This window comes from Enhydra lutris, unplaced genomic scaffold (genome assembly GCF_002288905.1).
Source record: "Enhydra lutris kenyoni isolate GAN:26980312 unplaced genomic scaffold, ASM228890v2 scaffoldscaffold37, whole genome shotgun sequence".
Lineage (NCBI taxonomy): Eukaryota > Metazoa > Chordata > Mammalia > Carnivora > Mustelidae > Enhydra > Enhydra lutris.
The window spans coordinates 26109506-26249271 of record NW_019154121.1 but is presented as its reverse complement, the minus strand read 5'-3'; the positions used below and the strand labels follow the sequence as shown (position 1 = coordinate 26249271).

The 139766-nt window shown below is 54.7% G+C and overlaps 2 protein-coding genes and 12 non-coding genes across 14 annotated transcripts; 6 read left to right on the top strand and 8 right to left on the bottom strand.

Annotated features, from left to right (window-relative positions):
* Positions 1-41428: 41428 nt before the first annotated feature.
* On the top strand, positions 41429-47325 carry LOC111154488 (zinc finger protein 467). Its single transcript, XM_022514102.1, has 4 exons — positions 41429-41948; positions 42480-42596; positions 43389-43502; positions 45603-47325. Exons 1-4 carry the CDS (start codon positions 41915-41917, stop codon positions 47099-47101), a joined length of 1764 nt encoding a protein of 587 aa, XP_022369810.1. The 5' UTR covers positions 41429-41914; the 3' UTR covers positions 47102-47325.
* Positions 47326-67210: 19885 nt separating this feature from the next.
* On the bottom strand, positions 67211-90312 carry LOC111154351 (KRAB-A domain containing 1). Its single transcript, XM_022513910.1, is given in 18 exon segments — positions 67211-69619; positions 69622-70244; positions 71735-71950; positions 72447-72548; positions 73702-73878; positions 74580-74762; positions 75430-75582; positions 77608-77781; positions 78160-78333; positions 78805-79023; positions 79568-79723; positions 80707-80889; positions 81108-81239; positions 82116-82274; positions 82901-83047; positions 83730-83849; positions 84253-84379; positions 90187-90312. Coding segments are annotated over 18 exon segments (3357 nt in total). The 5' UTR covers positions 90199-90312; the 3' UTR covers positions 67211-69319.
* Positions 90313-95912: 5600 nt separating this feature from the next.
* Positions 95913-95984, bottom strand: TRNAC-GCA. The gene has a single exon. It is a non-coding gene; the product is annotated as a tRNA-Cys (tRNA).
* An 804-nt stretch (positions 95985-96788) lies between these two features.
* TRNAC-GCA lies at positions 96789-96860 on the top strand. Its single transcript has one exon. It is a non-coding gene; the product is annotated as a tRNA-Cys (tRNA).
* Positions 96861-100175: 3315 nt separating this feature from the next.
* TRNAC-GCA lies at positions 100176-100247 on the top strand. The gene has a single exon. It is a non-coding gene; the product is annotated as a tRNA-Cys (tRNA).
* Positions 100248-103729: 3482 nt separating this feature from the next.
* On the top strand, positions 103730-103801 carry TRNAC-GCA. Its single transcript has one exon. It is a non-coding gene; the product is annotated as a tRNA-Cys (tRNA).
* A 3782-nt stretch (positions 103802-107583) lies between these two features.
* TRNAC-GCA lies at positions 107584-107655 on the top strand. Its single transcript has one exon. It is a non-coding gene; the product is annotated as a tRNA-Cys (tRNA).
* A 2883-nt stretch (positions 107656-110538) lies between these two features.
* On the bottom strand, positions 110539-110610 carry TRNAC-GCA. Its single transcript has one exon. It is a non-coding gene; the product is annotated as a tRNA-Cys (tRNA).
* A 2861-nt stretch (positions 110611-113471) lies between these two features.
* Positions 113472-113543, top strand: TRNAC-GCA. The gene has a single exon. It is a non-coding gene; the product is annotated as a tRNA-Cys (tRNA).
* Positions 113544-116437: 2894 nt separating this feature from the next.
* TRNAC-GCA lies at positions 116438-116509 on the bottom strand. The gene has a single exon. It is a non-coding gene; the product is annotated as a tRNA-Cys (tRNA).
* A 6819-nt stretch (positions 116510-123328) lies between these two features.
* On the bottom strand, positions 123329-123400 carry TRNAC-GCA. The gene has a single exon. It is a non-coding gene; the product is annotated as a tRNA-Cys (tRNA).
* A 1317-nt stretch (positions 123401-124717) lies between these two features.
* Positions 124718-124789, bottom strand: TRNAC-GCA. Its single transcript has one exon. It is a non-coding gene; the product is annotated as a tRNA-Cys (tRNA).
* Positions 124790-125714: 925 nt separating this feature from the next.
* On the bottom strand, positions 125715-125786 carry TRNAC-GCA. Its single transcript has one exon. It is a non-coding gene; the product is annotated as a tRNA-Cys (tRNA).
* A 4065-nt stretch (positions 125787-129851) lies between these two features.
* Positions 129852-129923, bottom strand: TRNAC-GCA. Its single transcript has one exon. It is a non-coding gene; the product is annotated as a tRNA-Cys (tRNA).
* Positions 129924-139766: the final 9843 nt, after the last annotated feature.

Genomic DNA, 139766 nt, shown 5'->3' with positions numbered 1-139766 from the left:
CCGTCCCCATCCTGCCACTCCAGGCTGGGCCCCATGGGCAGAGGTCAGGCAGGCAGGCAGGCACTGCAGTGCTTGGGAGGGGGGGTTCCTGGGAGAGGGCAAGGAGAAGCACTGACCCATGGCTCCAGGCTGGTAATGGCAGCGGCAGCGGGTGGGAGGCACACAAAGCCCATCCTGCGACAGCTGGCCGGGGGGGCACCCACAGCTGGGCTGGCAGCCCGTCAGACCTGGCTGGCACATGCTCCCAGGAGACAGGTCCTGGCAGGAGCGGGGACAGGGCCGCCCGCATGGGAGAAGACCCTGGCCACCCCCACAGTCTGTGGCAGGAGGGAAGCAAAGACGGTGAACGCTGAGCGGGGCCCAGCCGGAAGGGTCCCAGCATGCAGGTGGCCAGCCCTCTGGCCACGCCCCCCCACCTGCTCTGGCCTTCCACCTGGTCCCAGGATTACAGGGTGAGTGATCTAAGAGCCACTCCAAGAAGGAAATGATGTGCAGGTGTATACTGGGGTCAACGGTCAGAGGCAGTATCTCCCTAGCCTTCTAAGGGACCCTCCCAGACCTCCGCAGAAGCCCTCACCTGGGCATTGTGTGGAATTGTCCTGGCAGGGGCGACTCTGCCTGTAGCCCCCAGGGCAGGGCCTGCCTCCCTCGGGGGTGGGGGGCCAGATACACTCCCGACTTCGCTGGGACTGCCCCACGCACGGGTCACAGGGAGACCACGGTCCCCATGGGCTCCAGACTCCATCCGCTGTGCCAGGAAGACAGAACCAGCTGTGCCAGGAGGACTAGGAGGCGCCTAGCCCACTGAGATTTGAGCAGACTAGTGGGGGCGTCTCACCTGGGCAGTCAGGGGAGCTGGGGCAAGTCTCCTTCTGATGCTGGGCCCCTGCCCCCCCTGCTTCACCGGGGCATGGGGTGCCCCCGTGCCGAGGAGCGGGGCAGGTGCAAGTCCTGGAGCGGGTCCTCGTCTGACCCCTGCAGGGCTGGGAGCACGCCGTCCACTCTGACCAGGAACACCAGCCATCCGGCACTGCAGGGGACGATGGAAGGGCACTAGGGCGCAGGCATGCCTTCCCCAATTCCAGCCCTCTCGGTGGCCCTGGCCACTTTTCCTTGCTTCCCTCCAAGCTGGGACATACGTACCTGGGCAAGGCAGGTCTGTGCAGGTCAGCCTCCCCTCTGAGCAGGTGCTGGGCAGGGCACACAGGCACGGGAAGGAGAGCAGCAGCTCAGCCCTGCCCCTGCCCTCCACGCGCACCCCTCCTAAACTGCCTCTTCCCTTCCCCTTACCCCATGCTCCCCGTTCCCTTCAGGGTCTCAGATGCCCCCCGGCCATTCTCCAGAGCCTCTAGACCCTACTGTCTGTCCTATTCAGGGACCCATCAGCTGTCCCGCGGGCTCCCTGCTGGGACACACTGGCCGGTGTGTCCTACTGGGGAATGACCAGAGGTCGTCTGCTGCTGACAGGGGCCAGACAGTGAGGAGGAACACCGTGCCTGTCACCCCTCCTTCCCCTCTGAGCACACACGCAGCCTGCCGCGTCTCCCAGAGGGCAGACACAGCAAGCTGGATGCCTCGACTTCCAACCATCGGTGCCTGCCTGCGTCTCCTCGGGGATCATGGGAGTCCAACCTGCAGCAGCTGAGACCCAGGAGAGCTCGGGTGCGGCCCGCCCTCCCCTGGGCCCTGCAGCTGCCCACGAGTCTGCCTCACCAGTAGTTGCAGCTGTCGGGCCCGGGCAGCCGAGCCCCCGGCCGGTGCCGCTCCCCGCTCAGCAGGTCCAGGCAGCCGCAGTGGCTGGGCAGCACGCAGAGGGCCCCGTCGGCACTCAGCACCTGGCCTGGAGGCCAGTAGCAGCCCGGCTGGCAGTGCCACACGCAGTGCTGGGGGGCCACAAGGGAGGGCGCGGGTCAGCAGGAGACAGGGCGGAGGGGGCTAGGAGGGGTGCTCTGGGGAGTGGGCGCAGAGCCACAGGGGAAAGATGAAGGGAAGGAGGCACGAGATGAAGGAGGCAGAGGGGGCAGACGGGAAGCTGTCGAGCTCTGGTTCATAGACACTACGTTCAAACAGTTTCTCCCTCCTCTCCTCCCCAGTGCAGAAGTGGGGAGGGGGGATGAGAGCCTGAGAAGGGCTGCCCCCGGTGGCTGGTGGGGGTGTCCTCCAAATGTGAACCCTGTGGAGGGTTCCATGGGGGACCTGGCCAGTGCCTGGGAACCAAGGCATCTCCCAGACCTCCCCAGAACGTAGGACAGCACAATAGAAAGCTGGCTTAGGGCATGGGGTCACCTGGGAAGGAGATGGGGTCCCCTGGGGAAGCCAGGAGTCAGGCCCAGGCCCTCTTCCCCTCCCTGCTCAGCCCCTGTAGCGCCTCCCTGACCGTTCTTAGACGCCCGCGCAGGGCCTCGTGGCACCATCCCTTGGGCATCCCTGATTCGGGTCTGTTCCTCCCCACACTGCAGGCTCCCCGGTGCCATCGGACCCTGTGCACCTGCGTGCCTCTGTCCCTCTCCATGGTGCTGGCCAGGCGTTGATGGACGTCCCCCCAACCAGCACACCAATGCATACACGCGTGCCCACGTACTCTCACACTCAGGGTCCACACACTGAAATGCTCGTGGTGTTTAAGATGATCTAGTGGGACGATTCCTTCATAGGTGTTTATGTTCTTTTTGTAATAAATTTTTTTAAATTTAAATTCAGGAAGGCCTGACATAGTGAATGCAAGGTTGCTGGGTGAGGCTCAGACAGCCTCTGGAACAAACAGGAGCCAGCCTGGTGGGCACGGATCCCACCCCTCCCTACCAGTGTGAGGCGGCCCCAGGACCAAAGAGGTCATGACCCAAAGCCATAACCTGCCCTCCTGCAAAAGTAACCCTCGGGGCCGGAGGTCAGGTGGAGGTTCGTTCCGAGGGAGCCGGACTCACCACGAGGTCGTCACAGGAGCGAGGACAGGCAGGGCCACAAGGGCTGTACTCCGCCCCCTGAATGGCGGTGCAGTTGGTCACTGGGGAAGGGACAGGAGGGGCTGAGAGCTGTGTGGGTGGCCCACTCTGGCCCATCTCTCCAGAGTGCTCCTTGCCCCCTGTCCCCGCATCCTGGCTGGTACCTGGGCACGGCAGAGCCTGGCAGGCCTCTCCTTGGGCCCGAGGCCCCTCACAGTAATCCCCCAGGCCCTGGGGTGGAGGCTGATCACAGGCTCGCATCCGGCTCCGCAGGCCTCCCCCACAGCTCCGGCTACAGCTGGACCAGGGCCCCCAAGGCCCCCAGCCCCCAGCTCCTCGGATGACAACCAAGGAAGCAGTTCTTGGGGTGGGGGTGTTGGTCGGCAGGGGGCCAGCCGGTACAAGACAGCAGGTATCCCCAGAGCGTGGAGGGCACCATCCCGGGCACCAGGGGACTCACGGTCACACCCTGGCAGGAAGCAGGGTTCCTCCTCAGCGTCGGGGCCTGGGCAAAGAGGGGTAGGCCAGGTTGGTGGGGATGGCAGCGCTAGGACAGACGGGTCCATGGTGGGAGGCCCGGAGCAGAAGCGGTGCCGGTGGCGTCGGGCAGGGCCACAGGAGGCTGAGCACTCGCACCATGGGGTCCCGGGGGACCACGTGGGCTGACCTGGGGTGCACAGGAGGGAAAGGCAGAGTGGGGATGGAGTGAGCATAGGCCGGAGGCACTGGCCTAGGCAGAGCGCCCCTCCTCCCTTCCCCCCCACTCCAACCAAGCTTTCCTACCCTGATAGGGAGCTGGCAGGGGGCACCGTCGGGCGTGGGGGCCCCCTTCTCACCCTCCTCACAGGGCCAGGAGGTGCAGTCGGTGATAAGCCCAGAAACACAGGAGCTGGAAGAAAACAGCAAAAGGTCACGGTGCTGTCACAGGCTGACGCGTGTTCCCGCAAATTCCTTCATTGACGCCTGAACACCCAGGATTCAGATTGTGATCTTATTTGGTGAAAGGTCTTCACAGAGGTGCTCAAGTTATAGGGAGGGCACTAGGGTGGCCCTGGTCCAACATGACTTGTCCTACAAAGGGGACATCTGGACTCAGCGCAGATGTGCATAGAGGGACCAACGTGAGGAGGGGCCCACGAGGAGGAGGTGGCCCCGGGAAGGCGGCATGCAGGGGTGCGGCCACAAGCCAAGGAAGAGCCAAGGATCACTAGCAACCACAGAACAGCAGGACCTGGAGCAGATTCTGCCCCACAGCCCTCAGCAGGAACCACGCTGCTGACTCCTTGATCTGGGATATCTGGTCTCCTGGAGTGTGAGAGGTCACATCCCGGATCTGCGGTGCACAGTGGACCAAGATGGGTGGGAGGAGAAAGGATGGGCTGGAAGGGCATGGGCAAGGGCCTCAGGGAGCTGGACAGCTCTGCCTGGGGGGCAAGGGACAGCTCCACGGCCCCCTGGAGGCCGGCATCCCCTGGCATTGAGGGGGGAAGCAAGGTGCTCACGGGTCACGGCCACGGGTGGGGGGGTCCTCACCAGTTCTCGCAGAGACGAAGCACCACACTGCCCGGGGGATAAAGGCGCCCCCCCATGGGCACAGGGGCAGTCCTGGGAGGGCACGCACACGTTGTTCTGGAACCAAAAACCTTCCAACGCCACCTACACTCCTTCCACAAACAGCCCTTCTGCTCCCACCGCCACCAGGGTTATAGGAACCGTGGCGAGGGGCGTGGACCCCCAGTCTCTGGAGCAAAAGACCATCTCTGATTGCAGGACGGGGACCAAACTGTCAAACGCCCCTGGAACCAGCTAACAGAACACGCATCTTGCGATGTGTAGGACAACAGTGTTTAAATACAATTGCACATTTCATCAAGAAAATAGAAAAAAATAGAAACTGATGAAGTTACACATACATGAAATTTGGACAAAAGTTGCTACTGTCTTAAAGTTTAAGAAACTGCCACCCAGTAGCCCATGATTCAAAGTCAAGTATACTGAGGTGGGTGCCAGGCCCTGGGAGGCACCACAGCCTTTTACGTACCCCAATGGTGAGGCCCGTTATCACCTCAATTTGACAAATGAAGAGACTGAGGCACAAGACTACACAGCCTGAGGTCAGAGAGCTCCTAGTAGAAGAGTCTGATCTGAACTCAGACCCCACTGGAATCCAGCCCCTGGCTGCCTCCCGAGCTCCACACTACGCAAAGCTCACTTGCTGTGTGGGGATGGTCCCATCTTCATTCTAGGTGCTCTGGTCGGTTTCCCCAGACCAGAGGCTCCTGGAGGGCAGAGTCTACTTTCTCCCCACGGCGTAGCCCCCCTAAGACTAAGCAGGCCAGGTGCTCAATAAAAAGCCAAGAACGTAAGAGAACAGAGCGCTCAAGTAGGCACGAACCGTAAAGATCTTCTTGACCTATCATCATTTCACAAATAGGAGAAGAGAGGCTCATGGAAGCATGAATGTGATTCATGCAGGGTCACCTGCTGGCTGCTGGCAGAGCGGAGCCGTGACCCCTGAATTCAGTGCTTTTCCCTTGACTCTGAAGCCCCGTGCCCTTGGTTCTGCCCCTGCCCAGGTCCCGTGGAGGTCAGGTCAGGAAAGACACTCACCAGCAGGAGAGTCCCAGATGGGCAGTAGCAGCCGGGAAGGCAGGTCTGGTCTGTCCCTTGAGGGGCACTGAGCTCTGCACAGGAGGCAGGGCCCTGGGCGCAGTCCAGCCACCGCTTGCCCCTGGGACACACACCAGGCACGGGCCCTGGGAACACAGGAATTGACAGCCCAGCCCAGGCACAGTCAACTCTGCCCCGGGCTCCCCACCCAGGAGAGGCATTGGTTCTAGGTGTGGCCGGGATGGCGGGGGAGGTCGCAGGAACCCATAGGAGCTCTGGGAGAGGGGTCTCTGGGGTGACAGGGAGGGGTTGACAGGACCCTGGGTTGGGCGGGATGATTATGGAGGGTCAGGGAACAGTGTGGCAGTTGGGCATGGCCCTCACCGGTGCAGGGCTGCAGCCCGCAGGCAGAGAAGTCCACACGGCCATTCAGGCCACCGCCCCGGGTGCGGTTCCGGTAGCCGCCGCCGCAGGGCACAGAGCACGGGGTCCAGGGGCCCCACTCCCCACTGGGACCTGGGGTGGCAGTCAGGTCACTGCGGACCCTACCTCCCATGCCCACCACACCCCCCTTCCTCCACCCAGACACCCTAGGCGCCCCCCTTCTCACACCCGCAGCATCATGGCCCACTGCGGGAGGCCTCACTCCCTCTCAGCCCAGAGCGGGGAATGACTCTTGGGGCTCTCTGGGGACCTTTCCTGGCGTCTTTAAGGGTAGATCCTTGCACCTCTCTTGGGGTCTGGGGGAAGTGACTGGGGGTGTTACTGGCTCCTCTCCGGAAGACTCTGGGGGCCTTGGTCCTAGCTCTCACCCCGACATGGCCGCAGGCTGCAGAATTTGGCCTCCATGTTGGGGCCCTGGCACGCAGCACCCCCGAAGGCAGCAGGGGGCGCAGTGCCCGCCCGGAGGCGCCGCCGAAGGCCCACGTCGCAGCTGCGGCTGCAGACACTCCACGGGATCCAGGGGCTCCAGCCACAGGCCACTGTGGGGTGGGGGTGGGGAGGGGCACAGGGGCTGTGAAGCCAGGCCAAGCCGTGCCCAGGCCCCAGCTTCCCCAGAGCACCATCCTTTATGGCCAGCATCCTCTACACCCCTGAGGACCCGCCACTGCAGATTCCTGGGCATCAGGGGTACCTGGGCAGGGCTCCGAGGTGCACGCCATCTCACCAGAGACGCAGGTGCTGCAGAGAGAGAACCCGTTGGGGCCACAGTCAGACCCTGCTCCATGGGGCTCTGTGCACCTGTCCCCAAGGAGATACAGCCAGCACCACCGCGCCCACCGCACAGAAGAAAAACCCGAGGGACGGTTTAGAAAGTAAATCGAGTTGGTCCGTGTCCCCCTCGAACTTCAGGAGGTGACCGAGGCTTTTCCTCCAGTCCCTCCCACCCAGTCTCGCCCTCCACGGGCTCCCTGATGGCCGGGCACTGTGCTGTCCTTCCTCACTCACTTTGATCAAAGACTCACCTTTACATATTTCATTCTGTTGCTAGTTATTACTAGCAACAGTAATTTGGAAAGTCCTTTGGAAAGGACTTTGAACAGCTCCTCAGGGCCAGGTAGGAGCGATTTAGAAAGAGAAGACCCTAGCCTGAGCCTCTTGGGAAGAACTGTGCACTTTCCTTCCCTTTTACTTCTCTCCAGTGGTTTGAAGCCCACCACTCAAGTACATGGAAATTCCAGAAAAAGAATCTAAGAGAGAAAAAGAAGAAGAGAAAGGGGGCAGAGGAGAGGAAGCATGCAGGGGGGAGTCGGGGGCACGGGATTGGGAAGAGGAACATGGAGAATGGAGAAAAGGAATTGAAAGGTTAAAAAAAAAAAGAAAAGAAACAAAAATGTGGGGAGAAAGGAGGAGGGCGCCCCCTGCTGGAAGAGCCCAGTGGCAGCTTCAAGGTTTTTGAGCAGAAATCAAGGGGATCCCAGGTAGGGAAGAACATTCAGGAAAGGGAAGCCCAGGTGACTGGAAGGGGAGGCTAGAAGACCCTCTCCAGCCCCTGCTTCCTTCACAAATCACCACACTGATCCAAGCCTCAGTCTCCCCACAGATGCCCAGCCCGGAGAGCAGGCTTTGGTATTCCTGGGGCCCAGGCCTGGCACCACGGAGGTGAACCGGCCCCCTGGGGTGTGTGTCCACGCCTGTCCAGCCCTGGGGCCACCAAGCCCCGTCCCCCATGCTCACCGGACGCTGGTGGCCTACCAGTTGTTGCAGGAATCCAGCGGAGCCTGTGCCCCCGGGGCGTAGAGCTGCCCACGCAGCTGGCAGGGGCACTGAGTGCGGGCAAGCAGCTGGCGTTGCGCAGGAGGAGGCCAGGCGGGCAGGCGCAGCCAGGGGTGCAGAAGCCGGTGCACTCCACCCCAGCGCCCTGAGCCAGGCACAGCTGAGGGCAGGGGCCCCCGTCCCGCCAGCACTGCTCTGCAGAGCGGAACACCATGTGCCCTGGGCACTGAGCTGGACGGGAAGGCAGAGCGGGTCTCAGCATGGGCAGGAGGAAAGGGTCAGGAGAGGGAGGGGCGAGAGGAAGCTGCACGCAGGGGCCCCAGGAGCAGGACCGAGAAGCCGGAGGAAGCCCCTCCCGCCTCCCTCCTGGTCAGGTTCACTCCTGCGCCAGCAAAGATTCACATTTTTGCCTAACTGCAACACAAACATCCTTTTCTTTTTTTTATTTGTTAAGATTTATTTTTGTTTGCAGGGGGTGGGGGACAGAGAGGGAGGGAGAGAGAGTCTTAAATAGACTCCGTGCTAAGCTAAGAGCCTGACACAGGGCTCGATCCCAGGGCCCGAAACCAAGAGTGGGATGCTCAACTCACGATGCCACCCAGGCTCCCCCAACACAAATGTCCTTGAAAGCAGAGCAGTCCCTGGGCCAGGACGGGGCTCAATAGAGAAAGGTGAGGGAGACGGGGCCAGGGGCTTCTAAAGACAGGCAGGCTCTGCTTCTCGCAATTCCTGCAGTGAGTGGCTCTGTGTTTCTGAGCTGCAGGCCTGGGAAGGAGAACTTGGGCAGGGAGGGGCAAAGAGCCTGAGCCCTGGGCCACAGCCCATCCCTAGCGCCCAGGGTACAGGAGCCAGAGGAGGGAGACGAGGAAGTTCGGCAGCCCGTTAGCTCAGGGTATGGCCTGTCCTGGAGCCGGAGGGCAGGGTTGTGGGAAGGTGGGGTGCAAAGAGGTCTGCATCCCCCAGGGCTTGACTGGCAGAGAAGGGCGTGGCTGGTAGAGAAGCGCAGGGTGGGAGGGGAGAGAGGCTGGCACCTGCGCAGGGCTGCGTGTTGCAGTCCCTGGTCTGGCTGTGAGGTCCCTGGCACCCGGGATCACCGGGAGTGGAACCAGAGCAGCTGCGCCCACGTATCTGGACGCCTCCGTCACAGGGGGCCGAGCAGGTGGACCACGGAGCCCACAGACCCCAGGCGCTTAGCACTGTCAGGAAGAGCCAAGTGCATCACGGTGGGGGCTGGGCGCGGGCGAAGGTGTGGGCAGGGGTGGGGCGCAGGCGGCCGGGCTGTGCCAAGTGTGCAGGATCTTGACTGCAGCTTCCACGCGTCCCCACCCCGGGCTGGCCCAAACACCCCTTCAGGCGACGCCCACCCTGTTGCTCACAGGCCGGGGGCGGAGGAGACGCTTTGGGACAATAGGTCTGCTCTAGTCCCTGTGCCCCCCACGCCCCAGGTGTTTAAAACCTGCCCAAGGGGTCATTCTTCCCCTTTGCTCCTCATTCCATCCCGATGCCCCGGCCACTCCCGGGACAGCGGGGGACATACCTGGGCACACAGGGGGGCTGCAGGCCTCCTCCTGGGTGGCCTCTCCTGGGCAGGACGCGTTCGCGGAGCTGGGGCAGAGCCGGGAACGACTGCGCCAACCAGGGCCTCCTCCCACGGCGAGGCAGCTCTGGGAGCAGGAGGACCAGGGTGCCCAGGAGGTCCAGCCCAGCAGCTCTGGAGGGGGAAAGGGCAGGCCTTCCACACAGGGGTCCTGGCAGGGCTGGGAGGCTTGGGAGGCTGGGTCGGGTCTGAGAAGCTGTGGCGGCCGGGGAAGGACTCGTGGAGACGGGGAGTCCCTCTCTGGGCTCAGGCGTGGTCTCTGCCCCTCTGGGACCCCCCAGCCCCGGGCCCAGGTCTCACTCGCAAAGCACAGCCTCCTGCTTAGCCGAGCTCCAGCCCAGGCCACCTCCACCTGTGGGCACAGCTACACCTCATGTACCCTACCCACCCACACATCTTCCCCCAGATCAAGCCTTCCAGAGTCTTCTGAATACCTGTCCTTCACTCAGCTTCAACGCTGGGAGCCCAAGCCCCCGCAGACACCTGTCAGTCGGACACCATGCTCCACTGGCCCCTTCTTCCCACCCCTGCTGCAAGAGCCTGGCCCAGACCCACGGACCCATGCCCAAGCCCCGACTCCTCTTCTCACCTCTGCCCCCTGCCCGCCCCGCCTGCTCTGCAGTGTCTGCCTCACCTGTTCTGCTGGAGGGGGCCCCGGGAAACATTCTGGGCTCCTTCGTCTGGTGTCTGTGTTCTGATTGCCACCCTGCCCCCGCCCCAGCCTCACAGGCTCGGCCAGAGGAGCAGCTTCACCCCTGCTCCCCCAAGATCAGCCTGCTTCTGGCACTTGGGCTGTCTGTGTGGGAGGAGGATGCTGCCTGGGCCCCACCCTCCGTCTGGTCCCCGACAAGACCCCTGGCACCAAGGCTCCTTCCAGGGCTGCCTCTGAGACCAGAAGGCCACAATGACCACCATGCAGGTGACCAGCGACCCCGGAGATCGTGCTGTGTTCCTAGGGCAGCAACTGAGAGGAGGGAGGCAAGCCCGGCGGAGGCGGGGAGCCAGGGGTCATTGGGGGGAGGCGGGAAGCAGGCTCCTGCATCCTGGCTCCTGTCCCAGCTCCTGGCTGTACCTATCCTGCACTCCACGTGGCAGGCCTGGAGCTCCTGTCTGTCGCCGTCACACGGGGCACCCCCGGAAGCAGCCGGAGGGTTGGAAGGGGATCTGGGGGGAGAGATATCCCCCTGAACAGCCCGCCCGCACTCCTGTCTTCCTTGTTCACCTGTCCTCCAACCACCACCCTCCCTCTACCACCTCCTTTCCTTCCTCCTCCCATACTCCCCCCAACACACACACACCAATAGCTCCACCCTGCGCACCTGAACCTGGCCCTCACTCCAGAGCCACAGGAGCGGTCACAGGGACCCCAGGAGGACGAGGCTGACCAGCCGCAGGGCACAGGGCAGCCCCGGGGTTCACACAGCAGGGCCCCGTTCTCACACACGCTGCAGGGGAGGAGGAGGCAGAGGAGGTCGGGACTGGCTGGTGGCCTGACCCAGGTCCTCCCCAGCACAGCAGACACCCTCACCAGCGGCTGCAGTTGTCTAGGACAAAGGGCGCCCCCGGCTTCTTCAGCTCTTCACCCACGAGGCAAGGGCACTCGGAGAGCGGCAGGCAGCGAGCATCATGGAGGAACAGCCCAGGGGGGCAGCGGCATCCTGGGGTGTAGGCAGGAGGGCGCTCAGCCCCAAAAAGGGGGGAATGGGGAGGGGAGATGGAGGGCCTCCAAGCGACCGACGCTCCCCGAGGGCTCTGCCCGCCCCATTCCTGCTTGCTGGGTGTGCCTCACCCTCCAGACAGGGCCCACTGCAACTTCTGTTGGCCTCAGGGTCCCAGCAGGAGGGCGGACACGGTGGCACCAGCCCCTTCCGGCAGAGCTCAGCACTAACATGCACTCGGCCTGGCCCGCAGCCTGGCAGGAGATGGACGCTAGGTGGGGTGCGTCTCACAGGAGGCCCAATGACCTTCCCAACAGCCCCACCCCCACGGGGCGCCACCCTCGGGTGCCCCTGCCCAGCCCAGCTCCCTTACCCACATCCCCTGGGCAGGGCTGCAGGGCGCAGGGTGCTCCCTCGTGAGAGGCCCCGGGGCAGGGGGCACCACCATTCTTGGGCGGGGGGTCCACACAATTCCTCTGGCGACTCTGATGGCCACCCCCACAGGAGACGCTGCAGGGCCCCCAGGCCCCCCAGGCAGCCCACGCCCCAGCCACTGTGTGGGAAGAAAGAAAGGACATGGACCAGGTCAGCCCAGGGAAACACAGATGGCACCAGAGAGAGCAAGAGGCACAGCAGAGACAAGCCTGGACAATGGCCAGCTGGGTGGCCTAGGGCAGCACCACCGGGACACCACAGCTTCCTCTCCTGTCCTGGGAAACCTCCCCTAGGTGGGTGGACCGAAGCAAAGAGCTCTGGCTGCCTCGCAGGATAAAGGATCTTGTTGCAGGGAAAGAGCCGGGACAGTAGGAATTCTGGAGCAGGGCACCTCTTGGTGGCAGCAGACAGAAACCAGCTTAGGACAATTCCAGGTGCGCGGGCTCACAAGACACCCCCCCCACCCCATGCAGGAAGCCCCTCTCTGCAACGCAGAGGCAAGGTGGGTGCTACTCCCTCAGGTCGACAGAACAGAAGGGCTCCAGGTCCTAGGCACAGCCTCGTAACACCCTAACTCTGAAGCGGGACGGGGTCTGCGGCTCTAGTTCCCACACTCAAGGTTAAGGACCAGAACTACTCAAGCAGGAAAAGGGCAAAGGGCAGGGCCAGGTGCAGGCTTCTGGAGGCAAAAGGCATGAAGCTGGGACATCAGAAGGGGCTGTCCTCCTAGAGCCCCGGAGAGGAGCCTGGACCTGGGGTCCCCAGGAGGGCAAGGGCATCCCTCTCGTGTGGGTCTTGGAAGGGAGACCAAGGCAGGTGTCCCACACCCCCCAGGGGTTCCTGAGGAGGCCTGGGTGCTGCTTACCTGGGCGGGCCTGCACGAAGCAGGGCTGGTTGCGGAGCCTGTCAGACGGGCAGCTGCCCCCAGGCAGGGGAGGCCACGGCAGGTCCCGGCGCTGGGAGGCGAGGCCCGGCCCGCAGGTGCGGCTGCAGCCGCTCCAGCCACACCAGGGCGCCAGCCCACAGTCCACTGTAGGGGGAAATGGGGGGACTCAGAGGAGGCTCACGCAGGGGCAGGGCCCTCAGTGGTGTCCCCCGGCCAGGCACATACCACAGCCGTCCTCGTCTGAACTGTCCTGGCAGTCCGGCCGCAGGTCACAGCGCCACTCAGCCGGCAGGCACTCCCCACTACCGCAGCTCAGCTGGCTCGGGGAGCAGGGGGCTCGCGAGGCCAGCAGTCCGGCCAGGGCCTTGGTGGGCACCGTGAAGGGCACAGGGCTCGCTGCCCACGAGGCTGGGGGAAGGGAGCCACGTGAGTGATTCCTGACCCGGTGATAAACTGAGCCCCTTCAACCTCAGGCCAAGAACACAGCAGCTTTTTGGCCGAGGTCGTGCCTCCTGAAGCTTCCCGCGCCCCATGCAGGCTTCTCTCTGCTCTGTGTGGGTAAGAATGGCGGCGGGGGCGGGGGTGCTGTGCTTGCTAGAGGCCCTCACACAGCCACTGCTTGCTAATGGCTCTAGTGTCCAGAGAGACGGTGTCTAGAAAACAGCTCCTTCCTCGGAGACCCTCTTCTTCAACGGGCGCTCCTAGGGGTGCTCCTTCCCTGATTGCGAGACTAGGTTTTGAGCACAGCGATCCGCTTTGGATGGATGGACGGACGGATGGACGGACGGATGGATGGATGGGGAATGAAGGGGAATGAATGAATGTTGGAAGGCTGGAGGATGGACGGGTGAGTGGTGCGTGGGTGGATATTTGGATGGTAGACGGGTGGATGGACGGATAGTTAGAGGAATCCTCTCAAAGATCAGACACGGTTTATGAAACAGGCTAGGACTGGAAACTGTCCCATTTCCCCTTTTGACCGTCCCCCAAAACACACACATTCCTGGCTGTTTCTTTTCACTCTCTGCTACCCACCGCCTCTCACATTTCCTTCCCAGATGAGCTCAGAATAGGAGGCAGAGAATTCCCCAAACCTAAAGCCCTCTGGCCACTGTCACCCCCATGACTTCAAACCCTCCAGGGTGCCCTGAGGGCCCCCTGCTTACCACAGTGGCTCTCGTCAGAGCCGTCCAGACAGTCCTCCCTGCCATCACACAGCTGTCCCTGCTCCACGCAGCCCAGCACCTCACAGGGCACCTGGCCTGGGCTGCACCGCGCAGGTGGGAAGGGCTCTGGGGCGATGCTCTGGCCTGTGGGCACCACCGCAGCCGGCTGACGGGACACCTGCCCACCTCATCCTCCCCCCTCCCGACGTCTGGTGTGCCCCCACTTCCTCCCTCTCTTGGGACCATGGAAAAGTCGTGAGCTGTTTCAGGAGGTGTGGCCCAAGTCTTTCCACAACCCTGACCTCAAGGTGTGCCACCTTGAGCCAAGTGGCTAACCCCCCGGAGCCTCTGTTTCTCCAACAGGAATGTTGTTGGGATGCACGGGCTGAGCCAGCAGACCACAGAATCTTACCAGCAGGGGCCACTGGGGTCACCTGGGATGTGGGGGTGGTGGTCACCGTCTGCACAGGCTCCCCAGGACTCAAGTAAGGAGGCTCAGAAGCTGAGGCCCAAGTCACTGGCCCCTTCCCTGCGGGTGCAGGAGAGGGAGGGATGAGGCCCGCCAGCTCCCCTCCTGTGACATGAAGCAGACCCAGGCTCTCGGAAGGGCATCCAGGCTCTGGGTGCTGCAGGGTGAGGACAGACCAGACCCCGCCCCTTCGGAGGGGCTTCGGACCACCGATGAAGTAGGACTCCGTAGTCCAAGGAGCATGAGAGGGTTTACACGAAAGTAGAAAAGCACTTAGGTTGGAGCTGAGATGTGTCCCCGCCTCTCAAGGAGACACACGGGGCCGCTTCCAAGTCAAGGGGACAGTACATCGTTTAAGGCCCTGCACCTGATGACTTCCTGGCAGCGACAGCGGAAAGGGGTTTGAGACTTCTTTGCTGACAAAAGATGAATGTTAAACGACAGCTGTTTTTCTAGAAGCAGATTTAGAATCATACTAGAATTCATCCCACGGTCTGCGTGTCAGGGACGTAAGGGATGGTACAAGTTGCTTCATCTGCGTTTCGCAGAAGAACGGCCCACCTCTTAACCCCCTCGCTCTGCGACACCTGTCCTCGGGCTAAGGAGCAGGTGACAGACCGGGCAGCCACCGGAAGGCCTGTACGTGACCAGCCGGGAGCTCCTTCCCCGCCCAGTTTAGGACGACGCTGACTTGTGAGCCCCTCCTCCCTGTCATTTGCTGCCAGCAAGCCCTTCCGAAAGGGGTGCCTGGCCGCATTCGTGGGCGAGCAGAGGGCGCGCAGGCAGCATTCCACTGCCCCAGGGAGAGCTGTCCCAGCCAGGGGCCTGGGGAAGGGAGCCATGCCGCAGGGCCCAGGCTTGGCCCAGGGAGCCAGCCCGGAGCGTCCAACCCTGGAATCCAGGAGGGTGGGCGGGGCAGGATTTGGCCAAGGCGTCCGTGGGGACCAGGTCTTCCTCCTGGAGGCAACCCTGCTCCACTGAGCGGTGTCAGGGGTCAGCAGGAGACCAACTGCTGAGATGTAACGGTCGCTCCCCCTGGGGCCTGGGGACAGGGGGCCTGGAATTTGTGCACCTACCTGTGGCGGGTATGGGTGACCCTCGCAAGGGATGCCAGCGCTCAGCCTCTCCCAGAGCCTGTAAAGGGAGAGGGCTCAGTCACCCATGCAGCCTGGGCCCCAAAGGCAGTTCTGCCTGGTGACTAGGTGACTAGGCACTCACTTATTCCCACTGGAGTGCTCCTTGGTCCCCCAGACCCTCCCCTGTCCCCAAAGTGCAGGGTAGAGTTAGGGAGAGGAGCCCCACTGCCCTGCACACCTCTGGGCTGGACACCCCAGGTACTGGGAGTTCAGGGGCTCTTCTCACTGCCTAGGATTCTGCTTCGGCTCCTGTGCCCCCCCAAACCCCTGTCTTCCCCCAGCACCCACGCATGGGGGTCTCGGCGCCGCGATCACTCTCCCCTCTGGGTTCCTGACGGGGCTCTTCTTCAGGGGGCTCCACATTACAGAATTCCCTCGTCTTTCAAGCCTTTTCCAGTAATCCTTGGGGGTCCCCGGGACAATCAGGGCTCTTCCCAGCTCTGAGCGCCTGAGGGCCTGGAGCCAGGCCAGCAGGCGTAACTTCACTCGTCATCGGTGAAGACCCCTCCAATCGCCCCAATTCTCCAGCACAGGCCTCTGCCCTGTGCTTCTCGGCTACTCTGGCCTCCAGCTCCCTGTCCAGTACCAGGCTGGCCCCCAGAAGGCTCCTGGGCTGAGGCCAACTCCAGTCGACCAGGGATGCACAGGGAAGCACAGGGCAGAGAGGGAGGAGGACTGCAGGGCAAGCGAACATGGCTGCTGAGGCCCCAGGGCCGGGGCTCCCCATGTCCCTCACTGCTGGGCCTGCTGCTCCCCACTCACCTCCGTGGGCTGGGGAGGCAGCGGTCCAGGCTGGGTGGAAGCTGTCGGGGCTGGGGTCGTGGCTGCGGACCAGACTCTAAGAAGACAAATCACTGAGGGACTCCAGGGGCTCTCCCGACTCAGAGCCGCCCCCCCCCCGCCCCCCGCCACCAGGCAGGGCGCCAGTGTCCTCTCTGGGCAGGCCCAGAGCAGGGCAGGGCTGGGGCACTCCAGCAGGGCACTGCCCGCTAAGATGAGACAAAGGGGTCGCCATCCCACTGGTCTTCAGCGTATTAACGCCCCTGGAGGGCTCGCAAAGCAGATTTCTGTTACAGGCTCAAGGGTCTGTTTCAGTAGGCCTGAGCTGGGGCCTGAGAACCTTCGTTGCTCATGACTTCTGGGGGATGCTGCTGCTGCTGCTGCTGGGCCGGGGCCACATTTTGAGAACCACTAACCTCCAGACTCTAGGGAAAGGGCCTAGCTTCCGAGAATCCCGTGGTGGAAGGGGCCTCCAGCCATGGGCACCTCAGGGCTGAAGGCAGCGCAGGGCCTCTCCCACAGGCCGGCCCCTCCACGGATAAGCTGGGCAGCAGGGCACCCACATACCTGCCAGTGGCGGTGGGCGGGGGCGTGCAGCCCTCCTCATCGGAGCCATCCTCACAGTCCTTCACCCCATTGCACGGCTCCCCCCGCGGGGCACACTCAGCACCCGCACAGCGGCGCCCACCTCCTGGGCACGGGGGCGCCTCCAGCGGGGACACTGGTGGGAGGGCATGGCTGAGGGCTCCCATCTGTCCCGCCCCCTGCACCTGCCCACCCCCAGCCCACTGGTACCTGGTGCACAGCCCAGCAGCTCCACCCCTGGGGAGATGCTGTGGTTGGCGTCACGATGGCTGATGTGGGGCCACACCCGGACATGCTGTGCCTGCACCATCTGGCCGAAAGTCCACACTGTGGGGGCCCCATCATCCGAGTTCCTAGCAAAAAGCTGTAGGGACAGGTGTGCACCAGGCCTGAGCTGGCCTTCTCTCTGGGCCACTGCCCTGACCCCACTGAGTGGCCAAACTTCCAGGCACAAAGAGCTCATGCTCTCCTGGCATGAATCATCAGACTCCCTCAAGACTGCGGGTTCTGGCTCAGGTGCCCTGAGGGTGGGGACCAGGCTGTGTCCATTCATGTGTCCCCAGAGACACAGAGAATTCAGAGTAAATATGTGGTTATAGACTCATTCCTCCTGCTTCGTGAGGCTTGTCTCCCCAGGGAGGATACAAACCTCCTAAGGTCAGGGCTGTGTCCCAGCAGTTCCTGACACGGTCCTTGAGATCCTCAGTGAACTTGATGTCACCCTACTTCCCCTCCACCCACAGAGCTCTGCACAGCTGCCCTGCAGCTCAGCCACGGCAACGGCTGTGACACCCTCCTGACAGTCCCTTCTACTGACAGGTGTTCAACAGGCCTCTAAGGTAGGAATGCCCCTCCGGGAGACTGGAAGGCCCTCGGGAACAAGGACACCCACAAAGAGGCATGGTGGGTCCCTGCCCCAGGAGGCTCGGGTAGCCCTACCTTGGCTGGGGACAGGAGGTCAGTATAGTTGTGCCAGTGTAGACCATCGCTGCTAAACTGGAGGGAGGCGGAGGACCCAGCCCCCTGCACCATGATGCCTGGGGGATGGGGCAGCGGGCAGAGCTGAAAGAGACAGCCCCGCCCCCAGCCCACCATCACCACCCATTCCCCCAGCCCCGCCCCCACCACACTGACCAGTGAGGTTCCTAGGCTGCAGCAGGTTGAGCTGCAGGAAGGGGGGGCGGGTGTGCCTCCGAGTGCTCCGACCCTGAGAGCCAGGCCCCTCGGTGGGAGCCCCCAGGAGGGCAGCCTGGGTGGGGGGCTCCAGCTTCAGGCTTCCCTCAGGGAGTCGGGCCAGGCCCAGCGAAGAATAGCAGGGGTCTGGGTGCAGAGGAGAGAGGGGCTGGATGGACTTGGAGAAGGGCAAAGGGTGGCAGGACCCTGCCAGGGGTACAGTCAGGAAGTCCCAAGAGTTGCTGAGGGAGGCCAAGGGCCCTGTGTTGACCTTGACCCGGGATGGAAGGGAGGTCCAGAAAGGGCAGAGTCAGCTTGAGCGAGGATGACTTCCAGATCCTTAGGATAACCTCCCATGGCAGGTGGGGGTAAATCCCAGTGACCCTGCCTCCCTCCCGCTGGGCTACCCCTGGGTCATATCCACTCTCCGATCCACAACAGCAAGTGGCCCTCACCTCCAGGCGGAGGCAGAACGTAGGTGACCAGAGGGGGTCCGATCTGGGCACTGAGGGCTGGAGAGGGGGCAGGAGTGGCCAGGAGGTGGACCGTCTGGTTCTCACCTATGTAGGGAAACTCAGGGTTCAGGAGGGAGAGACCTGCAGATAGGCTCACAACGGCCCCTGGCCTGGCACCCAGTCCCTCCCCAGTTCTTGGAGCGCTTTCTCTTGCAAGACTTCCCAAGAGCTCCCAGAACAACCTCCTAGCTGGGAAAGGCCTGTCCTCCTTCCCTTGGAGTGAGCTGGGGGTTTCTACTTCCACCAAATATTTAGAGAACGTAGAATAAGACCGCCAGTCTAAAACCACTTCAGGGGGTGTCTGGGTGGCTCAGTGGGTTAAGCCTCTGCCTTCGGCTCAGGTCGTGATCTCAGGGTCCTGGGATCGAACCCCACATCGGGCTCTCCGCTCAGCAGGGAGTCTGCTTCCCTTCCTCTCTCTCTGCCTGCCTCTCTGCCTACTTGTGATCTCTCTCTCTCTCTCTCTCTGTTAAATAAATAAATAAAAATTAAAAAAAATAAAATAAAATAAAACCACTTCAGGACCAGGACTAAGCAGCTGCAGTTCCCAATCCAGGGCTATTGCTGCTAATAGGGGACCTTTCTGGGCACTATAAATGGGTATCTTTGGATGGAAGCAGGAGTTGGAGTCTACCTCCCACTTGCCAACTAACTTGTGCAGTGAACAACCTGTACAACTGTGTATACTGACTCTCCTCTAACCTCAGCTGCCTGTAGGTACACTTTACATACACAGAATCTGGACCCATAAATGCATTAGTTTTCAAGCCTTTGTGTTTTCCTGTTCCATTTGCTTGTTTGTTTGTTTATTTTAAGATTTTATTTATTTCTTTGAGAGAGATAGAGGTAACGACAGAGAACAGGAGCCAAGAGGAGAGGGAGAAGCAGGGTCCCCACTGGGCAGGGAGCCCGACGTGGGGCCAGGACCCTGGGATCATAACCTGAGCCGGAGGCAGATGTTCAGCCAACTGAGCCACCTAGGTGCCCCTTCCAGTTTCATTTGTAAATCAGTTTCCAAGTAAAGATACTCTTGAAAAAAGTCCAACTTCGTCTTACTTGCTCTTAGGGGAAAGAGAAGGAACCAGACCTGGCCCAGCAGAACCAGAGAAAAGAAAGCTGCCTCAAGGCGGGAGGCAGAAAGCCCCCAGAGGACAGAGGAGGCAGAGATGGAGACCTGACCTTAGGAGGGCAGAGACAAGCCCTTCCCACCCAGACCGCCCCTTCCTTCCCCAGCATCCAGGACCCAGGCTCCCACCACACAGGCCACGGGGGTAGCCATGGACCCCTGACTCTGGGGCTCCTGCTGAGCACCTGCCATCCTCCTACCCTCAGAGCATGGCAGGTCTGCCATTCCCCAGACCCTGTCATTCCCCAGACCCACTCACCAGGTGGGGCGCAGTGGCAACAGGAGCCTCCCACTCCCTCCATCAGGATCCAGTCCTGCAGACACAAGAGTCAGGCTGGACGTGCCAAGCTGGCCACACGCCAACCTCTGACCCAGTCTATCAGCTGCCCACAGCCCTGGCCTCTGCACGCTGCCCTTTTCCGCCCCCCACCCCACCCACTCTGTCCCCTCACCTGGGGGCAGCTGCCCAGTGGGCAGTAGGGGGAGCAGCGCACGGTGCCGTTGTGCAGACACTGGCATACTCTGCAGGGGCCCTCTCGCCAGCGCTCCCCCACTGTGTGGGCCCGGCCCTGCTGCTCACAGCCCGTGCAGGGCTCCGTCCAGCACCTGGAAGAAGGGCTGCTGCTTGCCCACCCAGTGGGCTCCCCCAGGGCAACAGCCTGTCCTGATTTACCTAGAGTGGGTGGCTTCCCAGGACTCGGGACTTCCAGTGATAGGCCCGGGAAAGTCCTGGGTCAACTGGGATGCATAGTCTCCCTGTCACGCAGATGCTACCCCTGCCCATGAGAAACTGCAGCTGGCCCCGGAGAGAGGCGTGGGAGCAAATTGTGCCCAAACCCTGGCCTGTGGAGCCCATTTCAGCGGGGGCTGGGCAGGCGGATATGGCTACACCCCTGCAACCCCTCCCACCGAGCTGACCAGAGGACCCATACCTGCCCCTAGATTTCTGGGCTCCCTGCATCCCCCTTTCGGATTTGGAGGGCATAAACTGATGCAGGAGAAGGCAAGGGGTTCCCCAAAACTGCACTGGGAGTCCTGGTGTTGAGATTAATAGGGCTCAGAGTTGGGGGAGTTCCTCATCTAGGCTCCATGTTGCATATGGAAGCATCTCAAGTGAGGGAGAGCTCCCCAGCAGCTCCCTAACTGGGAGTCAGAAGTGAGGGGTAAGGGTCCCTGCAGGTGCCCGGGGTGGGTGCCCGTACCTGCGGGCCTTGCGGTGGATGCCCTGGCACTGGCGACCTTGGCCGGAGAGGCGGGGATTGTTGGGGCTCCGGAAGGACCACTGAATGTTCTGGGTCCCACAGGGGACCAAGCACTCAGCCCAGGGGGACCAGGAGGACCAGCCACAGTTCACTGAGGGAGGACCAAGAGTCAGGGGCCAGAAGAGGGCTGGGGGCCCAGCTGGGTGGCCTGGGAGGGGACGAGGGCCCCCCAGGGAAGGGCCAAGGGCGGGGCCTCACCGGAGCAGGCTGGGTCGGGCCGGCAGCGGTGGGGCCGTCCGTCTTGGCAGGTGCAGAGCTGGCAGTCGGCCCTGATGCGCTGCCCCGGCCGGTACCAGGTGTCGTCCAGCAGGCAGGGGCACAGCTGGGGCCCCACACACCGGCCCTCACTGTCCAGCACCTGGCCGGCAGGGCACCAGCAGCCTAGGGGAGGCGTGGGGTGAGGCTTCCCTGCAGACAGCTCCACCTCCGCAGACACCCCTGCTGCCCCCTGGGCCCCGAATCCACCTTACCAGGGCCGCTGCAGGGCCGGGTCGCCGCACACTCAGCCTGACCAGAAATTTCATCACAAGTCAGAGGGCAGGGGGCACAGGGCCAGGACACCAGCTGCCCGGAGCAGGTGGCATTGGGACAGCCGGCCTGAGGGCACGGCCCTGAGAGAAAATCAGAACCAGAGTCTGAGCAAGGTGAGTCCCCTGTGGACGAAAGCTCCCCACTGGCAAGCCCTCCACACCCTCCTCCCAGCTGGGCCCTCCTTCCTTGCACTCACTGCTCTGGCGGGTGGTGGGAGGGTCCCCAGGCAGCATGGCACAGGTCCGGCCCCCATTCTGGGGGTGGGGGGCGGCACTGTCGCTGACGGGTCACAGTGCCCATGCACGGCTCAGTGCACAGGGACCAAGGAGACCAGGGGGTCCATTCGCCATCCACTGCAAGCCGGAGGGGCAGGACAGATTGGGGTTTGGGAGGGCAGGAGGCCGGGCCAGGAGCCCAGTGGTCTTCCTCTCCCTCGCTCTTGCTGGCCCTCCCAGGCACCCCAGGCCCCTCACCTGGGCAGGCAGCCATGAAGCAGGCCTGAGTCTGGTGCTCCAGGCCTGGGCAGTGCTGCAGCACCAGGAGACCAGGGGGGGAGCAGCGGCGGCTCCGGCCCTGCACCCCGGGCCCACATGTCCGGCTGCACGGCCCCCATGAGTTCCAGGGACCCCAGGCCCCACAGCCCTGCTCTTCTGGGGAAGGCCCTAGCTCCCCCACCGATTCACAGTCAGGCTGCCCATCACACACCTGGGGAAGGGACGGGAGCAAGGTTGCTTTTGAGCGGGGTGTCACGATGGCCCTGCCTCCTGTGCCACCCACTCCCCTCCCCCGCTCACCAGCTGGAAACTGATGCAGAGGCCATCAGGGCAGGAGTATTCCGGGCAGGGAGCCCTGGTCCCATTGGGGCCTCCTGGGGCTGTCATCCCCTCTGCGGGGAAGGGAAGAGAAAAGAAATCAGGCCAGGAGTCAGACGGCCCACCCCCACCCCCAACCAGCCTTGGCCTCCATCAGGGACCCGGTGTCCCTACCACAGCCCAGCTCATGTTTGCCCTGGGAACAGTCAGAGATCCCATCGCAGAGCTGCTAGGGGTTCAGGCACAGCCAAACCGCAGTGGGGAGTGTGGAGAGTGTTCCGCTGAGCCTCTGCACCTGCCACCCTCTGTCTGCACAAGGACTGGCAGAGGGGACAAAATGCCCCCAGAAGGGGAGGGCAAGCAGGAGGCAGAGCCAACACTGTACCTGAAACTAGCTCAAAAACACCTTTGGGGGGGTGTGGGGGAGGGTGTCCAGGAGGAGCCTGTGGACAGCGGCCCCCTCCTCCCGGGGACAGAAAGGGCTGATCTGCAGGGACACAGAAGGAACTCCCGGGTCGCTGGGGTGGGGCTGGAGGGGTCACCCTCCAAACAGGCCCCCTTCCCGACTGCGGAGCCAGGACCCATTCTCACCCCTTCTTGCCCAAATGTGGGCAAAGACAAAAGCCCCTTCTCTCCGCTGGGCCTGGGTGGGAGGGCAACAGTCTTCAAAGAGAATTTCATGAAAAAGATCAAAGGCTCTGATGCCGCAGACCTAAGTGGCTGTCCCCGGGGCCCCAAGGCTGCGGCTGGGGGTGGGGGTGGGGAGAGACGGGCCCTGCCCTCTGCGCGCCAGCCGGGCTCTCACCGCAGGCGTCGCGGCCCTCGTCCGAGCCGTCGGGGCAATGCGGCACGCCGTCGCACAGCTGTGCGGGGGACACGCAGTGCGGGCCGCGGGCGCAGGGCGCGTGATGCAGGGCGCAGGGCCAGCCGCAGCCGTGCTCGTCGCTGCCATCCGCGCAGTCCTCCTCGCGGTCGCAGCGCCAGCCCCGGGGCGCACACTCGCCGCTGCCGCACCGGAATTCGAGGGGGCCGCAGGGTGGCGCTGCGGGGGCACCCGCGCTAGAACTGGCGGGGTGAGGGGCTCCGGGCCCGCCAGGCCCCTTTCCTGTGCCCAGACTTCCCGCACTTCCAGCCTCTCCCTAAGTCCACGCGCTTCCGCATTTCACACCCCACCCCACTGGTTTCCCAAAAGATCTCCCCTCGCCCAGGAATTCCATGGGCCACCCCAACCCCCTCACATCAGTGGGAGCACCTCGGATGTCAGGAAGTAAGGTCGGGACTCTTCCAGGCCCTCTCAAACCCCTTTCAGGAGGCTGGTCTGTGCCCGCTCCTCACCCCACCACCTGCCCCAATACCTCCCTCTGAGGTGCTCCCCCCAACCCTCTTCCCCAGGACTCCAGCTCTCCCCCTTTCCCTCCAGGACACTCACCAGGGCTGGCGCTGGTGGGGGGAGTTGGGGCAATCATCCCAAAGCCAGTGGTAGGGCCAGGCAGAATGCCAGCTGGGGGCGTGGGCAGTGAAGGCAAGGAGCAGTGCCCAGGTCCCTCGTCCGCTCCATCTGGGCAGTCCCAGATTCCGTCACACAGCAGGATGGCCCCCACGCATGTGCCATCAACGCAGGACAGCTCCCCAGGAGTGCAGTTCAGCTGTCCTGCAGCCAGAGAAAAGAGGAAGTTGGTCCCAGGGCCCTGCCCCTTAAGCTTGCTGTTTGGGGTGCCCCATTCCCACATCTCCAGGTGCCAGCTTCTTAGCAGGAACCTGAATTTCAGGGGAAGGAGGGGCGGCAAGAAGCTTGGGGCTCACAAGACAGGCCTTGTGGGAGGGGGTGCCTGGTGGACTGGAGTGCTGAACTAGACCACCCACCCAGACAGGCCTCCTCATCAGCAGCATCTGGACAGTCGGGATGCCCGTCACAGAGCAGGGCCAGGGGCAGGCAGTGCCCATCAGTGCAAGCCAGTGAGCCACGGGGGCAAGGGCAGCTCTGCTCATCCGTCCCGTCTCCACAGTCGTCCCGCCCGTCACAGCGCAGGGCCAGGGGCAGGCAGTGGCCGGAGCTGCAAGACATCCGGCCCTCCCCACAGCCTGGCGTGGCACAGCCTGGCATGGGGCAGAGCAGGCAGGGTCAGGATGACAAAGGTCCTAGAGGAGCCACACTCCTCCACCGACCCCGGAAAGACCAGAGCAGCCCTGCCCACCAGCTGCTCGCACCGGCAGCAGCTAAGGACACGTTTTAGTGACACATGCAAGGACTGACCTGTCAATCGGCCACTGCCCCACACGGGCAAGGACACTCCCCCTCCTCGTCTGAGCCATCGCCACAGTCATCCTGGTTGTCACAAAGCCACCTGTGGGGCACACAGTGCCCGCTCTCGCGGCATGGGGCCTCTACCTCCATACAACCAGGCTCTGGCTCCTCACAGACGGAACTGTCGCTCCCACAAAGCCACTGGCTTTCCTTGCATGTGCTGAGCACACAGCGAGCTGGAATCAGTCACAGTGCTGGGCTTTGCCAGCCTGGGGTCAGGGGACTCTCCAGAACCACCCCCCACACTCACCAGTTCCCACAGTCCTTCTGCAGCACAGTCCCCGGCGGGAAGAAGCTGCCCCCGGACTCACAGGGGCAGGAAGCTGGCTCTAAGCAGACCCCTCCTGGGATTACAGAGGACAGGACTGGAGCAAAAGGGGCACAGCAGGGGCGCCTGGGTGGCTCAGTGGGTTAAGCCTCTGCCTTCAGCTCAGGTCATGATCCCAGGGTCCTGGGATCGAGCCCCGCATCGGGTTCTCTGCTCAGCGGGGAGCCTGCTTCCCCCTCTCTCTCTGCCTACTCGTGACCTCTTTCTTTGTCAAATAAATAAGTAAAGTCTTAAAAAAATATATTTTAAAAAGGGGGGACACAGCAGCCCCTGGTGCCAGCCCTGTCACCACGGCCATGTGGCTCTCCTCCCCGTCCCAGCGCTGCCTCCCTCCTGCAGATTCTGATGCTACCCACCATGCAGCAGGGTCCCCTTGGGGCAGAAGCAGCCCTCCACACAGGCGATGGCCTGGCAGTGCCAGCCGGGCTCGGGACCATGGTCATGGCAGGTGGGCGGACACACAGGGCCACAGGCCTCATACACCTGGCCTCCCTCACACTGCAGAGCTGGGGAGAGGAGAGCAGCTTGGGTCACGGTGGCTCGAGGGCACCAGAATCCAACAGCTGCAGGCGAGCGAGCCCAAGACGATACACACGGGGCGGCGCGGGGGCATGGGGTAGACTCTCGCAGAGCCCCTCCCGAGGCTGTTTACAACGTGACGGTTCTACAGGAGAGCAAGCTCCGTGTGCTTGGTTCATCTAGAAAAGTGTGTCCACCACACGTATTTGCCCTTGAAAGCATACAGGGCTTGCCTGCAGGCCAGGAGGAACGTCCAGGGAGGAGGAACGGAGGGCACGGTGGGGTTGGGCATCGGGGACCGAGGGCAGGGCGCACTCACGGCAGAGCTCCTGGCTGCGTCAGCGCACGGGGAGCCCGTGCCGGGCACACTCGTCTGCGTAGGTGGCAATGGCCGAGCAGAGACACTCACAGTCGCCCCCCGGATCGCAGCTGTGAAAGGCATTGTTCGGCAGCCGGACCCCCTCCCCGCGCCCTCCCCGCCCTCTCCCCCCCATCCCCCGGCTCGCCCCTCTCACCCGCAGGCATCATACACACACCACTCGTAGCGCTGCTGCGGGGGCACCTCTGAATGGCAGTGGGCAAAGAGGGGCTGCAGCATCACCGCGCAGCGGGCACGGGCCCAGCCGGCCTGGTGGGCGTTCACCTGCGGGCACAGTGCCGTGGACCAGCCAGACCCCACCCACAGCACCCAGTCCGGCCCCGCAGGTTGCCTGCAGCTCCCCCCACCCACCCACACCCTTCCCCCTGCCTGCCCGTGCTCACGGTGCAGGGGTGTGGCAGGTCTCCTGGCTCAGGGCAGAGTGGACTCAGGTGCCAGGAGTGGGCAGCCAGCTCAGCAGTGGGTTCCAGGACGCCCTGGCGGCTCTGCAGGTCGTTACTGGCATCTCCATCAAAATCTCCACACAGCCCAGACACGCGGCCGTGGAACTGCGGGGACAGCTGCACCAGGACCCGGGTGCCTGGGCAGAGGGGGCGGCATGGTGGAGAAATGACCCCATGGGCCTTCCTCGGGGGTGGGAGAAGACCAAGGGCGTACGTCTGGGGGGCTAGGGCAGAAGTGGGAGCCTACTCTCCTAACCAGATCCAGTGGGCTGGGCTCTAGGTGGGAACCGGGCTCCAAGACAGACTGGGACACCCACCAGCCCCAGAGGCCTTGATGGCCGGAGGCTCAAGGGCAGCCCTGCTGTGCCGACCAGGCAACTGCCTCCCATGCCAGGGGTTACTTCAGCTTTCCTCCATTTCTCAGTAACTGTTTTTCTAAAATGCCAACTGCTTGGGTTTGGGTGGTGGGAGGTTAGATTTATTTTCATTTCTTCTTTCCCAAACAGGGTATTTTCTAAATGTTTCCTTGGCGAGGAGGTATTGCTTTTACATTGAAGAGAAACATAATTTTAAAAACATAATTTGGGAACTCCCACCACTTTTACGGAAAGGGAAGAGTATGGGGGGAGTCAGCCTCATGATGCTAAGGCGGGCACGGGTCAGATGGTTAAGCGCAGGGGTCTGACCTCCATCCCACAGCAGGCTGAGGCCCAGGCGGGTCGTGAGCAGCAGGAAGAGACCAGCACGACGCAGGCTCAGCCCAGGGTCCGTGTAGACTTTGGGGGGGGCGTTATGTTCACCCCATTCACTGTCACTGCCCAGCCTATGGAAGCAGAGAAGTGTCTGGGCTCTGCCTTGGAGTCAAAGGGCCACTAGATCCCTAGGAGCCCCTCCCCAGCCTGCCTCCAGCCTTCCTTTTGCATCTTCAGCTGTGTGACCTTGGGTAAGTCATTAGACCTCCCTGGGCCTTAACTTCTTGGAACCTTCCAGAATTCAGATTCCTAACCAAGAAGAGAGAGAAGAGAGACACCAGCCCCGCCGTACTGATGGTGAGCAGTGGGGGACCCCAGGCCTTGCCCCAGCCCCCCACCCCCGTGCAGAAATGTAATGCCAGCCGGCGTGCCCCCCGCTGGCAGTGCCGCCCTTCCATGCCGCACCACCTCTGAGCATGTGCACGATGGTGCTCCGCAGCTGCACGGTCAGGGTCTTGGTGCAGGTGAGGCCGCTGGCCCCACAGGGCAGGTTCTGGGCAGAGATGGTGAAGTGGCCGCCGGCTTCTCGCACCAGCAGATATTCACAGGCTCCGGGGAAGGTGAAAGCCAGCCCATCAAAGGTCACGTAGTGGGGGGCGCCCGATCCCTGGCACCACCCACCACACCGGTGGCCTGTGCAGTGCCACTGCAGAGCCTGACACACGCTGTGGGTGGGGGTGGGGAGACAGAGGCGTGAGGATGAATCCTGGGGAAGCAGCTGTCCAGGTTCCGAGCAGCCGACCCTCAGCCTGGGGGGAATCCTGGAGAGCTTCCCTTGCCCAGGCCAGTCTGGATACCCCAGCTCATCCCAGTTCAAGGGGCTAGGCATACCAAACATTGCAGTCCTCCTGGATGGTAGCGTTGGGCGGATACCACTGCCCACCGTGACGGCAGGGGCAGAGCTCAGGAGGCACGCAGCGCTCTTGCTGGGCAGAGGTCGGGGACAAAGGGGCACCTTGGAGGGCTGCCTGACCCGCCGCCCAGTGTTTCAGACAGCCCGGGGGGTTGGGGCAGTGCCCTGGGGTACAGCAGGCCCTGCGATGCCCCATGCAGCCCCCTCCCAGACTTACCAGCAGCACAGTGCCCGGGGGACAGACACAGCTTCCCAGGCTGTCTGGGGGACAGGAGTGGTTGGTTCCAGGGCTGTCACAGGTGAGAAGGCAGGCACCAGGGACATAGACAAGGTCACCGGGGCAGAATGTCCGCTGGGGGCCACAACGCTGAGCAGAGCAATTCCAGAGGCCCCTCTCCTGGCAGACACTGCCGAGGACAGGAGCCAGGTAAGAAGCAGGCCCAAGGCAGGGCTCACCTTCAGGCACCTCTGGTCTGACCTGGGAGAGTCTCAGGAACCCAGGGGGTCCGAGCCCCTAATGCTGACTCCGGAGACCTGAGCATCTCACCCCCCACAGCCCAATTATAAGCACGGGAAGTAGGGCTGCTCCCAGCACCAGCCATACCTGGGATGGACATGGTGACCCCAGCTCCAGTGGGGCCATTCTCTGGGCTCTGAGGTTCTCGAAGAACCCCACCCCTAGCCAAGTAGGAGAGGGATTCCCTGAAGTCTCGTCCTCACCCACAAAGCCCCGGCCACTGGCTCTGTGTCCACAGGTCCAGAACTGGCCTTTACTTCTCCCTAACCCTTGGAGGAGCCTCTGGACCACACTACACCAGAATTCAGAGATCTGGGTCCTAGTCCTTCATCGCTATGTGACTCTGCAAGCCATGTAGCCTATTCGAGCCTCAGTTTCCTCATCTGCAAAATGGGAACAATTCTTCCCCTCCCTACTTTATCAGGTCGTTGTAAGAATTCAGCAGAATTAAATAAGAGAACATACTGGAGTGCTTTCTGGGCCTGAAGTGCTCCACAACCAGGGCGAAGCTAGGACTGCTCCGTTGCCCCACGTATGCATGCCAGGCCCTAACCCACAGTGCTACAAGCCTGGCCCCTCTTCTCTAAGCTCCATCTCTTCACCCTCCAGCTCTCTGCCTCCCCCAAGGCCACCGCCCTCACCAGTGGTTACAGTCCTTCGTGGTGACACTGCCAGGTACATAGCGCTGAGTTCCAAGCTGGCAGGAGCACAAGCTGGGGGGCACACACTCGCCCTCGGGGTCCCGTAGCAGTCCTGAGGGGCAGTTACAACCAGACACACAGCTCCCCAGCTCCTCACAGTCTTCTGGCTCCCCACAGTTTTGACCACACGCTGGGGCACACTCCTGGTACTCCTGGCCGCTGGGACACGGGACAGCTGGATGCAGAGACACAGAGACACGGGCAGGTCAGGGGCATGACTGCCGCTGCTCTGCCCGTCCTTCTGGAATTCATACCCCCCAGGCCTCTGAGAGACGGCAAAGCCAGCAATGTGCTCAGGTCAGAGGGCTTCCTTGGGATCTCTCTGGTCTATTCCTGGAAGGGGCTGGCTGGCTGAGCAGACTCACGGCACAGTGTCTGGGACCTCCAGAGAGACAGGGCACCCTCCCGGGCACAGCGACGAGCAAAGGCAGCAAGCACAGGGCACAGGCAGTCCTTGCCAGGAGCACAGCCACACACGGCCGCCAAGCAGCGCAGGTGGAACGGCTCCCTGTCGACCAGCCCTTGGCATTCCTGAGGGGGGAGCGGAGGAAAAAATTGGGTTGGCTCCTCCTCCACAGATTCCCCTGTCCCCTCCAGCCCCCTTGGCCAACTCTCTGTGCTTGGTACCCCTTGCCACGGCAGGGAGTTGGGCCCTCCCCAGAGCCCAAGAGGAGGGCAGAGCAGGTGCTGACCCTATCTTACATGTGCGAACAGCCCCCTCCCCACAGTCTGGCTACCTGGAAGGTTGGGCCATGCAAGACGGCACAAGCTGCCTCTGCAAAAACGTGGCGCTGAGTGTGGGTGCTGCAGGGGGAAAGTAGGGCGCTGTCTTCTGAGGGGCACCTTCCCTCGCCTGCCACCTGGAACTTGCTAGCAAAGGCTGCGGTGCGGTGCTGGTCTCCACATCACCGGCAGGTGTCAGGAAGTCATCCTGCTGGTTCCAGGTGAAGGTGCCGCACAGACCCTGCACCTGGGCCAGAGGAGTGGGCATGGGGCAGTCACATCCGGGCCCACTGTGGCCTGGTCCAGCCACTCGCTGGCCCCGCAGCATACCTGGCGGGCATGGCGGGGGTCCAGAGTGATGTAGGCTGCAGGGTCAGACACTCCCCACAGGACCTGGGCCCCAGGCCAGCGCAGCAGTAGGAAGGTGGAGGAGGCGTGGGAAACACTGAGGCCCTTGGGCCCGCTCCATGGCAAGCCCACGTCCTGCCCATCGATGAGTACAGCTCCTGGAACAGGGGCCTGTGAGGGGCTGCTCCTGCAGGGCGGGGCTGAGGAGGACTGGGGGTGAGCACATCCCAGGAGAGGGCTACCTGAGTCTCTGAGCTGGATGTGCGTGTCTCCCAGGGACACAGAGATGGCGTGGAGGCAGCTCCCAGTGTCACAAGCCCCGTGCTCCAGCACAGTCAGCGGCTGCCCCTTCAGGTCCTGGGGCAGATGGTGAGGAATGTGGTAGGGTGGGGGTGGGCGAGACCCAGAGAACAGTGTCTGTTCGGCACCTTCTCCTGCTCTACCCAACGCAGGCAGGTGTGGAGCTTAACCCTGGCAAGCGCTGGCACTTGTATCTCTACGTGCACGTGCATACAGGTGTGTGCAAGTATGTGGAGGTGTGTGTGTGTTGGTGCAAGATGCCTTCCCCTCCCCTCTCCCAGTGGGTATGGATGCTCTGCTCTCTGTCTCTGTGTGTGCACGCGCTAAATCTGCAGTGAAGTACACACCTGTTTGTGTCCATGAACCTGAACTTGGTAGGTCACCTAACTTGGCTGGAAGAGGGCTGGGGAGGAAGGAGAACCCATATTTCTCCTCGGGTTGTTTTGCAGGAAATAGCCTGTGATAAGCCCAGCCTGTGCCATCTGTGAGAAAGGACTGTGAGGATGGGTTTTGCCTTGTGTCCAAGGGCTAAGGTAGGAGCCGTCGCGGAACCCAAGGGGAGGTTTACGGGTCTGCGGCAAGCCATCCTGCCTCCAGAGTCAATTCTCTCTCAGCTTTTCCCGAAATGGCTGTGTGTTTCTCATCGATTTATGTAGAGGTTTCCCGACAGTCACCTCTCCCCTACAGCACCCCAGCGAGGGCTCCTCCTGGCGTTAACCCCCTACCCACCTGCACCAGGCTGGAGCGGCAACCCCGGCTGCCGCGGAAGGAGAAGCTCCGCCCATCGAAGGTGAGGTAATGCCCGTCCCCGCCCACCGCGCACTCGGCTGGGCACGGCGCCTGCGCGCAGAGCCAGCGGCCGTCCTGGCACACGCTGCGGGCACACAGGGCGGGGAGCGCGCTCAGATGCAGCGCCCACGAGCCCCGGCCCCCCACCAACCCCTTGGCCCTCCCTCCCCCCGCCACCCCTCTCTAACCCTGCAAGGCCTGGAGGTCAGCCGGCGGAGATCACGGGCTAGGTCTTTAAGCAGGGCAATCAATTATGCCATGAGAAGTCACAGGTCCCATGTGAGGGGCCCCCCGGAAGGGGAGGCAGGTTGAGGAGATAGCATAAGGGAGGGCTCCGAGGGGACCACGCGGCCTCCAACCCCAGCCCAAGACCCAGCGAGGCCCGCGGACCCACCACGGGTTGCACAGCTGGCGCACGGTGTCCCCGGGAGCGTAGCGCCGGCGCCGGTGGTAGCAGGGGCAGCGGGCAGCAGGCACACAGAAGGCGCCGTCCCAGAAGAGGCCGGGCGGGCACTCGCAGCCGCTCACGCACGCTTCCCGGCAGGACCCCTCTCCTCCGTCCCCCACTGCTGAGCAGCTGGGTGGGCAGGCCGAGACGCAGTCTGAGTAGAGCTGGCCCCCCAGGCACAGACGCTCTGTGGGCACACGAGTGGGCTGTGAGTTCCGAGGGTTCCCCTCCTCCCGCCGGACCCCCGCCAGACCCCCACCCCTTGCCCGCAGCCCGCAGAGAGGGTGCTTGGGAGGAGGCCCAGCGCTCAGGAAGCAGGGGCCACAGGGCTGCCATCGGTCGGTTCCGATTCTGCAGGGTGGGGAGGTCAGGAGTTCTGCAAGGAGTGCCAGGGACCAGCCCTACCGCAGAAGCCTGGCTTCCTCCAGCCCACGTGGATGTGCTGCTTGGCACACTCCTGGGCATAGTTGGCCAAGGTGCTGCACACGGCTTCCCGACGGGCCTCTCGCCCACTGCCTGCTGGGGCCCCAGAACAGTAGGCAAAGAGGCAGGCCTGGTGGTACTCAGCAGGGGGGACCTTCAGAGAAAGGACAGCTCCTGAGTCACCAGCACTCCTTGCTCTTGCTTCAGTCATGCCCTGACTTATAATCAAACACAGTGAGCACTAGAAGGGACCTCTGAGATCCTACATGCAAAGCAGTGACAGGACCCGATTCCCTGTTCGGCACCCCTCCAGAACCCACTCTTTCCTGCCCCTCCGGCGGTTGATATCCCCACCCGTACCTGGGCATGGCATTCCCTGAAGGGACTGTCCAGCAGCTGGTAGCATACATCATGGGCATCAGCCTGCACGCCTGCCTCTGAGCTGCTCAGGGGGCCCTCACAGCCCTGGGCCGCCTCTGCTGAATCCAGACACCCAGGCTGGACACACGGAAATTCAGGCCAATGGGGGATAAGAGACATTAACCAGGACACCAGGAACGCAGCCACGACCCGACCCTCGTAGGTGCCCGAAGTCCCCATTGTCATGGCTGCCAGCCCAGACATCCGGGGTTTGGGGGACGGGGCAACTAGATTGTCAGCTCTGGTAGGGGGTGGGGGAACTGGGGGGGGGGGGGTCACATCAACCCACAGGCAGGAGGTTTCATAACTAGCCAGTTAACCCAAAACTGGTCAGTGACCAGGTTGCTGGGTGTGTCCCCTGGTCGGTGGGTTCACCACTTTAATCCCGTGGGACTCTGAGCCTGCCCCTCACCAAGGATCCGGGAGCAGGCCAGGCCCCGTCCCAGGGAAAAGGCCAGTGGTGAAGACAAAGAGCAGAGGCTTGAAGGTATCAGAGAAGCCAGGAGTGGGCAGGGGGGGGCAACCAGGAGGCGGGCAGTGAGCCTGGGCTCCCTGAAGCCTGTAGTCTCACCTCCGAGTCAGGGAGCCTCCAGGAATTCCCAAAGGTGGCAGCTAACACAGCCAGTCTCCCTCCGGGCTCCAGGAAGTCATCTGGGGGAGGGCAAGCCAGAGAGGTGCCCGGTCTGGGCTCTCCAGTCTTTCCCTCCCTCCTACACCAGCAACCGAGTCACGCCCACTTACCCTCAGGCTGGCCATTGTAGACTCCACAGAGACCTTGAGTTTGTCCCTGGAGCTCAGAGTCCACAGAAACAGAGATGGAACTGGACCTGTCCAGGCGTACGGTGACCCCCAGACCCCCGGACAACACCAGCCAGTCCCCCTGCCACTGCAGGCTCAGCCCTGGGCAGGAGAAGGAGGGAGTCACACTCCCTGCCCCTCCCACCATCACACCCAGGTGCAGACTGCCCAGGGAAGGAGAGGAGAGAGAATTCTGACAATTCTACAGAATTCTGCACTTCATACTCTTTAAAGGAGAAGCAACTGGTTTTCCCATCAGAGCCCTGTTTGAGAAGTTCATGAACACTACAGATGCTCTCTTGAGCAAGTGACTACAAGCGATAAGTAAACTTCAAAGCTCTCGTGACGACACACACAGCCACAGCTCCGCCTCACTTGGTGGAGCCAAGAACAGGAGAAAAGGTCTAGTAGGCGAGGGTCCCACCTAACAGCACAAAAGCCCTTCCTCACAGCACACTGGGAGGCAGGCTGGGAAAGCGGTTTGTTTAAAGATTTTATCAAAGGATTTATTTATTTGAGAGAGATTATGCATGCGAGCAGGGGGCGGGGCAGAGGAGGAGGGAGAGAATCCCAAGCAGACTCCTGGCTGAGCTTAGAGCGTGATACGGGGGTTCCATCTCAGGACCCCGAGATCATGGCCTGAGCTGAAATCAAGAGTCAGAGGCTTAACCAACTGAGCCACCCAGGTGCCCCTTAAAGATGTTCTTTTTTTTTTTTTTTTAATTTTTTTTTTTTTTTTTTTTTTTTTGACAGAGAGATCACAAGTAAGCAGAGAAGAGGGCAGAGAGAGGGGGCGGGAAGCAGGCTCCCTGCCGAGTAGAGAGCCCAATGCGATGCGGGGCTTGATCCCAAGACCCTGAGATCTTGGCCTGAGCTGAAGGCAGAGGCTTAACCCACTGAGCCACCCAGGTGCCCCAAAGATGTTCTTTTTAAATAATCTTCACACCCAACGTGGGGCTCAAAATCCCAACCTTGAGATCGAGAATCTCAGGCTTTATAGATGGAGCCGCCAGGCATCCTGACACTCAAAGAGGTTAAGCCGAGGGCCTTGCCCCAAGCCATGCTGTGAGGGGCTAAGGGAGGGGGGGTGGCTTGCAGGAATCACCTTGGAGACTAGGTCCATGACCTGCCTCCTCAGCGGACTCCCTCCCTCCCTCATGTCCCAAAACCTCCCAGTCGCTGTGGGGGCGGGGCAGCAGTCTCCCACTCAGCTGCCCCTTTTGCTGTCCCCTGCCCCAGGAGATAGGCAGGCTGTTCTCAAGGAACACAGGGGGCCCCAGGAAGTCTGCCGCTCCCTACAGTACCGTGGAGCAGCTGAGACTCCCCGTCAGGTACCAGCTTCCCGTTCACAGAGACGTTTCTGCCCTGGATCAGCACCTCCTCAGGTCCCATCATTACTCGGGCCTTGGGGGGAGACACAGAGTGGAAGAGGTGTTCAGTGGCTCACCTCCTCCCCGTGTCCAGCTCCCTCCCTGCATCCTCCCCTCGTCTCCCTCCCTCACCAGCTGACAGTGCCCAGGCTGGGGGCAATGCCCCCTGGGCATGAGGTGGACTGCCCAGGTGGCATCCGCGGCGCCCGCCAGCAGGTAAGTACAGCGGCCCAGGAAGTGGTAGTGGCGTCCATCAAAGGTGCGGTAGTGGAAGCCTGACCAGGTGGCGCAGGTGGCCGAGGGCTGCTGGCGCTGGCTCCAGAACTGGGCCACGGCCCCCGCCAGGGGCTGCAGGATGGCTGGAGAGGGAGCGCTGCCTGGAGGAGATACACAAGCTGTGGTGAGCCTCTGAGTGTGATGGCAGGAGGATGGAGGACGGGGACCTGGGGCTTCTCCCAGAGCAGGAGGCAGGTGGAGAGGGAATGGTCACTCTGGAGGCGGAAGGGGTGGGAGGTGACTCATCCGAGAGCACAAGGGAATGGGTCTGAGCCCTGCAAAAAGGCCCAGAGCTCAAGAACTCTATGGGGCAGTGCCTGGTCAGGGGGAGAAAGTGATGGCTACCGTTGCAGACTGACCTGGGAGGTGTCGGCTAGAGCAGCTGAGGCAGGCCTGGGAGCTGCCATCCCACCAGCTGTGTCCCCAAGGCCAAGCACAGCACTCCTCTAGGCTTCCCGCAGAAGCATTAGCCGAGCCTGCCTGCAGCTGGCGTTGCCACGTGGCAAAGCAGTGGCCCCCAGGGGTGGCTTCTGCAAGGGCTGTGGTGGGTGGAGGGAGAGAATGGGGCGACTCAGACAGTCAGCCTGGACCCAGCTTCCCTCCCCCACAGCCTCCCTGAAACCACAGATCTGGGCTAATAGCAGGTGCTTACCCAGGGTGCAGCGGGTGCCCCCCCAGCCTGGGCAGCAAGCCCTCACTGTCCGGTTCCTTGCAGCGAGCCGGGTTTCTGGGGGTCTGGGTCCACCGAACAGGCGGCAGGGAGAAGATGTTAGTATTCAGCCCAGCCCCATCCCTGTCCTGAGAATGGCCTGGGACAGTCAATCTGGTCATTTATTCTCTGAGTGACTTTCTCATGTGATTTCCCTTCCAGGTCTTTTTTTTTTTTTTTAATATATTTTGTAAAGATTTTATTTCAGAGAGATTGAGCGAGAGAGAGTGAGTACAAGTGGGGAGAGGGGTAGAGGGAGGGGAGGGGGAAGGGAGATGGAGAAGCAGACTTCCAGCTGAGCAGGGAGCCCGATGCCAAACAGGGTTTGATCCCAAGGCAGATGCTTCACCGACTGAGCCACCCAAGCGCCCCATCTCTTCCAGGTCTTAATTTCCCCTTGTGCAAAGTGAGAATGATGCTGGGAAGGCAGACTGGAGGGGAGGCACAGGGAACAGGCATTCTACCTCTCCCTGCGCTACCTGTCCCCAATCCCACACCCCTGACTCTTCCTGAGCCCAACCAGACCTATTGCCCAAATGCCTGCTTCTCCAGGACACCACCCAGTTCCCCTTCCGCCCAGAATGTTGGCCCCATTGCTCTCTCCTGCTCAGCAGCTAACCCAGGCTCCGACCCTCACTCACTTGTAGATGGGACAGAGCCCGGCACGTCCACTCCAGGACAGGTCCAGCTGCCAGCCCAGGCGCTGGTAATGGTAGAGGCTGGTGCAAGGCACCCGGTCCTCCTGGCGGGGGGGGTCACTTCCTCCTCCACCAGGAAGGTTTCTGTATGTTCACACCACCGGCTGCCCGCAGATGGGGAATGACAGCTGCTGCCACCAGCCCCTCTATTGCCAAGAAGCCCTGTCCTGGGAGCCCACTCCCAATAAAGCCCCTCCCGGGGAAAGGTTAGTGAACTGAAAAGGAGGCTGGTGGGAGCCAGAAGCACCGGCTGCCGCAGAGGGTCCTGTTCGTGAGGCCGGAGCAGAGGATCTTAGTGAATGGGACCCCAGGCTGGGCTGCTTACCCGTTAGCCAGTGCCCAGGCCATCCCAAAGAGGAGGGCAGAGAGAAGCATGGCGCTCTCTGCCCAGGTCCTCTGTGGGGCTGTGAGCCTTGGGGCGGGGGGAAGACAGTGGCAGGTGAGCAGAAAGGCCAGTGCTGGCCTTCCCTACCCCACACTGCGGTCTCCAACAATCAGGCGTCAACGTGTCCAAGGCAGCCCAGACAACTAGAACGAGGCCCCTGGGGCTGGGGAGGCTTTATCTCAGCCCCATGCCCTGGGGCACCAGCTGCTCAGAACCAGATTGGACCTGCCTGCGCATTGTGAAATCCGCACAGAGGACCGCTCTCCCTGGCAACAGTCCCCTTCCTGCCCCTTTTGTGTGTGTGTGTGTGTGTGTAAGCGTGTGTATGCGTGTGCGCGCATGTGTCTGAACGCTCACTGGGGGAGCGCATGTGCCCCAGGACACAGCTCAGATGATATCTGAGCCTCTGATATCCCCCCCCTTTAGGCTGTACCACAATTTAGGTTGACTCTGGACAAGCCACCTTCTCTTTCTGAGCCTCAATTTCCTTGTCAGTAAAAAATTTAGGGGCTTCCCAGGGATGCTTGTGTGTTGGGGGGGATGCTTGGCGGCTCCACTTTGAAATTGTGTGTGTGCTGGGGCCCCTGGCCAACTCAGCTGGTTAAGTGTCAGACTCTTGGTTTGGGCTCAGGCCATGATCTCGGGGTCATGGGATCAGGCCCTAGGTTAGGGCTCTGCACTCAGCACTCAGCGTGGAGTCTGCTTGAGATTCTCTCTCTCCCTCTGCCCCTCCTCCCACCTTGCACCTGCGCACGCGAGCTGTCTCGCAAATAAATAAATCTTAAAAAGAAAGAAAGAAATTGTGTGTGTACCCATCTTCCCGAGGATAGTTCTATAACTGTTATTAAGTTCTCAAAAGGAACTATGACCCCACAAAACGGCTGTTATTGTGCCAAATGACTGATATGGTCTTCTAGCCCCCAAATTCTGGCTATGATTCTCTCTCCCTGCTCCCTTTCCTGCCCCATTTCCCTGTAGGCACTTGAGAAGCCAGGACCAGTGGGCAGAAGGAGTTGAGTTTCCAGGCTGGCTGAACTGTGTGGAGACAGTGGGGGAGCCTATGCCCTTTCCTCTGTGGTCTGACCTCTCACTGGGGCTGATTATGTGTGGATGGCTGGGTCCATCCTGGTTTCCTTTTGAGAAAGTCTCCTAGGGTCCAGAACCAGGAAGCCTGGGCAGGGGAACAGAGCAAGCCTCAGGGAGGAGAGGCAAGGGTGGAAAGTGCGAGTGTGCATGGGGGGGTAGGAGACAGAGGGGCCTGGAAAGGCAGCCCCCCCAACCCTGGGGGCAAGGCGGTCCGATGGGATCATCTGAGTATCCGGTAGGGGCAGCAGGTGGCCCAGGTAAATCCTGGTTACCAACTCCCAGGACACCCGGGCTGGAATGTGGCCTGACCCTCAGATTCCATAAACCTCCATCCCCTAAATCTGCTGTCCCACTGACCATCGCGCATAGTTACCCCACCTCGGGCAAGGAAGCTGCTGAGAACCAGAGCCATGCTAGGCATTTCTCCTGGGCCCACCCTCGGTCCTGTGGCCCAGAGAGGGTGCGGTGAGTCCCTCAGGGAGCTCTCAGGACGGGTCCTCAGAAAAGGCCAGGGTTGGGCCACGGGCATGTTGCTGTTCCTAATCTCTCACACGCAGACCCCATATACTCTCTCCCTGTTGCTTCACATGCTCACACCCCCAAGTGCTCATGACCTAGCACAAAGAGACACATTCTACTCCCAGGGCCATGAGACGACTGGGAGCTGACTAGTTGAAGGAGCCCATCCAGGAGGTTGAAGAGCCTTTCCCAGCTGATTCCGAGGTCCCCCGTGCTTTTCCAGGCACCACCTGCTCCCCTGCCCCTCTCCTAAACTTGAGGAAAGTTGATGGTGCCCTGCTGTGCGCTGTGGTTCTCCAGGGAGGGCCCAGTCTCAGCTCTGAATTCTAACCAGAGGTGAAAAGGTAACAACACTGGCATTGGGGAGAACCCCAAGTCACCATGTCCCTTTCCCCTAAAGGGGGCAGGAAGGAGGAAGCTGGAGGCCAGGGGAGACTGGACGAAGAGAGATGGGAGAGGGGGCCTGGAATAGACAGCCCACATTTCAGCTGGACAAGGACAGGGCACAGGGAGCTTTCTGAAGGAGTCAGGTGCCCGGCTGGCAAGACCCAAGAAAACCATCATAACCCCGGTGGGCACGCCAAGTCCCCCAGAAACCGGATCTGAGGACTGAGGGCATCCCTCCACACCTAACAGCTACAGGTTCCCAGGCCAATAGGTGGACCAGGCCCACCCCGCCCAGCGCCCCCTCTCCGCAGCCCCCTCCTCAGGACGCCGCCCTCAGAGTCTCCGCCCAGCGGGTCTCCAGCCTCACCGTCCCCCTCACTGGCCTCCTCTCCAGCCCTGCCTTCTCCCTGGGGACCCGGCTCAAAAAACCCCCACCCCAACTTCTGCTTCAAAGGGCCCATTCTCGGCCGGCACTGAAGCCCAGCTCTGTCTCCTTCGGCCACCCCTCGCTGCCCCAAGGGACCCGACTCCCGCCGCGGGTGTCCCATCGGGTCCTCCGGCATCGGGGTCAGGGGTTGTGGGTCTGAGCGAATCCGGGTGGAATCGGGGTGGAGAGCAGGGGTGGGGTCGGAGTTCCCCAGACCAGCCCCACAGACCGACAGTCGGGAGACTCGATCCCACCGAGAAGCGCGGCACAGATACACTGCGGGGGGCGGAGGGGGGGGGGAGGTCGCTATTCAAAGACGGCGACGCAGACACTCACTGGCTCTCCTCCCCCGAGCACGCCCCCTCCTCTTCCCCTCCCCAACTCCTCATCGCACCCCCTCCCCTCGCGCTCCACCTTTCCTCTGGCTCCTCCCTCGACGCCTGCGAGCACCCTCCCGCGCAGCCCGCGTGCCCTTCCTCCCTGCCTCCTCTCCCTCCTCCACCCCTCCCCCCCCCCTCCTCCCTCCCCTCCCCCCCCCCCTCTCCCCCCCCCCTCGTTCCTAGGCTCCCACTTTCCATCACCTACTCGGGGCCTCCGTCCCTCCACACCGTCACCTGCACGCCTGTCCCCGCCGTGCCGCCTTCCTGCGACCCCACTCCAGCACCCCCCTGCCCCTACCTCCCCCACTGGGTCCCCGGCTGCTCCCCTCCTGCTTCCGCGTTCCCCTCCCCCCTGCCGGGCGCCGCTTCCCAGCTCCCGCTCCCTCCGCGTCTTTTCCTCTCCCCTCCCCGCGAAGTTTCGGGGCTGTCAGTCTGTCAGTCTTTCGGGCAGTCGGCACCCGAGCTACAGGCAGCGGGCGCCATTGCGAGCAGAACCGGCCGGGGCAGAAGGCCGGGGCGCCTGGGTCCCGCCAGCAGCGGGGAGACCCGACCCGCCAGCCCGCCAGGTACGGGCGGTGGAGGCGCCCAGAGGCAGGCGGCTCCGCCCGCTTTCCCTTCTACACCGACACTCAGTCACTGCCCGCTCCGCGCAGGTGACAGCCCGGGGGGTGGGGGCTCCGGGAGCGCTGGAGGGGGTGGGGTGGGGTTAGTGGGGGAAAGAAAGGGCAGGGGAGGGGCAGGGGCTGGAGGAGGGAGGGGCTGGGGCTGGGTGGAGAGGGTCTGGCTTGGGGGTGGTCACGGCAGTCGAGGAGAGGAGGATCGGGGATCTGGAGGGAGGGGCGGAGGCTGGGGAGAGGGGCCCGGGTGGGAGTCCGGTGGGAGAGGGTTGGGAGGCTCCCGAGGGGAGGGAGTGAGGAGTCTCCGGAAAGGGGAGAGGGAGTGTGGGAGGGTGCCGTAGGGGAAGGGGGGCAACGAGGCCAAGGGATCAGGCCTCTGGGGAGGGGCGGGAGAGGAGGGTGCTGACAGGTGAGCCCGGGAGCCGGGGAGGGGCCGGGCTGTGTAGTCAGGTCTGCGAGAAGAGGCTCTAGGGGACGGACGGGAGGCGGGGAGGTGGGAGGGGAGGGGTCTGATCGGGAGGAAAACTTGGGGGGCGGTAGAAGTCCGTGGGGAGCAGAAATGGGGAAGGTAGCCACTGAGAGAGAGGGGAGGGAAGCGGAGGTGTGTTGGGAGGCAGGGGTGGAGAGGAGCAGGTTCAGTGAGAAGGTCCAGATTCAGCCGTAAGCCACAGACTCCCAGGCTTGGGGGAGCCTGGGGACAAGGGAGAGAGCTCGGGAGCGGACTGGAAGGGGGAGGGGAAGAGCGGTTCTAGGGACTGGGGACCGGGAGGGTAGGGTAGCGAGAGCCTGCTGGGGAGGCAAAGGGGGAAGGGAGACGGGGGCCTCGGAGGGGAAGGCAAGCTGCAGGAGGGAGGCAGGGAGAGAGGGAGGAGGATGGTGTGGGGAGAGCGGGGAGGAGGGCTGGGGAGAGGGGGAGGAGGGAGGGAACTGAGGTGAAGAGAGGAAAGGAGAAGGAAGGGAAACCAGAGTGGGGGAGGAGAGGGAGAGGGGAGGGGAATGCGGGGTGAGGGAGAAAAGCGGGGAGGAGGAGGGCGGCGTTAGGGAGGAAGGAAAAGAGGAGGGGGAAAGGAAGGGAGAGGGTGTGCAGCTGGGGAGGAGGATGGAGCCTGGGGGAGAACCGGGAGGGAAGGGGAAGGCGGCCCTGAGCCGGGGGAGGAGGAGGGGAACCCTGTCGCCAAGTGTGCCCAGAGGAGAGGGTCAGGGGGGCGGTGTCCGGGGAGGGCCTACCCGAGGGGGCCGGGAGGGGCTGGCCGGGCTGTGAGCAGGGGGAGGAGCCGGAGGGGCGGGGCAGGGGGCGGAGCTGGGGAGCGGGCCAGATTCGGTAGGGAGAGAGGGCGGAAGACAGAGGGAGCCGGAGAAGGGAGAGGCAAAGGGAAGGCTGCCAGAGAGATGGGGGGGGAGGGGAGTCTGGTGGGGGGAGGGGCAGGGAACCCGCTGGAGGAGGAGCTGGGAAGGGGGCTCGAGGGCGGGGTGTCCCTGCCTGGGGAAGCCCTGAGGGGGAGGGGCGATGGTTTTGAGGTAGGGTTTTGGGGAAAGGAAGCTAGAGCCATTTCCTGCTTCAGCAAAGACCCTCCTTGGAGGGCCTCCCCCACCAGTTGCCCAGTAGTGACACTCACCTCCGCCCCTCGGCTGGCTCCTATTTCGCCAGCTCCTGCAGTGACAGCTGGAGGGCCTAGGAGATGAAGTTCCTGGCTCCCACCCGGGTCTTCCACTCTCCACCCCCCCCCCAATGGAGAATCGATTGATTCCTAACGTCCCCAGGCAAGGGCACTGGGGGGTGGGGAGCACTGGTGGGCTGGGCCCGGTTCAGAGACCCGCCAGGTGAGGGAAGGATTGCAGCTGATTTCTGGAACTGACCAGAGCCTGCAGAAGTGGCTTCAATGCCTTGGCCTTGCCCTGCAAAGATCTCTTTGCTTTCTGAAACCCATCTTCCCTCATGCCCCTTACCTGTCCCTGGGGACATCATCTTTGGAGCTCCTGGGGATCACTGATGGGGAGAAGTTGGGCAGAGCCAAGGCCCAGGTGGCAGCTGTCCGGAGAAGAATGTGAACAAGGATGTGTTTTCTCCTCAGGGTGTGTGGCCTGATTCCCAGGAGGATCTACCCTGGGTTGCCATGAGAGAGACTTTTGAGGCCCTCAGCTCCCTGGGTGAGCCGGCAACACTCAAGGAACGTGGGTGGGTGGGAGGCAGGATCCAGGGGCACCCTAGGCCTGCTGCTTCCCTACCATTCGGACAGCCCGGCTGTTCTCAAGAGATGGTAACCCTGAGACCCCAGAGACCCCTGGGAGCCTGTAGGGCAGCCTCAGTTCCATTGGGTCTATTTTCAAGTCGGGCCCGGCCGAGGCTGTGCGGGACCGTTGCGCACGGCGCGCATGCCCATTGTAGGTGCACCTGCAGACTCCCGGACTCCTGTCTGGAGTACCCGGATATTTCCATCTATTTTCTCGTCCTTCACCTGCTCTTGACTCAGTGCAAAGGGGCACTGAGGACACAAAGGACACCTGGCCAGGCTGCTGGGAAGCCTGGCTCTCCCCTCTCATGCTGGCTAGAGACCCTTCCTTCCTGAGCAAGTTGGAAAAAGCCCCTTAGCTGTTTCGGGGAAGAGGAAGAGCCCCTCCCTTTGATCACTGTTCTATACTCTGACGCTTTACTTGGCCCCATCCTTCTGCCTATAACAGGATTCTCTGTGGGACAGCCGGAGATGGCCCCCCAAAGTGAGCCTGGGGAAGGGTCCCATAATAACCAGGAGCAGATGTCCCCTTCCAGGGAAGACAGCATGCTGGGCACATGCTCTGGTAAGTAGGTGGGGACCAGGAGCAGTGGCTCGGGGAGGCATCTACCTTTCCTTCTTCAGGTATTTGTTGAGCACCTACTAAGTGCCACGGTACTCTTCTCCATATTTGGAATACCTCAGTGGCCAAAAACAAAGATCCGTGCCTTCCAGGAGCTTAATCTTAGGGAGGACAGAAAGTCAGCAAACAAATATAAAAATGTACTTATAGACTGTCTCAGGGGATATGTGCTATGGGGAAGGGCCTGAGGTGGGGGTGGGGCGGGCTGCAGGATTAAATAGTAGGAGGGTGAGAGTGGGCCCCATTGGGAAGGTAAGATTTGAGCAAGATTCGGAAGAGGTGAAGAAGGTGGCCGAGTAGCTCCCAGAGGGAGAAGACAAGAAAGCAGGCCCGTCTGGCTTCTTGACATTCTGGTCTTGCCCAGTGATTTGCCTGGAACTTGGGTCCATCTGCCATCTGGGAGGTCTGCAGCCCCCCTTGTAGAAGTCTCCTGCAAGCCTCAGAGCAGGGACCTTTCCTTGCTTCCACCACCTCCTACACATATTCCAGAAGCTCCTCGCAGCTGCGGCTCTCGCAGCCTTCACAGCCTTTGCTTACAGCTGCCCCCGTTTGAAGGAGCCTGAGGCTGCCCCCGGGGCAGCAGGGAATTCAGTCCCTGCAGCTATGATGTGGGACACAATCCTGCCAGGGGGACTGGGACTGGGGTTTCAAAAGCCCCTGCTTGATGGCCCCAGTGGGGACCTCTGTCCTTCTGTGATGTCTTTGGAGTCCTTGAGGTAGCCTGTTCTCTTCCAGGACACGAGGCCCCCAGACCAGAGGAAGGCGCCCACACTGAAGAAACTCAAGGCCCTGGCAGAGGAGGCCAGGCATGCACGCCACAGAAGGCCGAGCCCATGGGCTCCTGCCCAGGTGAGTCTTTCCATCCCTCCAGACCACCGGGGGCCCAGGCAGAGGGGATAGGGGCCTTGTCAACTCCCGGCTGCTATCTGAATGAGGCAGCCACTCCAGGCCCTTCCAACCTAGGATGAATCCGTCCCTGGCACCTTTCTGCCGTAGAGCTTTGGCCCCCAGAGGGAACTCCACAGCACAGATGACAGGACTCAGAGAGGCTGGTCACCCAGAGAAACTGACCCTCACCTCAACATCCTCTAGAAGTCTTAATTTCTCCTGCCTCCCTCTGTCTGCATGTGTATTTGTTGATGACTTGAATTGCCATTCCCATGAAGACCTATCTTTTCATTGCCTTCCCCCTAGACAAGCTCCCTTCCCCCCAAATCTCCACTGGTCTCGGTGGTCCCCCAATGCCCCAATTCTATGGTGCTGGACTCGTGTCCCCCACACCCAGGGGGACGGAACGGTTGATTTCTCTCTTCACTGTGCTGCCCTTACTCCCTCCAGCTCCCACACACGTGGCACCTTCTACCTGACTGATGTCCTTTATTCCAGGGGTTTATTTAGAACCTGCTCAGTCCAGGCTGTGTTAGGTAGAAGGGAACGAGATTGCCCCTGGCGGACACAGACCCTGTTTGACTCCTGCCTCCCCATGTCCCAGCCGAGTGACCTTAGATAGGCTCCCTCACCTGCAGGAGCTTGTTTGCCCACCTGTAAGCAGGGAGAAGATGCACTTCATGGTTGCTGTGAAGCTTTATGCCAGCGGATAGACCGTGTGTCATAGGCGGTTGGCACTCAATAAGTGGTGGCAGTCCTCATTTTCATGAGACACATACAGAAATGGAACACAAGACGTCTGCCTTTCAGAAGCTAAAATCTAGCTGAGATGACAATATGAACCAGAATAAGGAATTAAAAGAACAAATGGTAATCGGGCCACATTGCAAGGAAGTATAACCATGTTCCGTGAGTGCTGTAGGTAGATGAGAGATGCTCACGCATTGGATTTTTCAAAGATTTTGGCGACCCGTGCTGCATTTTGAGGAGGTGTAGACATGAGCCCTGATGGTGGGGCAGAGGATGGGAAAACATTCTAGGCTGAGAAGAGACTTTAATACAGAAAATTTGCCGTGTGGCCGGGATTTGAGCAGACCAGCTTGGCTACAGAGGAGCGTTTATGCCTAGGACAGGAACTCAGATCCTCTGGTTCAGTGGTTCTTAAACAAGAATGACTTTGGGAGCTTTAGAGAAAGAGAAGAGATCAGGCATCCTGCTCCCAGAGATGCATTTGGGTAAAAGTCGCCAGGAGATTAGGAACCATGAACTAACACAACCCTTACACCTAAGCCAACGAACGCAGTGAGCGCAGTGAGCTCGGAGTGCTCACAGGGGTAAGTTAACAGGTCACACTACTGGCTAGTGGCAGGGGAGAACCCAGGTGGACACTCCCAGTCTGGGCCCTGAGCTCCTTTGTCTAGGCTGGACCATTGCAGGGCCCAGGAGGGACAAAGCTCCAGTGGGACCGACCTCCAACCTGCTTCCCCAGAGGGTGCTCCCTGCTTCTCCCGACATGGGCACTGTTTACTGGTTCCCCCATTCCTGCAAACTCCATCCTCCTCTTCCTACACTGGGATTTCCTGCCTGGCTCCAGAGGCCAGAATGAAGGGAGGGAGTTAGGGTTAGGGCGAACCTTGGAGAGGCAACTAGAAAGGAGTTCCAGCTGCTCAGCTGATGGGAGAATGCGGTTCCAGAAAGGGCTGGAAGATCTGGGGCAGCCACTGTGAGCAGATGAACGTGGAGGGAAGCCTGAGGCCTGAACTTGGAGCAACCTTTATATTCAGGGGCCACAAAAGTACACGCGCCTTCTGCAGAGGCAGGGAAAACGCTCCCCGGACCTGCAGAAGCCTAGGAGAGATCCCCCAGGAGGAGCTGAGGGCTCTCACCAGCTTCCTGGGCTGCGAGGAGCTGAGGAGGAGGATGGACCAGGGACACTCTCTGGAAACATCCAGTAGAACTGAGAGAGCAAGAGCCAGACGGTGGCGTGGCTCCAGAAGCGGGGCTCCTATGGGCCGGAATAAAAATGGGGCTTAATTGGCTCGTCTGGTTTTGACTTTCCAGGGGATGAGTGGATGATACGGAAGGTGAAGGTGGAGGAGGAGGATCAGGAGGCGGAAGAGGAGGTCGAGTGGCCGCAGCATCTAGCGTTACTCCCCGGCCCTTTTCCCGCGCCGGACCTGGGGCCTCTGGCCGCTGCGTACAAGCTGGAGCCTGGGCCCCCAGGGGCCCTGGAAGGACTCGCGCTGGCCGGGTGGGCCCCGACCTCGGAGAAGCCCTACGGCTGCGGGGAGTGCGAGCGGCGGTTCCGGGACCAGCTGACTCTGCGGCTGCACCAGAGGCTGCACCGCGGCGAGGGCCCGTGCGCCTGCCCGGACTGCGGCCGCAGCTTCGCGCAGCGCGCGCACATGCTGCTGCACCTGCGCAGCCACCTGGGCGAGCGGCCCTTCCCCTGCTCCGAGTGCGACAAGCGCTTCAGCAAGAAGGCGCACCTGACCCGCCACCTGCGCACGCACACGGGCGAGCGGCCCTACCCGTGCGCCGAGTGCGGCAAGCGCTTCAGCCAGAAGATCCACCTGGGCTCGCATCAGAAGACGCACACGGGCGAGCGGCCCTTCCCCTGCACCGAGTGCGAGAAGCGCTTTCGCAAAAAGACACACCTGATCCGCCACCAGCGCATCCATACGGGCGAGAGGCCCTACCAGTGCGCCCGGTGCTCCCGCAGCTTCACGCACAAGCAGCACTTGGTGCGGCACCAAAGGGTGCACGAGGCGGCCGGCCGCGCCCCCTCCTCTCCCGACGCGCCCGCCTCGCCGGGTTCCCCGGCCCCGTCCCCGACCCCGTCCCCTCCTGGGCCCAAGCCTTTCTCCTGCTCCGACTGCGGCCTGAGCTTCGGCTGGAAGAAGAACCTCGCCACGCACCAGCGCCTGCACCGCGGCGAGGGGCGCCCCTTTGGGTGCGACCAGTGCGCGCTGGGCGCTACCGTGGACGCCGCCGCCGCCGAGCCCTTGGCCTGCGCGCCCGGTGACACGCCGGCGACCCAGGGCGCTCCCGCCAGCGAGCGGTCCTCTTGCGCGGACTGCGGGCGCGGCTTGGCCCACGGGCAGCAGCCGGCGCGGCAGCGGCGGGTGCACCCGGGCGAGCGGCCCTTCGCCTGTGCGCAGTGCGGCCGCCGCTTCGGCTCGAGGCCCAATCTGGTCGCGCACTCCAGAGCCCACAGCGGCGCCAGGCCTTTCGCCTGCGCGCAGTGCGGCCGCCGCTTCAGCCGCAAGTCGCACCTGGGCCGCCACCAGGCGGTGCACACGGGCAGCCGGCCACACGCCTGCGCCGTCTGCGCCCGCAGCTTCAGCTCCAAAACCAACCTGGTGCGCCACCAGGCCATCCACACCGGCTCCCGCCCCTTCTCCTGCCCGCAGTGCGGCAAGAGCTTCAGCCGCAAAACCCACCTGGTGCGGCACCAGCGCATCCACGGCGAGGCCGCCCACGCGGCCGCCGACGCCGACCTCTCGGCCCCTGCCTGGCCCACTCCCTCAGAGGCAGCGGCGCCCCCCCTCTTCTTCTGAGCCGTGTTCTCTCCAGGAGCCTTCTTTGGCTCGCTGGTTGGAGAGACCCCATGCCCGACATCTTCTGGGCGGTAAGCACGACGGCCTGGGCCCCGATGGCTGTTCTCTGCCCTCTTTATCTTGCCGGAGAGGAAGAAGTCTGGGCAGGATGACCAGCTTTGGCATTCTGTGACAAAGACAATGCTAAGAGTGAGCCCTTGCTGGGAACGTGAGTCCTGGAAAGAATCCCACCAAGAGACCCCATCAGAAAGCAGACGTTTGTTTTCTTGGACCCCAGCCTGCCAAGGACAGGCTGGGTCAGGAGCCTTTCCAGGGGGAGTGAAAAGAATGAGTATGTGTGTACTTAAAGTGTCATTAAAATCAAAATCTGAAGGTTTGGGGGCTGTTAAATGAGCACCGCGGGAGACGGGCAATTCCTGACTCTTCTCATCCACTGCCCCACTCAGTCCTCCCCCAGAGGACCAGCCCTTCCTCCCCCCCCCCCCCCGTGAGCTAAATTTAGCCAGGCACTGGTAATGGGCTCTAGGAAATGAAAATAAAATAGAGCTCACCGCGCCACTATCCTGCTCCCTGCTTTTAGCTCAGATGCTTGATGGAAGAAACATGAACATGCGTGTCTCATGGCAGGTGCCGAGGCTACCAAGGTAGGGAACGCAGAGAGGGGCAGGGCACCCTGTGGCCATTGCCATGGAGATGGTGTGGGCTCTGGAACTGTCCCCAGGGGATCTCAGAACAGCAGCCCCACCTGCCACCCTGCCTGGCAGCGTGAAGGACGTGAACAGCAGATGAATGTTGCTTTCCCAACACCATCTCCCCTAATTTCTGTCTTTAAGGTGGATGCTTGATCCAGATGTCTCTGTAGCCACGTGTGCCCAGCCGGCTGGCTAGCTGGCTGGCTGGCAGTGAGATGGAGGGGAGGATGATGGAGAACATGCTGGACTGGGAGAAGGCTCTAACCAGGTCTGACCACTCCTGGGCCTCTCACGGGACATGGAGCAGAGAATCCATTTTCTTGCAACTCTGCTTTCTAATTACCATAGATTGTTGATTGATAAGGGCTGAGGCCATTTCCAACTCTAGCATTACCATCACCAAAAATAACCCTCGCCAACAGATATTGGGGTGCCTCCTGCCCACCAGGCACGACACTGGGGCACTGGGAAAGAATAGTAAGCGAGACAGACATACTTGCAGGAATTATCAGAAATCCTCGGGCAAGCCCAGAAGGCTTTGGGGGGAAGGGATGTGATGAGGGCATCCCAAATCTAGGGAAAGTCGAGGAAGGCTTGCAGCATGAAGACATCTCTTTTTTTTTCCTAAAGATTTTATTTATTTATTTGATAGAAAGAGACACAGCGAGAGAGGGAACACAAGCAGGGGGAGTGGGAAAGGGAGAAGCAAGCTTCCTGCTGAGCAGGGAGCCCGAAGCGGGGCTCAATCCCAGAACCCTGGGATCATGACCTGAGTCGAAGGCAGACGCTTAACGACTGAGCCACCCAGGCACCCCCAGCATGAAGACATCTCTACTGTGAGGCCTGGAGAATGAACACAAGGGGCCAGGTGAAGGGGGGGGTGGGGAAGATGGTACGCGCAGGGGTCAAAGTCCAGCACAGAGAGGCTCAGAGAGGGAGTCTTGAATGAGAGGGCCAGGAGCCTGAAGACTAGGAGGGGCCGACTAGAAAAGCCCTCAGCACAGATCAGGGAGCTCAGACTTTATCCAGGGGCAGCAGGAAGCCGTGGAAGGGTTTAGGCAGGGGAGCACTAGGATGATGTAGACACGGATGCATTTTAAGAAAGACGACTGGCGGGACACCTGGGTGGCTCAGTTGGTTAAGCAGCTCCCTTCGGCTCAGGTCATGATCCCAGCGTCCTGGGATCGAGTCCCACATCGGGCTCCTTGCTCATCAGGGAGCCTGCTTCTCCCTCTGCCTCTGCCTGCCATTCTGTCTGCCTGTGCTTGCTCTCTCTCACTCTCTCTCTCTCTGACAAATAAATAAATAAAATCTTTAAAAAAAAAAAAAAAAAAAAAAAAGAAAGACGACTGGCTAAGAGATACCAGACTCGGGATGAGTGGCCCAATGTGGAGACGGAGATGGAGGGTGGCAATGTCAGCCTGATTTCTGCTTGACGACTGACTACCCGGCAGCAGCATTCTGCTGACATGGGGAACAGAGGAGGGGGAGCCGTCTTGCCCTGGGGGCACAGATTTGCATCTGCCGAGGGGTTGGATCCAGCAGGAAGCAGGCCATGTGGGTGCAGAGCTCTGGAGGGGGTCTGCGCTGGAGAGAGGTCCAAGGCCCACCAACATGTTTGTCAAGCTGTGGGGCAGTGGATAATTGGCGAGAACCAAGTATAGAGTGAGCCAAGAGGGCTCTGGACAGAACCCTCGGGACGGTCCCGTTCAGGGGACAGCGTGCGGAGAAGCCCAGAAAGATTGGGGGCTTGTGGTGCCAGAGAGTGGAAAGGGAAGCCCCGAGGTGCCCGTCAGGGCTGAGGAAAGGCAGTGTTTCCTGACAGAGGAGGAAGTCCGCAGCTGAAGGGTGTCCAGAGACCACACAATAAGAACTTTCCACTCCTCTGGATTCTGCAGCAAGGAGATCCTTGGCAGCCTTGCCGTGACCTGCTTCCGGGGCCATGGGGACAGAATTCAGGTCGCAACGATGAATCTCAAAGGCACAGTCCCCCAGAAGGGAGAAGAAAATGAGACCAAGGTGCCGGTGGACGACTGAGGTGGCTTAGGTCTCTTTGACCTTGACGCAGAGGAAGGAGGACATGTGGGTCTGAATGCAGGGAGTTTAATTTCTGTGGCCAAGAATGAGTGGGGGATTCCAGGGGACTGTGGCCGTGAGGCCGTAAGTAGGTGCCACTGAGTTTGGCCCCAGCAGCATTTGAATACTTGGAAATTTCACTTGAAACTCTAGATTTCCAGCTTCTCCTGGGAGAAGCTGGAAAAAGCTAGCGGCTGGCGCTGAGCGGAAGTCGGCCTCTTCAGACGTGGGAGAGGAGGCACAGTGTGCTGGGCCCCGGCCCGTCCATCGGCCGCGCTCTCTTGAGTTGTCTCCCAGGCCTCCCAGGCCTCCCATTCCTCCCAGGCCTCCCAGGCACTGAACCTGTGATTCCCGAGAAACAAAAGTCATCTCACAGACTTTGAAAATCAAACACATGCAAGCGACATTTATGTTGGTCATACCGATGTTTATATTTCTCTAAACATTCTGAAATTCTTGTGTAAGAACTACTTTTAGGGGCGCCTGGGCGGCTCAGTCGGTTCACGTATCTGACTCTTGATACCAGCTCAGGTCATGATCTCAGGGTTCTGAGATCACCCCCCCCCCCCCCGTTAGGCTTCATGCTGGGCATGGAGGCTGCTTAAGATTCCTTTGCTCCCGGGGCGCCTGGGTGGCTCAGTCGGCTGAGCATCTGACTCTTGGTTTTGGCTCAGGTCATGATCTCCGGGTTGTGAGACGATCCTCTGTACTCAGCAGGGAATCTGCTTGGGATTCTCCCTCTCCCTCTCCTTCTGCCCCTCCCCCTGCTCATGCAAGTGTGCACGCTCTCTCTCTTTCTCAAGTAAATAAATAAATCCTTTAAAAAAACACAAGATTCGAGGCGCCTGGGTGGCTCAGTGGGTTAAGCCTCTGCCTTCAGCTCAGGTCATGATCTCAGGGTCCTGGGATCAAGCCCCGCATTGGGCTCTCTGCTCGGCAGGGAGCCTGCCTCCCCCTGCTCTCTCTCTGCCTGCTTCTCTGCCTACTTGTCATTTCTGTCTATCAAATAAATAAATAAAATTTTAAAAAAAAGAAAAAACACAAGATTCTTTCACTCCCGCTCCCTCTGCTCCTCCCTCTCCCCCTCTGCTCATGCTCTCTGTCTCTCTCTCTGCTAAAAAAAAAAGAAAAAAAGAAAATCTTTAGACCCTGCAGCATATCTGGGGAGACCTTCCACATCCCAGACATTTACAGGACTTCCCATTCTCTTGAATCTTCTTGGCAAGGTGTATCTTTGAATCCTTCGAGTTTGTTGGCAAGAAGTCGAGGCATTTAGTGTCGAGTCTGGTGGTCATCTAAACAGGAGACGAGGCTGAAAACGTAAATGAGTCTGCAGGGAGAGACCGAGTTCCTGAGGGCTGCTCCCAGGGAGGAGTGCAGAGTGGAACAGTGACAGTCTCAGTGACAATATACGCCCCCCACGCCATCCCCGGAGGGAGCCAGCCCAGGTATGACCATCCTGGGAAAGCAGCAAATTTTTACCTTAGAAGCACATCCCAGCACGAGACAGTGCTCTGCGAAGTAAAGCACAAGTGCACTATTTCTCTGTAGAAGATGAAATGTTTTATTAACTCATTAAAATTTATTTATTTTTCCCTGATCGTGTTCCAAACCAAGATTGGCAGTAGCCACTGGGTAGAGAACCCAGTCTTTGCGCCCCACCCCTGGCCTGTACCAGCCACGGAACAACATGGAGGTGTTTAACCACACCACATGGCCCTCAGGAGTTTACGCTGGACATGAGTTCAATGTCAAGGAAATGCCACATAAGTGCTGAATGGCTCTGTGGCTCTAAGAAGAGGCCTGAACACAAAGCTGAGCAGAGACGGGGTCTGGCTCCCAGGCAAGGAGGGAGGGAGAGGATGGCTCCAGCCCTGCCTTCTCCCCACACGTCTCCCACCCATGATCCTCGAAGCCCCCAACCCCCGTGGGGTCTTCTGATCCTGCTCTCTCGCACCCAGCGACCCTCCCCCTTCTCTCCTAACCGCCATGGAAACTGCGATTCCCAAACTTTTCTTTTAATGTGGCAAAATCTACAGTACGTGAAATCGACCATTGAAACCATTTTAAAGTACTCACTTTGGTGGCATTAATTCACAACGTTATGTAAACATCACTGCTATGTTTCCAGAACCTTTTCATCCCAAACAGAAACTCTGTCGCATTGTGTTTTATGTGATGGCACAGGTCAATAAGGTTACTCTTGGGGTCGGGGAGAGGCCAGTACAGGCCTGCGGTGTTAGCAGGGGTTGGGGGGGCTACCCTAGAGCCTGCCCACTGTCCTGGTAGCTAGGGGAATGAGCTCCACGTCCCTGTAGTTACCAACACGTTAGAAAACTCTCTTCCATCCGAAGACCCGAGTTCTTGCATGTGAAGGAGATGGGGTCCAAATTCACTTCCCACCGAATTAATGGATATCCAGCAAGTTTCCATGAATTGTGATAGTTCACAGAGACGATGAACACCGTGGAGGCCTGGTCCCCACGAGGCGTCCGCCTAGCCTTTCCTCGTGGCCTAGACTTTATCAGAGTCCTCAGGCCTCTCTGTATCCCCGCCGCACTCCATCTCAGATGGGTGGGCTGGGGACACGACCTCATCGCTATCATCTCCCAGGCTTTCTGGTGGCCATCCCCACTCAGGTGACCCGTGCGCATAAGAGCAAGGGACTCAGTCCTGACCAACAAACTCTTCCTCCTCTAGGTCTTTTCCTGGACTCTCACCTCGCTCCCATCCCAATCTCCTAACCTCCAAATGATCTAACTGGGAGATCTTAGACGGAAGGCAACCCCAGAGCCATTCTGCTAGGGCAGGCAGAGAAAGACGCTGGCCTCTGGCATCAGAACACAGTGGTGAACAGAAGATGGTGCTTCTTACCGGCCTAGGACGTCTGGACCACCCCGACAGTGCCACCGCTTCTTCTAGGATGAACACCAATGAGTGGGGGCACCCAGCGTCCCCCGACATTCCATTCCTGTGCTGTTGCTGCTTCTCGCCTTGAGCAGGAGGGGAGAGGGTCGGTGAGAGACCAGCCCGGTGCATGGCAGATTCAGACGCTCAGACTCTTCCTATTGTCTTTCTAGGTGACTCTGTGCTTGGGAAATGAAGTTAGTGACAAAGAGGGCATCTGGCAGCAACGAAATGGACAAACGAAGTGGGCAAACGTGAGAGTCTTCATCCAGGCTTCAGTGGGGTCTGCCTAGCCCATGTTAGTAAGACAGAGAAACTTCCACACAGCCTGAAGCCTGACCTCCCGTTTCTTCCCCCTCTCCATTGGTAGGACTGGTCATCCCTACAGATGTCAAGGACTCCAGGCGTCCCAAGCCTGGTCAACTCCACGGGCAGGGACACTCTGGCATTTTCATTTTCCACCCATTAAGACTGGTTAAGCTGTAATGTCTGCCCAGCCTCGTGCAAACACGGGAGGGAATTCGAGGAAAGATCTCGCCCTCGTGGCATTTAGAGTCCAGAGGGAGGACAAGCCACGGGTCACTCGGGGGCCCAGCATTCTGGCTGTTCCAGGAGACACTGAAGCAATAGAAGCCAACTCACAACCTGAGCCTTAGGGAGGGAAGGCTTGAGCTTCGTGAAGAACCCAGACCCTCCCGCGGGGTGCTATGGCCCAGCCTCAGGCTCGGGAGGGGTCCAGACAAGGGGTGGGCACGGGCCAGAGCAGTCAGGGTCGACTTGCACGTAGGAGGCTCCTGAGTGAGTCTGGAAGGACACTAGGACCAGAGCAGACAGAGAGGAGGTGGGAGACTCCAGAACCATCCAAGATGGCGGGTAACTAAGTGCTGAGCCGCGCAGACAGGTGTGGTGCCCCCGGGAGGGCAGGTATTTTGGGGTTGTCTCGCTCGGCGTCAGTGCCCAGCAAACCTGCCTCTCTGGTCCCTCCCTCTTCTAGTGGAGCATCAAATAATCGGGAGTCCTTTCTTCTACCGCACTTCACGGTGCAGGCGGCCACACCGTATGGCCCTGTGTCCACTGCTCCGAAGGGAGTACCCCAGAACTACTGCGGGACGGGGCAGGTGGTGTGAGAAGGGTTTGCCATCACCGCCACCGGCAATAACCGCAGCTAATATTCACCTAATACTTGCTGTGTGCCAGGCCCTGACCTGAGTTCTCTGTGTGTGTGTGTGTGTGTGTGTGTGTGTGTGTGTGTGTGTGTATAAACGCAGCCAATCTTCACAATAACTACCATTATTATCCCCACCCTATAGATGAGGAAACTGAGGCACAGAGCAAATAAGTCATTTGAACAAGGTCATTCATTCACTCAACAAACATGAATGGAGTACCTGTTACGTGTCAGGCACTATGAGGTGCTGGGAATAACAATCATAAACTAAAATATTGTGAACACTTAGTTTGTGCTAAGTACTCCCCAAATTAAGGGTTTTGCAGGGGCAGCTCCCTTTTCCTCACTACCACCCTATGAGTGGGCACCATTGTCCTTGGCTTTGTTTTTTTGAGGAGGTAAAAGGGCTTCAGAGAGGCTCAGTCACTTGCCCACAATCACATAGCAGTGTGTGATAAAGGCAACCCAGTGCTTTGGTTCTACAGAATGTCCTTTAAAAAAAAAAAGATTTTTTTGAGTTGTGGTAAAATACACATAGCCTGAACACGCACCATCTTTTTTTTTTTTTTTTTTTAGATTTTATTTGTTTATTTGACAGAGAGAGCACAAGCAGAGGGATGGCAAGGGGAGAGAGAGAGAGAGACGCAGACTCCCCTTTGAGCAGGGAGCCTGATATGGGGCTTGATCCCAGGACTCCGGGATCATGACCTGAGCTAAAGGCAGATGCATAACCAGCTGGACCACTCAGACGCTCCTGAACACGCACATCTTAACCCTTTTCAGGGGCGCGGTTCAGTGGCATTCAGCGCACTCACATCACTGAGCAACTGTCGCGACCATCTACCTCCTGAACTCCTCTCGTCTTGTGTGACGGTTCATTTTATGTACCACCTTGGCCGGGCCATGGTGTCCATAGAGTAGGCCACATATTGTTCTGGATGTTTCTTGGAGGGGGGTTTGGGATGAGATTAACATTGAAATAGGTGGACTTTGAGTAAAGCTGCTTGCCCTTCAGAATGTGGGCGGACTTCACGCAACCAGCTGAAGACATGTGTAGAGGCAAGACTGACCTTCTCTGGGGAACAGGCTTCCAGCCACGATCTGCAGTATGGGCTCTTCCTTGGGGCTTCCTTGGGGCTCCAGCCTTCTGGCCTTGGAGCTCCAGCCTCTTCCTTCCTTGGGGCTCAGCCTCCTGGCCTCCCCTGCAGGGTCATTCTGGCCAGCTTCCATAATCCCGTAAGCAAACTCCTTATAACAAATCTTTCTCTCTCTCTATGCACATCCTATGAGTTTGGTTTCTCTGGCGAACTCTGCCTGACACATTGTGCAAAGCTGAAATTCTGAAAACAACAGCTCCCCAGTCACTCCCCACCCCCTACTCCCGACAACCACCACGCCACTGTCTGTCTCTACAAATTTGACCACTCAAAGTCCCTCAGAGCGGTAGAATCTCACAATATTAGTTTTTTATCACTGGCTTAGTTCACTCAGCATAATGTTCTTGACGTTCTTTCATGTTGTCTCATGTGGCAGCGTTTCCTTCCTTCTGTGGGGCTGAATAATATTCCAATGTAGGTATACATCACATTCTGTTTATCAAGTCATCCATCAAAGGATGCTTGAGTTGCTTCTCCCTCTTGGCTATTGTGACTAATACTGCTAGGAACACAGAAGTGCAAATATCTCTTCGTGTCCTTGTTTTCATTTCATTTTTATTTCATTTCTTTCCACACCCTGGAGTGGAATTGCTAAACCACAGGGCAGTTCTATTTTTCATTTTTTTTAAAGATTTTATTTATTTATCTGACAGAGAGATCACAAGTAGGCAGAGAGGCAGGCGTGGGGGGGGGGGGAGCAGGCTCCCTGCCAAGCAGAGAGCCCGATGCGGGGCTAGAGCCCAGGACCCTGAGATCACGACCTGAGCTGAAGGCAGAGGCTTAACCCACTGAGCCACCCAGGTGCCCCTATTTTTAACTTTTTGAGGAATGACCCCATTGCTTCCCACAACAGCTGCACCATTTTGCGTTCCCATCAACAGCGCACAAGGGTTTCCGTTTCTTCACATCTTCGCCAACACTTGCTGTTTTCCAGTCTTTTACTTTTTATTTTATTTTTTTATAAACATATAATGTATTATTAGCCCCAGGAGTTATTTTCCAGTCTTTTAATGGTAACCATTCTAATGAGTGTAAGTTGACCTCTCATTGTGGTTTTGGTTTGCATTTTCCTAGAGCCTGTACTTCTGTACACCAGATTCTGCTATTTCCTTGCAGAGAGGGTGCTCACATTCCTGGTCTTCAAGGAGCTCAAGTCAGTGGACCCAGTGGGTCCAGGTATAAGGGAAGTCATGTGAACAGTCCTGGAATGAACGAAGCAATGAATTAGACCTAGAGGGTCAGGAGGGCCTCTTCTGAGGAGGTGAGGTAACTCGCTGTGACCATGTCCCTTGGACTAGGCTCTCGGCCTTGTGGCCACATTGCCCCACTGCATTAGTGCCTGTCTGTCTCCTGGAAGAGAGAAAAAGGCTCCTGCCCCAGGGGCCCAAGGCTGGAAGCCACATTTCCGGGTGGCCCAGACCTGAGAAAAAGTTGCTGAAAGCGGGCTTGAGCATCTGTTGCAAACTGTTCTCCTTCCGGGAGCGACTGTGAGCTGGGGAGTCACACTGAGTGGTGAGAAGGACGTCTGTGTGGAAGGGTGGCCGTCCCCTGTGATCTTTAGCAGCGAGGAACTGTCACAGGACGGAGCTTAGTCCCACAGTAAATACATACTGTAATATCCTGAGCAGAGGCAGTGGGAAGAGGGGCTGGCGTCCAGCAAGTGACTCTCGGAGGGGACGAGAGAGGGTGGAGAGAGGCTGTGAGGAGCACAAGAAGGAAGGGCGTGTTCGCGGAGCAGGTGGGTAGACACCTGGGACAAGAGCCTGTGCATCACCAACTTAGTGAAGCTGCCCAAGTCGGGCCCAGCTCCAGGCCCCAGGATTGAGAACTGTGTGCAAGTAGTCTGCCTAGCTCACCGGCTCTGCCTGCTTCGCCTGCACAGACAGACACACACACACACACTAGAGTCTGCTACAGGGCTCCTTCTGGACCACAGGGGCTAGATTACTTCCCAGGGCTGCTGTCCCAAAGTCCCACAAACTGGGAAACTGAGAAAGGTGCTCCCTCACAGTTCCCGAGGACAGGAGTCTGAAGTCAGCGAGCTGCCCCTTCGAAGACTCTCGGGCAGGAGGCGTCCCAGGCCTCTCTCCCAGCTTCTGGGGATACCGGCAGCCTTCACCGGCTGTTCCTCGCCTTTGTGAAAATGCATAAAGGCAACCGTATTCAAAATGGAGTCCGAAAGGCCTGAAGGGACGGCTCTCACGCACCACTCCCGCCTGCCGTAGCTCACAATGTAGCACAGCAGGAAGAAGGAAGATTTCCTCTCCGCCTAGCAACCGCAAGCTGCCCTCAGCTGCAGCCAATGAGAGGCCACGGCTTCAATCGCCCGCAGCCAATGAGAGGCTGCCAAGCCCTCTGCGCTCCTATTTTCCTCCAATGAACTCTTGTTCACAGCACCCCCTTCCACATTCCCCTTTCCTCTGTAAAAGTCAGTGTCCGCCTTTGCTCTCTAGACTTGCCCGTGGTTCCCCATGCTTCGTGTGTTCCAAGTCGCAATTCCTGTGTTATTCCCAAATAAATTCATTTGCTGCTGGAGATACTCTTTGTTGTTTAGCTTCCGAAGTTGACAGCTTGTAGACGCCTCCCTCCCATCTCTGCCTCTGTTCTCACGTGGTCTGCTCTGTGTGTCTGTCTCTATGTCTCTTCTTAGAAGGATCCAGTCACACTGGATTAGCCCACCCTAAGGGCCTCATTTTAACTTGATGACATCTGCAAAGACCCTGTTTCCAAATGAGGTCACCTTCACAGGGATGGAGGATTAGGCCTTCAACATGTCTCTTTAGGGGACAGCGTTCAACCCAAAATACAGAGCTTCACCGGAGTACCGAGCCACAACTAGAGGAGGAGAGACGGAAATTCGGGGTCCTGGCATTGGGCAGGGACGTGACCGGGTCGGTGACGGGGCCAGCTCAGTCCGGCAGAGGAGGGCTGCCGGCAGCACGGTTCTGATCCAACGCGGCGTGGCGGACCTGGGCCCTCTGCAGCTTGCACTCCTCCAAGCTCTTGCACTTGCACGTCGATGAGCTGGAGGTTTTTGGAGATGCATCACGACATTCAAAAATTCAAAATATAAAAATTTTGCTTTGTGTTCTTTTATTTTACAAGTGGTTTTTAAATTTATATATTTTTTTACTTCTCTAACAGTGGAATAGCTTTGACGACCATAAACAAAAAAGCACAGCTGACTTTTAGGTGACTACAGGAGTAACAGAGAACAATCTTCCATCAAACATGACTGGCTTTTGTTTGTTTGTTTGTTTTAAGATTTTTATTTATTTATTTGACAGAGATCACAAGTAGGCAAAGAGGCAGGCAGAGAGAGAAAGGGGAAAACAGGTTCCCTGCTGAGCAGAGAGTCCAATGTGGGGCTCGATCCAAGGACCCTGGGATCATGACCTGAGCCAAAGGCAGAGGCTTTAACCCACTGAGCCACCCAGGCGGCCCCAAACATGACTGTTTTGTCTAGTGTTTCTGTAAACCACTCATGTGTGTGTGTGTGTGTGTGTGTGTGTGTGTGTGTGTGTGTGTGCCTGCGCATGCACACACGCGAGAACCTGCCCACACTAGGGCTTATTTGTGAAGAGATAGAGCGTGGAGGAGTCACACAGGGCTGAGGCTTCCCTCGAGGGGTGAGCGAGTTTGAAGAGGGGCTGCAGGGATGGTTTGGACAGATGGTGGAACTGGGGTGGGGGCGCTCCCAGCCAGCATCCTGGGGGACAGTATGGGCAGACTGAAGCAGGGCAGGACAGGGTGGGACAGTGAGGTCAGAGGACAGGTTAGGTTTCAACAGTGGAAATTCTTTCTGCACCTCATTACTCCAGAACCCTCCTTGTGGGGGGGGTGCCTGGGTGGCTCAGTTGTTGAAGCATCTGCCTTCGGCTCAGGTCATGAGCCCAGAGTCCTGGGATCGAGCCCCGCATCAGGCTCCAGGCTCAGCAGGGAGTCTGCTTCTCCCTTTCTCTCTGCCTGCTGTTCCCCCCTACTTGTGCTCACTCTTTTCTGTCAAATAAATAAAATCTTTAACAGTAATAGTAATAATAATAGTAATAATACCCTTCCTTGGTGTTGAGGCAGAACCTGGCCTGTGCCCACAGCACGGCAGCTGCTGTCTGGGAGGAAAGAAATTCCGAGGGCCTGGAAGGGAGACAACCCCCCGCCCGGGGTGGGAGAAACGACTCTTCACTCCCTATTGATCCTTGGAATTTCTTTAACCAGAGACAAGTCTTATACTTCACAAAGGGGACCCCTCTGTCATGAACAGGTGACATCCTGTCTTCTCCTGAGAGCTTTGGTCTGGGGAAAGGCTGGTGCGCGCAGTGGCTGTAGGAGTCGAGAAGCAGCAGCTGGGGAGAAGGGCGCACCCGGGCTCTTCCAGAAGAGGGGCTGCTGTCAGGGAAAGCTTTTAGGAAACAGATTTTCCCAACTCCCCGACAGAGGCCAGAGCGGAAGGCCGGGCTTAGGTCAGCCTTAGGGACATTCTTGGTCGACACCAGGACACGGATTTATGTCATGGGCTTACGTAACGTCATTATGTAACATCATTAAGAGCAGGCAAATTGGATTCTACTTCGGGCTCTCCAGAAGCCAGACCCTGGGCTCGCCTCCAGCCCAGCGAGGCAGTTCCTGCCTAGCTCAGAGCCCCCTTTCTCTCACTGGGATTGCTCAGCCCAAGGTTTCCATGGAGGGCACTCAGAGGGCCCTCGGAGACCACCATGGTGCCATGGCTTCCTCCCAGGAATGGTGTGGTTGTGGAGGGTGAGGCTGACTCTCTCCGAGTAGGCTGGGCTGTGGGGATCCTTTCTTCCAGAACAATGGGCCTCACCGCCATAGCATCTTTGTACTGCCTGATGCACGGTCCCCCTGTGGCACCAGGTCCTCACTGGCCATCCACACAGGTCCAGGCTTGTGGTCACCTGGACTTTCGATATCTTCTCTCTGGTCTGGTCTTCAGCTGTTCCTGCCTTGCAATTTGTCCAAGTGGCAGGTTGGTCTTCCTTTAACTGGTTACTTACATAACCTGCTATATACACTTTCATTCATTTCCTTCCATGGGAGGCTTCCCCAGGTCTCAAGTTCTCTCCACCTTGACCTTCCCTCCTCCTCCTCCTCACTCTCCAAGCCTCCCTTGGCCCCACAGGGGGATGGCAGTGTAGAAGGGAGGAGGAAAGTTCTCTTTAGGCTGGGGGTGGTGTCATGGCACAGTGTCCTCTGAGGGCCAGGAGGCTGCTGCAATCCTGACTTTTCCTCTCACAGGTGCTCGCTGAGCTCCTCCAAGTCACTGGCTCCCCGCAGAGACACCATCGGTCTGCACTGTTTCCCAGCGAGGGCAGTGCACCCTCAGGACAGCCGCTTTCTGCCAAGGTGACGCACCGGACAGATGGCTCTCTCATCCCTGTCTCTCTGCATCTGTTCATTTCCTCTTCTCCACAGACCAACTTTCCTGCCTCTTTACTCCTGTGGCATGGTGAACATGGCCTCCCACGGCTTCCACGTTCCCCTGTTACCAGGGTGGTCAGTCAAGTGACCACCTCAGTTCCAAATTCCTAGAATTGGAAGATCACGTTTACCCCGACTCCCCCACTCTGATCAGCTGTCACAGGGGACGAGATCACATGGTCTTAATCGGGGTCCTCGGTGCCTGCCACATGGTCAGCACTTACAAAGCGTGAGATATTGTGGGCTATTTGTATGTCTTCTTCATACTCTTGCTTTTCCCAGATCTTTTGTAATGACAGTTTTTAAATTGTTGGAATGAAGGTTCATGAATGGAAAGAAGGTGGTGTGGGCCTGTGTATATTTCTGATCTGTTGCTGCATGACCGATACCCCCGTGGTCAGTGGCTGGAGAAAACACACATTATCTGACGGTGTCTGTGGGTCAGAAACCAGGCACAGCCCAGCCGGGTCCTCTGCTCAGGGTCCCCAGGGTCTAATCAGGGTGTCAGCCCAGATGCTTTCTCATCTGAGGCTCAGCTGGGAGGGATCTGGTCCGGACTCCCACAGCCTGGCAGATGCGTTTCCTGTGCTGGGTGTCGGTCGGAAGCCCCCCCAGACCCGAGGTCGCCTGCAGATCTTCTGAAGGTGGCTATGTTCTTGTGGGCTTCTCAACATGGTGCTTACTTCATCACACCAGCCAAGAGTGTCCACTGATAAGGCAGAGTCTTGTAAAACCTCATGTGACCGTGGCAGTGGCATCTGTCACCTGCGTCATATTCCAATGGTCAAAGGCCAAGTTACAGGTTCCTGCCCACATTCAGAGGAGGGGATCATACCAAGGACTAAACACCAAGAGGTGGGATCATGGGGGCACCTGCGAGTCTGTCCTCCGTGGTCAGTTTAGTGGTTCTGAGATAAATGCTGAAGTTCTAAACTCAAAATTTCTTAATCTAAAATGGAGACCCTCTGGGGCTAGGGGTCTGGGTTTTACACGGGTTGGGGTCTGGGAAAAGAAGATGCAGTATGACCACGGCACCTGAGAAAGTTAGAGAGAGAGAGAGTTGGTAAGTGCAGAAGGGCATGGCCCCAGCTAGTCTAGGACTGGGGAGGGGGACGGGTCCTCACTGGCTGGTTTGTTTGGTATTCTGGACATGGGTTTTTTGTCATCTGTCTAAACGCTAACTCACAGGGGGAAAGCCTCCTACATGAGTGTTCCAGAACATTCTCTTCCCCTTCCTGAGATGGCTCTATAAACAGGGGTCACCGCAGAGGTGGAGAGGCCCAAAGTGAAGGGCCATGGTAATGAGAGAATCAGGAAATAGCACTAAAGAGGAGTGGGCGGATTTGAGGAGAAAAGTGGTCCATGAACAGGTGGGATGTGGTTCACGCAGGGGCCATGTGAAGGCAGGACGCACAGCCCAAAGTTCAAGTTCACATGCAGTGGAAGTACTTCAACACCATGGATGTTTCTCTCTGATGAGGCTGCATCTCTCTCTCACATAGTAGCGATGACAAAAAGTCTAATTCCCACAGCAAACCTACTTTTTTTTTTTTAAAGCAGGTTCCACTCCCGACACAGGTCTTGAACTCACAACCCTGAGATCAAGACCTGAGCCAAGATCAACTGTCAGACACTTAACCACCTGGGAGCCTCAGACCTTTTTAAAACTGTGTATGTCATAGGCAATAGCATTTGGAGGGCTGTGAGTCAGCTAGCTCAGAGACCGGCCTCCCCTTCCCCGGGAGCCCCAGAAAGCTGAGGACTCAGCTCCCGGCAAGAGGACCTCCGGGTGAGGAGGGTGGGGAGAAGGCACCCACTCCTGGGGCCTGTCCCAGAACTGCTGACGTCCATCAATAGGGAGTGTAGGCCAGCTGCGCACTGCACCAGAGCTGCCTCCCTTATCCCCAGGCGTAGTCAGGCTTGAGAACCGCAGACAAATGCTCTCTGAGATGCTGTGCAACACGGAGTCCCATCTTCCACTGCAGAGTCCTGTTAATTTGTCCAAAACAGGGCACCTGGGTGACTCAGTTGGGTGAGCCTCTGCCTTCAGCTCGGGTCATGATCTCAGGGTCCTGGGATTGAGTCCCGCATTGGGCTCTCTGCTCAGCTGGGGGTCTGCTTCTCCCTCTCTCTCTCTCAAAAATAAATAAAATATTTTAAAAAATTGTCTAAAACATCCCTTTTGCAGTTGCACGGTGGGCATGAGAGTCAGGGGGCGGGGTAAGCCGGGCCGGCCTCCTCTTCGTCGGCCTGGGCTGCCAGGCAGAACACCGCCGACGGGCGCTCAGACAGGCATTTACTTCTCACAGTCTGGGAGTCCAAGATCAAGGCTTAGGCTGGCTGGGTTCCTGTGAGGCCTCTCTCCCTTCTCACAGAGGGAGCAAGTTCTCTGGGGCCTCTTTTTTTTTTAATAAGGGCACGAATCCCGTTGGACCAGGCCCATGATCATGACCTCCTGTGACCCTCATTACTTAGTCCAAATCCAGTCACACTGGGCTGTAGGGCTTCCTTCAACATGTGAATTGGTAGTGGGCAGGGGCGGGGGGCATGATTCAGACCAAACAGGCCTTTTTAGGCTTTATTTTTTATTTCTTGGGGGAGGGGCAGAGAGAGAGAAGCCCCAGCAGACTCCCCTCTGAACCCATTGCAGGGCCACATCTCATGACCCTGAGATCACGACCCAAGATGCCACCAAGAGTCAGATGCTCGACCGACTGAGCCCCTCAGGCACCCCCAACTTCTCTCTTTAAACCTGGTTCCTCACCTGCCCTACGGTGTCCTCCCTCGAAGACTACTCTGAATAAACACTAGATTCCCCGACTTGAATAGAAAGTGCTCAGAGGGGGCGCCTGGGTGGCTCAGTGGGTTAAGGCTCTGCCTTCAGCTCAGGTCATGATCCCAGGGTCCTGGGATCGAGCCCCGCATTGGGCTCTCTGCTCAGCGGGGAGCCTGCTTCCCCCTCTCTCTGCCTGCCTCTCTGCCTACTTGTGATCTCTGTCAAATAAATAAAAAAAGGGGAGAAGCGCTCAATCTCACCTCTGTCATAGACTCACTCAAAATGTTGAACCTGAATCCAATAATGAGGAAACAGGCAAATCCAGGTAATGGGACATTGTGCAAGGCTAATTCTCTGACCTATTAAGAAATGTCAGCGTTGGGGTGCCCGGGTGGCTCGGTCAGTTGAGCATCTGCCTTCAGCTTGGGTCAGGATCCCGGGGTCCTGGGATCAAGCTCCACATCGGGCTCCCCATGCCTGCTTCTCCCTCTCCCTCTGCCACTCCCCCCTTGCTTAAGGTCTCTCTGTCTATCAGAGATAGACAGAGATTAAAAAAATGTTAATATCATGGAAGAAAAAAGAGTAAGGAAAAATTCTGGATTCAAAGAGACAAAAGAGACATGGCAATCAAATGCAATGCATGATTCTTAGTTGAATTATGGACAAAAAAAGCCCTGTAAAATCATTCTGGGGACAATCGAAGAACTGATGCTGGAGAATTTCAATTTCAATTAAGAAATCTAAATATAGACTATGCATTGTGCAGTGATCTTTTTTTTTTTAAGATTTAACTATTTATTTTAGAGGGAGAATGTACGTGGAGGAAGGAGAGGTAGAAGGAGAGAGAACATCTGAGCACGGAGCCTGACATGGGGCTTGATCTCACCACCCTAAGATCAGGACCTGAGCCGAAATCGGGCTGGATGCTTAACCGACGTGCCCCTGTGCAGCGATGATTATTATATTGATACTCAGTTTCTTGCAGGGTGTCAGCAGTAGTAGGACTATGTACGACTATGTTCGACACTGTCCCTCTAAAATATATATGATGGAATATTTTGTAGTGAAATACCCCGATGTCTGAAATATACCTACGAATGATTCAGCAAAAAAGGAAAAACAATCTACGTATATACAGAAAGAGAAAGGGAGAGCTAGAGGCTGAGAGAGACAGAAAACGCAGCTGTGGCTAAATACTACCATCTGGTAAATTCCGGGTGAAGGGTGTGCGGACGTCTACTGGACTAGTCTTTCACATTTTCTGCAGGGTTGAAATTAAAGGGCGAAATATCAGTTCCACTCCGTGATATACATTTGTAAAACTGATACAGCTAGCTACTGTTAATGCCAAAGAAATGACATGTTTAGAAACAGCAGACTTTCCCCGTCCAGATCCCTAAGATGCACATTCAGGGGTCCTGTTGTCTGGAGATTTGAAAACAGGGGGGAAAAGGCACGAGCACAAAGCTGTTCACCGCAAGGCAAACATCAAACAGTAGAAAGACGTCTACATAAGTGATGGGCCTCAGTTGCCTGGAACATCGTTTGGTGAAAGAATCCTACCATGTGGGAGCCCACGGGGTCCCAGGGAAACACCAAGAACACACCAACGCCAGGGGCAGCAGAGAGCAGCAGCCATGACAGGCCCAGTCGGTGCTCACTGCCTGAGATTTGTGATTTAGGACAAACTATTGAACTCAGTACCTCCGAAGCTCAGTGCTTGAACCCATAAGATGGGGATAACAAGCTTTACTTTTTAAGACTGCTCTGAGGATTTAGGGGCGCCTGGGTGGCTCAGTGGGTTAAGCCTCTGCCTTCGGCTCAGGTCATGATCCCAGGGTCCTGGGATCGAGCCCCGCATCGGGCTCTCTGCTTGGCGGGGAGCCTGCTTCCCACTCTCTGCCTGTCTCTCTGCCTACTTGTGATCTCTCTGTGTCAAATAAATAAATAAAATCTTAAAAAAAAAAAAAAGATTGCTTTGAGGATTTAATACCTTGCAAGCCCTTGGCACCATCCCTGGACGCAGGGAGTGCTTACTGAGTACCAGTCATCCCTGTTGTGACTTATCCCTTCGGAGGGCAGGCATCTCAGTGGAGGCACCCACTTTGGACTTTGCTAGTAAAGTGAACTTAGTAAAAGCAAGACCATCGAGGAGGGGTACTGCTGACAGGGAGCACCAAGGCCCCTGCATGGGCTCAGCTCGCCCAGGGAGCGGCCAGAAGCCAGCCCAGCTGGAAGAGAAGTCCGTGGGCGATCGCAGGGTGGCAAGTGTCCTGCTAGCGGTGGCCACTTATGGAAAGCTTGGAATGCCAGGCCACTGACTAGGACTCGGTTCCGTGCCCTCTGGGGACTCACTGGGGGAGCTGCCCCGCACCACACCCCAGCAAGGCGGCCGCAGGAGCCGGAAACACACAGGATGGCCTCCTGTGGTCCTACAGCTCAGTGTTCTATACACTCATCCATCAAGCCAAGTTTATTAGTTGGCTTGTTCAAATCTGTATCTTTCCTGCTTTGTTCTATCAATTTCTGAAAAAAGACATGCTAAAAATTTCCAAATGTGACTGTAAATTTGGATGTTTTTCCTCCTAGTTCTTTAAATGTTGAGGCTAATAGAAGGAAGACAAAATTATTAAATACAGACAATATCCACAACACTGTTAATTAAAAAGAAGGCAGGAGGGGCACCTGGGTGGCTCCGTCAGTTAAGCATCTGGTTCAATGCTGGCTCTGGTCATGAGCTTGGAGTCGTGGGATAGAGCCCTGCATCGGGCTCTGCACTCGGGAGGGCATCTGCTCGTCTTCCCTCTGCTCCTCCCTTGCTCACTCTCTCAAAAAAAATACATAAAATCTTAAAAAAAAAAAAAAAAAGAAGGCAGGAGGAGAAAAAACCCAGAACAAGTGAGACAAACGTAAGCACAAAATAAGACTGTATATTAAAATCTAAATCTATCATAATTACACATAAATGGAGTAAGAGCACTAAAAAAAGAACAGAATTTGACCAGCTGGATTAAAAAATAAAATCGCACTGTGGGCTCTTTACAGAAGCCACATCTGAAACAGAAACACACAAAAAGGTGGAGTGAAGGGGTGCTTGGGTGGCTCAGTGGGTTAAAGCCTCTGCCTTTGGCTCAGGTCATGATCCCAGGGTCCTGGGATGGAGCCCCACATCCCACTCTCTGCTCGGTGGGGAGCCTGCTTCCCCCTCTCTCTGCCTGCTGCTCTGCCTACTTGTGATCTATGGCAAATAAATAAATAAAATCTAAAAAAAAAAAAAAAAGGTGAAGTCTAGCCTGCCAGTGTACCAAGCTCCTCCAGGAGGGAGTGGCGACATCAGGGGACACATCGAGCAGCCAACAGCAGTCACACACCCACCCACCCCACAGCAGCCCCCCTCCCACTAGACCCCTCTGCCAGCCTGGAGGCGGTGGGGAGCCTGCTCAGACTCCAGCAGTTAAGCCCCTTCTCACTTTCCTGCCTCAGGCAGCGGAAGGCGAACTCCCTGAAGCGAGCTTGGGGTGGGGAAGGTTTGTATCCAGGTGAGCCCGGGGCCATCAGCCTAATGCCCACAATGGGCACACGCAGAGCTAGACCTTCTCTTCTCTCCCCACAAGCCTGCTCCCTGGGCCCCTGGAATTCCCGAGTTCAAAGAGGCCCCTCTGTTCCTCTCACCGAAGACCACATTTCCTCGCGAAGCAGGTGACGGAGATGCACATGGACTAAACGGCACAGATTTTCCACCAAATTAGCAAGTCTACATTTTCCAGCTACCAACCATGAAAGGGTTTTGTGCTCATGCGGCAGTAGGCCTGTGATGCAAACACACAGAGCGGGAAGCTTCTTAACATTCATTTTATTACTTGTTTTCCACATTCTTAAAAAAAAAAAAAAAAAAAAAAGACTTGAGCTTCGAGGTGGATCTGGACCAGAGCCTAGGCTGGCCCCCAGCATCCTTGTCTGCAGCAGAGATGAAGGCCGGAAGGAGGGTTCCCTGGCAGGTGAGGGCATGTGCCCCGCTGCCAAGCACCACCAGGGGTGCAGTGCTCCTGCGAGCTCCGCCAAGGACAAGCTGTGCAACTTCAAGGTCACCTATGCCCTCTGAGCTCATCTGTTCCTTCACGCCTGCTACAGGGTCTGCGTGATGCCTGATACTTATGAAGTCCACCAAACAAAACCCTAAAATGCCCAAGGTAGGTGCTGACCCCTCTGTGACCACTACTGAGAAGGGGAGAAGGGATAGGAGGCCAGCGGGCAGGACCAAGGGAGGGCTGAGCAGGGGCACCCACAACCCTCGTCATCCTGACCGCACTCTCCACCCCCTCCCCCCAGCCCTGTCCGTCCCCTTCATGGGCTCTGAAACGTGCCCAGCCTCGCTCACAGAAGCCTGAAGAAAGGAACAGACTCATCTTCCTGAGGTCTCTGAGTAGAAAGTCTGTAAGTTTTCTGCTCCTTACTCTCTTATCAAGTATGGCTACCTGGGAAGAGGCGGCCTAAACATCCAATGATGTGATCTCCTGGACATGAGCTTCTGAGACAGTCCTCCTGGGACTTACTCAGTCCTGAATACATTGCAATCACCTGCTCAGTGACGGGCTGTCAGCCCAGCCCCTCTCCCCTCCCTCCCGCCTCAGCAGCCAGCCGCGTGTCCCTCGGCCCTGAGCAAGCACAGCAGCCACAAGGCTACAGCCCCTTTTGGGCCCCGAGTTGGCCTGGGTCTCAGCTCAGGCACCCATGTTCCCTGATGGCAGAGCCTGCCAGGCAGCTCCTCCTAGGAAATGCGCGCACAGACAGTTCCTGAAGATTCCTCACATCCAATAAGGACGAAAGTGGGAACATAAGGTTGGGGGAAGAGATCTGACCCTGGGGACAGACACGAGGCAGGTAAGCCACAGACAGCACTCCCAGTATACCACTGAGTGCCACCTGCGAGGGGCAGGGGTGCACAGCAGGCCCTTCTGGTCTGGAGACCCCTTAGTCAAGCCCTCGTCTCCCAAGATGAAGTCAACAAAGCTAACCAGCCCCTTACACGTGTTACGGTTTGAAATGTGTCCCCCAAATTCATGTTGAAGTCCTAACTTCAGTACCTAAGAATGTGACCTTATTTGGGGACAGAGTTTTAAAGAGGTGATCGAGTCACAGTGAGGGCACTGGGGTGGGCCCAGTCCGACATGGCTGCTGTCCTACACAAAGGGGGAATCTGGACGCACGCAGACACAGAGAAGCCATGTGGACATGAAGATGACCAGTGAGAAGCCAGGAGGGAGCCCCGGGGCACAGTCTCTCTCACTGCGTCAGTAGAACAGGCCTGGCCACCCCCCTGACCCTGGACTCTGGCCTCCAGGCTGAGAGAGTGAGTGTCTGCTGTTCACACTGACTGGGCTGTGGTCTGTGGTCACGGTATGATGTTCGGGGCTCTTCCAAGGACTCATCAGGAAATTCTGTTCAGCAGCTGATCTCTCCAGCCTTCTGGGAGTTGGCTGAATTCGCCCGAGGGTGTGGAGAGGCAGGCAGCGGAGCCGACCAGGTACTTGTCCTGGGAAGAGAACCACGGGCAGCCCCATCCTAGGAGCCCAGGGCCTTTATCTCCGCACCCCACTCCTCTCACACTAGACTGACTCCACACAGGCAAATCCAGCTTGGGCCACGAGGCAGAGTTCTCTCCAAATGAAACCCAGGCCCCCGATTTACCAGGACAACAAGGGCCAAGCTCTCCTCCGGGCTGAGATCAGGGAGGGCGGATGCTAGGAAGTGGGGCGGTTGTGGTCCCTCTGTGGATGACGCAGTGGCCAGGCAAGTGTGGTGTGCATGTGCTTGTGGGCCCACCAGACCCCGGCCGGCTAGGGCCGTCCCAGTGGGAGGGACAAGACAGGGACGGAGTACCTGAATGAACCTGAGCCAAGAAGGCCAAGGCGTGGCTGAGAAATGCGCCCCAAACAGTGGCCTCCCTGAGCAAACAGCGGCACAAAGTCAGGGGTGCTCAGGCCAATGGTGGAACTCCCAACACCTTCAGGGCCCAGAAGCAGGGAAGGTTCGGCCGGAGCAGGGTGAGGGCGTGGGACAGCCCCTAGGAGAAGTGGCCAGGCTCTGGACAGCTTCAGCAGGACTGAGCTGATGAAGAAGGTGGTTAGGGGCGCCCCACCTCGGGGCCCTGTGTTCCCCACCCCACAGCTGCTCCTCAAGCGCTCTCTGGACCCCCGCCATCAGGCTGTTTGGATCCTTGGGCCGCCTCCGGGCCCCTGGTGGCACCGCAGCCGCGAACAGCGACTCTGCCTCGACTCTGCTTGCAGACCCATCTGTGGGGACAAGGCGGCAGTAGGCACTGTAGGGGTGGAGGGACTCTGGGGACCCCCCGAGTGTCCAAGGGAGGCACGCAGAGGCACCACGGCGCGGCAGCTGCGTGCTGAGGAGAGCGGCTGCTGGGAAGGGCTGGAACTGGGTCCAGAAGGCTCTGCCGTGGGGGCGTCTGGAGGCAGCTGGGATGCCGGGCGGAACCTTCGGCAGGAAAGGCCTGAGGTGTCACCAGCCCTGCCGCCTTCCGCCTGAGCACGCAGGATCTTTGGTTTCGGCCTGGTGGGGCCCTTCTGTCTCCAGTAGGGCAGGTGTCTGTGCGCAGGGCCATTAGCCCAGCGAGAGCCCCGGGAGGGGGCCCACGGCCAGGAAGCCTGGCACCTGGGCCCAAGGCCCCGAGGGCGCCTCCCCAGCCGATCCACCTGGGTCCTCATGGTGGCTACTTCCTGAGACAGGCCTGCCAGGGCCGCAGCGAGCTGATCCAGCTTCTCAGAGAGGGCGGCGCCCAGGCTGCGGAGCTCGGGCTGCAGACAGCTTCCACAGGGGCACGGCGGTGGGGGCACCTGCGGCAAAGCCGGCCGGACAGCAGCCGCAGCGGGCGGCTCTTGCAGGCCTCTGGGAAGTGGCTTCCCGTGGGTCCCCGCTGAAACCAAAGCAGGGACATGGGGTCAGAATTCATGGGCTGTCAGAACCTTTCTCTCCCCTGACGGGGGCCCTTCAGCATCCTCCCCAGCCACTCAGGCCTGGCTTTAGATGGGACGGAAGTGGCTCAGGCTTGAGGACATGGATGCCAGTGCCTCGGGCATCAAAGGCAGCAGCCCTCCCAGCTGCTCCCCACATTCATGGACAGGATAAACCCCAGACTGGGTCTCGAGCTTTCCCGGAACAGCGAGTGGCCTTCCCACCGTCTAGGAAAAGGACTGCCTTTCAGGGCGAAGGGCATCGCAGACCACCTAACCCTGCCCTACCACGTCAGAGAGCAGGGTCTGGAGAAAGCTCAGAGGACAGCAAGAGGCCAAGGCCATGGAAAGTATCTGGGAAAGGGACCCAGGAGGGCCAGAGCAGCCCGGGGCAGGGTGGCTTCCCGTGGGGTGACCAGAAGCAGCATCAGTGCCCAGTGCTGCGCTCACCAGCACAGCACATCCGTCCTGACCTCTACCCGCCCTATTCTGAGGTCAGACGCACAGGATTTTAGACCTTAAATTATTTTTACAAAAATCACCTAATCCTTTCCCCTAAGGACCTTTGGAACGGGTCTCCACCCCAGGCAAACCTCACAGGAAAGTGCACTTACCTCCCTGGACCGGTGGGGCCCACCTGCCTTCCCTCACTTCTCTGCACCCCAGCCCAGCTCTGTCCCCTCTTCAGCACCTGGGCTCCAGCCAGAAGGAAGGGGAGAATGCCCTCACTTGTGGAGAACCCATGGACAACCTAACCCTGACCCTGCGGGCTGGAATGCTGCCTGGCCGGCTGGCTTCTTCGGGAAGGATCCCATGCTAAGGGCTAGGATGACGGCAGTGCAGCAGGCACACTTCTCCCCGAAGGGAGAGGCAACGGGGCCGGCGACCTGGGGCTGGCTCAGCACCCTCGGTAAAATGGCTGCGCCTCCAGAGTCGCAGAAGTGGGGAGCTGGCGTCGGAGCCCCCCCACCCCAGCTACTGGGGCGAGGGTCCCGGCACAGGTCCCCCGGTGAGCCAGGAGACCGAGCCCCACGCGCGCCCTCCACATGCCCCTGCCAGGTACAGGAAAGGGCTTCCCCGGGGCCAGGTGTGATGCTGACCCCATCTCTCCAGATGCCCTCGGCCAGGTCATTCAGCACTACAGGACCCGTTTCCTCATCTCCCTGGAAAGTCTCATCAAACCCCAGACTCTGATTCTGGGTATGATCTACACCAGTAGGCTTGTCTCTAGAAAGTACTTTCAGGAAAAAGCCAGCTATTTCTGTGAAGAAACAGTGAACAAAATAACCACCAGGGCCTCGAGGTGAGAGCCCTCGTGCCTCTGACCTGAACGAGCTGGGAGGCCGCTGGGCACAAGCTGCCCCCCGCTTCTGGACCGCCTGCCCCGCGGGAAGGAGCTAAGCAGCAGGGAGGGCAGGCGGGAGACCACAGCAGACGCTGACCCCCTGCCTACCCTGTGCCCAAGGGCCCCTGATGACCTGAGGAGACAGGGAAGCCACCAGTTCACCTGCAACACTGGGTCTTCCGTTTCCAGGCCCCAGAGCCCCGGATTCTTCACCGACCCTGGGCTTCCAGGCCAGGGGCCCAGGGACTGATCCAAGAGGCTGGCAGGGCCCCGGGCCAGCCCTTTTCTCAGGCTGAGCGGCAGGGCCGGGGTTCCCAGCGGCCCCTGCGGAAAGAGCACAGACCACCTGGGGTGTGGATACCCCTTCCGAAACGCGGATATTTGAACACGGCCTAAAAAATGGAACTTTCAACTTTCAAACACTGGTGAAATGGGGTGCAGGACAGCCGCGCTTGGCCTGTCGGGGAGGCCAACCCCGGCTGAACGGCTCGCCGGGGCACGTGTGATGTGGGTGGACTGGATTAGTTCTGGAATCCTCTGCAGCCAGAAGTGACATCTCTAGCTCTCCCACGAGGTGAACGCCGGAGGGACCAGACGGTGAGGGCCGTGATCTGCAGGCCCCAACCTGGTGAGGCTCCTCTAGGCACACACTGGGGGCACCCCATGGGCCATGGGGAACTGGCCTGTGCCCAGCCCACCCTGCCGTGTCCCACGTGAGGAACATGGTGTGGCCCAGCCCGTGCTGGGGCCAAGGACTGCGTGGAGCCGCGGGCCTGCGTTGGCGGAGAACTCCCTTCCCAACTGTTCACCGCACCCCTACCTCCTCCAGCACTGCCCGGGGGGGCAGGTCGGCCCGGGGTTTCCGAGGACACGTCTCTCCAGGGCAACTGGAACCTGCCCCCTGTCTTCTCTTCTGCTTTTCCTGCGGGGGGAAACACCAGGTCAGGCCTGGACTGAGGAGCGAAGCTGCCCAGGGGAGCAGGCAGCATTTCTTGACAGGACAACCTCTAAGTTCTCCCACGTGGGAGAATCTCACTGTGAACAGTTTTTGTTTATCATCAAATTTGGACAATTTATATTACTACCAACACACACACACACACACACACCCGACTTAAAGTTTCTGCTCGCCGTGCCGTCCACTCCGAAGACATCCATCTCGGCTAAACGTACTGTCGGAGGCCCGGCACAGCCACGAGCAAAGCCACCAGACAAGGAGCCAGGCTGGCTTGCCCAAGCCACGGATGCCCCCGTCCAGAAGGCCCAGCATCAAGAAGATTTAGAGAACCGGCCACTCAAAACCCCACTTCTCTCTCTGCGTGCCCTAACTCCCACTTGGATGCTTTAAATTCCCCAGTAAAGGGTGAACCCGCCAAACCCAGACACCCCACTCTGGGGCCTAAGAAAGGCAGAGTCCTGGGCGTGTGCATGGCTCTTGCTGTGCCTCCTGACCTGGCACCACGTGCCCCGCAGGGGCTGGGTGTAATAAATCTGGTTCCTCCAAGTCCCCTGACAGCTTTTGCCAACACACGTCCTATGATAGTAAGAACCACAGGACTAGCCCCAGTGGGGTAAATGTCCACAGGGCTCCCCACAAGTCACATGGGCTGGGAGAGTGCCTCGGGCTTCCCTCGCTGAGAGCGTCCCCTCGGACGGGGACGGGGACACGCGTGGACAGACGGTATCAGCGCATATGGCGTGCACATGTTATAGCGACAATGTATTCGTGTTAGGTTCGTTGCCGGCTTCCTCACTCAACACAACTTGCTCAACCATCGTGGGGCCCTACGCCCCGCCCCACCCTCTCTGTCAAATGAGGCTCAGCTTGCAGGAACTCAAGCGCGACAAAAGCAGAGAGTTCCGGCAAGAGTCAGGCCAGGAGAGAATCCAGGCCCCCTCCCAAGAGCCCCTGGGCTCACCCGTACGGAGCCGGAAGGGGTCCCCGGGCTCCGCTCTCCCTGGGCCTTCACCAGGGCCACTGCCAGTGCGGGTGCCGCCTGGGCCCAGGGACAGGGGGCCAGGAGCCTTGCAGCCGGGCGGTCCCTCTCTGGCAACACAGGGGTGGGACGGCTCACCCTGTGGGAGCAGCTGCCAGAGCTCATCTCCTTCTGAGCTGCTGAAGCTGGAGCTCGAGCTGGAGCCGGGGCTGGGGCTGGGACCCGCCAAACAGTCGAAGCGCAAGGGCCTCCCAGGCAAGATCCCCTTCAGAGAGTTCTCCAGACAGCGGAGCGGGGAGGGCTTTGGGGCGGCACCTGGGCAAACGGCAACAGAATTAACATTCAGTCCATCGGCCAGATGACAGGCAGGAGGCCCCTCTAGCTCTGGGAGACCCTGTAGAGCTCCCGCTCTGGCCACGGAAGGTACGGGCGAGCGAAGGCAGCGGGCAGCTTTCCTGAAGTCCCAAGTCCCTGGCACCAGCCCCGGCGGTCTGGCCGCAGACGGGCCCCGGGTATGAGAGCCAGGCCGCCCCCTCCTTGCTTCACTCAGCAGCAGCGGTCCGAGAGCGGAGACAGGCCTGTCCACGGGAAGACCCCAGAGCCAGCGCTCCTCTGCTGGGAATATTTAGAAATACCACATTTATCCAAATGAGCCAGACCCTGCCAGCCACTCCAGCCGGGCTGGGAAGGAGCAGCGCTGTCAGGACAAACGAGCGGTGGACATAGCAGGGGTCCCCCGCCCACCCGGGACCGCAGGCAACAACTACAATCAGGGAAGCCACCAGTCATCTCCTGGAGAAACCCCACGGCCGCTGGAAACCACCCCCTCCGTCCAGCGGGCCGGCTTACGGGTTTCTTCAGGCACACGTCGGAGCGCGGCAGCAGCGGTGTGGGAAATGCACGCGCTCCAGCACGCGGCCCGGGCCCTGGCGGGGACAGAAGGAGAAGAGGAGAGGGGAGGATTTTACTGGGAGGGAAGACATGCCGGGAAAACACCAGGGCTGTTGGCAGCTCACCGTCTTGGAGCCCCCTCCATGGCCCCGGCCGGGCAGCCCCGTGGTCTTTGAGCCCTCGCTGGTAGCAGACGGGGACACCGCTGGAGGTAAGCACCTGGGGGCTGGCCAGCTGGAAGCTGCTGGTGGCTGCTTCCCCCTGACTCTGTCCCAGATGAACTGGCTCCCCGGCCTCGCCTCTCAGTCCTGTTTCAACGGGAAGAGGCCTGTCAGCCCCGTGGAGCACTGAGGCGAGGAAGTCACCGGACAGAGCATAGCTTCTGCCACTGCTGGCTTCTTGGGCCACATGAGCACCAGCTGTGGGACACATGCCAGGCCTACAGATGTTCCCAGGAGCCGCCCAGATCTTCCAGAACCTCTTTATCCCCAGACCCAGCACCTGGACTCCTGGGGGCCCCACAGCTCAGCGAATGTGCTGGACACCAAGGCATGAGGGCCCGACACAGCCAGGATCGAGAGATGCTCTGTTGCCAAGGCCCAGGCTCAGGCCTGGACTCGGAGCAGCAGGAGGTGGGACTTGCAATCTGTCTCCTTGGCGGGTCCCAGTCCTGGCCCCGGCCCTAGCCCCAGCCCCAGCCCCGGCTCCAGCCCTGGCTCCAGCCCTGGCCCCAGCCCCGGCCCTGATGCAGCCCTGGGTACCCTGCCCGGACTCCACCCACTATGGAGAGGCTGGCAGCACTGTCCGGCTTCCTGGCCTCACAAGGCCTCTGCCCAGGCCATTTCCAGGGCATCTTCTCCTCTCAGGGCTGGCTGGAGCCCCGCCAGCTGCGTGGGGGGGCAGGGCCGGGGCTGGCTGCGTGACAGTCACCCTCCCCTGCTCCTCAACACCCACGCCAGGGCAGCCATGCTTTACCTTCCTTGTCTGCCGTCCAGTTCTTGGGCCCCCCCCTCTGGGGCGCCCTGTCCCCTGCCGAGGACCAGGACGAGGCTGACTGTGGCCTGAGCAGAGGTATCTCTCTGAGACAGTTCTCCAGGCCCTGGAGCGGGGAGCTTCCCACTGGGCTTCCTGTGAAAAGCCCACATTTGCAACCTTGGAGGGTCAGAGCTCAGTCTCTGCGAAGCCCAGAAACCTTGCCTCCATCCCTCTGTCCAGGGCAGCTGGGGCCACGGGAGGAGGCTCAGAGCCCTGGGCCTGTCATGGCAGGCACCTAGAGCCCAGCACATGTCAGTCCTGGCTCCGGGCAGGCCTGCCTGGGCCAGCCCTGGAAGAGGCCAGCCTGTCTGAGCTATCTACACAGAACCTGGTCAGTGGGCTGTGACAAGGGCGACCCATCCTTGGGAGGGAGGCCACCCTGCTGCCTTGCCCACAGACCGCCCTGAGGCTCCCTCCACCAGCCAGAGGGAAACGCTCAGGGGCCTTCACCTCCAGATACGACACAGCAGGTTGAGAAGGCCAACACTAACATGGTCACAACTTGGGGGGAAAAAAAAGCAAAAACACAAGTACGTCAGAATATTGTAGTTCTGGGGCACCTGGGTGGCTCAGTGGGTTAAGCCTCTGTCTTCGGCTCAGGTCATGATCTCAGGGTCCTGGGATCGAGTCCCGCATCGGGATCTCTGCTCAGGAGGGAGCCTGCTTCCTCCTCTCTCTCTGCCTGCCTCTCTGCCTACTTGTGATCTCTCTCTGTCAAATAAATAAATAAAATCTTTTAAAAAAAAAAAAAAGAATATTGTAGTTCTAGTGACAAAGCTATAGAAACAGCAGGAAGTAAATGAACCAAAAATCCAAAAAACGGAAAGGCCCTTCCTGGGTGAGCTGACATCGTGGCCACACTCTTTCCCGAAGGTGTGCGCTGCGGCGGGGCGGGGCAGCAAGGACGAGAACCAGCGCTTCCGGCTGCCGCGTGGGGCTGAACAGCGAAGCTTAATCACAGGAGCCCCAGAGGCCTCCTGGGTCTCCCTGGGTTCTAGAGCCATAGAGGGAGCTGGGCTGGAAGCTTCTAAAAGGCAGTACGAACTCCCCTATGGTTTGGGTTCCTTGGAAAGCGAAGTGCCCCGACAGAGGCCGCACAAGCAAGCGACGCGCGAACCCCCACGGCGGTGCTGAGCGGCGGCCAGTGGGAATGGGCTGCGGCGAGTGTCCGAGAAACTCGCAGGAAAATTCAGGAAGGTGCCACAGGGAGATGGCGAACAGAGAGCAGGTGGGAGGCCTGCGGTTAGAATTCTACCGCCAGCCGGGCCGCACGGAGAATGCCCCTGGAAGCTGAGAGAACGCGTGGCCGGCGGTGGTGACTCGGGACGGGGGACAACACCATCTCTCCTCCGAAACCTTTTACAGCTTTTGAAAGAAACACTGATGACCTATTAAAAACTAAACCTTAAAAAGAAAGGCTGGCTGCATTTGGGGAGGAAAGAGCCCCAAGGGGCTGGCCTCGGTGGGCGCAGGAATCCAGGCCGCCATAGGCACAGGAGGCCACGGCGAGCCCGCGGCAGAGTCCTGGGGCAGCTCTAGGCCTTCCGCAGACAACAGATGCGGCGGGATACAGAGTGAGCAACGGGGGGACCCAGTGTCTGTGGACAAGGCAGACCAAGAGCGCTTGGATAACTCAAGTGGGGACAAAGGTCAAGAGGGGACATTATTGAGTCCTAGGGGATTCCAAAGAGGTGTGACAGCTCACCATGGCCGCCCCTGCCCCATGGGGACGGGGGCGGGGCAGCACTCGAGCTGCAGGTCACCACTGACACTCCTTAAAGTGCTTTTACATGAACCTTGGAATATTTTTTCGTAGGTCAGAGGTCAGTCTAATATTATAGGCATTTCTTTGTGGCTGGGATAAGGAAAAAGTTGACACTAGAGGAGACCTCTTTCTGTTTTGCAAGGGGTCTTAGATGTAGTCCTGCCCCTTCGGAGCTAAGTGCCCAGTGCCAGCCTGTGACAAGTCCCGTGTCCGCTCCTGCCCCGATACCCCCCAGCTCTGCTCCAGACGCCGGGCATGGCAGCCTGCCCCAGTTGGCTCACACATGACGGTGGGCACGGAAGCCTCTCAAACTTCCCCAGGACTGACTCCCAGCCTCAGGCTTCCCAGCTCACCTTTTCCCCGTGGACGTCCCTGGCTGCCCCCAGGGCTCTGGAAGTCCAGGTCCCCATCGGTGCTGCTGGATGAGGAGAAGCTGGGAGGGGTGCTGTGGGGACCTGACGGGAGGGCAGGGCTGCCTCTCACATAGCCCGGCAGACTCAGAGCCAGAAGAGGACCCCCAGCCACCTCTGCAGGAAACAGCACAGCTGACATCACGAGAAAGCCACTGGACAAGAGGTCCCCTGGGCCCTGGGCTAGGGGTGGGCACCCAGGACACCTACCCCAAAGGATCTCCCCCAAGGGTCTCCCCTTAGGTTAGGGGCTCAAGCACTGGTTGAAAAACCCACGTGAACCCAACTGCAGGTCTCGTGGGGCTGGAAGGTGAGTAAGAGTCCTCCGAGGGGACAGTGAGCAGGAAGAGCTGGGCTCCCACCACATTCAGGAACTGCTCAGGGGGACGCATCAGTAAGGGGGCTACAGAAGGGCCTGCAGCTCCAGAGGCCCAGTAGGAGGAACAGGGGACCTAACGATGTCCTCAGCACCCCTGAGCCCAGGGGCCCGTCTACCTTCACTGTGGGATCTGCAGGGCTGTAGCTCGGGCCTCTGAGACCCGGGGTCTCCCGGCTGAGGGCTCCGGAATCCAGAGGCGGCCGGCGGCTGGGGAGGTAACGACCCACTCAGGGGAATGCCCTTCAGACAGGCCTCCAGGGCTTCCAGGGGTGAGCTCGAGGCACTGCCAGCTGGGACAGGGGAGATGGTCCTATCACCATCTCGGGCACATGCCCCCGGCCCAGCCCCAGGCTGGCTGCCCCAACCTGCCTTCTGCAGGGCCAACAAGGCCCACATGGGCATGGAGGCCTGCCAGGCAGGACACCCTGTGGGGGACTCTGGATCACTCCCTGTTCCCACAGGGCAAGGACAAGTCTGCGCCCCAGCCCAGGGTGGCATGGAGAGACCCACAGGTACGCAGCGGCCAGCTTCCTGATGGGCAGGAAAGTTCTGTAAATGGAAGTCCCTACAATGGACAGCTCCCAGGCAGGGGCCCAGATTAGGGAGTACATGGGTGAAGAGAAGGGAGTCACCCCCTAAGAAGGCCTGCCAGGTCCTCCCCCAGCGGGCTGGACCTGCTCCCTCCCCTTTGGGCTGGCAGAACCTAGCTGGTGGGACAGAGAACCCCACCGGAGGACTTCAGAGATGCCCCCAGGCCTCACCTTGAGCTAGGGGACCCCAGCTGGGCACTTGGACCCCTCTGGTTTCTCCATCGGCCCCCTGGCTGCTGGTGGCAGAGGGGCTGCGGGTCCACTTGCTGAGCTGACAGGATGCAGGCACAGGGGGGCTCCGGGCCCAGCCGTCCTCCATCTTCACCATGGAGAGCGCGCTGCCAGCTCCGGGACCAGGGCCAGGAGGAGGGGTCTGGAGGGGTCTGGGCCCTGTGGGAAGCCCCCATGAGGCCGATATAGGGTCAGGATGGGGCTCCCAAGGCCCCTGGCTCCAAGGCGGTCATGGCTCGAACACCAGCACGCGGAGCAGCTCCCACCCCCATCTTGCCCCAGGCCCCTGTGGGGCGCCTCCAGACGTTTCTACAGAGGAATGCCACATCAGCACCACAGTGTGTGCAAACACGACCCCAGCCCACACGACCATGATGAGAATGCCCAATTCAATATTATGCCCCAGGTGTCTGCTGGGCCAGAGCTCTATCTTCTGTTCTCAGCCTCCTCCTCCCTATGCTCCATTCCTCCCTTCTGGAACTTTCAGCTCTACTCCAACAGCCAAGCTGGATAGTGACCACGGATTGATGAAGCACTTCCTACATGCCTAGCTCCCTTTACAGGGATGGCCCCTGACACAGGGCAACTGCGACCTACACGCAGAGGGAAGGCCCCGAGGGCCTGATGTGGGGGTCCACTTGGAGCTGGAAAAGGAAACAGATTATCGTCCTGGGGCCCTCCCGGACCAGCCAGTGGCCTTTACCTCCAGAATTCCTTGGGCAGGCCCCTGGGTCCTCCTGCAGTGGCGGGTGCCCCACGCCCAAGGGGCTGGGACGCCTGTGCCGGGCCTCCGGGATCTCCTTCAGACAGTTCAGCAGACCCTGCAGGGGACAAGCCCCGGAAGCTGCCTCTGTCTTCACTACAGGAAAGAGGAACGTATTGTCACCCTGAGCCCAGTCACGACAAATGACAAAAAGTAGACAGTCCAGAAATCTGGGAATGTGGGTCTTCTTACGGTTCATTTAGACCTGCACAGGCCACTGTCTCCTTGGTGCTTGCTTTAAAAATGCCTGTCTTGGGGGTGCCTGGGGGGCGCAGTCATCACGGGATGGGGCCCCAGGATCTGTGCTCGGCGCAGAGGCTACTGAAGACTGTCCCTCTTCCTCTGCCCCTTCCCCACTCCCACTCTCTCTCTCTCTCTCTCTACCCCCTTGCCTCTTAAAATAAATAAATACATCTTAAAAAAAAAAAAAGTCCTGTCTTCACACCTCCCTGAAGCAGACAGCAGGAAGGAGGGAAGATGAGAAGGCCAGCATCAAGGCGGGACACGACACGGGGAAGGAAGCGAGCGACAGGTCCCTTCCTGTCTGTGGTTCCCCGAGCGCTGAGCGCAGCTCCTCTCTGAGGAGGACCGAGCTTTTCACACACACACGCCCACAAGTACCTTACTGTATCTGAGCTTCACTGTACCTGAAGGTGGGATCAGTGATCCCCTTTCACAGATGGGGAAACCAAGGCTCAAAGGAGCCTCTCACAGTCTTCACAGCTCCTGCCTCCGCCACGCTGCCCGATACCACCTCCTGCCCCCACCTAAGCGGCCACTTAAGAGTCAAAGCAAAGGGACACTCGGCAGCTCCTCCTCAGAGGTCCCACAGTAAGACGAGTGAAAAACACAGGAGGATCCAGGGCCACGTCTGTTTCCGAGTTTCCTTCTACCAGCTGACCAAATGTCATTCTCCTAAGAAAGCCGCCTGCCTCTAGAAATAGGCCACTGACGATCGGGGAGCAGCCGCTCCTTTGGGAAGACATCGTATTTACAGAGAAATGGCCACAGAAAGGCAACCTGAGCTTTTCTGGAGCTTCAGACCTTGGCCTAAGGAGACAGGTCCCCAGGGGACTCACCTTCCCAGGGCAGGCTCTCAGGCCCCAGCTCCGCTCTGGTTCGCTGAGAGGCACCCTGGCCGGCGACGGGAGGCAGCAAGCCTTGGGACACCTCAGGGTACTGGGACCCAGGCACGAGGATCTCCTTCAGACAGTTGATAAGGCCTTGCAAGGGGCTGTTCCCAGGGGAGACTCCCACGGCACCTACAAGACCAGCCAAGGTCAGGGCCGCCCTGATGATGGCAGTGATGGGAATCTCAGAAGGTCCAAGATTCCCACTTGTGTGGACAGGGACACCTGCCATGTCAGGCTGTCAGGAGGTCGAGATGAGAGAGCCGCCCCACAGGCCTGTGTGAACCGAGCATGCCTCTGTTTCCCTTCCCTGCTCAGCTCTAGGGCACATCCCATTCTCAGCCTCTCACCTGTCCCCAGGGTCCCTTTCTCCTGTCTTCCATGGCCCTTCTTCCTGCTGGGGCTACAGGTAGGAGGGCTGGGCTCCCCACCTGGGGCTTCTGGGCCGTCCTTCTCTGTAGATCTTGGTTTGTCTGCAGTTTCTGTTACAGGAGAGACAGAAAGTCTTTCTAGCCCTGGCTCCTGGCCCGGAGGAACTGCCCCAGATTGTTCCCCATAAAGGACAGGCCTCTCAGTCCCCCACACATCCCTGGGGGGGCGGCCAAGTCCTGGAAACTTGGACTTGTGGCTGAGTCAGCTCCTGCAAGCTTGTCCTCGGAGTCCGGCTTGGGGCTCCTTTCCCTGTTTCCTTCTGGTGTCACTGCAAACACCAAGACTGCTTGTGCTGAATAACCCAGAAGCCCCACATCCAGCCTCTGACTTTGGCTCAATAAATGAGTCCGGCAGCCTTGACGTGCAGGGCCCAGTCCTGTACTCACACTTCTCAAATCTGAGCGTGTGGACACCCAGAGCCAATCCGCCAGATGACGCTTAAAATCATAGGCTAATTAGGGTCTGTTTTCAGGAGAGCGAATTTTAGTCCATATTCCTCTAAGACATTTTAATAAAAGACATTCCAATAAAGGCAAAATTTGCAACAATTTCTAGAAATACAATGAGACCCCAGAGAAATTCTAGTTGCCAGCCTCTGCTCTCAGGGCTGCCTTGGTGAGAAGGTCTGAGACTCAGGTCAGGTGCGCACAGGGTGTCTCTCGCTGACGGGCCCGCGTGTTGGAAGCCGCCTTCCGCTCACAGCGTGTGATCACGAGGACTGGGCAAGCAGGGCTGGATGAGAGCGGCTCGGGGACTGAGAAGCACACTTCCTCTCTGCTCTACAGACAGGGGCCCTTGTCCTGCTCTCTGGGGAGCCAGCCTGCTTGAGCAATAAGGGAAACTGAGTCCTAGAGATAAGGAGGACGGCAGAGTCCAGTCCCCCTGCCTCCAGGGTCAGAGCCCTGCCCTTGCTAGGTCATACTCACTGAAGGGGAGGGGGCTCCCCTGGCCCCTGGCTCCAGGCGGGCTGCTGGACGATGAGCCGCTGCTAGATGTGGTGGCCATGCGGGGCCAGCCAGTGGACGTGTCTGGAAGGCAGCTGAGAAGGCCTCGGAAAGCGCAAGTCTCCACGGTCCCAGCTGCTACTGGGGAGGAGGAAAGGACACACAAAACTAGACTTAAGCCCAGCAGCAGGGAAAATGCCCCCGATGTTGCCCATCCAGGCTCTTCCTTGTCCTGTGCCATTGATAATAACCCAGATGTCCGTATCCTCTGCATGGTCATTCCCGGGCTCTGAAACATAGGTTCACAGCCCCAGTCTTGTGCTGATAGGATCCCCCCATCCCCACTTTCTGTGTCATTAGCCATCCACTGAGCAGGCTCGGAGGCCAGGGCTGGCGGGGACAGACTTCTCACGGAAGTACGTTCTGAGCTGAAAGCAGCCGGTGAGCAGAGCAGGAAGGACCAAGAGACTGGGGGTGTGGGCAGAGCACGGGCTGGGGGACTGAGCCCCAGTGGCCATGCAGACTGGACACGGCTTCTTCCTACTCATCTCCAGAATAGGGACTGGCCTCACCTGCCACACAGGGCACCATGGGACAAGTAGAAGCCAGCATGAGGAAGGCCGGGAGTCACAGTCTCACGATCTACCCATGCCTTCTCTCTCGGGGGCAGACGTGCTCCCAGGGCATCTGTGACCCAGATGACCCCACCTAGGGTTTGGCAGGGCACAGGCAGGCCCACGGCAACCAGCTTGAACTTGACGACTTACCATCAGGGCTCCCCTGCTCCCCGTCCAGGCTGACGGCCCCGCTCCCGCTCTCGGTCTCTGGGCTGACCTCCCCGAACAGGAACTCCGGAATCTCCCTGACCAGCTGCACCAGGGCAGTGAGGTGCAGGCTGTGCGGGGGTGCTCCTCCTGCCGGAGACGCCGCAGTGAACCCCCACACCCTCGGTCCGCTCAGCACTCACGCTTCTGCGCATGACTGCCAACCAGCGTTTAGCGTCACCCTCCTACCATGTGGGTAGCAGCCGAGGACACACTGATGTCTGGGAAGTGAAAGGGATCCAGCCAGGACTGGGGGATGGGGACTCTAGGTAATGTCCCTCATTTCTCGGTACCTCTCTGAGGGGAACACCGCCAGGGCTGCCTCCCTTCCCCCTCCCACCGGCCGGGTCCTCTGCCCTTCCTGGCACCCCTACCCTCTCGGCCCCATCCAGCTAGGCCCGTGGGCCACCTCCACCATCCAAGGCCCCCAGCGGTCAGCCCCATGACAGCACCCTCGGGAGCCACGGGCTGGCTCTCCACGTCAGTGGCAGGAAGGGGGCTCGAGTAGAGGGTGCTTTCCACGGTGACACCAAGTTTCTTCCTAGCATGGCATACAACAGGCAACAGTGTGCTGGGTTCACAGCCCTGGGGGGCAAAGGGTGAAAGGTCACAGAGAGGTTTGGGTATAGAGCGTTTCAAGGGCTGAGGTCACAGTGCTCCCTGAGGAGTAGAGCCAGGGCCTGAGCACTGCCCAGTGGAAGGAGCTAGAGTGAGTCCACCCGGGCCCAGGACACCCAGCAGCGCCTGACTCTCATCTACCAAGTTTACTCACCCAGGGGGCCTCCTCCCCTGGGAGTCTCCTGCCCCTCACCAGCGTAGCGCCTGCCTTCCATGGCTCCTCCAGGCTCCGCAGGCGACAGGAAAGCAGAGAGGGGGAGCAGCCCATCTGTCCCTGGGAAAGCAAAGAGGGAGGGACAGCCTCCTGAGAAAGGAAGCTGGCCTCCACCTACCACAATCACGCACGCACTTGTTCACACGTGTGTTCGCGTGATCACCTAGACCCCCAAAAGCATGGGGCCACCAGATGCTCAGAGCCCAGGCTGCTCAGCGTTCTGCCCATTCTGGGGTGCCCGGACTGAATCTCACCAGAACCCTGGTGCAGACTACGGAAACAACAACGGCCTAAAAGAACCGCAAGGCCCTCGGCTCGGCCTGAAGCTCTTGGAACACCACCTCCCACAGTGCTCATTTGTAGGCAAGACTCAGGCCTGGCGGGCTCAAGGTGACTCGGGACCTGCCTGGTCCTGGATCCTGCCTCCCTTCACTTTTCCCAGGGGCCGGAGCGGACTCCTTACCCAGGGAGCGCAGTGTCTCGTAGTTCTCCCGCATCACGTCCCGGTAGAGGGCCCTCTGCCCCTCCCCCAGCAGCTGCCACTCCTCTTCGGAGAACCTCACGGCCAGGTCCTGGAAGGCCACGGACACCTGTGGGCACAGTCTCCAGGGAGTTGGCGTTTCCCTCCCAGGGTCGCCCCCCTCGCCATGTCTCCATGGGTACACGAGGGAGTGGGGCGCAGGGAGAGTGTGGCGGGCACCTGACGTGCGGGGGCAGGTGAAGGGGTGGGGGGATCTGCTCACGAGACAGGGATGGGGTTGGACTGTGTCCACAAAAACAAATGCTCAAGTCCCTACCCTCATCCCCCATGAACGTGGCCCTATTTGGAAACAGGGTCCTTACAGATGTAGTCAGGGTGAGGTCACGGAGTAGGTCAGGCAGGCCCTTAACCTGGTATGACTGGTGTCCTCATAAGAAGAGGAGAGACAGGGGCGCCTGGGTGGCTCAGTGGGTTAAGCCATTGCCTTTGGCTCGGGTCATGATCTCGGGGTCCTGGGGTTGAGCCCTGCATCGAACCCCACGTCGGGCTCTCTGCTCGGCAGGGAGCCTGCTTCCCCCTCTCTGCCTGCCCCTCTGCCTACTTGTGATCTCTCTGTCAGATAAATAAATAAAATCTTTAAAAAAAAAAAAAAAGAAAAGAAAAGAAAAGGAGAGACAGTCACACAGGGAGGAGAAGGCCCGGCGACAATGGAGGCAGAGAATGAAATGACACAGCCACAAGCCAAAGAACACGAGGGACCAGCAGAGGCTGGAGGAGAGGAGGACCGGCCCCTGGAGCTTTCAGAGGGAGCACAGCCCCCCACTGCCCTGGTTGTGGGCCCTGCGCCTCTAGCACAGTAAGAGAACCCACTTGCTGGTGAAACCTGCCAGCTGGTGGTAGTGTGTCGCGGCGCCCTTGCTGCAGTACCCCAGTCGCAGCGCCCCACAGAAGCCTGTACAGTCCGTGGCCCCCAGTCTGGGCCCAAGAAAAGGCCGCCTCCAGGCTGGGAAGCCCAGCCCACCCTGAATTCACCATTGGAGAGAGCCACTAGAGTTAATAAGCAAACTTCACCTCGAATGAGCAAGGACCTGAGGTTCGGTCACGACGGCATTAAAACAAGATCACAGATGAAATGGATAGTAAGTAGGACGAAGAACAAAACCAACATACCAACAGTCAGGAACCAAGCAAGCGAGATGTTCCTGCGGCTCCTCGCAGCCCCGCCCCGAGGAAGACAGTGAGCAGAGCGCCCCAAACGGCCTGGCCCGTCTAGAGGAGGCAGACCCTTCGGCACCAGGGCAGAGGACCGTGCAACGGGGAATGGAGAACAGCAGCTGATGCCCCCGTCCTCATTGGAAGCCCTTGATCTTCAGACCCCAAATCCCACGGTCACGGTGCTTCTGTAGGCCTCTGGCCCAGCTGCTCTGCCAGACTCCAGGCCCGTGCTGCGCTGAGCCTGCCCTCACTGTCCCAGTCTCACTTGACCTTCAGGGCCCTGGCCAGCCACAGTGATCCCCATGGCCGTGACCCATGGCATTTACCCCCAAGCCCGTGCAGCACATGGGAGCCTTTCCAGGCCACCATCCAGGCCTCCTTGCCCCCGTCCCCACTCCCCCATCCCAGCCCCCTCCTGGACCTCTCCACTCTGCACCCCAGTGGGCGTGCAGTCGGGCACAGTGTGGCCTACTCTGCAGGGCTCAGAAGAGACCTGGAATCATCCTTGGACAGCATCCCCTGCTTTGTAAGATACAAAAAAATGTTCTGTCCTAACTTCTTTAAAAATCATCACTAAGTGGGCTTTAAAATGGCCATCAGACCCTACAAGATTACCAGCATCTGAAAGGCACGTATTTAAAATTACAGCAAAAATTAACTTCGTGCAAATTAAGCAAACAGAATGTAAACTAAGGGAAGCATCCTTCTGGTGTAAGAAAAATGACTGAATAAAATGAAAACACTCCTAATAAAGCAAAGACGTTAATCCACTACCTTGTTTCATCAACTCAAGTCAGTGATTTTAAAAACCATCACTGCTACTGACTCTTGGCACTGTCACCTACGGCACCTGCCCCCTCCTCTGCCAGTCACCCTCTGACAGCTGGCACCACATGGTGTCACACCCCCCTCCCCCAACTCTGCTGCTGAACCAGTGGAGACACGCACCCGGCTGGAGGCAGCCTCTCCACAGCCTCCCTGGTCCAGAGGTTCTCACGCTCTCTCGGACAGCCAGCAGACCCTCCACACAACACCTCCACCCCACCTCCCCACCCCTCTGGCCCAAGGACAGTTGCTCCCTTTCAGGAACATGCTGACACCCTCAGAAACATCTCTCAAAGAGCCATCCCCATTTCTTACTGGATTCTGGACACATACAACATAGCCAACAGGAGGGTCTACCCACTGACCGTCTCCCTGGGCCCTCTCCATGGAACACAGGCCATGTGGACGGCAGCCAGCCTGGGCATTTCCCACCTGATGGCGACAGTGGGCCAGGTGTCCCCAACACCTGGCACCAGGTACACGAGACGCTCAGCCTACCTCAGCCCCGTCTGCCTCTCCCCATCCCCTCTCCCCTGAACACTCTGCTGCATGCTAAGTGAGCCGTGTCCCCCGCAGGATCTACTCTAAAGAAATCCAGACGTCAGAAGTGGGATCCTTCGTTTTGGGGCATTTCAGAGCTCTCAACAATTAACAAAATGGATCTCTGCAGGCAGCTGGCCACACAATGTCACCCTCGGTGTGGGGTGAGGGTTCCACAAGGCCAAGTGGGGAAGCAGTGAGCTGAGCTGATAGACCACCGCAGCGCCGAGTCTAGGACTGGGACCTCTGGAGCTGAGAGCGGGTGCTTTTTCTGCTGGGCTTAATTGTGACTATAATAACCAGTGATCTTGGTAAACCTTAAGAAAACATGCAGCAAACATCTCATTTTTCAAAACTATTATTCCCCAGAGAAGTCTGTAGTGCTAGAACCTGAACAAAGAAACGTTCTTGTAGACGCTGCTGAACAGCACGTCCAAATGGCATTGCTCTGGCTGGGACAGGGAATGTGGGAGAAGGACCCAGCGGAGCCGTGAGACAGTTCTGCGGGGGGGGGGGGGGGGGGTAGGGGTGCTGGTTTATCCTGAGATGTGTCAGCGGGCAAACTCTCTGTTCAACAAACGGAGTGAAAAGTACTCTCTCTTCAGCTTCCCCCATCAGAAGCTTTTTACAACATAATGACTGAAAACCAAAAGCACTTTTAGGGTCAAATGATTTCTTTCAGGTTCCTTTTAATTAGGGTGGATTTTCCTGCCTCATCCTTGATTTACTAAATCAGGAGTAAGTCCAGAAATCTAGTTTTCAAGCCACCCGTGATTCTGACACATTCTCAGCTTAGAGCCATGGGGCAGGGGAGCATTGCAGCCCAGTCCCAGGCTGGAGTCCTGCCCAGCCCTGCCGGAAATGGAAAGCGCGCTGGGGAGTGGACCCCCGAACACAGGTTCGGCCCTCCTTCTTCCCAGGAGCCAGCTCGCAAACGTCCTGCATTTGTAAACCAGAAATCAGACGACTGCCTAGACCTTTAAGGAGCAGGGATTATTAAATGCCGATTTCCGCCCAAAACGAGAGGTCCCTTCAGTTTCTCTTTAAATGCCTTCAGTAATGGCGGGCTCATCACATTCCCAGCAGCTGGTCCTATCAGGGGCCCAATCTGGCATTTAAGAAGTCCTGGACACAGGGGTGCCTGGGTGGCTCAGTCAGTGAAGCGTCTGCCTTTGGCTCAGGTCATGATCCCCCGGGTCCTAGGATGGAGCCCTGTGACTTCCATGTCACAGGGACGGTGGAAATCCTTGCTCAGCGAGGAGTCTGCCTCTCCCTCTGCCCCTCCCCCCTGCATTCTCTCTCTCTCTCTCTCCACATGGGACTTAGGGCTGGACCTCAGGAGCCAGGCTGCCAGAATTCCAATCCCTGCTTCACTTCATACCATCTATGGGACCTTGCCAAACTACTTAACCCACGTGGGCCTCGGTGAACTCATTTAGAAAATCAGGATCATAAAGGCCTACATCACTGGGATGTTGTGAAGAGTAAATGAATTAACGTAGGAAACAAGTGCTGGGAGGCCAGAAGCGCTCTGATTGGTGTTAGAGCAGCCGAGTCTGTCTGCCTGACGACCCCGTGCAGGTCAGAGCCTCCCACAGCCCCACAGACTGGGCTCTTCCTCACACACCACTCCTGACTCTGAGGACCTCTATCTCCTGCCTCAACAGACCCAACTCTTTCAGACACCAGAAGAGACGGCTTCCAGGTCTTTCACCATCTCAGCCTCAAGACACATTCTTCAAGACAAAGTTCGCATAAGATGGAAACGAGACCTGTGGCAGGAGGAGGACTTCCATCAATGGCTTCTCTCTGCCCAGAAAAAGCGGAGGAAAAGTGAGGCATGCGTGTGTGAGGGAGTGGGCACGCATGAGTGTGCAAACAAGTAAGGCACCAGTGCTTGCCCCGGGGGAGGGACACACACCGTTGGCCTGCAGTCTGGACAGACCATCCCCTCAGGCCCTTCTTCACCTCCTCCGTGGCTCCCAGGCCTCGCTCCCTCAACCAACGGCAGAAAAGCTTTCTGGACTGCCCCAGGACTGCTGTACCTGCGAGGCCTCCTAGCCCTCTACGGCCGTGCTCGTCCTCGTAACACACTCCCTCTACCCTGTTACTAGCCCAGCATGAAAACCACAGCTTCCGTGCGCACAGGACCCGTCCACATTCCACAGTTCTCCCCAGCCTGGGTCCAGTCTCCCTGCATGCCTCAGGCCTCGGTTCCGTTCGGACCCTGCACCCCGTGGCTCCCCACTTATTGGGCTGTGCTCGCACATCCCTGGGCTTCTGGGGAGTCACAACAGATAGACAGGCGTTCCCGGTAACTATCCATCTGTTATCTACGGCCCCCCCAAGCTACTCCAAGCTGCCTTCTCCGTGAAGCTACACTGTGTGCAGAAGCATCCTTCTTGGAACATCAGACCTGAAAGACCACTGGTCCAAATCCCTCATTTTGTAGAAGAGGAAACCGCAGCCTGAGGAGAGCCCAGCACAGGACCAGTGGACACACCTGAGCAAGGTGTCCCTGTGCTGCTTCACTGCACAGCCAGGGCGGCAAGGAAGGCGGCCCCCGTTTCCACAATATCCACTTTTCCTGGCTTCTCCCTAGAGCTTGTAGGCCATGAATGACTGGAGGTTCTGATTCTGGGAGGCTAGATCCGGCCACAGAACAGCCCAGCCGCTATCCCAATACCCACCCACCTCCAAACCTTGGAGACTACAACTGGCTGAGGTTGGCTCAAGTTCATGGCCACCAAAATTACAGAACTGGCTCCAGAGAGGAATGGCAGCAACTCTCCACTGGTATCACCATATTTTTCCTGGCATCTTCCCAGCCCTGCACACACTTGCCAGGACTGCCCAGACTACGACAGATGGGGCTCTTCCTCCAGCTCTAGAACCTACACACCCTATCAGATGGGTAACACCTGGGACCTTGTTTCATGTCCCCTCCCCCAAGGGTCCAGGATCCTACCAAGAATAAAAGCATCAGATTTACTCATTCCCCTGAGGCCTTCATCCCCATGACTCCCAGGTTAACTAGTAATTAAAAGGAACCAGGACGAGGGAGGTCGATGCGTAACCCAAAGGAACGAGTTCCCGAAGGTGGGGACAGGCTCCACGTACAGGGGACGGGGGGACGAGGGCTGGGGAGGAGACCGGGGGTCGTCGGAGAACCTCGACTTCTCCGCACGAAATCCTGAGCACCAGGCCCGCCGGGGCGAGCACAGCCCGATACCAAAGTTGTTGGACCCCCGGGTCTTTGCCTCCCTACCACGAGACCGCCCCACGCCACGCCTAGCTGACCCGCCGAGGTCCGTCTGTCCTCCCCGTTCGCCTCACCTGGCGCGCCATTCCGGGACTCAGCCTCCGCTCTCAGCTTCCGGCGCGGCCCGCGGCGGCCGCAGACTGTGCTGAGACCCTCGGCGACAGCGGCGACCGAGATCGGCGCGGGAGAGAGCGGGGCTGGGGTTGCGGGCAGTGGGGGAAAGGCGAGGTTGAGCACACCGCCGCCTTCCGGCGCCCCCCGCTCCGAGAAGGGTGGTCCGGCTTCCGCCCGGAGACCCCCGGCCTCGGCGGCCGGCTGGGCGCAGGCGCGAACTACATGTCCCAGTGGGCGCCGCGGCGCGGGCCGGGGGGCGGAGCCAGGGCCGCCTCCTCGAAGCATCCTCCCCACCTGCTTCGCTCAGGACCCCGGGAAGCTTCCGGGAGGGACTCCGCGCCGGGTCTCGCCTGGTGGCCAGCTCGCGGATGTGTTCCGCGGAGGTACGCATCCATCCGTCATCATCCATCCATCATCCCGCATTTACTGAGCGCATCCTCTGTGCCAGGTGGAGATGCTCGGATGAAACCCGCCTCTCCCAGAGGTCACGTCCCGTATACCGACCATTTCCGAGGCCGCGGGGAGGTGTGGGGGGGGGGCGGCGAACGGCCGCCGAGATGGGGAGGGGGCTGCAGGCCAGACTGCGCGGGCCGCGGTCGGGGGTCGGTCCGAGTGGCTGCCAGACCCCCGCGTATCCCCAGATCTGCCAGCGCGCTCCCTCGCTCACCAGAGCATCGATCCCGGTCATGACATCTCGTGTGACCAAGCGCTGGTCTACTGGGTCGATTTAGGTGACCCCAGAAGCTCCTGGAACATAGGAGGCCCTCAAATAAATGTGTGATGAGTGAACCAGGCGTCACCCCCACCATCGTCCGGGTCCGGACGCGGCGGGCTGTGGGTGGGGGCGGATCCCGGCTGAGGACTAGGAGCCTCGGCCCGGGTTAGAACAGCTCAGGGGCGGTGGGCGTGTGGAGCTGAGCGGGCTCTGCGAGGCGGAAGCAGGGGTCCAGCGAAGCGGAGAGGCCCGCCTCCCGGAGAGCCCGCTACCCCCGCTTCCCTTCCCGGTAGGGTCTCTGGAATGTTTGGGGAAAGAGAATTTTTCGCCCAGCAGTCCCAGTGTTGGTCCCTGAAGCAGCAGCTCTGGCCTTCCAGGGGTGTCCGCTGGCCTTGCTGGTCACCTCCCAGAACGCCGGGGTACAGTGCTGACATCCTTGGCCTGGCCTCCAGGAAGGGCGTGGGAGGAGACACTCTCAGCCACTGCCCAGCTTCGTGCGCCGGCCAAGCTCCCTCCTTCAGACGCAAAGAATCGCGGGCACAGGACGGCAGGGTGTCTGTGTAGCCGACTGGAGGAGGAAATATTGACACCACAGGCGATTCAGGACAGGGAAAAGGAACGCTTCAAGCCCAGCACCTGATCTCAGAATCCCTAAAGGCCATAGAGCCTTGTGGTCAGCCCCTTACCTATGCCGTGTGACCCACATTCCTGCTGCGGTAGACTTCCTCCTGCCAGCCAGCGCTTCCTGCTCCCACCGCCTCCCCACACCCACCGTTGGACTCAGGATCCCTAAGCTTTAAAATCCCTTCATTTAAATAAAGTAACATCTTCACCCAAGACACACCTTTATTGGAGGTATACAGAGTCTTGACCCAACCTTTGACTCAACCTCCCCCTACCTGACCAGGCTTAGACCCCATTTGTAGACTCTAGGCCAGCCGTGGCTAAGATTAATTCACCAACAGCCAATTTGCTGAATGACCAGCTCTCCCAGTGATTGAGAAACCTTCCTACCCCTCTACCCTAAAGTTTTATTTGTACCTCTGACCCCATTCCTGCCCCCCGCACCCCGCCTCTATATCTGCATTGCAAGATGATTGTGGAGAACTGTCTTAAATTCCATTTAAAGTGTTTATTTGGCAGTTCTGGACAGGAACAAAAGCCGGAGGGCAGATAGAACAGATTTTTTTTTTTAAATTCTCAATAATTCAGATGGGTTTGCAGCAAATCAATATCCACTGGCTTAATTTTCATCATATTTGGCTTTTGGTCGCCAGGGCATTCGGTGAGTTGACTCGATGAATTAGCCAGCTGTAGTTTTCCCAAGCAAACTGGCTAGCGTCCTCTTAAAGATAAATGGTGCTATCCACTCCTCCATGTGAAAGTGGCTGCAATTTAAAAATATTTTCTAGTTTTCATGATTTCTTTTTATATCCATGAGGTTATTTGAAAGTACTTTCTAGCTTCAAAACGTATGGGTCCTTTTTAAAGTTCTTTTTGTTGTTGAGTTTTACCTCGTGGTAAGAGAATATATGATGTTGTTTTTTGCTATGGATTTTCCGAGAATTGCTTTGTAATCAACTATGTAATAAATGAAACTTTCCCATGTTTGCTTTGAAAGAGCATATATATTCTAATGTTGGCTGGAGGGATCTAGTTAGATCTATTAAATCAATATTATTGATTGTGTTATTGTGTCCTCTCCATCTTACCCCTTTTTGCCTTTTGATGTATCAGTTACTAAGAAAGATGTATTAAAATCTATGATTGTCCGTTTGTCAATTTCTCCCTGTATTTCTGACAGTTTTTGCTTTATATATTTTGACACTGTGTGTACAAATATATAGGTGTAGTCTCCTGGGAAAATTCATTTTATTATTATGAAGTAATACTCTTTGTTCTAATAATACTTCTAATCTGTAATTCATTTTATCTGATACCAATACAGCGAAACTAACTTTCCTTCGGTTAGTATTCATTTGGTATATCTTTTCCCATCCTTCCACTTTCAAACTTTCTGAATATTTATGTTTCAGGAGTGTGATTTTATAAGAGCCTACAACTAGAGTTTGTTGTTGAATCTCTATCTCAATTAGCAAATAGTCCATTTGCATTTATTGTGATTAGCAATATATTTTTATTCATTTCTACCATCTATTTTGTGCTTTCTATTGATTTTTATTTTTTTCTATGCCTTTCTCTCTATTCTTCTATGGATCAATTACTTTTTCTTTATTCACCTTTGAGGAATTCCCCTTGATTCCCTTATTTCTACTAATTTGAAAATTATTATTCTTCCTTTTCTATACTTTTAGGAGTTACTCTTTAAAATTTTCCACACATATCTGATTTGATATAGTCTAACAATTAGTATTCCCACCCTCCTTCCACACAAAAGAAGAACTTGAATGCATTAATTCAATCACATCATTGCCCTTATCTTCTGTATAATTGTTCTCTTTGGTTAAATCTTATTTAAAAGCCCCCCTCAACTCATCTTTTTGTCTTATATAATAATCAGTGCTGTTTATATTCACCAGTATACTCACTAGTGGGTTTTTTTTAAAGATTTATTTATTTATTTGACAGACAGAGATCACAAGTAGGCAGAGAAGCAGACAGAGAGAGAGGAGGAAGCAGGCTCCCCGCTGAGCAGAGAGCCCAATGCGGACCCTGGGATCCCAGGACCCTGGGATCATGATCTGAGCTGAAAGCAGAGGCTTTAACCCACTGAGCCACCCAGGCGCCCCTACTCACTAGTATTTTTGTTCACCACTTCTTCTCTTGTCTCTTTCTCCTTCCTTCTGGGTTCATTCTTCTTTCAGAATTACAAGTTTTAAAATTTTTTCAGCAAGGATATCTTAGAAGTAAAAGCTTTCAGTTATATTTCCGTCACTTCTGAATGACAGTTGAACTGAGTAGAGAATTCTAACTTTACGTTACTTTCACTCAGAATACTTTATTCCATTGTCTTCTACCCATCATTTCTTCTGTTGAAAAGTCTGCTGTAATTCTAATTATGCTTCCTTTGGATATGATTTGTCTTTTCTGTTTGGCTGCTTTTAAGATCATCCCTTTGTCTGTGGTATTATGAAGGCACTGCTATGTGCCTAGGTGTGGATTTTTCTTTATTGGAACTCATTCCTAATCTGGGGTCTTTGTACAAGTCTGGAAATTTATCAGCTATTATATCATTATGTTTTATCCTTGTAGAACTCATATTTGACATTTATCAGAACTCTATTCTATTCTGCACCTCTCTTAGGGACTCTTTGTTTGTTTTGTAATTTTTTTTAGAACTTTGTGCTTCATTCCTGGTAGTTTTTAAAGATTTATATTCTATTTCATTCACAAATACCTTTCTGTCTAATCCGCTATCCGTATTATACTATTAATGTCAATTATTGTGTTTTTCATCTTCCATGATTCTGCTTCCTCTTTGAAAAAGTCATATATTGTCATACATTTGATTTCTTATGTCTTTAATAATTCTGACCACACTTACTTCATATTACTTATATATTTCTCCTATCTGACATTCTTTATTTTGTCTGATGGTTTTCACTTGTGGTTGTTAATTTTACTATTTTGAATTGTGAACCCATTTTAAGCCAGGTTTCATCATAGGAATTCTGTGGAGCCTGGCTTGCAGATGTACCCTTCAGAGTTTGTGTCTGCTTCTTCTGGGCACCCCACAATCACTGTTAGCCTAGGCATACTTTTTATGTCAACTTTTAGCTTGGGGAATTTCTGAACTGTCCAAGTAGTGTAAATTCAAAATTCTAACAAGTGTGAAGACAGGTAGACCTGTGGTTATGAATTTTCAGGGGAGATGTCCCACCCACCCAAAGAGAAAGACCTCTTCTCTCCTAGTGCTAGTGTTTCACCAGCCCACCCTTTTACTGATGGTGTGGCTCTCTGGGAGTCTGACTTTACATGCGGGAGGGGCGTTTCAGGTCTAGACCTAACTCCTGGATCCACATGGCTGTTAAAACTCAACACCTCAGCCATCTCGAACCACAGGCATTCCTGGAGTCAGAACTTTAGTTCATCCCCTACCCTGCCCCCAAGATAATCCTTTGTTGTCATGAGAGCTCAGCTATACTCACGATTGGATATTTGATACCATTTGATAAAATGATATTTTATGCTTCACTTCTGGGTGTTTTGAGGTAGAAGGAGTTTTTAGATGATCTAGCCTAACATATTTCTGATAACAGAAATCCTTTTATTTTAAAATATCCCTCTCTTTTGTCAAGCTGTCCTTATCATTCATGTGACCATTCCTTCATTGGATTGTTTTACCCACCACAGACAGTTCCTGCTCAGCTCTGTCTTTCCTGTGTCTGGCATCGAGTGGGAATCAAATACGTCTTGAGTGAATGGATGATTGCATGGTTGAATGGATGGATGTCAGCCACTGCTCTGATGTCAGAAAGCATTGTGAGGCTGGAGTAGGGGTCAAAAAGCCCATCCATGCCTCTTTGGGGAAGATGGATTAGGGACAGTGGTGTGCTAGAGCTGACTCGCCAACCCCATGCTAGGTGAGCTTATGTTTGTAGCTTGAAATTGACGACGGTGAAATTATTCGCACCAGGAAACTGTGAAACACTAAAAATCAGCAATGCCCTTCCCCCAAGAGCTGGTTGTTAAATATTTAGCAGCAAAATAAATAAATACATAAAAATATTTAACAGCATACTACTGATGTGGAGCAATGAAAACGTGTAGAAAAAGTAAGCCTAAGCCTATGTAGAACAAGACCCATGATGAGTGAAATATGAAGTCAGAGTTGGGGGAACCTGTCACTCTGGGGCTGTGGTGCTGAGTGACAGGGTTTTAAGTTACCCCTGACTTTTTTTTTTTTTTTTCTTTCCGGATTTGAGAAGTCTCAGTATCCTGAAGCTCAGTATTAGGGAAAGGAGCTGAATCTTTAATATCAGCTCCAGTGAACAAAAAGTGAGACACAGCAGGGGGCACCTGGATTTGAACCAGGGACCTCTTGATCTGCAGTCAAATGCTCTACCCCTGAGCTATACCCCCTGGTACAGTTGTGGATGTAAGTAATACCTTTAACCTGTGCAGCCACACCCAACACCCCTATAAATTTGTGACAAATGTTCATTGGCTGGGCCTCCTGGAATCTGCCAAGCCTCCCTCACTACCATTTTTTCTCTCTGATGCAGAGCAAACAACAGGTTCGCCTCCCTGATTTTTCTGGAAGAGAACTGACACCAGCATTTAAAGCTGGAAGGGCCTTCAGAGTCACTAATCTGTGCCATTCACAGTGGGCATCTGCAGACATTCGAGATTACTAGTCTTACACCACACAAAGCCTTGCTGGTGGGATCAGAGCCTGAATCCACTCTTCCTGACTTTGGGTTTAGAACCCTGTTACCGAACCAATGACTCTTTTATCTTCCTCTTGTCCCTATCTTCCATCAGTTAAAATATATGTATGTTGGCGGCCAGGGGGGTGGGAGTGGGGGGGAGTTCTGACTAATACATAGAGCTGCCTGTTAGATCTATTTAATTTTATTTATGTATGTATTTTCATTTAAATATACAACTTTATAAAATAATGTTTTCCTGATTATAATAAAGCAATAAAGACAGTATAGACCCACAGGACAAAATGGATGTCTGGTAACTAGTTTCGCGTAGAAGAGAAAAAAAAAATCAGTCCAGCTGAAATATAGTCTGTAGAGGAGTTTGTAGGGGAGGTTGATGGCCAGAGGGAGGCGGCTCTGCAGGCTCACTGGGAATGAACGGCGGTTAGTGTCCTGGAGGATACCCGGCTATTGCAACACAGTGAAAAGATGCTAGCTAGAAGCACAGAGCGGGTTGGGGGGTATAGCTCAGGGGTAGAGCATTTGACTGCAGATCAAGAGGTCCCCGGTTCAAATCCGGGTGCCCCCTGTGGTTTTCTTTCCAGGTCGTCATGGGCCACCCAAGTAGTTTCACCCCACGTGTTATTAGGTGGATTTTAAAATTGGGCTGATTTCCTCTGGATGGCTGAGCTTCCAGAAAGTGGGGCAGGAGGCTGGGGGCACACGGAAGCAGTAGCTGCGAGACCTCATGCGAGACCTCATGGGCTCAGCCGCAGGGGGGCGCTGCTCGTGCGCATGTCCCCTGGACCTCAGCCCTGGGGGACCTGGATGCAGGAGCCCCAACGCGCACCTCTTCCTCCTACCCGCTCCACCCCGGTGCGCACTCGGTGATGTGACAGGCGCATCTGGGCGAGGACTACGTGGGCGATTCTAAATGGCGCTTGGCCTAACTAACTGTGCTTGGTTCTCAAAGCAGGTGCCCTGGGCAGGGGCCCAAGAAGCTGCCAGGTGCAGAAGGAGGCTTGGTAGGAAAGGGGTCCGGTCCTGGTGCAGCAGACCCCACGGGTCTCAGGCAAGCCCACAGAAGGCGTTGGCGACTTGCTGTGTTAGAGTTCCGACAGGGCGGCTGGGGGAAAGGCACCCAGACTCCTAGGTGGGTCCTTTGAACACCAATCACGTGGTCTCTGATCCCTAATCCAGGGAGCCCCCACCTGCTGTTGCTAAAAAAAAATATATGTATGTTGTGGACTTTATTTCTTAGAGCAGTTGAAGGTTGACAGGAAAACTGAGCAGAAAGTACAGAGAATTCTCTTATACCCCTCCTCTCACTTTCCCCCCACCCCCGTTTCCCTGTGGTTAAGATCTTGCACTAATGTGCTACATTTGTAAATACTGGTGAGCGACTATCAATGGACATATTATTATTAACTGAAACCTGGAGTTTACATTAAGGTTCCTGTGGTTTTATGGGTTTTGACGAATGCATAGTGTCACATATCCACAATTAACTAGCATCATAGGGATAGTCTCAGTGTTGTGAAAATCCAGCCTGCTACACCTAGTCATTCCTCTCCCCTCCCTGCCAATCCCTGACGACCAGGATTTACTGTGCCTGTTTTGCCTTTTCCGGAATGTCATCCATTTGGAAACATACTATATGAGGCCTTTCCAGATCAGCGTCTTTCACTTAGCTATAGGCATTTAAGGTTCCTCCATGTCTTTTTGTGGCTTGATAGCTCATTTCTTTTTATGGCTGAATAATATTCCATGGTGTGGACTTGCTGTCATATTTATTTAGACTTGTTGCCATTCCAGGTAACTGTCTCTTCCTGCAGGAAGGGAAGAGGGAAATTAAGAGTATATTATCTTGATGAGCACTGAGTAATATAGGAAAGTGTTGAATCACTGTACTGTACATCTGAAAATGATATAATGCTGGATGTTAACTACACTGGAGAAGGAAAAGAAGGAGGAGGAGGAGGAGGAGTGGGAAGAGGAAGAAGAGGAGGAGGAAGAAAAGGAGGAGGAAGAGAAGGAGGCCTGAGGAGGGAAATGCAACTATCTTTCTTACCCTCAACATTTGAAATTCCTTTCCATTTGGCGGGGATCCACAGGTGTGCGTGACTGGTGGAAACCAGGACCTCCCTGCACTACCAAAGACAAAAGTACCAGACTTTGCCCTCCCACCAACGCCAGCAATGCCCTAAGCTTAGCCACTCACACGCACGTGATTGAGACTTGGAACACGCAATGAGGGACATACAGGCAGGAAGAGTCGGCATTTATTCCAGGGGAGCTCTGACATTGGTGGTGGGGCTAATGGCTGCAGGCAGCATGCAGTGGGGGCATCACAAGCCCCCCAACTAGGATGCTGTTTGGGGCGAAGACTTGTGACCCCCTGGCTACGCTTTAATTCTGCCCGTCTTCTGAATGTAGATAGTTAGGTTTCCTTGGGTGGTCTGAGATTTTTGTCTTCGTGCCAGTCATTTCCTAGTTTGCTTCGAGTAGCCATTATCAGTTTCTGTTTGGGAGACAGAATGCTGGCAGTGTGAAAACTGATACTAGAAGTCAGGTGCAGGAAGTGAGGGGAACATGGTGTTGGTGTTCTGGTCTGGTTGGGGCTAAAAGCAGTGACCATCTGGCCGGTTATTCAGGAATTGGAACCTGGCAGTCCTTGACACAGTGACCAAGCAGGGAAGTTGACTATTGTCTAGGTCACCTGGAAGGAAGTGCCCAGAGAGGGCCAAGCCCCAATATACTAAATTACCATAGAACACCAGGAAGCACTATACAGTAGAGCGGCTAATTCTGTTGGCACGGGAACTCAAAGAAAATGAAACTCAAACGTGTAAACCTTCTACTCCAGCCGGTGCTAAGTGCAGAGAGACTTATCTCTTATCCCTGAGTAACCGAAAAGGCCTCCAACCAAATGTGGGGTTTGATCCTGCAGGTTATTGACTTACAATGTCAGTTAAAGGAGCAGTATCCTTGTCTCACGCGTGAAAGGTAGGACACTAATCAGAAAAGAGTGGGATCGTCGCACCCACTCGGCGTTTATTCAATGGACTCAGAAACAAAGGTCAACATTTCAGGCATGGAGGCTAGGAGCCAGCTCCACCAAATGGATTGTGTGTCCCGCCCCCACCGGAACCTGGCTATGCCAGGGAAGGGTGCCTAACGTTCCAATTACATCCCCTAATAAAAAGATGGTGTTTTAGAGGCCGGGCAAGCAGCCAGCAACGTGGAAGCCAGCTGGTTATGTTAGGAACCTCCTGGATGGGGCGCTGCTTTGTTCTCGCTTGAATACTTATTTTGAGTTTACATTACATTTTTGAAGTGAAGCAGGTTACCTGTGCAACAAAGGAATGTGTAGGTAAGCTGCACAGAAACGAGGAAAGAATCTCCCCTTTTCTACCCTCTCTCCCACTGCATAGCCCAGTGTCCCCGGTGGTCTCCGCAAAGTGAACCTCACCAGTCTCTGATGTCAGGTAACCTCCCCTTTGGTTACTGCCCTGATGCCTTGTGGGAAGGACTGGTAAAGGTCTGCGAGCTGGGAGGGAGGGAGGGGTGAGGGTGGGGTCACAGGCAGGGGTCGATGGAGCCGAGCAGGTGGAGCTCAGAGAGGAGGGAAGGAAGGAAGGATGGGGTGCGGGGTCCCGCCGAAACCTGGTGCCTCCTGCAGTTCAGACGCGGCTCTAGAGGAAAAGCGCCTATTGGACATGAGAGAGTCTCTGGGGAACGGGAAGGCGGCCTCCCGGCCACAGGGTGGTCCCTGGTGAGGTTCTGCTGGGCCTGCTAGTTTCGTAGGCCTACCAGCAACGACTAGAACTCGCGGGGGGGCTCTGGAACGCTTGGGTGCGGCGTCACAGGTGAAGTAATGTAAAGAGGAGCCAACCTCGCAGAGGGGGGTATAGCTCAGGGGTAGAGCATTTGACTGCAGATCAAGAGGTCCCCGGTTCAAATCCGGGTGCCCCCTGCTGGACCCTTGCTTTATTGCCGAACACGGAGGTACCACGATCTATTTAATGTCATGGGACACTTTCCCCCAGGCCCTGTCCCGGGTGGCTTTTGTCCCCTGGCATATTGAAGTGGCAGGTTGACCCATGGGCCGCAGTTCTTCACCTCCCGCTTTCTGCGGCTTTCGCTGGTGACTTTTCCGTTTCACTCCCAGAGGTGAGGGCGCTCTGCACCCCATTGCTCTGGGCTCCATCGTAGGGATCAATCTGCACCAACCAGGAGACAAAACCACACAGTAACTTAAGTGGGAAGTTTAGTATAAAGAATTATTGTGTTGTGAAAAGAGTAACCACACAGGTGCAAAGAAAAATCCACAAAGTTATCCGAGGGGAGAGGAACCCAAAGGACAAATTTGGAAGGGGGACCCCTCCCCAAAGCTGGGAGTAGATCCCGGGGGAAGGTGTGGTTGCAGCAACCGGACCTATTTACGGCCTCCGGGCAAGCAGCAAGCAAACCTCTTGGGCACAGGAGAGGCAGCAGGAGGCGAGAGGTCTGGAGCGCGCAGCAAAGGCGCCTGGAGGGCTCGGGGACCAGACCTCTGCGGGGCAAGACGAGCGGGGCTGGAGGGCACACGCAGGTGCGTAGGCGGAGTTGGGAGGGCCCCGCGGGGGTTGGGGGTGGTGGGGGTCGCCGGCCCAGCCAGGGCTGCCAGATCACCGTGGTGGGACTTCTTTCTCTGGGTGCCCGGCTGGGTCCTCACGCACCCGCACCTCTGACCAACCACGGAGACCAAGGGGAAGGGGATGGAAAAAACAAAAACAAAAAAACACCACCACCACCAACAACACGTAGCCGAAATTAGGGAGACGATCCCCTTTTCTCCCGCTACATCCCTCCAGCGCCCTCTACTGACAGCTGTTCACGTTACAGGAGAAACGCTTCTAGAAACCGGTCGGTTATCGCACGGCGGGCATGCGGGCCTGAATTTGGACCCGAGAGTCAAAAAACTCGGTAGCTGTGTGCGTGTGACTTGTTTGGGACAACAGGATGTTAGCGGGTGTATGCAGGCTAGGGGCTTGAGATCAGCTTGCAAGGGTAGGTTTGTCCTCTGGGGCTTCTCTTATTACCATGAGATGTGTTCCTCGTGCGAGCCGCTGCCCCTTCCGCCTGGACCCCAGCAATGAGCACACACGGCCGCATTCTCCAGCCCAACTCATCTAGCGGAGCCGAGGCCGGCTGGACCCGCAGCTTGAAGCGAACCTACCCAGCCCAGCCCAGCCTAGATCAACTGATTCACATTCAATATTCTGCCCCGTGGGCATGACAGTAAATGCCCATCGTTGTGTGTCACCGGTTTGGGGCGCCTTGTTTCACGACACTATTGTGGATTCGACTGGCAAATACTAAAATTGACATACAGAAGGGGGCGCCTCCTATAAAAAGGCCTAAAGTACAGGGCATGCCTTCGCAGTGAAGCAACGGGTACGAGAGAACTGTCAGAATCAGCTGAGGAAATGGGAAACGATTACCGACAGGGCGATCAGAGGCGCACGATAACCTGGAAGGCAGAACGTGTCCTTGAACTTGTAGTGGGTGGGATAGGATGTTTCAAGGAAAAATATTGAATATCTGAGCGACTATAGGCTGTTTTTGATAAGGTCCCACAGAGAAAGCTTTGAGTTCAGAAGAGAACTTCCTGGTTTGCAGTCAGAATTTAGAGGCAATCTAGGTAGCTCGGAACTGCATGGTCAGAAAAATGAAACCATCCTCTCCAAAAGAAAGGTGAGGTCGTTATTACATCACTTTAGGAAAAAGACTAACTCCAGAGCCTTCCCGTAAGACATAGCCTCAAACCAGATCGAGCTTAATGCACTCATGGACTCAGAATATGCCCAAATACTTATCCTTGAGCTGGAGGCAGAGCAAATGTCCGAAAACAATTGCAATCGTGTAGCTTTTGGCCCAGGGAGTCAAATAAACAGAAAACCCACAGGTTGCTTGAGAGAACTGTGCTGTCAAAAGCATTACTAGCCTGGATGAAAAGAAACAAAGACTGGGAAGTAAAAGGACCTGGGCTTCCAGCATTCTACAGGGGGAAGCAAGCTGGGAAGAATGCTCAGCCACCAAAAAGGACATATTTTCCAACGATCCCTTCAAAAATTGCAGAGAAGCCTGAAGGAAAAGGAAGACTCCTCAGACTCAGGCAGAACAGTGGACGGGGAGCTGTCCTGACACAGCAGAACCAGAGCCTAATCATGCTGAATTTGGGGTGGTTTCTTAGACAATATTACTGTGAAAAGCCTGACAAATACTGACACTGGGATCCAGAAGGGGGGCTCCGGCTGGAACAAGAGGTAAGAGAGGAACACAGCCACATTTGTCTAGCTTGTCGATTTCTATGAACCAGTTTCTATGACCATGTGTTTCCCGTCGTGACCAGTCTTTGAATGTAAAAGGCTTTAGTGCCCTGAAGTCTACTCCTGTACCATCATTGGATTTTGGGTGTGTGAGTGATTGGTAATTCGTTTTTTTAAGCTTATAGATCTCTAAATCAAGAGAGGCTTCCCCTGGATCTAGTGCAGATCATAGGATCCTGGACTTTGACTGAATGAGGCTTTGGGGGCCTTGGGATAAAGCTGAGTATGTTAAGCGTGCAGGAGAGATTAAGTAATTATGACCAAGAGGGCAGACCACAGTGGATTAAAATGTTGGCCCCAGTTCTGAACTTATTCTGTGTGAGCCCTTTGCCACAAGACTTTTCAGATGCTCCCAGTAGAAGCGGAACAGATTTCCTTGCCCTTGATGTCGGGCTGGGTGCTGAGCCCTGCCATCACTGATGGGATGTTAGCGCCTGGATCACAAGCCGAGGCTGGAAACCTGCTTGGGTAGCTGGGCAGGATTTGTTTGCAGTTCTGCCATTCCCGGGAGAAAAGTTTCCCTGCGAGCTGCCACTCTTCCGACTTGGATCCAGGAATAAACAGACTTGGAGCAAACCTGAGCACGATTCACATCAAGGATCCAAGCCCAGACGGACCCTCAGCTTGAAGCAGGGCCTCCAGGTCAACACCAGACTAGATCCACTGATTGCCACGCATTTTGCTGACCTATGGACATGAAAATAAAGGCTTATTGTGGCACGCGTCTGAGTTGGGGATGATTTGTTATGAAGTATCATTGTGCACGTAGCTAATCCAGGCACGATTCTTACACTTCCTCTCCCTTCCCCCTCCCACCTACTGAGTGAGGGGAGGGGAGGACACTACAGTTTACCCAAGGAGTTTGGGTTGTGGCTGCAGAGTAGAAGAGCGCTGTTAGACAAGGGGGGGTCTCTGGGGAACAGAACGGCCAACTCCTGGCCAGAGGGTGGTCTCCAGCCAGTTTGTGGTGGGCTTGCCAGTTTCACAGGTGGACCAAAAGAGAATAGAAGGTCCAGTGCACTATGTAATGCTTGGCTGTGGCAGTGCAGGTGAACAATGCTAAAGAGGAGCACAACTCTAGCAAGGGGGTATAGCTCAGGGGTAGAGCATTTGACTGCAGATCAAGAGGTCCCTGGTTCAAATCCAGGTGCCCCCTGTAGGTGTCTCACCTTATTGCCAAGTGCAAATAGGTAACCTCATTTAGGGTCCTGCTCATAGTAAAGTCATCTACATCAGCAACCTCCTTGGATCTGTGTCAGTTTCCCCAAGTGACTTCTGGGGCACAGCACATATCATGGTACTGTCGTTAATGATGTGTGTGTCAGAAGTTTCTTACTCCTTAAAGTTTACGTTATGATCAGGAGTTACCCAGCCTGTCTGCACCGGAATTACTTAGGGACCTTAGTAAAAATACAAATCAGCTGTAGGAATTAGGATTTATAGGGCCGAGGAGGTGCCCGGGAGCTTCTGTTTTGGGGAGGCACATCCCTCCTGCTAAATTTGATGGTACCATCCAGGCATTCCAAGTAGCTGGAAAATTATTTTGGAACTTACAACACTATGTCATTTTAAACAACGTTCTGGTGGTAAACATCAATGATTTTTCAAGTTATTGCCTTCCGCCCAGGACTGAGGGAATTGTAAGAGGTGGGCTTAGAGCCCAGGGAGTAGCCAGGGTGCAGAGGTAAGAGAATGTGGCCATGGTAGCGTGGTGACAGAACGCATAGTCACAGTCCGGCGAGGCATGGTGACAGCCCATAACTAATAACTCGACTCCACATTAAAGTTCAGAATTAAAACACGCTTATTAGATGAGACCAAGAAAAGTGCTTAATTGCCAACCTAGAGGTCCCTGATTCCAATTCTTTTTCCCTCCCAAACTTTGAACCCTCTTTCCATCTTTTGAGGATTCCCCCATTGTGTGAGCCCTGCTGGAAGAAATGGCTCTGCTTGTGGCTACAGAATGAAAGGCTGTTTTCTCCCTTTTCCCCCATAGTATTTCTAGCCAAACAGGTGCTCCTGACTCACACTGCACTCAGACTGAGTGACACAAATTCCAGGGTTGGCAGAGCTCAGGCATCGTCCAGCAGCTCCCTAATGGCTGGCCGAGAACCCAGCAGGCGGAGTCCCCTTGGATCGCCCCTGCCTCGCGAACCTTCCCTTCCGTGCTGCGGGCTTCCTGCCACCTAGACAAGGATGGTCTCATCTTTTCCCATAGGCAGAGCCAGTTCCTGTCTCTGCAACAATGTGTCTAGGCTGATACAACATTTGGAGTCGGTTGCAGGCAAAAGACCTTAAAGAAAGTGGGGTGGATGTAGGATTTCTTGCCGTGCTTGGGATAGAAGAAAGTAGAAATCCAGGGGATTCTTCTGGGCTGGAAATCCGAGAACCCATGGGCTCTCAGTGGTCAATGAGCTGATTGATCAATCACACAGATTCAATTGACCATGGATTGGAGGCAGCTTATCCTTCCAGTGGTCATTTAACGGCTGTTTATGGCCGATGTCTTCTCTGATTGGTCAGTGTCCATGCTGTAGCAATGGCTAAATACTTTTGAGTACCAGCCCTTCTTGGAGTAAATTTCCCCCTGGAGGACATACACATAGATACACACACACACATAGACACACACACACACACACACACACACACGCACTTTGATATTTCCCATTTGAATGTATATGATGATCTAGCCTTTCTGCTTTTTATTCAATAATGAGTTGAGCTTTGTAGGAAGAGAAACAGCCCTGTTCCTTAGTCAAGGGGATATTTAGCAGATGCCTCAGCAGAAGACAGAGAACAGGAAAACCCTGAACTCTTAAAGCTCCTTTCTCTCACATGTTCAGATGTGACAACAACTATTTCCTTGGTCATTCCTATATATTTGCTGGTGCAAATGTTTCCATAAAAACTGGTGTTGAGGACATGTAGGAATTGTTTCTGGCTTCCCAACCCATCTCCCTTCCTAATAACATCCCAGTTTTCCGTGGATACAGGCTGGTAGAACGGAAGTCTACGACCTTCTATACCTTGGAGGTAGGCAGGAATTTCATGTAGATGTTCTCCTCGGGATTCCAGCCATGGACAGGAGACAAAGCGCCCAGAGTAGCTGATTCTGGGTCATGTGGATGGAATTCCACTCTGGCCTCTTGCCATGAGTCGACGTGGCCAAGCCCTTCCCGAGCCATATCCTTCTGCTTCCTAGCAATTCTGTGATGTGTTTCCAATGAGCTCTTTTCTGAAATTAAAAAAGACAATTTGCTGAAAAAGACCAGCTGATAAAACTGCCTTCACCTTCTTCTTGCTTTCTAGCCATTGGAATGCGGCGTGATGACATCCTTGGACTGGCCTGGTGGATGAGGTACAGAAGCTTTGTAAGAAAAATCCATCTAGTTCTACAGAAATGCAAAAACTGTTTCAAATAAGAAAACCACTGGAACCACCAAAATGACGTCAGATATCCTGAATCTGGATGTCCCTGTGCTCTGAGATCACCACTCTGGACACAGGGTCCTTGGTTCAATATAATCAGGAAGGGAGCAGGTGGGATTGGGGGGTAGCTGGGACCCGTCTCCACCCGCCCATTTCGAATCTTGTTGGAATCAGTCTCTTTTCAGGATAAAACCATCTTTTGTTTAAGGACAGAGATGATTGGGGTTGTTGCCTTTTTTTTTTTTTTTAAAGCAAAACTAACTTGTGTGGAAACAAGCAAATAGGTCATTTCAGAGATAACATGTTTATAATTTGCATATCACTTTCTTACAAAGATGAAACTATTCTTCTATGATGTGTTTAACAGTAAAAGGAATTGATTACTTTTTCATGCCGATTTTAAAAAGGCTCTTTGGATACCTAGCTACAGTGTAAAAGGTGATTCGTGTCCCCTGAGGAGACTGAGGAGGTGGCCGTGCTGAGGGCAGGAAAGATTTCTAGAAGTCTCTGGAGAAGGACAAAGGAAGTTCAGAGTCAGACAGAGGTCCATCTGGATGCGGGTTAGTCAGTCAGTTCCCCCTAGTTCCCTAGAGATGAGGAGTTACCGTGTGCAATGGCTCACAGGCGACACGGGGCCCATCAGCAACGCCCAGACCGATAAGGGGGCAGGGTTCCGGGGGAAGAGCCTCTGACCGCATATCAGGTAGTCCCTGGTTCAAGTCTATGTGTCACCTGGTGGCCCTTCCTCTTGTTCTGACCACACATCAGCAATCACCCTGTCCTGGGTCTGGCCTCCAATGACCATGAGTCTGTCGTTCCCACCTCACTGCCTTTCCACGCTTTCCACCCTCTCTTCAGGTCACACCGTCTGTCTGACACAGGGAAAGAGGCAACAAACAGAATAAGGGACAAAAGAAGAGAGATGAAGGGGATAGTTCATCTGCCCAGTTTAGCGCAAAGAGGCGTTTAATCATACACATGGATCCTAGTGGTAACTCATCATTAAACCAAGTTTTGGGGGCATGATTTTAGTGACTGTCTTTGTTTTTGTTTTCCAGATCTATGCCATGCAGGGCACAAAGTAAATTGATCGCTCCGAAATCATCAGGAGCTTGTTAGAAACTCCCGTTGTCCCTTTTCCCCTTCCCAGAGAGTCTGGTTTAGGGCTTCCCAGGTGGGGCCCAAGAACTTTGACTTTTCTCAGCCCTTCCAACCCTACCTCAGAGGGTCTGTTGAGCAGAGATTTCTGAGTTCTGCTCTTCTAGATGAGTCCAGAATGTTCTAGTGGCAATCTTTAATGTTTTCAAGGCCAGTGCCTACCCCCAGGGGCTGAGTGTAGGAAGAATACTGGCTCTAAGTAGAGGTAAGAGGCAGGGGTGGGCGTAGCAGGTAGGACATGCTTCTGGGGGTGTAGGATGGAGAGCACTACCAAGAACTCATCTCAAGGTGACGGTCAGGGTGTGGCTCTGCAGGATTAGAGTGCTTATTAGACACCTATGAGCAAGTGGGGGTATAGCTCAGGGGTAGAGCATTTGACTGCAGATCAAGAGGTCCCTGGTTCAAATCCAGGTGCCCCCTACTATACCTATTTTTACCCCCTCCAACAGCTGTTGTCTCCCTGGTATTGAAACCTCAGAGAGAAGAGAGGGACCAGGACCCCTCGGTTTCACCTCCTGTGTTTCTCACAGACTCAGGTGGGCTCCACCGCCGAAGCCCACTGTGCTGTGCTGGCCGGGCCCTCTCGGTGGCTGCAGATGGGGTGTTTCGCTATTCTCTGTCCAGCACCGGAACCCCAACCCAAAATAGCGGGTCTTGGTGGAAAGCCCGGCTCTGCAACCTGCTCTACGAAACAGGTGTGCCGGTACCGCCGCCCCCGCCCCACAGCCCCGACTGCTGGCTGAGGGCCCGGCTCCGCAGTTCCAGAGCGAGCTTCATTCCAGGGTCTAGATCTCTGGCTCCTCGGCAGAGCTGGTGGTTCTTCAAGCACCCCCTGGGGGCCACAGGGCTTCCTGCCCCGAATGGTTGTGGCTCTGTTGTGGCTCCGGCTGTGATGGGGTCCCTGGGGTCCCTTGGAGCCTGACCTTCCCACCCTCCCTCCAGGGCCATGGGCTCCTGACTGGCTGCCAGTGACCATCTAGTCTGTTTCCATCAAACAGAAGCGCATTCTGGGCTTGCACCTGTGTGCGTGCCTGGTTACGGGAACTGGTGCTCTGAGTAACTGATCCTCAGAGAGAAGCAGTGTGTGGGAATGAAGGGTTAACCACCAGACCTCCTGTGCTGAAGGCAGGAAAAGACCGGTTGGTCCCACCTGGCTGGGAAGCTAGCAGACCAGGGTTAACAGACGCCAAACAGCCAAATGCCTTGTTGCCTGCTGTCAGCTGAAATGGCCGTGGAGAGGAAGACGCCGGTGGCTGATTCTAACACGCCGGGAATGACCAGCTCAGAGGTCCAGCTTCTATATCCAGCCTCAGAAGGACACACGGGGTTTCCGACGACCGTGCCGAGAAAATCTGCCTAAGGCACCCCGTGGCAGGGCCGAACTCCAGAAGCAAACTTGAATCCAGCCGGTGCTAAATTCCCTGAAACTGGGAGCCTCCTTGGTCTCTTGGGTGAGCGCTGGGGCATTTATCAGGGAAGAATAGTCCTCCTAAAACTGTAAAGGACATTTATGAGAGGATATGGGGAAATCAATCCCAGCTCCAAATGCCACCAACCTCCAGATTTCCTCTTATATCCGGGCTGATGGAACTGCTCTCAGAGGGTCCGCTTCCCCACCCCTGCCCACCGAATGCAGAAGCTGTCCACTCACTCTGGAAACGGAAAACACCCAGTGGGGAGCTTTCCAGCCCACCAGAAGCTTTGTGCTTTGGAACCCACAGAGCCTGTGGCTCCAGGAGGGGACAGTGTGGGGTCCCTGCTGGGGAGAGGGGGTGTGGTCTGACTGTCTTAGTCAGGGGCTTCAGCCAGCAAAGTAAGAGTACCCATGCCAGTTCAGAAGGCTTTTGGGCTTTGGTACCCCCCAAACAGGCAGCCTTAAACCCCATCCCTGCCCCCTCCAGATGTGCTGAGCCCAGACGTGAGGCCTTTCAAGGCAGATGGGGCTTCTCACTGGGAGGGTGGCGTCAGCCTTCCTGGCCAAATGCCTCCCCCAGGCTCAGCCCCAGGATTTGGCCTTGGGATGAGGAAGGGGAAAAGGAAGCACCATCTAGCCAGTGGTCGAACAGGGGAAGCTGGGGGAGAAGGGAGCAGGGGTCAGAACAAAGGAGCCCAGGAAGAAGTAGTGTGACGAGGGAAGGAGGGGGAGCAAGAAAGTGTGCCGCGAGGGACAGAAGGAGGGGAGGGGTTGGGCAGGACAGGGGGACTTCAGGGCACTGATATGAGGGGTCAGTGGGAAAGGGGAAGGAGCTCATGGCCAGGAGAGGGTGAGTCAGCCAGGACATGGGACCTGCAGGAATAAACAAACTACTGGGTCCTGGGAGGTCCCTCCCTGGGGGAGGCCACAACCATGAAGTGGTGCCAACCAGGATAGAATGTGAAGGGAGCCCTGGCTCAGGGGGGAAGACCTGACTACAGGCCGGAAGGGCCACTGCGAGCTCATCTGGTTTAGTACTGGATGTTCTGTGGGCATCATCCGGGCCATCATTAGGGAAGGCCTCTCTCCTCCAGCCCAGGGCAGCCTCAACTATGGGGAGGGGGAAGCAGCTGAAGGCAGTGGGCCCCGTCACATCTTGTCCCAGGTTAGGGAAGTGGAAAGAACCCAAGACCAGCCATGTGGGATCTGGCCCCAACCGTATGATTAATCAGGTGTGTGCTTGGGCACATCTCTTAATTATGGCCTCTTTTCAAGCCTGTAACATGGGGCACCAAAGAAAATTGGTGGTTTCCAATTCTGACTTTCCACTGGGATCATCTCATGAGCTTGTTAAAAATAGAGTCCCTTGGCCCCATGCCCAAGGGGGCATGGATCCAGGCAGCCTGACCAGGAGCCTGTAAGCTGTATTTCCATGAAAGTGCATGCCACGGCTCTTACCATCTCACACCCCAGGGGTCGTGACAGGCCATCCAGCAGGGGACCCTTGGCCTTAGAGAAGCTCAGAGCCCTCCACTGACATAACCCTGCTTTGACACTGACGTCCTTGGCTGTGGCTGGCTGGCACGGGCGGAGGGTGGTGCAGAAGGACATGGTGGACAGGAATGTCTTCCACCTGCCCCAGAGCAGGTCTCGGAGGCCGACTAGACATGAAGGGCTACATCAGTGTCTGAAGGAGTTCTGGAATTCATGACAGAGGCCAGACGTCTTCCCGTCAGTGTGAGGTGAGCTTTTAAGGACAGATGATCCTTAACTGTCCTTGTTCTTACTGATTTTTGGATGCAGCTCTAGCTCTCTTTCCCTCACTGGAGCCCATGACTCTACACCAAGGGCAGAGAGAAAAGAGCCCACTTGGGAGTAAAAGTTTGCAAACGGGGCACCTGGATTTGAACCAGGGACCTCTTGATCTGCAGTCAAATGCTCTGCCCCTGAGCTATACCCCCTCAACTGGTGGAATGGTCTAAGTCACACTTTTACCTGTGTTGCTACATCATGGTTCAGTTTTGCCGGTTGGCATTTCCTGTCCAGCTCTGCTTCTCTCAGCTCGTGTCTTCCTCGTGCGGGGATCCCAGACCTCCCGCTTCCCACCTCTCTACTATATGCACCTGTCTGAGGACGCCCCCAGTCGCCTTGTTGACCTTTACAGGTGGGCAGAGCTTTAAAACCATCCATATCACTCTCTTCAGCACTAAGGGCTGTTGAGCATGTCAGGGACACTGGGATGGTGACATAACTGTGGCCGGGTGACAGCGCCTCCCCTGTGCAGAGGGAAGGTTCAGAGCCCATGTCCAAAGGTTACTTAACGACACAGAAGAACACCCATAAGGGGCGCCTGGGTGGCTCAGTCCATTAGGCGTCTGCCTTCAGCTCAGATCAGGGTGCTGGGGTCCTGGGATTGGGCTCCCTGCTCAGGGGGGATTCCGCCTCTCCCTCTGCCCCTCCTCCTCCGCCCACCTCGGCTCGTGCTTGCTCTCTCTCAAATAAATAAATAAAATCTTTTTTTTTAAAGAACATCTGTGATAATATGTCATGTGAAAAGGCAGGTTACAGTGCAAGCTGGGGCAACCACTCTGGAAAACAGCAGGGAGGTTCCTCAAAAAGTTGAAAATAGAACTACCCTATGACCCAGCAATGGCACTACTGGGTATTTACCCTAAAGATACAAACGTAGTGATCCGAAGGGCATGTGCACCCGAATGTTTATAGCAGCAATGTCCACAGTAGCCAAACTATGGAAAGAACCAAGATGTCCATCAACAGACGAATGGATAAAGAAGATGTGGTATGTATATACAATGGAATACTATGCAGCCGTCAAAAGAAATGAAATCTTGCCATTTGCGACGACGTGGATGGAACTAGAGGGTATCATGCTTAGCGAAATAAGTCAATCGGAGAAAGACAACCATCATATGATCTCCCTGATATGAGGGAGAGGAGATGCAACATGGGGGGTTAGGGGGGTAGGAGAAGAGTAAATGAAACAAGATGGGATTGGGAGGGAGACAAACCATAAGTGACTCTTAATCTCACAAAACAAACTGAGGGTTGCTGGGGGGAGGGGGGTCGGGAGAGGGGGGTGGGGTTATGGACATTGGGGAGGGTATGTGCTATGGTGAGTGCTGTGAAGTGTGTAAACCTGGCGATTCACAGACCTGTACCCCTGGGGATAAAAATACATTATATGTTTATAAAAAAAAATAAAGATTAAAAAAAAAGTCAGGTTATAAAACAGTGTGTCTGAGAGAAATTGTAGATGATCTCAGCATTTTTTCTGCACTTTTATTTATCCTTTAAGTTTTCCATGTTGAGCTTGTGGCCTTTGTTTAAAAAAAAAAAAAAGATACTGAGGAGAAATTATACTCTAGGAGAGTTCCACTCCTGGGAATTTATCCGTCAGAAATACTCAGGTGAGGAACACCTGAGTGGCTCATTGGGTTAAGCCTCTGCCTTCAGCTCAAGTCATGATCTGAGGGTCCTGGGAGAGGACCTGAGGGTCCTCTGCTCTGCAGGGAGCCTGCTTCCTCCCCTCTCTCTCTCTGCCTGCCTCTCTGCCTACTTGTGATCTCTCTCTCCGTCAAATAAATAAAATCTTTTTTTAAAAAATTAAAAAAAAAAAAGAAATACTCAGGTGAGCACACAGAGATCCATATCTGTGGAGACTCGTTACAGCTTTTGCCTTTTTGTGCATTAGCAATAAACTAGAAACCACCTAACTCTCCACTGACTGGAAGTAGGTCACAAAGCAGTCACAGGATGGGGTATGATACAACAGAAACAGATAACAGAGGTCCAGAGTATGATCTTGGAAAGACGCTTAAACAATATCATTAAGGGCCAAAGGTAAGTTGCCTGGCATATGTATGATGTGAACTCATTTGGACCTTTAGAAAGATACCATGTAAATATATTATTATATATTAAGGAGTGCCTGGGTGGCCCAGTCAGCTAAGCGCCTGCTGTTGGTTCAGATCATGATCTCGGAGTGCTGAGATGGATCCCCTGCTCACTGGGGGGTCTGCTTGTCCCTCTCCCTCTGTCCCTGCCCCCTGCTCATGCTCTGTCTCTGTTTCTCTCTCAAATAAATAAATAAATAAAATCTTCTTTAAAAAAAGATTATACATACATACAAAGGTATTTACATATAAACATACATTAATTTGTATATATATAAGAAATTTTTTGAGAGAGAGGTGGGGAGGGGCAGAGAGAGAGGGAGAGGGACTCTCAAGCTGACTCCGTGCTGAGCAGGGAGCCTGACGCAGGGCTTGATTCCCCTCCACAGAGATCACAACCTGAGCCAGAACCAAGTCGGCCGCACAACCAATGGCGCCACCTAGGCAGCCCTAAAAATATATATTTAAGTATAAATTTTTATATTTATGTATGTGTTATATATAGCTTATCTGTAAAATATATATATATCATCTCCTGTGGGGGAAAATAAACCAAACAACTACTGCCAACGAGGGGGGGCGGATTCTTTCATTTTCCAATTTACACATGTAATAATAACCCACATGCCTACACACTCCAGCCTTGCAGGTACTGAGTGGCTAAAAATAACTGAGAGAAAGCACTACAAATATTCTTTCCTTTCCCGCCTTCCACAGCTGCACACATCCTGATTCCTCCCTTGGAGGGAGCCCGCTGCCTGGTATGCAGCATGTTGGTGCATTTTCACCCAAGCAGGCCAGGCAGTTCCTGAGAGAGGTACTTCAGAAGGCGTTACTCATCACTGTACAGGTAGTCTGGGTGTGGCTACACAGATGAAGAATATTAATTAAGTCACCCCATAGCAGGAGGGGGTATAGCTCAGGGGTAGAGCATTTGACTGCAGATCAAGAGGTCCCCAGTTCAAATCTGGGTGCCCCCTATTTATTCCTAATTTAAATTGAAGCTGCATTTTTAAAAACTTCCTCTTCCTTATTAGACGTCAATGTGAAGTTGTTTTCCCCTGAAACCATCCAGTGGAGGAGCTTACTACCATAGTTGCTCTGTCTGCCTAGCTCCTTGCGTTCTGGGTCTCCTCCGATTCATCCCTAAGTGGGCATCATCAGTGATCCGATGTGAACAGTATCTTCCAGGGACAGTCCCTGTCTCTGCCTTTATGTCCTCAGGGCTCCCCCTTCTCAATTCAGGCTTTCTGTGAATGGGGTGGATGGGGTCTTCTCTTTCCAAGCCAAAGGGCTGGGATCTGTGACTCCCATGTTCATGTGCACGTTGAGGAACTACTGAAGACGATCGTATGTCTTCTTCAAGCTTTACAAGTTAACTTCTGCATAAGGGACCAGTGAATTATACCATCCATCTCCGAACTCGAGAGTGTAATGACTTTCTGTGGTTTGGAAAAGGAGCAGCTGGGCATGTGGGTAGACAATCTCAGAGTTCATTCTGAGTTCTGAGATACGGCATGGAATTCACAAGTGATTTCTATGACGTCTTACGCCAATCATCTTTTATGACCTTTCTCCCAACTCCCTAAAACACATTTCACCACCCTCTAGGCTTTGATCAACAGCAGAATTCTACACTTTTGATAGGCTAAAAACAGGTTCTCATAAATTATTTGACAGCAAGAAAGCTTCAATCCCTTTAGACAGGACGGCGGGAAAAGGCAGCAGAGAAGCTACTGTGGTCGGACTTTGTCTAATTCGGTCAGCTGGCCCAGAGAACTCTGTCTGACACCCCAGGTTGAAAATATTCTCTATCCTGAGTTCTGTTATCAGCATTACAGCATGAGGGCCTGAAAAAACAAAACTTCTTTTATCCTCAGGGATGTGCTTTGGAGTTTCCCTTTCACTGAAGCTGATTCTTTTTTGTTAGAGAAAGACTCGAATTTCTGACTTAGTGCTTATTTTTCCAGTTCCATAAACACTTGGAACTTTGGCAGAGAGCCGGGTGGCTTGTCCCTTTCCTGTCCCTGCCCTCCCACGACACCTTCTGATACTGAAAATGACGTCTGGTGGCAGCCTCCATCCATTTCCTCCTCCTCCCTGTGGGGCCTTCCATAATTGTGTAGGAGCTGTTTCTGTTTCTTGCCCTTCCCAAGAGCTCCCTAGTGGCCCCCACCCCCTGATTTAGCCCTTTCCCTCTTATGGGAGAGAGCCTGTGTATATGAGGCCATGTATATGATTTTCATCGCTAAGCTGGGGCTGGTCCCTTCCTCAGTTGTCTTGCTCCGACTGTGAATACGAAAACCTTTCTCTACCTTTGGAAATGTCATTCTTTGACTTTGTTGTGAGTCTCTGCTGGCCTAGGAGGCGAGGTTTCTCCTCATTATTTTCAGACTCCTACACAGTCTGTATGCCTGTTGGGAGCGCCCTCCCTATACCCTTGGCACTGGATACTTGGGTCATAGAGGCCTGTGGGGAGGCTGACAGATCAAGGTGGAGAAGGCAAGTGTGGAAGAGGGCAGTGTGTGGCTGAGGGGCTGGGCTGTGCTGGGGTCCCCAGAGGACAGTGAGCTAGCCCTTTGCTCTCAGAACTACCAAGGACATTATGCATCCTAGGTAAGTGGACAGTGGACTCTTGCTATGTGAAACCACAGCGACAGTGCTTGAGGGGAGGGAGCAGAAATGACAAATTCCTGCAACCACCACAGGGCAGAAGTGGAGGGGAAAGATAGGCCAGGAGGGTCTTGGGGTTTGGGGCTAACAGGAGTCTAGGCTTCCCTAGAGGGAGATACAAAATAACCATCTTTATTTCTTGTAATGATTTTTGCCTCAAAAACTATTTGTCTGGTATTAATATAGCTACCTGATATATATTTATCATAATTACATCTCTTTCTGTCCTTTTATTTTTAATATATTTATATCCTTATGTTTTCTACATATCTTGCGTGAACATCCTATAGTTGTTCTTTTTTTATTATCCAGTTACATTCTTTGTCTTTTTACTGTGGTATTTTATACATTTACATTTAATGTTAGTACTGATAACAGTTTGGTTTAAATTGTCTATCTTCTTTGTCCTTCCAGTTCTAGGTTCTTTTGCTCTCTTTTCCTGTCTCCTTTTGGCAACTATAGGAAGAGACCCCGGGAGTTGAGAGATGAGATCCCTGCACTGTGGACTGGAACTGGTAAAAATCCACAGGAGTCCATGGAGCTAACAGATTTCTCTTGATGATAGGATCACACAAAAGATGGTGAGTATGGGGCTGACAGACCCTGGAACCAGAGTGTATGCAAGGGAACCAGCAACTTTGTCTGCTATTGAGAGTGACCTAGGCTCCTGGGATTGGCTTTTGCCTAGAATAAAAAACAAGGAGCTAGAGAATAAAATCATTAGCACTTTTCCTGTGCTGACCTGGGTGGAGACAAGTGTCTCTAGGGGACAGCAATTTTCTCACTGTCCACAAAAGGTGGACTCACGGAGATGCAGAACCCGATCACAGCTCCAATTAAGCTACACCCCTCCCCATAGCAGACATCTGACTCCTTTGTTTCAATTACAGTCTCATTAGGGACATGCTTCCCCCCCCCTCTTCTGCCCCTCACTCCAGCACAAGACGCTACCCCTGCTTAACAGGACAGAAGCAGCAAGACGGCAGATCCTTGGTTTCCTGCCATAGGACAGGGACACTGATGATGCCCACTTAGGGATGAATCGGAGGAGACCCAGAACGCAAGGAGCTAGGCAGACAGAGCAACTATGGTAGTAAGCTCCTCCACTGGATGGTTTCAGGGGAAAACAACTTCACATTGACGTCTAATAAGGAAGAGGAAGTTTTTAAAAATGCAGCTTCAATTTAAATTAGGAATAAATAGGGGGCACCCAGATTTGAACTGGGGACCTCTTGATCTGCAGTCAAATGCTCTACCCCTGAGCTATACCCCCTCCTGCTATGGGGTGACTTAATTAATATTCTTCATCTGTGTAGCCACACCCAGACTACCTGTACAGTGATGAGTAACACCTTCTGAAGTACCTCTCTCAGGAACTGCCTGGCCTGCTTGGGTGAAAACGCACCAACATGCTGCATACCAGGCAATGGGTTCCCTCCCCAAAAGCTCCCAGCCTATGTCCTCCTGGCCTACAGCCCCTAGGGGCAGGCAGCAGCCTGGAGAAGCTGCGATGATGGCTGCTAGAATGGCATGGGGAGGCAGATCCCCATGCCCGTCCTGGCGAGAACCTGAAAGCCAGAAACTTAACATGATTGAGTGTCTGTCCAAACCCATGTCATGAAGGCCTGACCCTCACCACCCTTGTGGGCTGACATTTGGTTCAAGGTACTCTCTAGCAAATCACGGTCTAGGACACAAGGTGATCCTCCCAGCAACCCCTTCTTCAGTTAGTATAGATGGAGAATGACCCACTCCAAGAAGTGGTCAGAAGTAGACGGCGGAAGAGTTAGGCATCCCCAAAAGCACGAACCGACCTACGCTAATGTAATTCAAGGACCAAGAAATGTTACTAGAGAAGAACCCCGTTTGACCTGGCAGCATTCTGATCTGTGGGCCATGACTGATCCTGTCCAGGAGATAAACTTACTTTGATTTGCATCTTTGCATCGCCAGCCATCCCAAGTCCCTGCCCCCACTGCTGTCATGGGAGCTGTCAAACTTTCTCCTCTGAAAACTGTCTCTCCCCACTACTGGCATTTCCCCCTCCTACCCACCAGCCTGGACATCTGGCAATCTCCTCAGAAGTCTGCTGGAAGCTTCTCTTTTCCCCTCCTGGCCAGGAGGCTGCAGAAACTCTCATCTCTACACTGATTTCTACCATGATGCTAAAGTCCCCAGAATTTCTTGTTTCTGCCCAAGAGGGCTGACTGCCAGGTCAAATGGAAAGATTCATGAACCTGCAAGAGCGCAGAACTCCCCAGAGGCCAGAGACTGAGTGCCAGCAAGAACCCCGGTTTTAACAAACCCAAGTGTGCGAGAAGCAGCGTTGCCTGGAGGCCCACGGCATCGATTCTGAAGGCAGAGAGCCTTGCTCCAAGTCTTGCCCCAGCTGTGTGCCTTCTAGCCGGTTACTTCCCCTCTCTATGCCTCACTGCATAAGCTGTGAAATGATAATAGCATATACTTGATGGACGGGTGGGTAGATCAAATGAGTTAGTCCACATAAAACACTTGAATCAGGACTGGCACTTGGGAAGCTCTATGTCACTGTTTGCTGAGCAAATTTAAAAATGCACGAGGAAACTAGCTAATATCTGTGAGAGTTGACGGAATAGGAAACACCGGACTTGGACCTACAAAGACTCCACCTTTGACATTTGAATAAATCAACGAGGATCTTAAAAGGGAGAAATGAGATCGAAACTGAGGAGCAGAAGACTCAGAAATGATCACATATATTTGAAAAACTAATCAAGACATTCTCGAAATGAAAGATGCAATTAACTTGTTTTTACTTACTTCCTGTTGAAGTGTGATTTACGCAAAGCACACAAATTCTAAACGTACAGCTCAATGAATGCTGACATACATGCTCATCCAAAACCATCACCCAAATCAAGACAGAAAATTTCTAGCACTTTTAGGGTTTCTTTGCATCCCTTCCCAACTGCCCCCCTCCCCAAAGGTAACCACCATTCCTTTGCGATGGATCAATTTTGCCTGATTTTGGATTTATTCTTTTGAGTCTGGCTTCTCTCACCCAACCTCAGGTTTCTAAGACTCACACGTGTTTGGCCACCGTGACAGTCGTGTGTTCTTTTTGATTCCTGTTTGGCATTCCAGTGTATGACTGTACCGTGATTTATTTATCTGTGCTACTGCTGATGGGCATCCAAGCTGTTTCCAGTTGGGAGCTATTAAGAGAAATGCTGGTATGAACCTTCTTTCATGTACGTGCACTCTTAAGTATATAGTTTGGAATAGATTTGCTGAATAAGAGAGCATTCACAGTTTCAACTCTAACTGATAATGCTAGTTTTCTGAAGCGGTTATATCAAACTGTACTCTTATAGGCAACATAGGAGACTTACTATTGCTCCATATTCTCACAATGCTCAGTACCACCAGTCTTCTCCATTTTAACCATTCTGGTGAGAATCTAGTGCTATCTCCTTGTGGCTTCCACCGCATCTCCCCAAAGACTAATGAACATTTGAGCATCTTCTCATATCCTGATGGGTCATGTGAGTGTGTACTTTTGTGAAGGGCCTATTCAAATCCCTTGTTCGTTTTTCCGTGGGGTTGTCTGTATTCTTCTTCTTGTTTCGTCCAAGTTCTTTATATGTTGTGGATACAAACCCTTCATTGGCTATATGTATATATGGATATCATGAATTTACAAGGAAGTTTGGAGGGACCACAGAAAAGCAGAAGTTTTGGTGAAGGAAATGATCTTGTTGGGGGACAGGAGAGTGAGGAGCTTTGCCATTCCTTGGGTAGGAAGTCAATATACTGGCACCTCAATCAGCTAAAATTGTGGAATTTTCCACTGACCCAGCTCAGGCCAGCTAAACTCACTCATTCTATTGGTGTAAGTTGTATTGTCCTAGAAAATTTTCCATGCCACCTGAATACTATACCTTATTGGCACAAAGTCATTCATAACATAATCCTATGATCCTTTTAATGTCTTTAGAAATTGTAATAAGGTATCCTTTCAAATATCTCTCATATTGGTTATTAGCGTTTTCTCTGTTTCCTTTGTCAGTCTTGTCTGTGTTATCATTTTTATTATTTGTTTCAAAGAACAACTTTTGCTTCATTGGCCCAATCTCTTACTTATCTGTTTTCTATTTAATCAATTTATGCTTTCATTAATTCATATTTATTACTTTCTTTATTTTTCCTTTGGCTTTATTGTCCCTTTCCATTTTTGCTTAATTTTTTTATTTTTTATTTTTTATTTTTTAGAGAGGATGGGACAGATGCAGAGGGAGAGCAAGAGAGAATCCCAAGCAGACTCCATGCCTACCCAGCATGTGAGTCTGACATGGGGCTGGATCTCATGACCCCAAGATCACGACCTAAGCCAAAATCAGGAATCAGTTGCTGAACGAAATGAGCCACTCAGGCGCCCCTTTATGGCCCTTTTATATCTTTTTTGGGATAGATTCAGAGTTAATTAATTTTCACCTTCTTCTTTTCACAAAGATGTGGGTGCAGGAAGGGTTTAAATTGCTCTCTGCACACTGTCACAGTTGCAGCTGACAAGTTTCAGTATCTGGTGTAATCATCATCATGTAGTTCTAACTCAGTTGCGATTTCTCTTTTGGCCCCTGGATTATTTAGACGTATAGTTTTTAATTTCTAAGAAGATGGGGATTTTCTAGTTATTTGTTAGGTTGTCTCGTTATTTATTGTTACTTGAATTTTAATTTAATTTGGTCAGAATACATATTTGTTGTGATTGAAATACTTTAGAATTAGTTAAGACTTGCTTTACAGTCAGTTTGTGTGAATTGTCCATGAGTGACTGGGGGGAAAAATGCATGTTCTCTAATTGCTGAGTGTGAGGTTCTTTATGTGTTAATTAGGTCCTGTTTATTAATCATGTTGTTCAAATCTTTTATATCTTTCTGATATTTTTCTGCTTGTCCTTTCAATTCACAAAAGAGGGTTTTAAAGATCTCTCACACAATTGGAAAGTTGTTCATTTCTCCTTTTTAATCTGTTAATTTCTGCCTCATATGTTTTGAGACTCTTTTTTTAGGTGCATCAAATTTAGAATTGTGGTACCTAACTGGTGAATTAAACTTTTTATCAATACAAAATGACCATCCTTATCTCTTGTAATGATTTTTGCTTCAAAAACTATTTTTCTGGTATTAATATAGGTACCTGATATATATTTATCATAATTACATCTCTTTCTGTCCTTTTATTTTTAATATATTTATATCCTTATGTTTTCTATCTCTCATGAACATCCTATATTTGTTCTTTTTTTTTTAATCCAGTTACATTCTTTGTTCTTTTTTTTTTTTTTTAAATCCAGTTACATTCTTTGTCTTTTTACTGTGGTATTTTATACATTTACATTTAATGTTAGTACTGATAACAGTTTGGTATAAATTGTCTATCTTCTTTGTCCTTCCAGTTCTAGGTTCTTTTGCTCTCTTTTCCTGTCTCCTTTTGGCAACTATAGGAAGAGACCCCGGGAGTTGAGAGATGAGATCCCTGCACTGTGGACTGGAACTGGTAAAAATCCACAGGAGTCCATGGAGCTAACAGATTTCTCTTGATGATAGGATCACACAAAAGATGGTGAGTATGGGGCTGACAGACCCTGGAACCAGAGTGTATGCAAGGGAACCAGCAACTTTGTCTGCTATTGAGAGTGACCTAGGCTCCTGGGATTGGCTTTTGCCTAGAATAAAAAACAAGGAGCTAGAGAATAAAATCATTAGCACTTTTCCTGTGCTGACCTGGGTGGAGACAAGTGTCTCTAGGGGACAGCAATTTTCTCACTGTCCACAAAAGGTGGACTCACGGAGATGCAGAACCCGATCACAGCTCCAATAAAGCTACACTCCTCCCCATAGCAGACACTCTGACTCTTTTTTTTTTTTTTACAGGGTTATGCTTCCCTCCCCCTCTTCTGACCCTCATTCTAGCACAAGACGCTACCCCTGCTTAACAGATAGGACAGAAACAGCAAGACAGCAGCTCTTTGGTTTCCCACCACATCTCAGAGGCCCCTGTCTTCACCTTTCTTCTTTCCTGTTCTTCTCAAGGAAAGCATGCCCATCCCCCCTTCCAAGTAAACCACTCCATTCGCACTCTGGTCCCCATGACTGAACTGACTCAATTCTTTCTCCATCTTGTTCCTTCCCCTGGCCAAAAACCTGCTCCTATCTCTAGCCTAAATTAGATTAGGTTTTCCACCTTCCCTGTAGCTCCTCTTCTCTCTCTGGACATTTTGTAGTCCTCATTCTCCAACTCTACTTTCTCACACAATTCCTCATCCTGTACATCTCATCTGTCACTAGGTCCTGTATATTTTATCCTGGGAGCTTCTCTGGAATTCCTTTTCTCCTCTACATCCACTTCCTTACTCCATCTGTGTCACTGGGCAGGTTTTTGTGTTTTTTTTTTTAAACTCTGTTAGCTTCAGTTTCCTCATCTTAAACAAGGACAAGTTTCTTGCAACAAATATGGCTAACTTCAGGTAAGCAGCTAGACATGGTACTAGCACATAGTAGGTGCTCAAAAAATAATACCAGTTAAGGAATTGTCCTTTGGCAAACTCGGTCATGTAAGCACTCTCTGTAATGTCTCTTAAGTGATGTCCTGAAATGAAGGGACTGGCCTTGCTGTTTCTTGACAGTCTGCAGGACTCCTTATGACCCACAGAACAAAGTCTGAATTCCAAAACCTCCCTTACAAACAGACCCTCCTCTGCTGAACGTCCATGTCTGACATTAGGTCACAGTCATGTGCCCTCCACCCTGTCCCCTGCATAGTCATCATGTGCACAGACACACTCACGTGCACCCACTCTGCACACATAAGTACTTGCAAACCGGTACCCTTGCATACCTTCTAGAGCCCAGAAAGTGCTCCAAACACATGGCATATTTGTTTCTTTGTGCATGTGCTCCCCACACACTGCCTGACATTCACCATCCAGACCCAACTGACCCCACCATCTCTGCAGAGCCCTCACTGAGTCAGCCTGGAGTGGCCAGGCTCCTTTCTAGCTAATATATTTTATGTTGCAAATCACTCCTCCTCACAAGAAGGAGAGCCTCTAAAAAGAGTGAGGAAGGAAAACGTATGAATAGATTTCGCTCACCTCTGGACCCCCAGGCCTGGCCTCTTGCTCAGCACAAGAAACATTTGAGGAATTTAACTGAGAGGGCTGATTGCTCTCTGGGGTTTTGTCCTGCCCCAGGGAGAGAGGGGTTGGGGGAGGGGAGGCGGCAGAGCTGCTGCCAGAGGGCTCCCAGGTGGCCCAGGGGAACCCAGGGGTAAGGGGGCATATGCACCAGAAAGACAGGCGCATTTTCAGTGGGCAGCATGCCTGCTCCCTACAGGTCAGCCCTGCTTATTCAGGATGGGAAAACCACCTGGGTGGCTTCAACACAGGATAGGTACTTGCTGGGAAAATAGACTCATTCCTCTGTGGGGAGACAGGACACCTAATAGCTTAGATCTAGTACACAAGACAGGAGACTGAGAGGTCTCTGGATCTCATCTTCATGTCCACTCTACATTCTGTTCATTGAACTGTTGTTCAATGTCAAAATCCCTCTCCCTCAGTAAGTGGGTGAGCTGTGGAGATCAGGAAACTTCTGCACCCAGGCAAGTTTCCAGCTCTGAGTCCTTGTCTGAATCAGGAGCCCAGGGCCTCTTCAACAAACAGGAGACTTTTCTCCCAATTCCATGGCTCTCTGAGGTGGGCAGGAGATCTGTTTGAGATGTCAGCCCACAATTATTCCCATAAGCTAATAGACTCAGAAGGCCTGCAGGAAGTAGTTGAGGTCTGCCTTGGCCTTGGCAATGGGAGAGAGAGCAGCAAAAAGAGAAAATGAGGATCACTGGAGGTGTGTTATAGGTTGACTGGGTATGTGTGAGGCTCAGAGGAGAGAGCATGGCCTTGAACCACAGCTGTGTCTCTCCCCAAACACACCAGTCCCTAAGAGTCCTATGTGACAAGAACATAAGTCTCTGCAGGAACCCTGCAGACCAGAATGCAGGATGCCATGCCCATTGCAATCCAGTTCCAATTCAAACCCTTGGCACATAAATAAGGGGGCACCTGGATTTGAACCAGGGACCTCTTGATCTGCAGTCAAATGCTCTACCCCTGAGCTATACCCCCAGGCTGCAGATTCTATATAATTAATACCTTTCATTGTCTCTTTGGTAACACTCAGCTCTGCAAAATGAAGTCATGGCCCCCTTCCAGAACCGACTTTCTAGAAGTTGCCAGACCTGGTTCATAGTAAGACATCCTCTATCAGCCCTGTGGCTTCCCAGGCCTCAGTCCCTGGTGGGGTCATTAGCAAGGAAAAGAGAGAAGCCACCTGAAGAACCCCCAACCCATTGCCTTTTCAGTTTAGCCCAAGAGCTGGCCAACCTGTTACCAAGAAAATGTTCTGACTTGCTTGCTTGGTTTTCAGCAGGCACCAGATTACCCTTTCTCCATAAAAACCACAGACCCAGGCCTCCCCGACCACTTTGATTCAAGGAGAGCAGACAAGGTCAGGTGTAACCACACTGCCATTCAACACGCTTCCATTCCCTTAATGTTTACAGGAAGCTGTAGAGGATGGTCTCTATCTTTCACTGGCCCTGGAGTCCACAGACAGAAATGGGCTGTTGGTTCAAATGCTATGAGCTCAACAGAGATTCAGGGTTTTTATTACATAAATTGGACTTATAGGAACAACTCTTTAGAGACTGGAAAGAAGTCTCTAGTTGGGAATCAGCTTAGACCAATCGTAGCATCTCTGCCACAGGGAACAGAGACAAGGACCCCCTCACCCCTGGTGGCCTGGTTTTATGAACTTCTCCAGAGGACATTGGTCCTAGAGTTTCACATCCACTGGAAAGAATAACGCAATATCCACTAAGACCAAAATCGTTGTCTTTAGCAGACACTCTCCAAAATAGTTCAATAATGAAAGGACACACAGCCACCATCTGTCCATTTACCTGAGGGCAGATTTGCAGCTAATAATAACAACTGACATCTGTGTTCTAGGTGGTGTTCTAAATGCTTTAAATTCTCTCTCTCTCTCTTTCTCAGACACACACACACACACACACACACACACACACACACACACACACCCTATAAGGTGGTACTACCCCCATTTTGTAGATGTAAAACCTGAGGAACGAGGGAGAGTGGGAGCCACTTGGGGTGACACCCCCTACCTCACCCCAGCAGTGACCCCTAGAATCAAACCAGACTTCCCACAGGAACTTTTGAGGTCTTCCTATTGCTGCTGGATGTATGCAAGGAATAACTTGTCTTCGCAACTCCAAAGCACCGGTGAAGAGCTTGGCACTGGCCAGTCACTGGTGTTCAGCAAGTCAATGAGTATGGATGGATGATCCGTGCACAACCTCCTGGCCCTTTCTTCTTAACTGGGAAGCAGGGGGAAGGACTATCCAAATTTACACATAAATAAGGGGGCACCCGGATTTGAACCGGGGACCTCTTGATCTGCAGTCAAATGCTCTACCCCTGAGCTATACCCCCAGGCTGCAGAGATTACATAAGTAATACCTTTCATCATCTGTTTTATAACACTCAGTTCTGGAAAATGGCCCCCTTCCAGGACTGGCTTTCTGGAAACTGCCAGACCTGGTTCATGGCAAGACATCTTCCTTCAGCCCTGCGGCTTCCCAGGCCTCCTTCCCCGGTGGGTTATTGGTGAGGAGAAAAGGAAAGAGGCTGCTTGGAGAACCCCCAATCCATTTCCCATTGCCTTTTTTATTTAGCCCAGGACCTGGCCAGCTGTCTCCAAAACTACCCAACCCATCAGGGCCCCCACTCTTTACCTTTCTTCCTTCAGTGAAGACAGAAATGGACTCTAATTCAGACAGTGTTGCAGAGCTCCAATAGTTGGGAGCAAACCTTGTCTGAGTAGCTAAGCCAGGCTTTAGACCCAGAAGGTTGAAGCAAGTACATGAGTGGGCACTGGTGTGGGAAAAAACAGATCCCCAGAGGGAAATGTCTATCATACATGGAGAGAACCCGGATGCTATGATTTGTCTCTGTAGGTCTCACCATGACCCCACTGAGCCAAACTGTTTTTGCTGGGAAGGAGAGGAGAGGGCGATGATTTAAGGTTACCATTTACTGTCTGATCCTGGGAAGTACTGTCTGATCTCTGGTCTGCCCTGGAAAAGCCCAGCATAATTCCCAGCATGTGTCTCTGCCTTCTCTTTGAAGACCCAATAGAGTGGAAGAAATTAGATATAAAGAGAAAGGAGAAAAAGCTAGATGCCAAGAGAGATATCCAGAGCATTGGTATAGGCAAACATGTAAGGGGCAATCCACCCAGATTGCCTTTGTGCAAGGGCTGACCTGTGGCTTCCGATTTCAGGGAGGGTCATAATTAGCGTGGATGAAAGGAAATTGGAATATGGGCAACAGCTGTGAATAGGAAAAACAATAGGGCAGGGGGCACCTGGATTTGAACCAGGGACCTCTTGATCTGCAGTCAAATGCTCTACCCCTGAGCTATACCCCCCTGCTTGGTATGAGTGTCTAATAAGCACCTTTCACCTTCATAGTCACACCCAGAGCTCCTATAACACATGGGGAGTTTCTACTTGTCTCCAGAGAGTTGATCAAACCAGCAATTTATTCCTCCACAAATTCACCCCAGAAAGGTCCTTGCCCAGTCCCCAGAGCCCCCAGCCTCTCCCCTCCACATGCCTGCATCTCCCCCTGTTCTTCAGTCTGTGATGACAGCAGCAGCCAGGAGTATTGACTTTAACTACTGGAAGGGCTTTTAAGATTCACTTGTCTGAGTTTCTCTTATTCTACACCACAAAACGGCAACTTGAAGAGATGCTGCCTATCCTCTTTGGAGACACATGCAGTACTTACATCTGAAGATGTCTCTCCAGTGTGCGTGCTTATTCGCCAAACCTGGAGGGTGGTGGGGGCAGCTGGGGAGGTTAGTGAAATTTCTAGTCCCTGACCTGGACCAAGGAGTTGTCCTAGAAAATCATGGAGACATGAGGACTACACAGAGCCAGAGAACTCCTGAGCTACAATGAAAAGCTCTATCCTGAGCTACACTTCCAACCACAGAACATGGATGTTTTTAATATTATATTTTGTGCTTTTATTGAAGTATCTCTTTTTTAAGAGTTTATTTATTTATTTATTTGACAGACAGAGATCACAAGTAGGCAAAGAGTCAGGCAGAGAAGTGGGCCCGATATGGGGCTCGATCCCAGGACCCTGGGACCATGACCTGAGCCCAAGGCAGAGGCTTAACCCACTGAGCCACCCAGGTGCCCTTTATTGAAGTATCTTATGCAATTATTTTTAAGTCAGATAGTGTTTTTAAAGCTTTCCACAAAAAACCTCAATCCTTTGTATCTCCCTCCTGCTTCCCAGAGGCAACCACTCTTTACTGTTTTGTCTGTTTCTTTTAGTCTCTTTGCTGCCATGATTTCAAATAATATAAATATCTCATAATATGCAACATCTAACTTAATCAAGTTTCAACATCATTGTCTTACTTTAATGATGAAGATTATAACTTATATGTCTCCTTCCTTTCTCAATTTTCTGTTATAACTATATCTCAATTTTTGGTTAAATAATTTTCTATGTTTCTATGTTTAATATTTTCACTGTTACTAGTTAATAGTTTTCATAGTGCTAAGTGGAACTAAGAATTCTGGTAAAACTTTTTGTTTTTCCTGGAGTTAGTGATAACCTCTGTTTCAACTGCTTAGTTTTCTTGGAATATCTAAGATTTTCCACAACCTTTAATCACTCCCTAGCAACCCCAAGAGCCAAAATGAACTCCAAGAAAGCAACTCTAGCTTCCCCACCCCCAGTCCCTCCTGGCTGATGGGGATATCAGGGATGAGGAGGGCCTGCTGAAGGCCAGGATAGGGACACAGGGTGGGGGGTCGGGGGTGTGGAGGGGAGGGCAGGTAAGGAGGCTGCCTAGCAAAGGAACAGGCCTCCTGGTGAGCTGGGAGGCACACTGAGAACAAAGGAAAAGCAACAGAACAACGAGACCCTGGGTCACGGCTTCTAGGGTAAGAGTGCGGACCAAGAGGTCTGCTTCAATTCTGAGTGCCCCTCATGTAGTCTGACTTAACATGCACACAAACGGTTCTGAATATCTCACTACTTTGCATCTCCTGCGTCATGAATCTGTAAAGTTTACAAATAAAAACCACACAGTTTGGAACCTTGACAAAGCCTACTCCGGCCTCAGAAAGATGAGTTCCTTGTGGCAAACTCCCTCCTTTCCCTCCGGCCCCACTCATGGGCCCTCATCCAACGATTGTAGCTTCCCAGAGACTCCTGGAAATAATGTTGATTAAATAGTACCACCTGGTTCTCTTCTGGAGGAGAAAGGGCAGAGTGGTCTGAGGTGCAATGCAGTGTCTTTCCCACCAGAGCAGAGTGACCTGACCTCAATGAGAAATAAAAATGGTTGCAGAGAGCAGAGGCGGGAAAGAAAAGTCTGGAGGGCTGAGAAAGGATGGAGGGTTTCAGTAGACTAAAACCAAATTCTGAGCCTTGAATATAAAGCCCTTCAACCTCTGGCCCCTGTTTCCCTTGGAGCTCCAGCCCACCCCTCCTTCTCTTTGTCCCCAGGCACTTAGGACACCCCTGGGGACACTTTATGTCCCACTGTTGTGTAAGCTCTTTCTCCTGCCCTGATTGCCCCTTCCTGCCTCTCTGCAAGAGCCAAGAAGGCTTCCTGGAGGAGGCGCCAGCTTCCGTCCACAGTCTTCAAAACATGCAAAGAAACCGCCTTACCCCTTACCACTTAACGGTATTCGTCTCTTAGGGTAATATTTTATGTGACTAAGCAGATTGTAGCTACAATGATATTATTACTGACTATTATCATTCCCTTGTTTGGAGGAGGGGGGGACCTGCCAGGGGTTATGCCGGCCTGGCTTTAGATTTTTGCTTTTAGCTGTTGCCTTTGAGTCTATGGAGAGGTCAGATAGAGTGAGAGGTTTCCTGATGTCCTGAATGAGAGTTTCAAGTGGAATGAAACAGAGCAGTAAATTGACACCTTGAAGTCTGATACAGCTTGCAGGAATGACTGGGCGAGAAACACCGCCGCCATGTGATCATGACGTGGGAATATTGACCTGAAATGTGAACGCCCTCGAGGGACAACTGGTCCACCATCTAGATGACGGCACAGAGCATAACTGAGCACTAATTAGAACAGAACTGAAACCACTGCCTTTCCAGTCTGCCTCCGAAATTCCACCAGCCAGCATTAAAGAGCTCCCTAACCGGGTCACCTTGTTCATCTTCCTGAGAAAACATGCTGCGGCGTACTCACCCTGGTGGGGGCTTTCCATCTGAGCAGCAGAGACAGGCGCGTGGAAAGCAGATATCCCACAGTGCATTCCCGGGGTCCCTGTATGGATGCAGGGGGCAGAGAAGTAGCCCCAGGGTGGCACAGAGCCTCATGAGCGAAGTGGCTTACAGCCCTTCGAAGGCAGAAGCCAGTTCCTGGCAGTCAGCGTGCTCCCCAAAGGGCCCCCTCGCTGCCTTTCCTTAAGGCCCCTTGCTCTGTGCACGCACTCCCTGCAAAGGCAGCTCAGGGCAGAGCGACTGGAGCCCTAGGGGTCTGCTGTGGGCACAGTCCTGTGCTCAGCAGGGATGGAGTGCGTGCAGAAGGAGTCAAAGTTCCATTCTCCCTGCCACGGAGGTGGCCATGTGTGGTGACATCTGCAAGGCTCTAAGGGTAAGTGTTCACAGGGGGTCTCAGTCAGTCCTGGAGAAGTTCACCTGCAGCCACAAGAAGCTGGAGAGGCTCTCTGGCAAAGATCTCCACCATCCGAGCTCCCTTCTCTCCTTGCAGGAAAACTCAAGTTCACAAGACCCAGCGATGGAAAGGCAGTCCTTCAGAAGTAAAAACCTGAATAGGGTAGGAGTCATGTAGATTGAATGAGAGACCACTTGATATGTAGGTAGACCCCCTGTCTCCTCTTGTGTCCCAGTTCTAGCTGGCTTCTAAGCACCTGTGTCACCCCATCAACACGTCTGTTTATCTTTGGTCAGCCCATGAGACCAGCTCCACCGCAGACTGGATCCATTCCTGCCCATCTCCTCCTTCCCTGGCTCCAACCTCCTTCCACCCGGCAACCCTGCAGCTTTCCCTCCCCCTAGTGTAGGACCAAGACATCTAAATGCCCCGATGTTACCCTAGAAAGGCATTTAGAATGCTCCAGAACAGCAGTTGCTAAATGGTGCAGCCCAGAAGAATTATCTAGTGTTTCTGTGATGTGGGTGAATGAAAAGGAAGGAGGAGGGTGTCATTGAGAAATCAAGCTCCTCGGGCCCCAGCTCAGGCCAGTAAACCAGACTCTCTGGACTGGGGGCCTGGGAAATGGATGTGTTTCTCCATGTTCCCTGGTAATTCTCCTGCTCAGACACCTTGAGTCCCTATATCATCTTAACAACACAACATGATCACGGCTTGAACCACATTCCTGGTTCTGGGACTTTCCTTTGTCCCAGTCTGCTAAACATCGAGGGCCAGGCTGAAGGTACCATTTGGTGTAGGTACTAGAAGTTAGCTTGAGTCAGGGGGCACCTGGATTTGAACCAGGGACCTCTTGATCTGCAGTCAAATGCTCTGCCCCTGAGCTATACCCCCTACTTTGTTAGGTGTCTAATAAATACCTTTTCACCTGCACTGCAACACCCAGCTCCCCTGTGCACTGAAATTTCTATTGAATTCTAGAAAGTTTCCCTTTAGGAAATGAGCGCCTTTTGGCCCTATTCCTCCCCCCCACAGAGATCCCCCCACCTAACTTTAGCTCCCAGAAACTTCTTTGCTCATAATTTTGCAGCCTCGTTTTTCTTAGCCCCACTTTGAAGGCGCTGCTTGGAAACTCACTGTTAAGAGCTGGACCACTTCTGCCTTCCTGGTGGTCCTCAGCAAGCTCCGGCTCCTTGCACCCTGCTTCTGCACACTCCCTCCCACCCTCATCCCCCACACCGCTGGATGGGTCCCGGGCTTCTTTGCTCATCTCCCCCTGCTCTGTGTTCTCGCCACCACCACCTCCTGACCTTTGGCAGGGTCCTGACTGAACCCAGACAAATTACTGGAATTATTTAGCCGGAGAGGTCTCAACCCCCCATTCTGGGACCCAGGAAGCTGTCCCAACTGTCCCAAGGAGCCTCCCACCAGAAGGTCAGCCCAGCTGGAGAGGAGCAGCAGGGACTGTGTGCGAGAACCAGGGCCCGAGATGCCTCTGCTGGACGGACCCTTGCCCTGAGGCCCAGCACTGCAGCCCCAGCGAATGAACCTGGCTGGCCCCTGGCCAATACACCACCAAAATCAAAAGACCATTGACTTCAAAAGCATAGAGAAAAGACACCCGCCCAGGGGACCACAAGAGGCCGTGAGAGTGCCTGGCTTGTGTGTGTCGGGGAAACCAGCACTCTGCAGGGCACAGAGACTTGCAAAGGAAAGCCCCAGGGAAGAGGAGTATCTCCCTGTCATTCTTCCAGTCTAGTCTAGTGCCTTACATTTATTCCACAGGTAATAAACCCTACTTGTTGAAAAAATGAAAAGCAGTACCTCCCCATTTTCTACAGCGCCCACCATGACATTAAGCATCAAAATTAGCAGATGATAAATTTGTTGGATGGACGTACAGATAGCAAACTTCACAAAGGCGTTTAAGTATGGAGTAAATACAGATTATCTGAGATGCCACCAGCCAAAGAAACACCGCTGGTGTTTTGGTGTCTGCCCCTTTAAACTTGGCACCCCTTTCCTCCAAGTTGGGGCGCCCCTCTTTATAGCCAGAGATGAGCTGGCTCCTGGCCACACCACGCCCTTACCAGCAGCTCTCCCTTGCTGGTCTTCTGGCTCTCTTAGCAACATTCTCCTCTCTTACTGAGAAGGGAAAAAGCAGGGAAGGATTCAGAGAAATCCCCAAACTAAAATTTCTCTTGTTAAAAAAAGTGAGAGAGAGAGAGAGAGAGAGAGACTCAAAAAATCCATTAGGAGAGCGCCAACAACAATACAACAACAAAGACCCCACTCCACGAGTCATGATACTCAGTGGGGCAATGTTGGAAGCCTTCTCTCAAGAGCTAGAAACAAGGAAAGGATTGTACCTAAAACCAGAGATGGTGTGTTAGGGCAAAAGAAGGGGAGGGGAATGGAATGGAAGAAATAAAACAGCCATTATTCATGGATACTGTGATTATCCCACTAGAAAACAACCACAAATTATTTGAATTATCAAGTTTAATAAACTTCAGGATAAAACATAAAGGTATTAAAATCAAATCTACTTCTGTACACCAGTAATGAAGAATTAGAAATAAAATATTTGAAAAGATGTCATTTTAAATTGTAAGAAAAATACAGGCTCCCTAGGAACAAATTTAAGCTGTACAAAACCTTTTTTTTTTAAAGATTTTATTTATTCATTTGAGAGAGAGAGAGCGCGAACGTGAACGCATAAGCAGAGGGGAGGTGCAGAAGGAAGCAGACCAGGACCCTGAAGCCACGACCTGAGCCGAAGGCAGATGCCCAACCAACTGAGCCACCCAGGTGCCCCCCAAACCTTTGTTTAGACCATTTTTAAGTTTCCTTGAAAGACATTAAAGGAGACCTAAGTGAACAAAGAAATATGTTATGTTTTTGGATAGGACAAAATAATAATTTGGTAAAGACGTTAATGCTCCCCAAATTCATCTGTAGATTTAATGCAATTCCAATCAAAATCCCAATCAGGATTACCATAGTGCTTGACATTCTAGTGCTAAAGGTTATGCAGGAAGAGAAAGGGCTGGGGACAGATAGGGTTTTCCTAAAGAAAACGAGCTAGACATGAAAACTAGCCCTATTGGATATGAAAACTTACCATAAAGCTGCAAGGCAGTGTAGTGCTGACACGAGGATAGACACACAAGACCAATAAAGCAGGTTGAAGATTCCAGAAATGGAGCCATCCATAGAGAGAAACTTGCTCTATGGGGGAGGTGGCATGGCAGGCTGAGAGAGGGAAAGGATGGGTGCCAGGACAGCTGGATACCCGTGCACAAAATAATCCCCAAGTGGATCGAAGACTTGGATATAAAAGACAAAATCTTTTAAACTTTTAGAAGAAAATATAAGAGAAACACCCTGAAGGAACTTGGCATAAACGGATGTCTTCCTTAAGACACGTGCCTAAAACCCATGAATAAAGGATCGATGATGCATTCTAGTTCATTAAAATGAACTACCTTCTCTGTAATAAAAGCCTCCAGAAAAAAAGTGAAAAGGTGAGTCACACATCAGGAGAGATTTGCCGGGAAATGTACAGTCAGAAATCAGAAACTACACTGGGCATTTCAACGGAGAGAATGTGATGGGGGGAATTGGTTCAGTCCTCCTTAGGACGCTCAAGGATAGAGAAGAGCAGGGCAAGGCAGTCTTCTAACCCCAGGAGCTGAGAGGGAAACAGGGAGGAGCTTGCAGTTATCAGGATGGAGAAGCCTGGAGGCGGGGTTCCGGAGAGTGCGGGCTCAGACTGGCCCGTAAGGGGTGTTGGTGTCTCGGGATGGGGTGCTGGGGTCTCAGGGCTCCGGGGGCATCTCCCGGGGGAGCACCGCCCATCAGCCTGGTTCAGGAGCGCCCAAAGAAAGCCAGCAACCAGAACCCATGTTGTCCGTGTGGAAAGGATCATCCCTAGGGCTGCGCCGGCAGGAACAAGCAGAACAAAGCTCTCTCCGGTTGCCTTCTGTTCCGCTAGCTTATTTTGCATTTTCTAGGATAAAAGTGGAATTACACTTTATGTGCTTTTTTGTCTCGCTTCTTTCACTCAGCAGAAGTGCTTTGGGATTTGTCCCTGTTGTCATGTGCGTCAATAGTTCATTTCTTTCCCTTGCTGGGCACGGTTCTATGGTAGGACTCTGTTAACACTCGCCACTCACCTATTCTGGTCTTTTGGGTCACTTCCAGTGTCTGGCTATCATAAATAAAGCTTCTGATACACATTCATGGGCAAATCTTTGGATATACGCTTTCATTTCTCTGGCTCTTCCCTGAGTGGACATGGTCATAATGCCTTGACTTGTGAATCATTTTAATGTTTTACATTTCAAAAACAAAAACAAAAAACCCACAATAAGTAGGAGGGGATAAACCTAAAAACAAATATAAACAAAACCCAAAAGCCTAGTGGTACGTCATATTGATAACGTGACCAAAAAAAAAGAAAAATTCTCACTGCTGTATATAGAGATTTTGAACTACAACGAGACCTTGAACTTCACTTGGTAAGTTGTTTGGTATGACTTCCAAAATCTGTTTTTGAGCAAATGAGTAAATATATTGATATTTGGGGGAACCAGGGCTCTAACTGTGGGGGGCGGGGGATACTAATGTGGAGTGGAGGAAGGCAAGGAACTGGAATTCCCCCTAGAGAGGTACTGGAATTGTCAGCAACAGTGTGACACACACGGATGTGCACACAAGCATTTCCTGACACCCCCCGCCAAAAATGGCTGGAAATGACATGGCGGCAATGAGCACTCCTAATGCTCGTATTGTGGTTACTAAATATCATTAAAAGGAACCAGGAACTCTTGGAGAAATGGATGATTCCAGGGCCAGGCAGGAAACCCAACAACTGAACAATGCAATATCTCATGCCACAAAGTTTGAGAAGGTCCCAACTAGTCAGTACAAGTCGACAGAACGCAGGGCTCACGTGAAAAGGCCTCGTGCTAGCTCAATTTGGAACAATTTGAGCATCCGAACAAAGATAGGAATGTGTGATAGCTCATGAAAGAATCCATGAATAGGGTTTTTAAAAAATTTTAGGTGGAGAAAGGAAAGCTGTTCTTTCCATAAAAGACAACTAATCAATGTAAAAGGACTGATAGAAATATCAAATAATAACCATTTTATAACCATCAGTGTAATAATGGATCTTGGTAAGAATGATTAAAGGATGCTAACTTTGCAAGGTGAGGATTGTTGGGAAACAGGATACAGAAAAATTTGTCAACCATCATTTTAACTGAATCATCAAATTCAGCTTCATCAGTAGTGGGGCCAAGTGACATCATTGCCTTTTGCTGTGACGCATGGACATAAGGTAAATATATATATGTATGTACACACACACATATGTAACACATAGACATAACATAAAACATGAGAAGGACATAGTATCACCTATGTAGTCATTTTGCCAAAATATTGAACTTCAAATAATGAGGAAACGATCAGACAAATCCTTCTCTCCAAAAGTAAACCACTATCCTAACTGTTAACACAACCTTGGGCCTCTTCGTGGACTTTACATACTCTTGGCGAGATCCAGCCATGCTATCTTGCGAAAGCTGATCGCAGGGACCATTCTGCCAATCGCCCGTCGGGGACTCTTCAAAGCTGTCAATTTCACAAAAGAACACAGAAGACTGGATCGAAGCAATCTAAACTCACGGACCACCACATAGAGTGCACGAGCCTTCACTGCACCCTATGTTGGAAAGAAAAGGCAGCTAAGGACGATGTTATTGGGAGAATTGAGAAATATAGACTATGTGTTGCGTAATAAACCCTGGATCGCAAGATTGACAAGCCTCCCGTGTGTGTTGTGATTAGGTAGAATGCCTTTGTTCTTAGACTCTAGTCTAGTTCTCCAAGGAGTCAGGAAAAAAAACCCCATACACACACACACACACACACACACACAGCAAATGTGGCAAAATGTTAGCAACTGGTAACCCCGGTAGGGTATTAAAATTTTCATTGTACCATTTTTTATAACTTTCCTATAGATTTGAGACTTTTTGAAATAAAAAGTTAGATTATGTTTAGAACTTCCTTTATAAACAAAAAGAAGAAACATCATTACCAGTAACCCCAAACCCACAACTATACCTCCTCCCAGTTGTTAACATCCTCTCTCCAAAGCAACCGCTCTTCTAACTTCTGACCCTGTCTGTGTCCTATTTTTGGATTTTATGTATCTGCCTCCCTTTATTGTTTGTGATATCCTTCCACACTAGTGTGTGTAAAAAGGGTTTGTTGCCTTCTATAGCTGTATGGTATTTTGCTAGATGAATATTCATTATTTATCTAAATTCCTGTTAAAGTTTAAGTTGTTGCCAGCTTGGTGCTATTACGAAAAAGCAGCTAAGAAAACTCTTGTGCCTGTCTTTGATGAACTCGTATATGCACTTCTGTTAGGAGCACAATTACTGGATCACAGCTATGCAATCGTTCTGTTTCAGTAGTTAATGACATACAATTTTCCTGGATGGTTGTATCACCAATTTATTGGCCATTTGGGCAGTGTCTTTTGTGAAATGCCTGCTCCACTCCCATTTTTCTGTGGGGTTGTCTGTCTTTATTCTCACTGATTTGTAGGCATTACTTTTATATTTGGATACAAGTCCTTTGTTAATTATATGCATTGCAAATATCTTCTCTTTGACCTTCAGCTTTCGTAAAGCTGTCTTTTGATGAACTGCATTCTTAACTGTGATGGTCTGATTTATCAGTATCCCCCTTTATGTTTCATGCTTTCTGCATTCTCGTGAGTAAATCATTATATTTTCATCGGATCACAAAGATATGCTTTTCAGGTTTCTTCCAGAAACATATTGTTTTATTTATTTATTTATTTTTTAACATTCAGAGCTACGGTCTACCAGGAATTGATTTTCATGTACGGGATGAGAGTGTAGACCTTTTTCTACATGGTTTATCCAACTAACCCAGCCTCGCACGTTGGAAAAGCCATTCTTTCCCTCACTACTCTGTGCACCAAGTTTGTCATAAATCAGGTCCCCACATATGTGTAGATCTGTTTCTGGACTTTCTCTTTTGCTCCATAGATCCACATAATTTCTTGCCCATCATTACCACTCCATCTGATTACTGTACATGCCATCTCTAGTGGTACAGTTCACCCAGCTCTGTTCTCCTTCACGAGTGTATTACTCTTCCTGGCCTTCTGCACGCCCATAAAAATTTTGGAATCAATGTGTCAATATCCACACAAAAATTATGTGATTTTGGTTGAGATTATTCAAATTTATAAAGATGGGTGGAGAACTGTTATTGTTGCTTTTCTCAGCCCTTCATTCTACTAACTTAGTATATCCCACTACTTTTTAGATCTTTAGTTTTTCTCAGTGACGGTTTATAGGTTTCTGAAGAGATTACACATCTTTATTTTTATTCCTCAGTAGTTGGTTTTTTGTATGATATTGGAATAGCACTGTTCATGGTTTTTCTACCTTTTAAATTTCTGTCATATGGAAATAGAATTGATTTTTGTCTTGTCATCTTGTATCCAGTGATCTGGAAAATTCACTTAATTCCAGTGATTCTTGCATATATTCTTTTTTTAAGATTTTATTTATTTATTTGTCAGAGAGAGAGAAAAAGTTAGCACAAGCAGAGGGAGCAGCAGGCGCAGGGAGAAGCAGGGTCCCCACTGAACAAGGAGCCCAACGCGGGGCTTGATCCCTGAGATCATGACCCGAGCCGAAGGCAGACGCGTAACGGACTGAGCCACTCAGGCGTCCTCATCTGTATATTCTTTTGGATTTTCGGCACACACAATACTATCAACTGTGATTAATGGCAATCTTATTTTTTCCTTTCTTATTATCTGTGCTTTTTCTTTTTTTTCTTTCTCCTTACTGTACTAGCCAGGACCTTGGAAACTTAGTCAAATAAAAGTGGTAACCATGGAGGTCCTTTCCTCTTTCCCAGTCTCAAAGGAAAACCTTCCAGTATCTCATTAAATGTGATGCTTACTATGAAAATCTTCTAACCCCCTTTATCAGGTTAATAACATTACCTTCCACGGAGGGCTGAGTAATGGCCCTCAAAGATATCAAGTCCTAATCCTCGAATCCTATAAATGTTATGTTATATAGGGAAAAAAAATGTCTTGGCAGAGGTGATTAAGTTAAGGTCTTGAACTGGGAGATTATGCTAGATAATCTGAGTGGCCCTGAATGCAATCACAAGTGTACTTACAAGAGGGAGGCAGAAGAAGACTTGACACGGACAAAATAGGAGAAGGAAATATGACTTGGAGGCCAAGACTGAAGGGAGGCAGCCACAAACCGAGGAATGCTGGGCAGCCACCAGAAGCTAGAAGGGGCGAGGAATGGATTCTTTCTCTGGGGCCTGGGGATACCTTCAGTTCAGCACAATGAAACTGATTCTGGATCTCCAGCCTACAGAAGTATAAAATAATAAATGTGGGTTGTTTTAAGCCCCCAAGTCTGAGGCTCTTTGTTACAGCAGCCATAAGAAACTACACTGCCCATGAGTATTATGCTAAGTGTTTCTACATAATGAAGAGACGTTGAGTTTTTCAAATGCTGTTTCTGCGTCCATGAAAATGATTGTGTGATTCTCCTCCCTTATTCTATTAATGTGATGAATTCTATTGATCAATAGTAAATAAACCTTGATTTGTTCCTGGAATAAATCTGATTGGTCACGATATTTTATTCATTTAGATATTCTCAGATGCATCTAGGTCATAAGAAAGATTGGCTTCTACTAGTCCATTCTTACCTTGTCAGGTTTAAATGTCAGTGTTACATCGGCCTCATAAAATATGTTAGGGAGTGTCCCCCACTTTTCTAACTCTCTGGAAGACCGTATATGTGTTTGCTATTAGTTCTTCCTTATACTTGGAAGAATTCTCCAGCGAAGCCATCTGAACCTCAAGTTTTCCTTCTGGGAACATTTCCAGTTCAGGAGTCTGTTTAATAGATATGAAAATATTCAATTTTCTATTTCTTCTTGGTCAGTTTTAATAAATTATGTTTTTCAGGGAATTCAACAATTCCTTGAAAATTCCATCTAATGTTTCAGATGTCTTGGCATTGAGTTGTTCGTAATATTCCTCTTAAACCTCTTTGTTGTCTCTGGGACCTAAAGTATTCTCTCATTTGTCATCCCCTCCCTGCCTTTTTTTAAGTAAGCTCCATGCCCAATGTGCAGCTTGAGCCCACCCCTGAGATCTATGGACTGAGCCCACCAGGGACCCCTCACTTGTCAGCCTTCATATTATCCATATGTACCTTCTCTCTTTTTCTCTTGATCACTCTTGCTAATACCTTATTGATTTTGTTGGTTTATTCAATGAGCAACTTTGGCTTTGCCATCCTATCTACGAACACTTGTTTTCTGTTCTTATCTTTATGGTTTCATTGCTTCTGCATTTGGGGTGGGTTAATTTGTTGTTCTTTTTCTAATTTCTTGAAATGGTCATTTAGATTACTGATTTCTCAGCCTTTCTTCTTTTTCTTTTTTATTAAAGATTTTTTTTTTTTTTTTGACAGACAGAGAGGCAGGCAGAGAGAGAGGGAGAAGCAGGCTCCCCGCTGAGCAGAGAGCCCGATGTGGGGCTCAATCCCAGAAATCCTGAGATCATGACCAGAGCCGAAGGCAGAGGCTTTAACCCACTGAGCCACCCAGACGCCCCCTTTCTTCTTTTTCTAATATGTGCATTTAAGGATTTAAATTTCTATCTAAATGTGATTTGAGCTGGAAAATGCAAACTTTGTATACGTTCTATTTATCATTCATTTTGAAGTATTTCGTAATTTCTACGAATTATTTAAAAGTGTGTTGTTTAATTTTCTGCCCCCTCGTGCTTCAGACATTCTGATTCCTGTCTGGAATGTTCTTTCCCCAACCTTGTCTGCTTTGCAAACTCCTGCTGACCCTTCACTGTTGGGTTCAAGTAGCGTGCTTTGAGAAACCTTCTCTGCCCACCCCAACCCTCTAGGCAAGACGTAGACCCCCTTCCCTCTACTGGGTTTGTCTCCGGATTTATCCTCTTCTCATTGCTGGTGTCCACATCCGTCCCTCACCAAACAGGGAGCTCTTTTTAGGTAGTGATGCACCTGTCATCACTGTGCTGAACCCCAAGTGGTTTTTGTTGAACAAATGAACTTGTGTGCTTGTTTTCCTTGGACAGTTTTGGGTTTTTTTTTTAAAAGACTTTATGTATTTACTTGTCAGAGAGAGAGCAAAAGCAGGGGGAGCAGCTGGCAGAGGGAGAGGAAGAAACAGGCTCACCGTGGACCAGGGAGCCTGATTTGGAGTTCGATCCCAGGACCCCAGGATCATGACCTGAGCCGAAGGCAGACACTTCATTGACTGAGCCACACAGGTGTCCCCCTTGGACAGTTTTAATTTCAGATATTCCCTTTTATCCACAGGAACCTATTAAATTGTTCCCAGATTTTCTAGAGCTGGGGTCCAAATTATACCTCCCAGACTATCTCTTAGCACCAATAAGTGACATAAAAATCCTCTGTGATACTAAAACCCTGGGGGTTTTGTTTAGAAAATATGGTCACCTTGATTATATACTCTTCCTGCCCAGTACCGGGCTGAGAATCTGCTAGTAACTCAGTATGGACTTGTTGACTCATTTCTACTGAGTGGCTTTTGTCCCTAGCCAAGCTAGAAATAACTCGGTGTCCCTATAAAATA

Excerpts from the sequence above, each read along its gene's own strand:
- LOC111154488 (XM_022514102.1), top strand. The coding sequence starts at position 41,915 with ATGAGAGAGACTTTTGAGGCCCTCAGCTCCCTGG. Across the intron at positions 42,597-43,388 it reads CATGCTGGGCACATGCTCTG|GACACGAGGCCCCCAGACCA; the intron begins GTAAGTAGGTGG and ends GTTCTCTTCCAG. Across the intron at positions 43,503-45,602 it reads GCCCATGGGCTCCTGCCCAG|GGGATGAGTGGATGATACGG; the intron begins GTGAGTCTTTCC and ends TTGACTTTCCAG.